The 121182-nt window shown below is 43.3% G+C and overlaps 1 protein-coding gene across 4 annotated transcripts; it reads left to right on the top strand.

The window, feature by feature from the left end:
• Window positions 1-23803: 23803 nt before the first annotated feature.
• On the top strand, window positions 23804-68647 carry MFSD1 (major facilitator superfamily domain containing 1). Of its 4 annotated transcripts, none has more exons than XM_077929832.1 (17): window positions 23804-23992; window positions 26173-26225; window positions 26726-26838; window positions 28392-28434; window positions 28707-28774; window positions 29043-29151; window positions 29890-29992; window positions 31731-31829; window positions 32564-32675; window positions 35094-35150; window positions 35809-35965; window positions 36980-37077; window positions 38092-38204; window positions 40084-40131; window positions 43072-43132; window positions 47270-47381; window positions 68367-68647. In XM_077929832.1, exons 1-17 carry the CDS (start codon window positions 23833-23835, stop codon window positions 68418-68420), a joined length of 1560 nt encoding a protein of 519 aa, XP_077785958.1. In that variant the 5' UTR covers window positions 23804-23832; the 3' UTR covers window positions 68421-68647. The 4 variants fall into 4 exon arrangements, with proteins under 4 accessions (XP_077785958.1, XP_028587243.2, XP_028587245.2 ...); XM_028731410.2 differs by lacking the exon at window positions 68367-68647 and adding an exon at window positions 67559-67654; XM_028731412.2 differs by lacking the exon at window positions 68367-68647 and adding an exon at window positions 48273-50314.
• Window positions 68648-121182: the final 52535 nt, after the last annotated feature.

Raw genomic sequence — 121182 nt, 5'->3', positions numbered from 1 at the left:
CAGCTCCTCTCCCTCCCTCCCTGCCGGCCAGGGAGGAGGGAGGCTCCAACTGTGTTGCTTGGCTGTGTTGCTCACCCAATAAGAAGTCTAAGAACGACTGGGGGGTGGAGCTTGCATGTCTTGTGTGTGGCTAGTTAATGCAAGCTGAGGGGTTTTTTGAATGCTGGACGCCATTTTGTTGCACGTGCTGCTGCAAACTTTGCAGTGCAAAGCCAGGCCGTGGAGCCATTTTAAGTTGAGGCTGCATAGGCCTTGTGGTGCATGTGATTCAGATTATATTCAGTTGAACCTCTGGTTACAAAGTTGGTTGGACAGTGTTCTCGAAGCTACCAGCATGAGTTTGACCAGACTGCAGGAGGACAGGAAGACTGGAGTGCCTGGAACAGGTGAGGCTGCAGGTCCCTTATTTTGGCTGCTGGTCCCTTATTTTCAAGGCTGCTGGTCCCTTATTTTCAAATCTGTAAGTTGACAGCTATGGTCTGAATAACACTCATCTTATGAGTTAAATGCCTAAAACTAGCACCAAAATTTTGGCATGAAGGATTCAGATTTATGTCTTCTTGCTGGTCCCTCAGATTGTTTGAACCAACTAGGGTGTGCTCTTAGATCTCAGGTTTGGAAACACATGCACTGTGCACTCTAAACCAGGACACCCTGAAGATGTTGTAGATGGCAACTCCCATCATCCCTGACCATTGGGCATGCTGGCTGGAGTCTTAAACACCCGGAGGGCACCATGTTGACTACTGCTGTTCTAATCAGTCCTTGTAGCATTAGGGTAAAAAGAGGGGGGAAAGATCCCCCTGTAATATATTATTTTATGCACCCCTCCAACATTTCTCTGATGAAAATAGGGATGTCCCATTCCATAATGATAACTTTTCTATTTATACTCCACACATCTTACTGGGTTGCCCCAGCCACTCTGGGCAGCTTCCAACATATATTAAAACATAATAAAACATTAAAACAAAAACAAAAACCCTTCCCTATACAGGATTGCCTTCAGACAGCTCAGGGGCTGGATAACTCCATACCCTCCAACATTTCTCCAGTAAAAATAGGGACATTCTAAGGAAAAGTGGGAAACTGGGATGGCTTCCCTAAATCAGGGGCATCCCTGGAAAATAGGGCACTTTGAGAGTCTACCACTTTTCCGGACAAGGTTGCTTGTTTAGTGAAAATGTCTTTTGTTTCTGAAATGGGGCATCCCACCCTCTGCCAAGGTGGCTGACAATCGGATAATAAAACAAACATGAAAATAATAAACTTCAATGAAACAAACAATAGAATATAGCAGCAAGAGACAGCAAAGAACCTTGAGATAAAATCAAACAGTGCACTAAACAAACAGTGGACGTAACAAGGCGGATGACCATGGAAGGAAAGGAGGCAGGGAGTTTCAGAGAGCCCTGTTGCCACAATGAAGGAGGCAACCTTCTAAGGCCCCCATGCCAGAGGCAGGTGGAGCCAGAGGCGAAGGTGGGTGCAGACACCAATGAAAATGTCACCATTGTGCGTAGGCTAGCCTGGCTAGCTTCTACACACACTTGCACACTTCTCTAGCCAAATTAGCAAGAGGCACTGCCAGAGTTCAAGGACATTTCCAGCCGGGCAAAAAAATCAAGGGTGGGTGGGTGTGCAAAGCAGGGCCAGTTAGGGGTGGGGCCTGGGGAGAATTCCCAAACTTGGGTCCCCATCTGTTTTTGGACTACAGTCCCCATCATCCCTGACCGCTGGTCCTGCCAGCTAGGGATGATGGGAATTGTAGTCCAAAAACAGCTGGAGACCCAAGTTTGGGAAACCCTGGGCCAGACAGACAGGCCTGCAAGGCCATGTTTTGGCCCTTCAAGCCTGAATTTTCCCATCCCTGCTTGAAAATAGTGGGATAACACAGCTGCCTTTTCATTGCAAGAAACTTACTTCATTTCTAAAGAATTATAGAATTGCCAGAGTCATGTAGAAACTAGGCTCCATCCCAGAACCTCTTTGAATTTTGGAACGCTGATTTTTATCTATTTGCTCTTCTTGCTTTGCTTTCCTGAATGAATGTTTCCGAAAAGCAATGACTAGTCATGGTCAAAGAACTTGTGCAATAATTCTACTCATTGCAGTTTTGTTCTTGGAGGAACTTGGCTTCTGTATCTGACCACACTTATTGGGAAATCCAGAAGACTTATTGGGTAATAGAGAGGATGTTTTGCTAAAGAACAACTTGAGATGGCTACTGGTTTTCCAGAACTTTTATAGCCATGCGGTGCTGCTTTTGAATGCGCAGTGCAGTTCGGCCCTGTAATTTTCCTGTGCATTGGTGAATGTGGACCGCAGTCTTAAAACATTTTCATTCTGAATCAAGGACGCTTCAGACAAGATGATCACCCTATATGGATTACATTGTGTTAGTGCAAGTGAGAAGTCCCGTGATGTATGGCAGATGTGCATACTAGACATGAGGCGCATAACCTTTGCCAGGATTCATTGCCGTTTCTGCTGCTTATTTTCTTCTGAGGCACAGCTCATATTCAGTGCTTAAATTCCCCAAATGACAGGCACCACCTGGAAGCTCTCTGCTCCTAATCTCAAGGATTTGGAAGGGGGCTGGTTGCAGCTCTTTAGAAGTAATGAATGTATGTTGGAATCAACTTGATCCACTTCCCCCCTTTCCTTTTTCCTTTCTCCTTCTGTGATGGAACTCCTATTTGGGGACTTCCCTGGCTTTTTTCTGGCCCGTGAAGGACCAGTCTGGATAGTTGGCCTTGGTGAAGATTTGACGTTTTCATACCCAAAAAGTTTTTGATTTGAGTTTCTACTGAAATGAGGCTGCATTTTAATGTTGTATTTTAATATTGTTTTTAAGTTGTATTTTAATCAATTGTTTTTATACCTGGTGTTAACCGCCCTGAGCCCAGTCTTCGCTGGGGAGGGAGGGGTATAAATAAAATTTATTATTATTTATTATTATTATTCTGTTCCACTTCACAGACTGCATGCCTCAGACCCTCCAAGTGGCCCTCTTTTTAAGGCATGGTCCTGGATTTACAGATCCTGGAATGTCCCACTTTTAAAAAAAGGTAAAGGTAAAGGACCCCTGACAGTTAAGTCCAGTCGCAAATGACTCTGGCGTCGCGGCGCTCATCTCGCTTTACAGGCCGAGGGAGCCAGCGTTTGTTCGCAGACAGCTTCCGGGTCATATGGCCAGCATGACTAAGCCACTTCTGGCGAAACCAGAGCAGCGCACAGAAATGCCGTTTACCTTCCCGCCGGAGTGGTACCTATTTATCTACTTGCACTTTGACATGCTTTCGAACTGCTAGGTGGGCAAGAGCTGGGACTGAGCAACGGGAGTTCATCCTGTTGCGGGGATTCGAACCACCAACCTTCCGATCAGCAACCCCAAGAGGCTCAGTGGTTTAGACCACAGCGCCACCCCTATTTTCATTGGTGAAATATTGGAGGGTATGGTAGGACGTACCTATTTTCAACAGAAAATCATTGGAGGGTGTGCTTCTTGCAGGTATCTGGTTGGTCACCATGAGAACAGGGTGCCAGATGAGTTGGGCCTGATCCAGCAGAGCTCTTCTGGTGTTATTAAATAAACACAGGATATTTGGGATGGAGGACTGGTTTTGTCCTCACTGCAACAAGTCTTTTTCAGCAGATAAGTGGAAGGCAGCTATCCCTTTCCATGCCAGGAACACAATTATACTGAACTGCACTGTAATGCGCTGAAGTGCAGCAGCTCCTAGCCCTGAGATACAATGGGTGGAATTGGTGGTCATTTCCAGACAAAGGAAGTGCTCCACCACCAATAAAACAAAGGGCTGCAGCCAAGGCAGGATGGGCTGCAGGCTTGGCTTAATATCCTCTGATGGGTCTCCTCTTATGACATTTGGCTACCCTGATGGGCTTACCCAGTGGCAGCAGTGGTCCTTCAATTACCACGACACACTCACAATTTTAATTTCCCACTTTGTCCCCAGTGTAGCATGGGGAAACAAAAAGTTTCCAAGGCATCCATATCAGATATCAGTGGTGGACCATTCTGGAGCAGTGCCCCCTCCCGCCAGCTGCTTGAGGAGGTTTTGTTGTAACACCAGGTCTGTTTCAGGAACAGCCTGTGGGTGAGAGATAAAGCAGCTTACCTATCCCTGTGTTCTTGACAAAGGTCTACAGGGAGGACCAGGAAGGTGAAGGAAGAGTTCAGGTAAGGAAGTCAGACCATGGATAGCTCTGAGTAGACAGGCAAGCAGAATGCAGAGCAGGAGGTTCGTATGTTGCTCCAGCAAAAACGCCACCACTGAAAAGGCCCTGTCTTCAAACATCACTCACTGCACCTCTGAAGACAGTGGTGTCCTGGAAGGACCTCTGGTTTCATATGCATATAGTCAAAATCTTGCAGAGCTGTATTCTTACTATGAAGCAAAAGCTCCAACTCCTCACTCTTCCTGGCCCTGGTACTCAGAAGATCATTCGCCCCCTGACCAACCTCTTTCTCTCTTGTAGCTCCCTTTGACCTTGGATTACCCAATTAAATGTGTAAATTTAATGGCTAAAGCAAGTGGAACAGCTGTTGCTCTATAGACACCTCTGTAGCTCAGTCCTGTAAATCTCTTTTAGCAAACTGTCCTTGCTTCTGCTGCCACAGCTGAAGCAACATTCCCAGCTGGCAAGAGAGCAGAATTGTCTAGCTTTGCCCCTTGCCAGGGAAACTCCCACCTTTCGCCTTCGATTCAGACAAAGGCATGTGCAGCCGGGGTTTTGTCTGGTTTCCTAAGTTCCTTAGCAGCCTTTTGGCAACGGCAAAACCATCCATCGCAGCACCATCTTCCTAGCCCTGCCAGTAAACTTAGGGAGGTTAAAATATTTGCTTACAAAAAGAGATGGCTAGGAAGGATCCCCCCCCCCATTTTGTTAAAAGAAGAAGAAAAAACACCAACACACCAACACACCCGTGTTATTAAACCTTTAATGAATTTGGCTGATTTGAAATAAGCAGGGAAAGCAGAATAAAAAGGGGGAGGTGTTTGTGAACCCCCAGTGAAATCTATACTTGGTATTTCTCAGGTGCCAAGAGGTTTGGGATGCCAATGTTTTAGAGAAGGGGCCCAGTTAGAGTGAGAGGGACAGAGTGCATGCTTTGCATTCAGATGGGGCCACAAAGCGTATCCATAGATCTTAAAGTCAGGAAAGTGTGCAGAAAAAGCTCTTGAGATTTTCAGACAACAGGGTTCAGCTGTACCGTTAGGCAGAGTAGAGTGAAGACTCCTCAAACCATATGGCTCACCAATCTTCCTCTGAGCCATCCTTGAGTGATTTTGCATGGCTCTTGGAGAATGGAGAGAGCAGTTTCCCCCTCACAGAGCTGCCATTTCCAGCACTCTTAACATATTGCAGCTCCCAGGATTCTTAGGGGCAAATCATGTGCTTTAAGTGTGTGTTGAACACACTTTAAATGTGTGGTGTGAATCTGTCCACAATAGCCAAAGATGACTGGCTACATGGGTGCCATGTTCATTACCTGACCCCCTAAATTTGCTGGGATTGTGGACTGTATAAACCCTTTTTGAATGAAAAATAAATGGCTGTGAAGCAGCAGCTGGTGAAAGGGGAAGGAATGGCTGAGAAAAGGCCCCTCCTTCCTGCCCCAATGCAAGAGGGCTATGTTACCACCTTTTGCAGTACGTGTGTCTAAAATGACCTATCTGTACCACTGTGGACTGCTCCACCCCCTCAAATCTCAACCTCCGTATCAAAACTGGAACCTTGTAAAAAGTTCTGTTATGAAACTTCAACACAGCATGAATTCTGAACTCGTTGTGGGCAGAACAATAAAAACCATATGTTCCTTTCAGGAAATGATGTGTTTCCCCACCTCTGCCACTTTTGAGAAAGCAGAAACGAGAGTTCAGCTCATTTATTTAAATTCCTTCTAGCATAAGACTTGATGCTTTCTATAGGTTACGTCTGGATCCAGGGGGTGGGGGGTGGGTGGGCGCGACAGAACCAGATATGGATGCACATTCTTTACCTCCTTGCATTATTGCCCAAACCAAACAAAGCCTCAGGAAGGTATTTTTTGCCCACAAATGGAAATGGGAATTTGCCAGCACAGGACAAGGGCCTTTCCTGCACCATTGGGCTGTGATCACCACAATTCTGAATTCCTAATGACATCAGCTGCTGATTTCTGTTAATGTCAGCACTTGGGTCCTGCACACTGGCTTCCCACTGGGAGAAGCAGATGCTGAACTACATGAACTACATGGGCCATTGGCCTGAGTCAGCAGGCCCTTCCTACAGTCTTATGCTTCTTTGTTCTCTTCCGTGGACAGTGGAAACGGTCAACTCTATAGAGTGCTTCCGAATTTCTGACCACCTAGACTTGCTTCTGCTGTTCTGACTTTGAAAACCAGCCCAAATAAACCCAACGAGCCTTAGTTGAGTGTCTGGTGCTAGGGGTGGGGCTTAAGGACCCAGAGGCTGCAACACAGGCTTTGTTTTGCCAGGGCGGGCTCTTCCACATATGGAAACCTGCATATTAGGAAGTCTGAAGACTTCACACAGACTCCTGATTCCAACATCACCGCACAAGTGATGCCAGAGGTCCTAGACTCAGAGGGATTCCTGATTCATCTCCATAGCTGCCTCGCCTACAGTATCAGGGGGTCAAAGTACCTTCCAGCCTCAGGAAATGTTGGTGTCAGAATCTTCAAGTAGCCCCCCATTGATGGAGTGTGTGCACTCCTGGGAAGCAGAGAACCTTGAATTCTGGGCAAACCGGTTGCAACTGGCCTGTGGCTGGGTGACCAGCATACATAAGCTCCCAGTTGAACTGTTATGTACTGAGTTGAATAGGATCCAAATGCAGTAGTCTGATTGGTCCTAGAACAATGCAGCAGCATGATTGGTCCGCAGGAGCCACCCAATCCAGCTCCAGGTGGAAGTGAATCCGCAACCTGATTGGCCTACAGGAGAATCCAGGAATTAGCCAATCACGTGGGGCCCATTGAGTAAATAATGTATATAAAGCAGATATTTTGGGGGAACTTTCATACCTCACTACTATGAGCTGAATAAAGAGCATGAAATCCACACTCGACTCCGAGTATATTTCATGAACACTGTTCCCTGCTGGACCAGCCCAGATTATTGACTGGCTGACCCCTGAATTCAAACTAAGACTTCGCTTTGGGGTTGTTGCCTGCCCTCTGCTGTGCTTGGCCTTGGTTTTACTTCACAACCATGCTATCGGGCCCTGATGTCTTGCTGTCCTATGCCTCTGTAGTTTAGCCAGCCCCCTCTCCTAGCTTCCCCCTTGCCTCTGGGACCAAGCCAGGAGGAGAACATGACACTTGGGAGGGCTGAACAGTGGCGTAGCGTGGGGGGTGCAGGGGGGCCCGGCTGCACCGGGCGCAACATCTGGGGGTTAGGGTTAGGGGGCACAAATCCATGGGTAAGGGGGCGCAAATCCACGGGTTAGGGGGCGCAAATTACTTGCCTTGCCCCAGGTGCTGACAACCCACGCTACGCCACTGGGCCTGAAAATGACTCAGCTCCAAGAGTCACAATTTCTTTGGAAATTGCTAAATTGTTGCCCCAGCGATTTCCTTGCGGGTGGGTATTCCTCAGCCCCAGCACAGATGTTGCCTGTGGCAGTATAATGATTCACCCTCCCTCTAGAATTTGCTAATCTAGAGGCTCTAAGTGGCAGAGGTTTTCTATTTTCTTCACTCCCCCCACATTCCTATCTTGTTTTTGTAAACTCCTCTCCTGTCATCTTCTTCTTCCTTTCACTTAATTTGCACCTTCCCCCCCTTCCGCCAAACTACCAGTTTCTTTCAACTCTCCTCCCTGTTCCTTTTATATCCACTTCATCCTGAGGTTCCCTCTGTTATCTCCTTCCCTTTTAAGGTACCATACATGGTTCTCCCCCTACTCAATTAATCACCACAAGAACTCCATGGGGTAGGTTAGTCTGAGAGAGGAAGGTGAGCTTCCTGGCCAAGTGGGAATTTGAACCCTGGACTCACAAGTCCTAGTCCAACACTCTAACCACTGCACCACACTGGCTCTCAAACAAGTTTTCATGTCCTTTAGAATTCTCATTCTGCCCTTGCAAATGCTCTGAGGACATTAACACAAATAAATCTGCAATACAGAAATCAAATCAAAATGAATGTCCAAATTTAAAATCTAGCAGCTAGCACTGAAATAAGAGCTAAGCTCAAATGTCCTCAAGCCCAGCAATCAAAAACACTTAAGCCGCTAAGTGGTGGAAGAAACAGATATGCTTTGCACTGTTTCCAAAAGGCTAATAAAGATGAGCCTTTGCAAACTTCCCCAGGCTAGACATTCCAAAGTCTTGAGGCAGTCATAGGAAAGGCCAAAGCCTGCCCTGCTTATGAGCTTATTTCTCGCAGTGATGGGATTTTCAACAGAGCCTTTCCTTTGGGTGGGGAGAAGTTCATCTGGGAAAGATTTCCCAGAGGCAGAAGAGGGCTACTGGAGATCTGTTCATCCTTCCCACCCTATCTACTGACTTTAGGGAAAGGGGAACTTGTGGATCACTCCAACTTCCATGAGCTCTGGACAGCATGGGCAATGGTGAGCGATGATGGGAGTTGCATTCTATGGAGGGCCACAGGTTCCCCAATGCCTTCTTTAGTCTATCTACAGGATGCATAACTCTGGCTGCCTTTTTGGTTCTGCTGGAGTATAACCAAGGTAACATATGAAATCCACGTTGAACACTTCAGATGCTACAGAGGCACAGAAGTTATACAGGCAGGCACTGCTATTCAGAATGGGATCAGGGTGGTGCTTTGTAGTGAGTGATGCCAGATGTGCTAAGATCCCATGAAGATCAAAAAATGAGAGGGAGAAAAGTAGCTCATATATACTATCCCAGACTCCTGAATTCCCTGAAAAATGAAACAAATGGCATTGCCCTCCAAAATCCAGGTCCTTCAAGCATCCCTATTTTCTAGGGACAGTCCCGGATTTACAGAAGCTGTCCTGGTTTCTGTTTGATCCTGGAATGTCCCGCTTTCCCTTAGGTAAAGGTAAAGGGACCCCTGACCGTTAGGTCCAGTCGTGGACAACTCTGGGGTTGCAGTGCTCATCTCACTTTACAGCTTCCAGGTCATGTGGCCAGCATGACTAAGCCGCCTCTGGTGAACCAGAGCAGCACACGGAAACACTGTTTACCTTCCTGCCGGAGCAGTACCTATTTATCTACTTGAACTTTGACGTGCTTTCAAACTGCTAGGTTGGCAGGAGCTGGGACCGAGCAATGAGAGCTCACCCTGTCACGGGGATTCGAACCGCCAACCTTCTTATTGGCAAGCCCTAGGCTCAGTGGTTTAGATCACAGGGATGCCCCTATTTTCATTGGAGAAATCCTGGAGTGTATGGAGTTATGTGACCTCTGAGCCAAGGAGATAAGTAACTCTACAACCTTTAGAAGACATCTGAAGGCAGCCCTGTATAGCAAAGTTATTTTTATTATGTTTTATTATGGTTTTATATATGTTGGAAGGTGGCCAGAGTGGCTGGGGCAACCTAGTCAGAAATGTTGGGGGGCATGAAAATCCCAGGTGAATGTATCAACATGATACATAAATTCTGAACTCTCTTAAAGCTGTATCAGCATAGGAAGAAAACTAGAAACTCCTGCCCCAATAAAAATGGATTATTATTTATACTGGCCCAGGGAAATCCAGGTTCTGCCCCCTTGATGGCAGGTAGAACCCCAACACTTGCATTAAATGGGTTTATTTAATTTGCTGCAATCAGTTTCCCATTGGTATCTGTTTTCTCTCATCAATGAGCAGGCCAGGCAAAATTCGTTTGCCCCCACTGATGAGTGGGCTGGACCAAAGCCTAATGAGAGCCACACTGCATAACAGGACAACACAGGGCACCATAGCAAAGAGCTGTAGTAACTACCTACTGCTGCTTCCATGCCCTGTGCTTGAAACCTGAAACTGGCTGGATAATCTGGTACAGAGCTTCTACGCAATGAACCAAGGTGTGGATTTGCACCCGCCTGACTCCCCATCAAATGTAGGAGTTTACATGGTTAAGGACATGTTCACTGGGATGTGAACAAACACTGGGATTGGGACGCCCCCTACATTAATGGAGAGACAGGCCTTTGAAAATCTACATTTTGTTCCAGTGTGAACAAGTCCACAATTGGATCCCTGCCTTTACCTGCTCTCTTACATACTTCCATTGGTTCTGCACACCTTGCTAAGGTATAGTCAGGTGCTCCTTAATGCAATGTCCATCAGGAAAAAGTATTCATTTCCAAAGACTGTGATGGTCCAAGATGGTGGCGTTTGAGAAATGTGGAAGACCTTCATCGTCCTTGTAGCTGTGCAACCCCCCCCCCTTTTTTTTAGGATCAGGCTATGATTCAGTTTGAGTTTTCCAGAAAAAGAAGCAAAACCTACTGCCACTTTTGTAATAATGGTCTATATGGAGATACAATGAGAAATATTTTTAGAGCAACGTGACCTTCCAGTTTCGTGTAACTTGCCTTCCATGAGTTAATATAACTCCATGCTTATTTATTTATTTTTTAAAAGAGCAGTTTGCTTATTAATTTGTTTGGCCTGCTTTAATTCACTTTATTCATTGTCCTTTACTATAAAAAAGCTGGGCCATATATACACATTTCTCCTAATGTAATGACTCATATTTATGAAGTTATTTGGAGCTTCTAAACCGCGGGTGATGAACTCGGAGATATAAAAATTGCAAAGCAATGCAATCTCTACGGAATGAAAATTTTAAATCAGCTGCCGAGCTAGATGCCCTTAAGGGAAATAAAATATTCTGTGATTTTTTTGTTGCTGTGTTAGCATATTTTTCATTTTCGGCCTCTGCAGGAAATAAATATGCTGCTCTATAACACAGCAAAGGAAGCACTTGGTTTGTGGATTGGTTGAGAATTATATGCCACGAGTCCCTGCTGCTTTTTATGATTGCTCAATCAAAGTATCGTCGCTTGCTTAACTTTATTAAGTAATTTGTTCTGCCAGCTTTTTTTTTTATCCCTCCTTTGTAACAACTGTTGGTTTTCATTGCATTGGGTAGCTGCTTGCAAGATCACCTTATGCCATATCAAATGCCACTCAAATACTTTGATCTCAGGAACTGGTGCTGTTACGGCTGCCACATAATGCTCGTTCTGCACCTGTAAGAAATTGATATTTTAGTGTGGCAGCAATTACATTTCAAAACTCCTACTGACACCAGGCAAGCGCCTTCACTGTACTCTTTTTGGCACCTGCTAAATCCATTTCTGTTTAGGCAAGCCTGCCCCGACCTGTGGAATGTTGACATGTGTGTTAATCTGGTCTTTTCTTCTTGCTGATTTTAGTTTTTAAAAAATGTTTTAAGTGCTTGTTTTTAACATTTTACTGAAAATGTCATTGCTTTTATTCTTTTCAAACACCACCTTGAAGCTTTCATACAATGAAGCAGTATATAAATGTTGTGAAATAAAAATAAATATGCAAGTAAAATACTCGTCTCTTCTTTCCCCAATGTGTAGCAATTTTAAGCATTTAACTTCCCTGAGATGCAGATTAACAAATTCACATTATTGACTGACTGACTGATTGATCAGTCTTGGGGCTTATAAACATCCTATGCAATTTTAAATTGTGGTTTTGGGGGGGGGCGTTATCGGGTTATTGTTGTTGTTTTTATTTTGATTATATATTTTGTGGCTTATGCACGTGATGTCATTTTGCTCATCTGCGCATGTGCGAGCGGCGAAACCTGGAAGTAACCTGTGTGAGAGCCAGTGTGGTGTAGTGGTTAAGAGCGGTAGTCTCATAATCTGGGGAACCGGGTTCGCGTCTCCGCTCCTCCACCTGCAGCTGCTGGGTGACCTTGGGCCAGTCACACTTCTTTGAAGTCTCTCAGCCCCACTCACCTCACAGAGTGTTTGTTGTGGGGGAGGAAGGGAAAGGAGAATGTTAGCCGCTTTGAGACTCCTGAAGGGGAGTGAAAGGCGGGATATCAAATCCAAACTCTTCTTCTTCTGTTACTTCCGGGTTGTCGTGGGACGCAACCTGTAAACGCTCAACCTGAAGCGAAAGTAACATGAGGTATGACTGTATGTTGGAAGCTGCCCAGAGTGGCTGGGGCAACCCAGTAGGATGTGTGGGGTATAAACAGTAAACGTATCGTTATGGAATGGGACGTCCCTATTTCCATCGGAGAAATGTTAGAGGGTATGGAGCTGGGAGAGTCTGGGGCACACAGAAGTCCAGAATCAGAGGCAGAAGGTGAAGTAGGCAAGTGGGGTGCGGGAGGCCAGGAGGAAGAGGTGAGTCAGGGTGGTGAAGAGTCACAGGTGTCTCCCCCTTCCCCACTTGGCTCTCAGAACCAGAAGAGGCGTGAAGTGGGCAGAGAAGTTGGCTGCCTGCAGGAGCAGTCTCTGATTGCTTGAGAAAAGCCCTGGTGATGAGGTGGGGACTTTCGATCTCTGCAACTCATTTTCATGGACAAAAACCACCAGGAATGAGCTGCTCTGCTCATTAGGCTTGACATCCAACCATAAGAGTTAACTCCATTTTTGAACAACAGTGATTCTAATACAGTCCAGACTTCACATAAAAACCAGGAAATGATTTACAGAAAAGGGCTTAGAGAGGTGCCGGAACTGAGTTCCAGAGAGTTCCGACTGAAAAAAGCCCTGTGTATAAAGATGTGTGGCATATCATCAATTGGAAGGTACACACAGTTCCTTTTATGCATTTTTCATGAAGGAAAAAAAAAGGTTTTTATTGGATTAGAAGGGGCGTCAGTCAGCTGCTTTCATTTTGGCTGAAGCCCAACATAAGCAAAACAATAGAAGTGGCAGGAAGGGTGTGAATTTCCTGCATTTCTGTAGACTCATAAGGTTTGTCTTCTGCACAAGGCAGCATCTCTGAAACGGATTTTGACCTAACCTCATTTAACCAATGAGGCCCTGCGGAAGTTTGTATTTGTGCATTTCAAATGGCATCACTTTGAAGAGAGACAAATGTTCCTATCTAATAGCAACAGGGTCAGAAACAAGTAGATTTGGAAAACCATTAGGTTTTGGCCATGCTGGTTACATTGTGTTATGTTAGCTGACCTGTTCTGTTTCTGTGGCCTCCTTTTATTTTCCCTGCAACCTTTATATATCTCAACTGGCACAAAATGCTGTTGTGTACCAGACAAGCTTGTTTTCCATATGGTTTGTGCAGTCGTGCTGCATATATCTGTGCAGATGGACCAGAGAGGTGGTGTTTCTTACATATCTATCCATTAAAAAGTTAAATAATATGTAAGGTAAAGGTAAAAGGACCCCTGACCATTAGGTCCAGTCGTGGCCGACTCTGGGGTTGCAGTGCTCATCTCACTTTATTGGCTGAGGGAGCCGGTGTACAGCTTCCAGGTCATGTGGCCAGCATGACTAAGCTGCTTCTGGCGAACCAGAGCAGCACACGCAAATGCTGTTTACCTTCCCGCCGGAGTGGTACCTATTTATCTACTTGAACTTTGACGTGCTTTCGAACTGCTAGGTTGGCAGGAGCAGGGACCGGGCAATGGGAGCTCACCCCGTTGCAGGGATTCGAACCGCCGACCTCCTGATAGGCAAGTCCTAGGCTCTGTGGTTTAACCCACAGCGCCACCCGCATCCCTAAAATAATATGTAAGAAGGTGTCTAATAGCTAGGACAGTATCTTTTATTGGCCTAACTCAGGATGGTCCAAGGTGTGACAAAAGGGCTGCATGTGACTCTCAAGGGTTTTTTTGGTGGACTTTGGTAATATTTGATAGCACCCAAGCTCTCATGGTGCCTTCCCAAAGTTGGATAAGCGAGGTGCTGGGTTTTGGGAAGGAGAAGTGAGGGATCTGACAGGATCCTAGAGTGCACCCTCCCCCTTCCCAAAGCCTAGTTCGTGCTTTCCCTCAGTGATCCTTACAACAATCTTGGATAGCTTATTTGATCATTTTTTTACTTGAAAGTTGTTCATGGATAAGTTGTACAGTTGTTGTTATTTAGTCATTTAGTCGTGTCCGACTCTTCGTGACCCCATGGACCAGAGCACGCCAGGCACTTCTGTCTTCCACTGCCTCCCGCAGTTTGGTCAAACTCATGCTGGTAGTTTCGAGAACACTGTCCAACCATCTCATCCTCTGTCGTCCTCTTCTCCTTGTGCCCTCCATCTTTCCCAACATCAGGGTCTTTTCCAGGGAGTCTTTTCTTCTCATGAGGTGGCCAAAATATTGGAGTCTCAGCTTCAGGATCTGTCCTTCCAGTGAGCACTCAGGGCTGATTTCCTTAAGAATTGTACAGTATAAAGTTGTACAGTATAACTATGTAAAAAAAAAAAAAAAAAAAAAAAGTGTCACAAGAACATCATTGACACCATCTCTGTATGTAACTGCTCTGTACTTACTCTTGCTTACACTAAAAAAAAGTATGAAAACCAAAAGCCACAACAGCAACCTTGGATAGCAAGATATGACTGCTACCCTCAGAATTTCTGCTGGGAAGCTGAGGATGAAAAAACGCCAGCTGGCCTAAGGACTCTTTGGCTGAAATGCTAGGTCTCTTATTAGGAAGCTGAGCACAGTGGGACTAAGGTTTGTTTACATCCCTCCTTTCTCTAAGTCCGGCGCTCGAGGCAGCTTACACAGATAAAACAGAACAAGCTGAAAGACAATAATTAAGTTGTAATTAAGCACTAATACAATTAAAATAGTATTAAAAATCCATTAAACACAGATAATAATAATAAAAAAAAACATCACAGCACCAGCCCTTTCCTCAAAAGCAGCCAGTTCCCTGTTGGAAGGCCTGTTGGAATAGAAAGGTCTTCACCTTTTGGCGAAAAGACAACAAGGAGGGAGCCAGTCTAACCTCTCTAGGGAGGGAGTTACAAATTATGGGAGCAACCACTAAGAAGGCCTGAGAATATGTTCAGGATTGTGCTGTTAAAATGCAAGCCCATGCAAGTTTATTTAGGAGTAAGTTCAATTGAGTTTGATGGGCCTTATGCCCTAATGTGCTGGATTGCAGCCTTAGTGAGACTGGACATTGTCAGTCTCCTCTGAACAATGAGTGGGCAGTTTTGACATATGGGGTTTTCTTAGGTAGGTCAATAAATCCTGATTAATATGAGATTTAAAGTGGCTCCTGGCCATGGCAGACTTGGAACGAGAGTCTAAAACCTTAATTGGACAGAGCGCTTATTTGCTTTCCTCTTGACAACAGCTGCTTCCCAAAGACCAATGTAATGAAAATGCCCCCTCATGATTCAGGTGGGATATGAAGGCATTCTCACAACTCACCCTCTCATCTGTGATCAAGCAAAAACTGGAATAAAAAGAACAATGGAAGATGTTATGTGCCCGAGCTGGGCTATGTGTTGATGCAACAGTTGTGTGTTCAGGACAATAAAGCTGAAAGGCTCAGAAAGGGACTGTGTTGTCTGCATTACAAACTGGATCCTCCTGAAGGGATCAGATTATAGTTCCTATAGGTCAACTACACATTACACTTCTAAGCCTGACAAAGGGGAGAAAGGACAGGAGAAAGGAAATGTGTTCCCCATCAGTCACTTTTTGCCAGAAATTTATGCTGCAGATGATTTTACCTGTATTGGGTTTCAGACTTGTGTTTGCCATGTTATGTTAGGCCTGGAGGAAGACAGCTTGGGGAAAAAGATAGAGGAACATAGGATTTCAGGGTACTGGAAGGGTTAGTGTTAAGCACTGTCTGTCTTTCTCCCGTGCAAGTTTTCTTCACTACTTTGCACGGGGAGAAGGTGTACTTGGACTTTGCGTATGTAGCTGCAGTGTAATGTTTAGTTAGTTTGGTGACAGAAAGACCCATGTGGCAAGGAAGAAAAAGTTGATGAGTGCAGTTGGACTTGGTGTCATGTAAATGTGCATAGCTGTGCGCCTTTGGGCCGCACCCTCCTATGTGCTATTTCCTAGGTCCACTGAATGCAGTGAAACTTACAAATAAAAATGCATAGGTTTTCGCTGCAAAATTGTATTGGCTACCCTCAAAAAAGCACTACTTCTTTATTGCCGTTTTGTTAAATTTTGCAACATATTTGCTCGAGACCATAATAATTTTTTAAAAAGAGTAACTCTGAAAGCTAATAGTTGTTTCAACTGAGTATTTATTATCCGGAATGCCGAGAAAACTCTGATTGATTAGGGGTGATGCAAAAATGTGAGACTGCAGGCCCACGAATTTTATAGCTCCTATAAAGTGCTGTATACAGCTTTTGCTCAATTTTATGCTGTTAAACCAAACATTTGGTATCATATGGCACTTTGAGTGCTTTGATTTATGTAAAGACAGCAATTGCTTCAGTAATAAACATTCTAAAGTGTGGGCTTAAGAGGAGTCTACTGTATTTATTTGTGACATAAACACTTACCTGCAATGCATTTGAGAATCATCTTAGATTTAACTCATACCGTATATTAAAGACATTAAGCTTCAGACACAACAAGGTCATCTCCAAGGTAAAGGCTGCCGTGATGGAAAATCAGGCAAGGATAAAGTGGTAACTATTTTGAATTTAAACTGATGGGGGAGAGCATACTATTTCTCCTGAGAGATGTTCTTTATTGAACTGAATTGAAAAGCTATAGTGCAAGCTATTATACTTGATTTAGTATTTAACCTAAGGATATAATAGTGCATTTCCAGAGCAAATTAACTGTATCTGAAAACTGACTTTAATTATCTGAAAAGAAAAACACAAGTGACTTTGAAGTGGGCATAGTTACAGGAGATGTTTTTTCGTGTTGCTCAATGTTGAGGAAAACTCCTGCTTTTATTAAGGGCCATTAAATAGTCATTTCCTTATTTTTGGGAAACCCTGGAGTAGTTTGGGGTGTGTGAAGCATAGCTGTCAACATTTTCCTTTTTTTAAGGGAAATTCCCTTATTCCGAATAGGATTCCTCACAAGCAAAGGGAAAAGTTGACAGCTATGGTGTGAAGTGCCCTTGTGAAACTGCAATATCCCAACATTCTTTGAGGGAAAACCATGACAGTTAGTGGAGTTTAAGTTTGTAGTGTAAAAAGGTAAAGGGACCCCTGACCATTAGGTCCAGTCGTGGCTGACTCTGTGGTTGTGGCGCTCATCTCGCTTTATTGGCCGAAGGAGCCGGCATGCAGCTTCCGGATCATGTGGCCAGCATGACTAAGCCGCTCCTGGCGAACCAGAGCAGCACATGGAAACGCCGTTTACCTTCCCGCCAGAGCGGCACCTATTTATCTACTTGCACTTTGACGTGCTTTCAAACTGCTAGGTTGGCAGGAGCAGGGACGGAGCTCACCCCGTCGCGGGGATTCGAACTGCCGACCTTCTGATCGGCAAGCCCTAGACTCTGTGGTTTAACCCACAGCGCCACCCGCATCCCTAAGTTTGTAGTGTAGGTAGAGTCTATTTGTGGACTCTCCTTCACTGGAAGTTTTTAAGGAGAGGTTGGCTCCCCGTCTGTCATGGATGCTTTAGTTGAGATTCCTGAATTGCAAGGGTGTTGGGCTACGTGACCCTCGGGATCTCTTCCAACTCTATGATTCTGTGATAGGATATTAGGAACGTGGGCCCTGGAACTGCTCGTTAAAATAGAATCCCATAACCGTAAGACTTTAGGCCAGGGATAGGGGACTTGTGGCCATCCAGAGTTTTGGGACTCACTCTCATCAGACCCACCGCTGAATATCTACACATTGCATCATGAGTGGAGAGAATTAGGTCCCAGAATGTAAAGGAATTGGGGAAACGATCAAGTGGCCTCACCCTTCCTGTAGTATGGTGAGTGCAAGAGTTGTGACACCAAACACGTGAATAAAATGTCTACATTAATCTAGTGGTGTTCATTGCTTTTCTCAATCCGTAGGCTGTATTGGCAGGATAGCTGCCAAAAATGGAACCTAACAAATGTCTAACAGATGTTTAACAAATGTAAGGAACCATTGAAGTTGACCTTAGGAGTCTCTGTAGGGCAGGTCTTTCTGTAAGGAAGGAGATAAGTCTATCTTTATTTAGTCCTATACCATTCAGTCAAAACTTTAAACTGGGTTTGGTAGCCTGTAGACAGCCAGTGCAGCTCCTGAAGGAATGTGTTATATGTCTCCATATTTACTTCCAGTACAGTGGTACCTCAGGTTACATACGCTTCAGGTTACAGACTCCGCTAACCCAGAAATAGTGCAGGTTAAGAACTTTGCTTCAGGATGAGAACAGAAATCGTGCTCTGGCGGTGCGGCGGCAGCAGGAAGCCCCATTAGCTAAAGTGGTGCTTCAGGTTAAGAACAGTTTCAGGTTAAGTACGGACCTCCGGAACGAATTAAGTACTTAACCTGAGGTACCACTGTAGTACCTTAGAGACCAACTAAGTTTGTTATTGGTAGGAGCTTTTGTGTGCATGCACACTTCTTCGGCAGACCAACACGGCTGTTGTAACTAGACCAGTAACTAGAACTATCTATATTTACTCTCACCCATAAAAAGTGTCAGGGATATTTTGGTTTTTCTAGTATTTTCTATGTAGATTTTATATCACATTTGGCAAAGATTGATACTTTCAAGTACGGGTGAAGAACAGTTTCAGAGTCTTAGGAAGAATCTACTTCTTCCCTCTTCCTTGTTTTCTTCTTTTATTAATCACCTTAATATGGGCCATAAAAAAGCAAGAAACAGTTAAAAACACAACCCCCCCCAGCAGATATATTTTTAAATGATGCAAAGTGAAATTATTTATTTATATGTTTGCTTATTTGTTTGATTTATATAGTTATCATAAGATCTCAGGGCTGTTCACAGAATAAAATCAATACAAAATCAATACAGGATTGAGACCCTTTCACCCAGCAGGAAAAACCTCTCAGAACAAAAACAGAATGTGCATGCCAAGATCCATTAATATAATAATAACAATAATTTATTATTTATACCCTGCCCATCTGACTGGGTTTCCCCAGCCACTCTGGACAGCTCCCAACAGAGTATTAAAAACACGATAAAACACCATACATTAAAAACCCTAAACAGGGTTGCCTTACATGCCTTAATATGTATCTGAGGGTAAGTGGCCAAGGTGAGAATGTAATTTTTAAATGTTAGCAACAATTGGAGTTGACCTTTAAACATTTCCCCTCCCCCCAAGGACTGAGACAGCACCCAGATTCTAGAACAGGGATGAGGAACCTGCAGCCCTCCAGATGATGGAATTGAACTTCAGCTAACATGGCCAATTGACAATGAGATGGTGGGAACAACATCTGGAGCACGACTCGGCTCCCTGTCCCTGAATATATACAGTCCTCCTACCCAAATTACAAACATGAGGGTGCATGATGTTAAAATCCACCAGGGGCTGGCTGGTATGTGCCTGGATAGAAAAATGATTAAGCCATCGAAAGCAGAGTGGGATAAAAGCACAATAGAATAAACAAGCAAAACAATGTCCACAGCTGCTGTAGCAGGGGCTGTAATTTCCAATGCAGTACAGTAACAGAACCCTATTTATTCAGTAAGGTTTTGCTAGCAGAGAGCTTTGATTATGAGGCTACCAGCTTTAGTTCTCAGAATATAGATTTCACACTTGTAATAATATAAAAAGTTTTACTCGTGTTAATCATGCAAAGGAAATACGGAACACTTTGCCTGGGTTTTTCTTCAGCAAGCCCAAAGGTATACAGCTCTAGAGTGACACCATCTGTTAAAAGACCAGTATCAGCGTCTCAAAAATAAAAGATATACAGTGCTCAAGCCAGGCCTATGCAGTACCGATTTCCTCTTTTCCAGTGGCATATGATCTTATGCCTCTGGCATAAAAGTTACACCGAAAAAAACTGAATTTGCATTCTAGAAAATATGTTGGGGAGAAGGCACCGAAGATGCTGCAATTACAGTAATCCTTCCATCTCCCGAGCACACAAAACTGACCTCCTAGTAGTGCTTCCACTTACTTAGGAGCGAGTCCCAATGAATTCAGTGGAAATGACTATCAGGTAAAAATATCCATAGGACTGGGCTCCACAACTCTGATTTATTAACTTTAGTTACAATTCCATCGACACATACTAGGCATGGTAATCATGGGTTGAGTGTCACTCCACTTTCCTCTCCTGCAGTTCCAGTAGCTGGTATTCAGAAGCATGCTGCCTCCAACAGTTTTGGGCGATTAATTTTTTGGTATTAATTTGTTGCTAAATTAGATGTGTTTCCATAAAAAAACATAGCAGCAAGGGCAGGGCTGTCTTAAGCATATGCAGAGCTGGGGTGCAAAGATCCGCCCGGCGCCCCCTCCAGGTTGTCCAGTCCCAGGTGCGCAGGAGGGCGGACCAGCCGGTCACCTCAGCATCTTGCTGGCTCGGTCGCCCCTGAACTCGTGGCGCAGAGCCGCCCATAGCAGAAGAGCCCGCAATGGCGCTCCGACCGACAGGCTGGCTCTTTCCCGGACTCAACTCTCGGGCCCCGGATTCTCAGCCTGGCACCCCTGAGAGCCCGGCACGCGGGTGCCCAGCACCCCTAGCACTTATGGGTAAGATGGCCCTGAGCAAGGGCAGGAATTCCTACCTTTTCTGACACAGGTCTTATTTTGTGTGATGTTCATTATAACAATACTAGCAATACAAAAACAAAAAACAACCAAACAGAAATTATGAACATAAATAAGGCAGGAAGAGAATAGAAATTGCTTTTAAACCTTGCCTTTACTTTTCAGGTATGTTTTTTCCCCCTATTTGAATAAACTAAAAACAAGTGTTTCTGGGTCATGGTGTAACATGCAGGGTTCTGGTGATGTTTTTTGATGGTTCTAGGCTCTGTTCCAAAGCAATGTTGAGACCGGTGGAATTTTCTGAGCTTATTTAACACCTGCTGAGAAACAATGCCACACATAGAAGTGCAGGTCTCCGGTGAGACCCTTTGTATGTTTCAGTTGATATGTCAGTTTCTGTGCCATTGCAATATTCCATGTCCTGGAATGCCATCTGTACAAGATTAAATGTTCAACATTGTTCCAGTGCCAGGTGAGTTTCATGTGGCCACTAATTAGTTACTTAAATGCCAAAGTATTGTTATCTCCTTCCCAGATGTTAAAGAAAAGTCGGTGTGAAAATAGCTGCATGCTTTGTTTGGTTATTTACTTATCCAATCAAATAGTGTGCTAGGCAGTTCCAGAAGATATGTGCCTCTCTGTGAACATCCTATCCAACAGAAGGTGTTGGCAGTTTTTGAGATTTGTGTCACCTTCAGTGGGGAGAGGTACCATATTTTTATCAGTTTTAAGGAATTCTCCCTGACAGACTCAGAGCAAATTAAGGGAGCACAAGACTTCTGAATGCGATTTACCCTTAATTTTGGCTGGAAGTGGATGGGGAGAGGGGTTTAAATGGGGTGTCCTTTGCTCCAGTGGTGGATCTGAAATAGCAGATTTTATTCAGACCAGCTTTGGCCCTATTTCTAATCTGAAAAGGCCTACGAAGAACATGCAACAGCCAGAATCTCAAGGTGGTTTTAATTTTCCAGATACAGTGGTTGTTGTTGTTGTTTAGTCGTTTAGTCGTGTCCCACTCTTCGTGACCCCATGGACCAGAGCATGCCAGGCACTCCTGTCTTCCACTGCTTCCCGCACTAGGTTAAGAACTTAATTCGTTCTGGAGGTCCGTTCTTAACCTGAAACTGTTCTTAACCTGAGGTACCACTTTAGCAAATGGGGCCTCCTGCTGCCGCCGCACGATTTCTGTTCACATCCCGATGCAAAGTTCTTAACCCGAGGTACTATTTCTGGGTTAGCGGAGTCTGTAACCTGAAGCGTCTGTAACCCGAGGTACCACTGTAGTAGCCTATATCATAAGGCATATTTGTTAAAAATGATTGACAGTTTTCTCCTTCTATACTCTAGCTTGGGTAACTCCAGAGATGGTTTATTTAACCGCTCTCTTTGGCTAGATAGTGTTGGGGTCTAAATATAATAAAACAAAGTTTTAGCAACAACACAGGGTGTATGTTGGCTTGTCAGTTTTCATCCATATACTTGTGCTAAATATATAATATGTGGTAATGCAGGTACATTCTTTCACCTTTGGTGGACGTGCCCAAGGATTAAGGCTTTCTGGGAGATGATATATAATGAAATGAAAAAGGTATTTAAATATACCTTTCTGAAGAAACCAGAGGCCTTTCTCCTGGGTATGGTCGGCCAATTGGTGTCAAAGAAGGATAGAACATTTTTCATGTATGCTACAACAGCAGCAAGAATACTTATCGCAAAGTATTGGAAGACAGAAGAACTACCCACCGTGGAAGAATGGCAGATGAAAGTTATAGACTATATGGGACTGGCAGAAATGACCGGCAGAATCCGAGACCAGGGGAAAGAGACAGCGGAAGAAGATTGGAAGAAATGTAAAGACTATCGTAAGAAATATTGTAAAATTGCTGAATGTTAAGACGATGTTGATTCTGAAATTAAGTGGTTGTTAGCTGTAACCATTATGTAAAGATGAAAAGAAAGCTCAAAAAGTTAATAGAAATTAAGGGAAGGATTTGTTGAAGAGAATTAATTAGAGATTGGAATGCAGTAAGGAGAGGTATGAGGAGGTCGGGAAAGTAAGTTTCATGAACATAAGGGAATGAAGTTATACATGTGGTTTTTTGCTTTTTTGTATGTATTTTTGTCTTTTTTCTGTGTGTTTTTTGTGATTTTTATGTTTTATAAATTTGTGAAAATGCCAATAAATATCTTTTAAAAAAAATATAATATGTGGTAATGCAGATTTGAAGATTGTGAGGAAGTCTTTTGTGGAAGAAATAGGTGGAACTGATAATGTTCAGATGGATTTTTTTTTTTTTAAAAAACACCATTTCCTGTTTTACAGCTTACGTACAAATAACCCATGAGTGTAGAATGGCAGTATCTTCAATTACAACATATGTTGGTGTCCATTCATGGGCCATCTACCGCCACTGTCGGATCCTTACAGAAAACTAAAACCTAAAACTGCTGTTTATAAATTCTTGATGGATTTCGGTAAGGTAAAAAAGTTTAGGTATGTAGAGAAGCGTGGGGGGAGGCAAGTAGAAGGCACGCTATCTAGTGTCCAAGACGCCACACGATGAGACTCGTTTGCATTTGTGCTTTTATTTTGCATTTACCTGCTGTGAACCGCCCAGAGACCTCCGAAGGACGGGAAAACAAATTTAATAAATACTAAATCATAATATAATAATTGACATTGTGTGGCTACCCTTCCACCCCCTGTGCACCTGCTCCCAATTTATTTTTTCCTGGGTGGGGTACTACAAGGGCCAAATTTAGGTTCGATGAGGCCCTCAGCTACTGAAGGTAATGAGGTCCTTTATATGTCCAGCTGTCCTTTGTCAACAACAAATTGTTGCTGTATTTTGGGTTGAATATATGCTATACGGTAATTTATGGACCTAATAGGTATCTAAAGCTATTTGCACATAACAAATAGGAGCCTACACAACACAAAACGCTGTTGCTGTATGTAGGTTTTATTTCATTTATTATTATTTTTATCTTATATTTTGGAAATGTACATCCAGTCCCCCCCCCTTTCAATCTTTCTGCCCCCCCCCCCAAGAGAGTGGGCCCCTAAGCTACAGCTTGTTTAGCTTATACGTGAGGGAAATCCGAAACCTCCCCCTCCCTTGCCAGTTTTGCACTGCCAGTTGTCCTGCGCTGGCGAAGCTTTCCCACCAAGCTCTCCCCGGGCGCGTGTCACGTGACCCGCGCCCTCACGTGACCGCCTCGCTCCTCGCCCCGTCGAGATGGCGGCGCCTGTGGAAGAGGAGCAAGCGCTGCTGGACGGGGACTCGTCGCCGGAGCACGATGGCTGCCCTGCGAGGAAGCCGATGTCGGCCCTGTGCGACCCGCAGCGGCTGGCTCATCGGATGCTGGTCCTGGCGCTCATGTGCTTTCTGGGCTTCGGTGAGCGTAAAGCGAGGCTGGCGCTGCAGCTGCTGCACCCTTTCTCGCCCGGGACTGGTCTGCAGTTAAGGGGGCTCTCGGGGAGGACGGTGGGAAAACCTGCCTTGGGGGGAAAACCAAACCAAACCCCGACAGCTGCTTGATCGTGGGGCCGGCAGGGCGGCGCGAAGCATATCTTTTTCAGGAACCATTGACCTTTGGGGAGTGATCTTGGGAACGTGCCAGGAAATGCTAATTTTTTTTACGGTGTGTTTCAGGGTGAAGCTAGACCCTGCTCTGAGAACTGGGGTTGGTGGCGTGCATTTTAGATTGCAAAAAGAAAAAAAAACAAAACTTGCATTCCCGGTGTTCTTTGCTGATTGCTGTGCAAGCACCAGAATGGGGAAGCATCTATATGCCATGGGGAGGAAAAACCTTAAGCAAACAGGGAAGTCAAGCTCCCTGTGGTTGATGACTCGCTGAAGTGGAGTTTCGCTTTTTAAATTCTCCTCCCTACGGAAGGATTTGTAGGAGGCGTGGAAGCTTTTAAGCACGTCGAGAGGATATAGAAAACTGCTTTGTGCTGAGGCAGGCATTTGATTGGTCTCATTCAGTACTGGTTATGCCAGCCTTCCCCCAACCTGGCATTCAGATGTTTAGGATTACAACTCTTATCAGTGCCAAACAGCCTGGTCCATGTCTGAATGAGGCTAATGTGAATTATAGTTCAGAAGGTCTGGAAGCTGCTAGGCTGGGGAAACCTGCCTACCCTTCTGACCAACTTCCCTTCAGGGTTTCAAACAGGGATTCCCCCTCGCCCTGCCTAGAAATTTCAGGGATTGAATCTGTGCCCTTACACATACCCTTCCCATCAGAAACATTACCTGTTGCTGTAAGGCTGCTGTATCTTGAGAAGGGAAGGGGAAGGTGGAGGTGTAGCTGCTCCTTCTGTTGCTTCTCAGTGGACAGAAAATGGAGGGCATTTTTTCTCCTGCCTCTTCCCATTGTGGTGGTTTGGTATGATCCAAAATGTTTACCATTATTGCTATTAATACAGCTTTTCCACGTTGTAGTAAAGGCGCCCCTCGCCCACGCTACCCTTCCATCACCCGACTCTGCTCTCCGGCCAGTCCAGGTTTCTTGAGTAGGTTTGCGAGGGGTTTTACTTTTTTCAAACACAGGCCGAAATCACACCGGTAGGGCTGCCACCACTCCCTTTTGTTCAGGGGAACCCAAGGACACCACCCAGGGAGAAGAGTGCGTCCAATTAACCTGGCAATCCCCCCTTCCTTACAAGCTGCATCCACAGGCTTGCAGGCAGAAATTCACTTGGTAGAGCGTAACTAAGCGGAAGGCTTGGATTTAGCTATTCCCTCGGAAAAGGCACAAATACCAACAGGTTCTAACATAAAAGTTTATTTTAAAAGAATAACTGAAAACATGTGGGAAAACCACAGGCACATCTTAAATGTCTTACAAACATGAAAATAATAACGATGTACATTATAACTAACTGTTACATACCTACAAAGGAACACAGATAAGATAGTAAAAGTCCTTTCAAGCTGTTGCGTAATGGAGCTGTTTGAGGATTTCCATTTCAAAAGGACGTAACGACGGCTATCGATGAAAGTTACAGCCGGGCATCTTTGCAAGTTGCAACGCAATGGCAGAGAGCAAAGGCAAGGAGCCTTGGCAAAGAGCAAAGAGTCAGCAATTCCCTTGATCTTTTATCTACAATTCTGACTCTGCGTCGTAACTTTTGGCCAATCAAAGCCTTAATTGGATTAGCCCACTCTTTGGCAGCTGGGTCAGTTTTAGGTTTGAACCCTTAATCAAAGAATCTTCCTCCCACCTGTGGAAATTAACCAGATCCCCAATTCTCAGCAATTTGAAAACAAACAACCTCCGGGAAGGAGGAAGAGATTCACACCACCAGCCCAGGTGCGAAACCCTCCATTAATCAAGGACCCCTTTCCTCCCATAAACCTCTCATGGCAAGGAGCCAAAAAGTCTGGGGTTAAAGATACACAGCTCCCTTTCCCAGGGTCCTTGTAGCTGGCAAAGTACCCACAAGGCCACATTCTTTTACTTGACCAAGGAATGATTTTTCTGAACATGTCTACGTTACTACACACGTTACTTAAAAAAAGGGGGGCGGAGTTCATGTTTAATTTTGTTGTCTTAATTTTCCTGTATAGGCAGCTATTTTTGCTATGACAACCCCGCAGCGTTGCAAACTCAGGTCCAAAAGGTGAGTGATGTACAGAATATCTGCAATATGGTGGATTTTCCCCTTTTCCCTCCAGAGAGGTTACCTTTTTAGTCACACGTTAGATGACTAGGAGTACCTGAGAGGAAAAAAATTGTGCTGATCTTGCTTAAAAAAAAAAAAGGACCTATAATTAAACTGATTGCTGTTTCACTCTCTGGTAACAAGAAACATCATGGCTAAATATGATGTGATTTATGTGTTAGGTTTGCTTTTGTTTGGCCATGAGTGCTAGAGGTTGATGTTCCCCACATTGCACCTCCCACCAGCCCTGATGGGTCTTTCCTGAAGAGTGACCCAGGAGCTCTGCTCATCTTTTTAGAGGGACGTGGTATAGTACCGGCAACCAGCCCCCAATGTAGACTTGCATGGTGCTGTAATGAAAAAGTATTTCCCTGGATAGATGTTTCTGTATGAATGTGTCATAACACAAAGTGGTGTCAAAAGATTACGGTAATTCTTCTGTGTTCTCTTCCTTTTAGGATATGAAGGTGAACACAGCTGAATTCATGGCACTGTATGCCTGGTATTCTTGGCCCAATGTGGTTCTCTGTTTCTTTGGAGGCTTTCTGATAGACAGAGTCTTTGGAATAAGGTAACTGTATAACCCAGGGATCAGCAACCTTTTTCAGCCGTGGCCTGGTCCACCATCCCTTAGACTAGCGGTTCTCAGCCTGTGGGTCCCCAGATGTTGTTGGACTACAACTCCCATCATCTCTGAGCTCTGGCCTTGCTAGCTAGGGGTGATGGGAGTTGTAGTTCAACAACATCTGGGGACCCACAGATTGAGAAAGGCTGCCTTAGACCATGTGGTGGGCCAGACTATATTTTTTGGGGGGGAAATGAATGATTTCCTATGCCTCACAAATAACCCAGAGATGCATTTTAAATAAAACGACACATTCTACTCATGTAAAAACACCCTGAGAAGGCAATTGGGCCGGATCCAGCCCCCGGGCCTTAGGTTGCCTACCCCTGGTATAACCCATCCATAACAACTTGATCCACGTTTCGCTTATGCCCAAATAATGTGATGTTTTGCTAATACTTGTTTAATTTTTCAAAACACAAGTGAGGAGAGTGCTGTTGCGCTTGGCTCCTCCCTTCAGGCTTCCACATGGCGTCTAGTTGGCCCTTGTGAAAACAGGATGCTGGACTGTGTGGGCTGCTGGCCTGATCCAGCAGGCTCTTCTTGCATTGGAGTTTTGCAGGCTTGTCTCCAGAGATGCAGGAGAGTTTTACAGTGGTACCTCGGGTTACAGACGCTTCAGGTTACAGACTCCGCTAACCCAGAAATAGTACCTTGGGTTAGGAACTTTGCTTCAGGATGAGAATAGAAATCGTGTGGCGGCGGCAGCGGGAGGCCCCATTAGCTAAAGTGGTACCTCAGGTTAAGAACAGTTTCAGATTAAGAACAGACCTCCGGAACGAATTAAGTTCTTAACCCGAGGTACCACTGTATTTCAGTCCTAGTCGACATTAACTTACAACATTGGTCAACCATGGGGTTTTGTATAGGGACAGTTCTGTGTAATAAGTTAACCATGTGAAACTCTTTGCCAGCAGAAGTTCAGGAGTCATCTCTGCTTTCAGGTGTCTTTTAGAAACTGTTGATCAGACAGCCCTTTAGAACATTTTTTTTTTTACCAATCAGTTTTCCTTGATGTGCTATTGATATTTTTACCTGAAGGAGCGTCTCCACCTCCATCGTTCTGCCCAGACACTGAGGTCCAGCGCCGAGGGCCTTCTGCCGGTTCCCTCACTGCGAGAATCCAAGTTACAGGGAACCAGGCAGAAGGCCTTCTCGGTAGTGGCGCCCGCCCTGTGGAACGCCCTCCCACCAGATTTCAAAGAGAACAACAACTACCAGGCTTTTAGAAGACATCTGAAGGCAGCCATTTTTAGGGAAGCTTTTAACATTTAATAGACTATTGCATTTTAATATTGTGTTGGAAGCCGCCCAGAGTGGCTGGGGGAACCCAGCCAGATGGGCGGGGTATAAATAATAAATTATTATTATTATTATTATTATTATTATTATTATTTACTATAACCATTGCAGTATTGCATTTTTTACCCTAACCCTTGTTATATTTTCTAGTTGCAAATATTAACATAGGTATTTTTAAAGTCTTCATTTTCTTGCAGGTGGGGCACAATAATATTCAGCACCTTTGTCTGTATTGGACAGGTGAGTGAAACAGATAATATCCATGTACTTTTCAATGGCTAAATACAGAAAAATTAATGCTTATGTCCCAAATACGGAAAAATAAATGCTTACTATTTAACCTGCTTTTTCAGTGTAAGATTCCCTAACGTTGCAATCGTATACATGTCTACCTAACCGAGTTCACTGGGGCTTACTCCTAGGAAAGTGTGTAGGATTGCAGTCTGAAATATACGCATATGGCATGGCTCTAACACTTATTTGAAATGTGACATGCATTCCTTTTTTTACAGGTGATTTTTGCTGTGGGAGCAATATGTAACGCTTTTTGGCTGATGGAAGCCGGCAGATTTGTATTTGGGTGAGTTCACACCTCAGCTGTGTCTCAACATTTGCTATATCCCCTGTCTCCCTCTTAAAAAGCAGGCAGCCCATACGGAACTATATGTTGAAAAATACCCTGCACTCTTGCATCTGAACAGCTGGATTATTTGCCTTTTGGTTTTCTAGTTCTTGTGTTAAGGTAAAACTTATATATCAGCATGGATACATTACTGTCATTAGAAGGCTGGAGTTTCACCCACGTTGCTTCAAATATCTGTATTCATGAACTTTCTTGCTTCATTTAGGATTGGTGGAGAGTCCTTAGCTGTGGCGCAAAATACCTATGCTGTCAGTTGGTTTAAAGGAAAAGAATTAAACCTTGTGTTTGGACTGCAACTCAGCATGGCTAGAATTGTAAGTCTTAAAAAAAAATAATTCTAATTTTAATCATTACTATCCCAACATTTGTCATCCATCAGTGTCAGCTGGAGTGTAGAACAACCTTTGCTTGTAAAGTGGAACTTGCCCATCCCCTCTCTGTGTCTGACACTCCCCCCCAAAAAAATATGCCCAAAAATGTTGGGAGACCCTTTAGAACAGGTGGGTGGGTTTCATTGCAGGAGAAGGGGAAGCCACTTGCATAACATTGACTGTCACCCATGGTGATGGATTTTCCTGTTTATTTCTCTCTATGCACATTAGAGTGGGGAGAACTGTTCTTAACTAGGCACATAGGGATTGTTCTGCTTGGAGAACATCCATTGAGATTAATGGGCACGGCTAACTTAGATATTTAAATTAATTTCTATAAATCAGATACAGTGGTACCTTGGTTTAAGAAGAGCTTAGTTTGTGAACAACTTGGATTAAGAACGCTACAAACCCAGAAGTAGGTGTTTTGGTTTGTGAACTTTACCTTGGAATCACATGTTCCGCTTCCTGTTGAGTGTAAATTGAGTCCCCCGCTGCTATGGGAAAGCATGTCTTGGTTTAAGAACGCTTTGGTTTAAGAACGGACTTTTGGAGTGGATTGAATTCGTAAACCAAGGTACCACTGTATTCAAATATAAATTTTATTTTAAGGTTTTTTTTGGCCTATTTGTAAAATTGGTTGGAAGTATATGTTACAGTTGCAGATCATCTCTCTTCCAGGGGAGCACTGTCAATATGAACATTATGGGATGGGTGTACTCCAAAGCTCAAGATCTGATCGGTTCTACGGGTCACACCACTCTTGGTATAGCTCTCTTGATAGGTTAGTAAATGCTTTCAATATTAACTTTGTACGAACACTTTGGTTTCCTCTTCGATGAATTGGAAGATTGTGGGTTGTTAGACTCAGATTAGACCCATTAAAATTAGTGGACCTTCGTTAGTAATCACTAACTTAATGTCCCATGATTTCAGAAGGCCTTCTCTGTGTATGGCTTAATTGGATAAAACACTAAGGCTTGAAATTCAGTTCCAACTCTGACAAACTCTGTAAACCCATTTTTGTATTGTAAACTACAAAGTTAAAGGCTTCAGTTTGAGGCTAGATGATGAGAGCAATGGAGGACTTTCTGATCTTGACATTAGAAAGGTTGCTACCATGGAATCATTTTAACTCTAGATCTGAGAGAGAGAGAGAGAGAGAGAGAGACGTAGAGAGAGAATCACTTATTTGCATATTGCATATCTGCTGCTGTCTGGCACCATATACCAGGGGAGTGGGTGTCACTGTGGTCTAAACCATTGAGCCTCTTGGGCTTCCTGATCAGAAGGTTGGCAGTTCAAATCCCTGCGACAGGGTGAGCTTCCGTTGCTCTGTCCCAGCTTCTGCCAACCTAGCAGTTCAAAAGCACACCAGTGCAAGTAGATAAATAGGTACCACTGCATCGGGAAGGTAAACAGCGTTTCCATGCGCTCTGGTTTCCATCACTGTGTTATGTTGCACCTGAAGCGGTTTAGTCATGCTGGCCACATGACCCAGAAAGCTGTCTGTGGGCAAACGCCGGCTCCCTCGGCCTGAAAGCGAGATGAGCACCACAACCACATAGTCGCCTTTGACTGAACTTAACCGTCCAGGCATCCTTTACCTCCCCCCCCCTTTTTTTTACCTTTTCTACAAACTGACACAATGAAAGCAAGGCTGCATTAGAGCTGCAGCATATACATAGCCTTTGGTGAACTTTTTCAGGGCAGTAAAGACAGAACGAGTCAGTAGTTTACACATGACCTGCAGCGCAAGTGGTGATGCAGCTGTTTCAATGGTTGAATAACGAGTAGAGCATCTTTACCAAACACTGAATTATTCGTGCTTAATGTACTGATCTGTGGTTTGCTCAGCACTGAACTGCACAAACATTTTAGTAAAATCTGGAACTTTTAATTTGGCAGAAGACTTGCTTTTATTCATTTATATGTGTTTACAGGATATTCATAAATATAATACTTAGTAAACTTTTGTAAATATTTGTATTTATTAGTATTTAACCATCTGACACCTTAGATTAAAATATTAAGCTGTTTTATGGCAATTAAAATAGAAATTAATTAGAAACACACTGGATAATTGGGAAGACAGCGTTATGAATAGCATTGTGTGATGACATAACTCAGATTCTCGGACTAGAATGGTTCTGTGTTAACTGTCTTTGTGCTTCGTTGTACGTGCCATGCCATGCCAAGTTACAATGATGAAGCTCATGTTCTCTAGCTCTGCTAATGAAGGCACTGAGTCAGGCATGTATGAATATCACTCAAATGATGTCACAGCTAAATTTGTGAACTGTCTATATTTCTCAAAAGTACCTTGAAATCTTTCTTGGATGAACGGCAGTATACCAATGTAGCAGTTAGTGATAAAAGTAGTGGTATTTAACACTGGCTGCTTCACCCATGTAAGTCATTGCTTAATTATACAGTCACTGGGTAATAACATGAATGGATTTTGCAGTTCCGTAAATGGCAACTAGCTTCTGCTGGTAACACTGAATTTCTCTGCATTGCAGGTGGTGTGTCATGTATCTTTTCACTACTCTGTGCTCTCATTCTTGGTTATCTGGATAAAAGAGCAGAGAAAATTCTTTGCAAAGAGCAGGGAAAAACTGGTAAGTGGGTGTCAGGCTTCAATAATGGAACCTTAGGCTGCAGTCCATAGTTTTTGAAAATGTATGTATGTACTGGAGGAAGCAAGGGGACGCGGGTGGCGCTGTGGGTTAAACCACAGAGCCTAGGACTTGCCGATCAGAAGGTCAGGTGGTTCGAATCCCCGTGACAGGGTGAACTCTCGTTGCTCAGTCCCTGCTCCTGCCAACCTAGCAGTTCGAAAGCACGTCAAAGTGCAAGTAGATAAATAGGTACCACTCAGGCGGGAAGGTAAACGCGTTTCCGTGTGCTGCTCTGGTTCGCCAGAAGCGGCTTAGTCATGCTGGCCACATGACCTGGAAGCTGTACGCCGGCTCCCTCGGCCAGTAAAGTGAGATGAGTGCCGCAACCCCAGAGTCGGCCACGACTGGACCTAATGGTCAGGGGTCCCTTTACCTTTACTGGAGGAAGCAGAGACAATCTTTTTGAACATGTTTTCCCCACTTGCCAGAATGCATGTGTAGGTTTCCCATAATGTGGTAGGAAAACTCAAAACTCATTTTGAAGTGACCTAACTTCACTTTTCTCACGATTCTAGAGCTTTTTGCTGTTGAGAAACTGCAGCTTCTCCTTCCCACCAGTAAAATAACAGCTAGAATTAGTCAATGACGGGAAATGGGGTTTGCTGATTTTAGTTGGCCTTAATATAGAAATGATTGAGTTAAAATAGCGGAACCGATGTTTCTCTTTTCTCAAGGTGAAGTGATAAAATTAACCGATGTGAAAGACTTCTCGCTGTCCTTGTGGCTCATATTTATTATCTGCGTTTGCTACTATGTGGCCGTCTTCCCTTTCATTGGACTTGGAAAGTAAGTGCATGCTTTGACAAAGACTTGCCACTGTGTAACTTGTTGCAAGTGTTTGATATACCTGATTATTATTATTTTTTATAAAAACTGTTTATGTTTTCTATTGTTTTGATTTAGAACGTCCCCTAAAATGTGTTGCTGTTTTGGTGTTGTAGGCTGCTTTGGGCACCTCTGTGTAGAAGAAGTAGTAATTCCACTAGCAACACGCAGAGGCCCAAAGAGCTATATAAGGCAGGAAGCCAAATAAGGCACTCCAGCCTCTTGAAAATCTTTCTCAGCACCTTTTCATCCACCCCACTTTTTTTTCTGGCTCTGACATGGCACCAAAATGTGCAAGCACATGCATTGTAAGTGTGCGCTTTGTTTTTATGGCCTAGAAATTCGCCTAACATAAATGAATGCTGCCGTTACGTTTCCGAGTTCCAAATTTTGTGTCTGTAGAGTGTTGACTACTGAGTTGGAACATGCAAGAAGATCTGGGCGTGTGCCATTTCCACGGCATATTCCATTTCCAAATCTTCTGAGGCAAGGCTTGAGGAAGAGTCAGTGTGTCAGTTTGCAAAGTCTTGCTTAGGGGGTATATTTTCTTCAACTATGGAATCTGGTTCTGCTTTGACATTAACTTTCAGTTCTGCACTTAAAACTCGGATATTCTTCAGAATATAATAATAATAATAATAATAATAATAATAATAATAATAATAATAATAATAATTATTTATACCCCGCCCATCTGGTTGGGCTTCCCCAGCCGCTCTGGGCGGCTTCCAACAAATTATTAAAATAGAGTAATGCATCAGACATTAAAAGCTTCCCTAAAAAGGGCTGCCTTCAGGTGTCTTCTAAAAGTCTGGTAGTTGTTCTCTTTCACATCTGGTGGGAGGGCGTTCCACAGGGCGGGCGCCACTACCGAGAAGGCCCTTTGCCTGGTTCCCTGTAACTTGGCTTCTCGCAGTGAGGGAACCGCCAGAAGGCCCTCGGCGCTGGACCTCAGTGTATCCTATTTGATACTCTTAGATTAATCTTTTAGGGAGCAATCCTAGGTACAAGGAACACTGGCATATAAAGTTACCGGAGATCCAAACTCTGATCATTGCACCCAGAATGTCTCACCTTTTTTGTATTTACAGTGGCCTTAGTTTGGCCAGCTTTAGCTCAGGCGCCTGACCTCTGGCTGAACCAAGACGAGCAAGTTATACCAGCATGTCTTCAGCGGAGCCAGGTTTGAGGACTTAATGCCAGCTGAGCCAGAAACCAGCCAGTAGAGCTGGAGATCCTCTGCATCCTAAGCTTCTCATGCCAACACACCTTGACATAGGATTGCCCCCTAAATGTCTAATGTGGTGCATGTTCTAGCTATCTCCCAGTTGGACTACTGCAATGCGCTCTACATGGGGCTACCTTTGAAGGTGACCCAGAAACTACAACTAATCCAGAATGTGGCAGCCAGACTGGTGACTGGGAGTGTCTGCCGAGACCATATAACACCAGTTCTGAAAGAACTACATTTGGCTCCCAGTACATTTCCGAGCACAATTCAAAGTGTTGGTGCTGAACTTTAAAGCCCTAAGTGGCCTCAGCCCAGTATACCTGAAGGAGCGTCTCCACCCCCATCATTCAGCCTGGACACTGAGGTCTAGCTCTGAGGGCCTTCTGGCGGTTCCCTCACTGCGAGAAGTGAGGTTACAGGGAACCAGGCAGAGGGCCTTCTCGGTGGTGGTGCCCACCCTGTGGAACGGCCTCCCAGCATCAGATGTCAAGGAAATAAGCAACTATCCTACTTTTAAAAGACATCTGAAGGCAGCCATGTTTAGGGAAGTTTTAAATGTGGCACCTGCCCTGTGGAATGCCCTCCCATCAGATATCAAAGAGAAAAACAACTATCTGACTTTTAGAAGACATTTAGAAGGCAGCCCTGTTTAGGGAAGTTTTTAATGTTTAATAGACTATTGTATTTTAATACTTTGTTTGAAGCCGCCCAGAGTGGCTGGGGAAACCCAGCCAGATGGACTGGGTATAAATAATAATAAATTATTTTTATTTTTATTTTGCTCCGTCTTGCTATAATTTTCACCCCCCTCCACCCACTTTTCATTTCCATTAAAAGCCAAGAGCCACAACCAGGGCTTATTTTGGGTCAGAGTATTTTCTCCTAGCATCAGTCTCTGAGTAACGTTATGTCCAGTCTACTTCATGCTGCTCTCACAGCTTCCTTTTCTGGGGAGTGTTAGCAGATATTTATTGTATACAATTTCCTATTCCTCATTACTTAATAATCAGTAGTCCTCTTTCAACAGAGCTTTTCTTATTGTGGCCTAGTTACAAATCAGCACTATTAGAATTGCAGGCTGTCCCCCCCCCCCATAGTTACTGTAAGCAGGTGTAAGATTGTAAAACTTTTTATATGGATTTTTACAGGGTTTTCTTCATTGAGAAATTCAAGTTTTCTCCTCAAGAAGCAAGTGCAATCAACAGGTAAGTGTTGTCCATTTAAGTAAAAAAACCCCAAATAATTGCATTGCGTGCATTTTTTCAGCTCAAGAACCTCGACTTTGAGCAGCGCACCTAAAGCACACACACTTGGTAGGGTAAAAGATCAATAAAAGAAACTGAATATTTGCTCTGAAGCATATGTATGCAGTATGCAGTTGCATTCCTTCCCCTTGAATCTTCAGATTTCTTACTTAAAAAGGTAAATCTCTAGCTGTTGCGATTACAGAAAAGTGTGCCGAAATCAATACAGTCCTTTCATGTAGATCACTTCCTTAACCACCTGAAAATGGCATGATCTTCTAAGATAATATATACTATAACAAAAATGAATAGAAAAGATACAATTTAAAATGTATTTTCTTTGTGAATTGTAATTCCACCTCACCTTGACTGCTAGTGTAGCTTTTCAGTGATAATTCGATTTTTTTATAAGAGTTGACCAATCCAGTGAAATCACCATGAATTTATCGATGGGCATGACTGCATATCACAATATATCAGGTCTAAAAAATAATTCAGGAACTGAATTTTTGCGGGTGGGGGAAAGAGGAAAGTCGCATCACACTGGAAAACCTAGAGTGGTTGTAGCGTTTTGTATCGTGATTGCCTTCCTCTTCTGAAATAACCTTCCTTTGTACAGCATTGTCTATATCATCTCGGCACCCATGTCTCCTGTCTTCGGATTCCTGGTAGACAAAGTTGGAAGGAATGTCACCTGGGTTATGTGTGCTGTAGTGATTACTCTGGCTTCTCATATAATGCTGGCCTTTACCTTCTGGAACCCCTGGATTGCCATGGTAGGCATTTTCCCCAACTTTATTTTATCTAATGCAGTAAGGCGCATTTATAATCATCTCCCACAATAAACCGCATTTTGTGCATTATATGGGATGTAAAATAATGGATACTTGTGTGTAACCCTGATTCTTTCCTCCCAAGGATGATGATGATAATAATAATAATAATAATAATAATAATAATAATAATAATAATAATAATTTATTATTCATACCCCGCCCATCTAGCTGGGCCTCCCCAGCCACTCTGGGCGGCTTCCATAAAAACCACAAATACAGTAAAATATCACACGTTAAAAACTTCCCTGAACAGGGCTGCCTTAAGATGTCTTCTGAATGTCAGGTAGATGCAACATATATGCCAGAAACTATTTTTTTATGGCAGTCCAGGCCGCTTTAGGACATTAGTGTACTCTGTATGAATTTTGGTACTCATCAACTCGGCAGCTGTGCTAGATGCCATTTGTTGGACGTTGCACCTCTCATACACTGTGTTATCTCTGTCGAGGAGCTTTAAATATGCACACGCTGTTTCAACTTCAGAGCAAGCTAGTATAAACATCCCCTTAAAGGGTAAAGGGACCCCTGACCATTAGGTCCAGTTGCGGAAGACTCTGGGGTTGCGGCGCTCATCTCGCTTTATTGGCTGAGGGAGCCGGCATACAGCTTCCGGGTCATGTGGCCAGCATGACTAAGCCGCTTCTGGCGAACCAGAGCAGCGCACGGAAACGCCGTTTACCTTCCCACTGGAGCGGTACCTATTTATCTACTTGCGCTTTGACGTGCTTTCGAACTGCTAGGTTGGCAGGAGCAAGGACAGAGCAACGGGAGCTCACCCTGTCGCAGGGATTCAAACCGCCGACCTTCTGATTGGCCCCCTTACAACTGGGCAAACTGGATAGAAATGAGACACCTAGTTTGTGAAGCCCATATAATTTGTCCCCTCTGGAGCTGTTGGTAGATCACATTTAATGTTTGTGTGTGTGTGTGTGTTTTTAATGCTGTTTTCTGCAGTGTTTCCTGGGAGTGGCTTATTCCCTGCTGGCCTGTGCCTTGTGGCCTATGGTAGCTTTCGTTGTCCCTGAACACCAGCTCGGAACTGCTTATGGCTTGTGAGTAATAGATTTTTGAGTCTCTATGCTTTGGAGTAAGGATTTGTCTTTTAAACTTTGGGATTACATAGCACGATACCGACTTGTTCTCATAAAGCACACCCTTTCACTGCAGTTCATTCAGGAATTTCCATTAAGACAGTGGTTCTCAAAGGATGTGGCAGGAGAGAACGGCAAGTGTGGCAGGAAGATCCAAGGGCAATCCGTATTATATTATGGGAATAATTCATGTTCTTATGTAGCTGGGGTGTTTTATACTTTATAATATGTCCCATGACCATATTGGAAAGTGGTTGTGTTCTATGTTATGAATCAAGCACTGCCAGGAGTTGTTTGCCAATGTATTTTTTTATCATTTAAAAAATTGGTGTGGCGCGAGCAAGTTTTTGTACTGAAAATGTGGCCCAGAGAAACCACTGCTTTAAGATGTCTTTCGCTCCACCTGGTTCACCTGTTCAAAAACATCGAAACTTATTGTCTTGGATTCAGCCTTGGGAACGGAAGACTTGATTTTTGAAACTGGGGCTGCTCAATGGGTTTTCTCAGCCTGATGCAAAATCAGTGTCCAGGGCCTTGCCCTGTTTTACAGGCCTGGCTCCAGGTATATCACTTTCAGCTTGGAAGAATGGAAACCTTGCCGTCTGAGATAGCATGTGTGTGTACCAGATAGCAGGTGTCCATGTATGTCAGATCTTGAACACGTTTTAAACCTTCCTCTCATGTGGGCCAACTTGAGGGTATATTCCTGCCAGCCTGTCTAGGTAAGGTTGTGGGGCTGTTATGAGTGTTTCTGCCTGAAAATGGTGTTGCTTTGGAAGGAAAATTAACCCTCCACTTTTTATTTTATTTTACCAGCTATATCTCATTGTTTAATAGATGCATATGGCTTTTTATTTGCTCATCTGTCAGCTCGTTTGGATTTTATGAGCAAGTGGGGGCAATATCTTTCAATTGGTTTCTTTTTATTAGTTGAAAAACTGAGCTTTGTAAGCTAATCGTCTTAATGCTTTTCAGCATGCAGTCGATTCAGAACTTGGGCCTGGCCATCATTGCCATCGCAGCTGGCATGATCCTGGATTCCCGGGGCTACCTCTTCCTAGAAATCTTCTTCAGTGCTTGTTTGTGCTGTAAGTACAGTCATACCTCGGGTTACAGACGCTTCAGGTTGCGTTTTTTCGGGTTGTGGGCTGCCGAAACCCAGTAGTACTGGAACGGGTTACTTCCGGGTTTCGGCGGTCACACATGCGCAGAAGCGCTAAATCGTGCTTTGCGCATGCGCAGAAGTGCCGAATCGCAACCCGTGCGGGCGCAGACGTGGGTTGCGAATGCTGCGGGTTGTGAATGTGCATCCCGCATGGATCTCGTTCGCAACCGGAGTGTCTACTGTCTGATGACATCTTATTGGAGTAGCTAACAATTTGCATGAAGCTATTGCTCAAAAAGAAGGATGCAGAACCACGTGGTGGGTTCTGTGCTAGGCCCACAATGTTCCTCTCTCTTCCTAGACATGCATAAAGGCCAATGTACCCTAGTTCACAGGGATTCTTGAACTTGAGTGATTTCACGTAGTGATTCAACCCATGTGCGTGTCATGCCTTGGCTGGACTTGAGAGGGGTGGTGGGACAATGATGAGTGGTCAGAGGGAGAAGAGGGAGCAGGTGTCGGAAGCTGAAGAGCTAACAGGGTTAATGAGCAGGAAGAGCCTGTGGCAGAGCGAAGTCCAGAAGCAAGAGAGGATGGAGGCCAAGAGGCAGAGATCAGGCAGCCTACTGAAGAATCCAGGGAGTCTCTCCCTCCTGCTGTGATTAGCTCCCCTTCGCCCTGTTTTCCCAGAACCTGCAGAGGTATGAAGAGGGCAGAGCAAAGACAGACAAGGCGAAGAAGTCTCGGGTTGCTTGGAAAGGATGTTGGGGAGGAGGGGACTTAGGCAGCAGGGACCTTCAGTCCTCGCAGCTTCCTCTTTGGGGCAAGGCCTACTGGGAATAGTTGCTGGGCTCGCTAGGTCTGAGCTGTTTTGTGTCTTTGACTAGACACTGACACTTTGTGAGTTATTCCTGACCCGCTCCTGACTCCCACTTTAACAGTGCAGGCTTAACTGGGGAGCTGCTGTAGGTAAAAGGGAAATGCCTAGCTTTGTGAGTGAAAACCCTGTCTTTGGAGTTGTTACTTATTAGTGACTGGAACCAGTGTAAATGCATAAGCGTCTAGTTGGGCTGGCATCCTGATCTGAGCCACAAGGGGGTGCTACTGCTCCTCTGGGCTTTGCCGCAGACCTGTTTTGTATTCAATTGCCTTGTTTGCATTTAAATATTTGTATACTGCCCAGACACTGCTTCCGACCATAGTATTCTGGCTATGTCGGGGAAATTCCAGATGTATGGCAATCCTACTGTATAGGCAGTTCTCATCAAATTCAAAAGGAGGAAACACAAGTCAACATTACAGTATCAAACAATTTAATTTTAAAATAAAGGCAGCAATAAGAAGATAAAATAGAGCAACATTGCAGGTTTAAAAGCTTGAGCCAACCTCAAATTAATCAAGAGCTGATGTAAGCAGATAGGTCTTTAGAAATAACTAATTAGGGAGCTATACACACTTCCCACATAATGTTACTTTTTTATTTATTTATGTCCTACCGTTCCTCTCGAAAGAGCCCAGGGCAGCGGACACAGCAGTGTTAAAACATGAAAAAACAACTAAAAAGAATACAAAAACTATTCTGAAAAGCAGTTAAAAACATTTTCAACCAGTGATCTTGGGCTTGTCAGGAGTCTCTAAGCCATCAAATGCCCGAGTAAACAGGAATGTGTTTAAATTTCTCCTTAAATTCAATAATGAGGGTGACAGATGCTCCTCACCCAGGTGGGAGTTCCACAAACAGATTTGTGGAACAATCTCAAATTTGTACGCTCTTCATTTTAATTTTTTTACATCCTTTGCATAAGATTGTCCCGCCTGGTTTGTATACTTGAGTTTTATTTAACTTTGTTTTTGCTTTTTAGTGGGCCTCATTGCTGTTGTCATGCTGTACTTTGTGAATCTCCTCAGAGGTAAGCCTCTTCATTATATTAGTCTTGTGACCTGTATGTTTCTTTTTTTTTTTGGAAATATATATATATTTTTACCAATACAAAGTTGCAATCAAATAATAATAATAATAATAATAATAATAATAATAATAATAATAATAATAATAATAATAATTTATTATTTATACCCCGCCACTCTGGGGGGCTTCCAACAAAATATTAAAATACAATAATCTATTAACATTAAAAACTTCCCTAAACAGGGCTGCCTTCAGATGTTTTCTAAAAGTCTGGTAGTTGTTTTTCTCTTTGACATCTGGTGGGAGGGCGTTCCACAGGTCGGGTGCCACTACAGAGAAGGCCCTCTGCCTGGTTCCCTGTAACTTGGCTTCTTGCAGTGAGGGAATTGCCAGAAGGCCCTCGGCACTGGACCTCAGTGTCCAGGCAGAATGATGGGGGTGGAGACGCTCCTTCAGGTAGACTGGACCGAGGCTCTTTAGGGCTTTAAAGGTCAGCACCAACACTTTGAATTGTGCTTGGAAATGTACTGGGAGCCAATGTAGGTCTTTCAAGACTGGTGTAATGTGGTCTTGGCGGCCGCTCGCAGTCACCAGTCTAGCTGCCGCATTCTGGATTAGTTGTAGTTTCTGGGTCACTTTCAAAGGTGTGCCCCACATAGAGCGCATTGCAGTAGTCCAAGTGAGAGATAACTAGAGCGTGTACCACTCTGGCGAGACAGTCTGCGGGCAGGTAGGGTCTCAGCCTGCAAACCAGATGGAGCTGATAAACAGCTGCCCTGGATACAGAATTGACCGCCTCCATTGACAGCCGTGAGTCCAAAATGACTCCCAGGCTGCGCGCCTGGTCCTTCAGGGGCACAGTTACCCCTTTCAGGACTAGGGAGTCCTCCACACCTGCCCGCCTCCTGTCCCCCCAAAACAGTACTTCTGTCTTGTCAGGATTTAACCTCAATCTGTTAGCCGCCATCCATCCTCCAACCGCCTCCAGACACTTACACAGGACCTTCACCGCCTTCCCTGGTTCTGATTTAAAAGAGAGGTAGAGCTGGGTATCATCCGCATACTGATGAACACCCAGCCCAAACCTCCTGATGATCTCTCCCAGCGGCTGCATGTAAATGTTGAAAAGCATGGGGGAGAGGACAGAACCCTGAGGCACCCCACAAGTGAGAGCCCAGGGGTCTGAAAACTCATCCCCCACCACCACTTTCTGAACACAGCCCAGGAGGAAGGAGCGGAACCACTGTATGACAGTGCCCCCAGCTCCCAGCCCCTCAAGACGGTCCAGAAGGATGTTATGGTCGATGGTGTCAAAAGCCACTGAGAGATCCAGCAGAACTAAGAAACAGCTCTCACCTCTGTCCCTAGCCCGCCGGAGATCATCAACCAGTGTGACCAAGGCAGTCTCAGTCCCATCATGAGGCCTGAATCCCAGCTGGAAGGGATCCAAATGGTCCGCTTCTTCCAGGCGTGCCTGGAGTTGTTTGGCAACCGCTCGCTCAATCACCTTGCCCAAGAATGGAAGATTTGAGACTGGGCGATAGTTGGCCATCGTGGCCGCATCTAAAGATGGTTTTTTAAGAAGCGGTTTAATAACCGTCTCTTTTAGCGGGTCTGGGAAGGCTCCCTCACAAAGAGAAGCAGAGCCACAGAGCCCATTGCCCAGCCCTTCCCGGCTAGCTTTTATAAGCCAGAATGGGCAAGAATCAAGGAGACAGGTGGTTGGTTTCACTTGTCCAAGCAGCCTGTCCACATCCTTGGAGGTAACAGATTGGAATTGATCCCAATCTAGACAGGACTCTAGCACTCTCCTGCCCCGGCCCTGCTCCCACGGTGGAGTCTACCTCTTCCCAAATCTGAGCAACACTATCTGCAAAAAACTTTGCAAAATCATTGCAGGAGATCATGTGGCCCGTACTGGGCCCCGATGGAGCAGGTGGTTCCGCTAAATTGCGAACCACCTGAAAGAGTCTCCTGCTGCTGTTTTCTGCAGATGCAATAGAGGCGGTGAAGAAAGTCCTCTTCGCCATCGCAACCGCCACCTGGTAGGCTCAGCATTGAGCTCTAACCCGTGTCTGGTCAGCTTCAGAATGAGTTATCCGTCACCGGCACTCTAGTCCAGCTAAAGTTTTAATTTGCTTACAATGGTCTCCTAAGTAAATTATAAATTTTCCCATTCTTTTTCAAAATTCTTGTCTTTTTGACTCCTGAGTCTCCAAGTTAGTTTTGCCATGTCCGCATAGTCCAGCAGCTTGGCTTGTCATTCTTCCCTAGACGGGATTATTTCTTCCTTCCATCTTTGGGCTAATAGCATCCGTGCAGCTGTTGTCACATAGCAACTCTGTCAGAACCAGCAGAGGTATGAACAGGGTGGAGCAGAGATGGACAAGATGTCAAAAGTCTCCAATTTCTTGGGAAAACCTTGAAGAGGAGGGAACTGTAGGAAGGCAGGGACCTTCAGCCCTCACAACTGTCTCATTGGGGCAAGGTCTACTGGTAACTGTTGCTGGGCTCTCTGGGCCTGATCTGTTTTATTTCTTTGACTAATGAGTTAATTCTCTGACAAGAATTATCTGTGAATTCTTGCTGACCTGCTCCTAACTCCCACCCTGACGTGGGGCGGGCCAAAATCCTGCCTTTTATTCTTCATTTCTGAAGAGAAGGTAGAGGAATGTTATTTCCTGAACTTGGCGCTGAACCTCACAGCGCTTGGTATGGAAGCACTTCAGGGGAGAGTTCCTTCTGTCTAGAGCTGCTTCTGTCTTCTTACTTCCTATAACCTTCTAGATTTTTCATGTAGCACACAATACTTACACCAAGTGAACTGTGGTAAATACTTTAACGGCCCGCATGGCGTTGTACCCACAATATGCATGGATTGTGACTCTTTGTAAAAACATCCATGCACTCTGTTAAAAGACATATATCTTTTCTGTCGTAGGAGGTGACCTTAACTGGTCTGCAAAGAAAAGGGAAAAACTACAGAAACTAGCTGTGGCTGAGTAAGTATGTCGCTGTGTTTCTAGCCTAGAGTATGCGTTGATGTATTACAAAACAATCAAGACTACAGGTGCAGATTGGTTTGGAAACACAAAACAGTGTAGCGCCAAAGATCCAGGAACGGATATGGTAAACTTGAGTGAATGAGTTGGAAGTATTCTTCAGCAGTGGGGCGACTCTCATTCATGTCTTGTTGGAGATAGCTTAAAGCAGGCCATTAAAAAATCAGTGTTGTGGTTCACTTTTATATGGCGCAAATTTAACTTCTGTGTTTGAAAGGCGCATAGGGTAAAATAGTAATTGTTGCAACGTGTTAAAAGTTGCCTGGTGTGTGGTATTTATATATAGTCTCGAAGGAAGCAGTTTATGTGGCTTAAAAATGAGATTTTTAAAAAAAGCACTTGTTTAGCATTTTCACGGTGCTGCGGAAAAAAAGACATATTTGTCTCTTGAAACGTTAGCAAGTGCTCACTGGGCTTTGGGAAGGTGAAGGAGGGCTCTGGGATAAGCAGCCCTCCACCTTGCCTGGGGGCTGGTTCCGGGGGCCCCTCCTGGCTTTACACATTTTTGCGTATATGCCTAGACCCCCGGAACACAACCCGAGTTACCTGTATGTTGCTGTGATCAGACTGCTACTTGCTACAGAGCAAAATTCCCATTGCTTTGTATGTAAGATGTAAGCTGGAAACTCTCTCAAATGACAAATGCAGCAAGGGCCCTTCCTTCCTGGCTAGAAAAACTGAGCTTTCATTAACCAAATTTAGCCAAATTAGTTTCAGAAAATATTTCCATTACTTACGTTAACAAAAGTTTTTCAGTATTTTGATATCTATTCATAGTATATGTAGTCAAGTTGATATTGTTCTAAATAATAAATTACAAAGGAAGCATCTGTAAACCAACCATTAATAAATCATTTATTACTGAATCAAGTAAAAAGCAAATAATTTTAAATGAAATTGAACAAGGGATATGGTTGAGTGTTACCTTAACTTGGCAGGGATTGGCCACCAATCCTGTAGGCTTTGGTTCTCTTTTCAGTCACTTGATGGTTGGTTCCCTTGTCAGTACACAATTAGGAATACACCTTAAGGTTCCGGACTGTTCACCGACGTTATTACTTGCCCTTCACATGACATCACAGGTAGTGGGTATGTTTGAGGAGAAACTGGAACCCAAATTTTGAACCCTTGGAGGTTGGATGTTCCCCACCTCTGTTCTAGATGAGAAGTTCATTTGGGATGCTACATTCTTGGGCCTCACTGCCATTCCAACTAAACTGTGCCAACAATACGTAAAAGATTTGACACTCTGTAAGAGAAGACCTGTGAATGCTAAGCTCTTGGGGAAGTGTGTTGGTAACTGAATGACAGCTGGGAATTTCTGAGGAAGCCCAGGGTTCCTCAGAACAGAGTTTGAAATTAAAAGTAATTAAACTCTACATAGAGGTCACTCTAGATGTGCCAGAATTGCCATATGAAAATCATTTCCATGTAGGAAAATAGCCTGGTGATAACCTTGAGAAGAAAGCAGATGATGCCGAAATGCCGTGACACACATGGTTATAATTCTCTGTGTTTATCCTCCCATTAATAGCTATAGGTGAGATGTGTAGGAGCACCTAATTGGGATAACTTAACTTCGCATAAAGAAGGAGGAGTCCTCCGTTTCTTCAAATCTGGAAGCACCCCTGGAAGGTGCTTTGCGAAGCAAAGATGCTGATGAAATCAGCAGGTCATTGCAAATATATCCTTTGAGGGGAAGCCAGTTTGCTTTCGTGAAACTATCTAGAAGCAAGTCTTGCAACATGAAGGGACCAGTGTGATTATACTGGCAGAGTGTTGGGCTGTGGAAAACCAGGGTTTAAATTGTTAGTCAGCCACAGACCTCACAGGGTAACGTTGGGCTTTCCTCTCAGCCTATCATATTTCACAAGGTGGTTGTGAACTTAAAAATAGGGGGAAGAGGGAAGGAGCAATTTATATGCCTCTGTGAACTTCCTGGGTGAAAGTTGGGATATAACATAGTACAGTCATACCTTGTGTTGCGTTCCGCTCTTGTTACTTGTAAGACTTTCAGCTTACGAACGCGGCAAACCCGGAAGTGTTTGCACCACCTGCGCATGGGCAGAAGCGCTCATTTGTGCCGCACACATGCACAGAAGAGGCGCTCTAGTTGCGGACTTTTTGGGGTGCGAACGGCACCCCGAAACGAATTAAGTCCGCAACTAGAGGTACCACTGTAAATAAAACATTTGCCATATACAAGAGCTGCTCCCGGTGTCCTCAGAATCTCAAAAATACTTGCCATTTGTCTGCTGGACAAGATTTGAAATGTGTGGGGAAGACACTCTTACACTTGGCACTTTCAAATGACGGGAACCTCGTCTTTTATTTTTGTACAAGTCTATTCAACAATGCAAGCAGAACCTCAAAATTCATGCCGACCATTTCCTCAGCTGTTGAATCGAAAGCTAGCTTTTCTTAAATGTTTCCCTATTGAGGACTGTGCCTTTTTGTTTTCATATTTCTTGTGGATATTTTGAAACTGGTTAGGGGTGCTAAAAATGTGTTCTGTATATTTCCAGCCACAGCCAGCCTAATGAGTTAGCCACAGCAGAGGTTCTGCAGAGAGAAGCTGCAGCCTCATTTAGCACTTTCTAAGGAGTAATAGCTAAATGCAAAAAAGTACTAAAGTCTGTAATAATGTGTCACCCCACCACCACTTTCTGTACTGCTATATCTTTACTGTTTTACATGCTTTTTTAACTATATGATTTAATTGCCACCTTCCATGGGAGCTTACGGCGAAGGGCAGGCAATAAATTGTATGTATAAAGTTAAATGCACCAACTGCACCTCTTGCACCAACTCCCATTGAAATGAATGGTTGGTGTATGAGAGCACACAGTTCTCCCTTCATGCTTCCCATTCATTTAAATGAAACATGTACAGGAATGTTTCCAAGTGCATCGTTCCCCTAAGCCAGAGTGGACATCTCAACATGAAAACAGTTGCTTACTTGTATCTGAAGCTTTGTCTGGGAAGAACCAGCTCCTTTGTGATGGATTCTTAGCCCATTCTCAGTTGATATCTAAAAGCTCAGTATAGCGCCGTGACACTTCTGACAAGCGACGAAGAGCCTGTAAGCAAACTGTTACAATAACCTTTTGCTACACTATTTCTTGCAGAAAAGAAATCTGAATAGGAAATACCTACCAGAAGTGGGGAGCGCTTGATCAGCGGCTTGGCCAGTCGAAGAGTGTTTTATTGTATGTGTGTGGCGAAACTTTGATGCCTAGCGCTTGGACAAAGTAGTTGGAAAACTTAACTAACATGCATAGAACTTTTTCGAGACCTGGACTTGTGTGAATTGTCAAACTTGCTTCTTTGTCAAAGCACTTTGACCGCAGCTGGAGCAAAAACTCGTGTATTTGGTGTATCCGCACATCGCTGAAGAGACGGTTGCTGTTGAACTGAAGTCGTCTTCCAACTTGTTGGAGCAGATCTTTTGGTTTATGGGCTGTACTTTTTAATCTTTCTATTGTGGAACGACGATGGTTTGCCTACTACTAATGGCACCTTGTTACTCCATTACTGTAACTTGTGCTCTGAAGGGGTGATTGCCTTACTAAATGTGGTATTAATCTTCAGTTTCTTATTTGAAATTCTGGTTTCATAATAAAAAAACAACATGGTAATGACTTGCAAGGATCATGAAATCTTGGTGTGGTGGTAGACTGATTTGGATAAGTTCTGCAAAAGCCAATACAATGTTATTTGAGAGAAACAAATCTTGATGGATTTTCTATCAGGCTGCTAGGCAGGCTGTCTTGGTTAGGGGCATTTGTCTCTGCTTTTGTACTGGAATTGTATTTGTTTTAAAGCATTTTTGTTGTTAAAGGCAAAGCTTAAAACTTGACCGACTGTGTCAAAACTTGCACTTTGCACTCAATTTTTCGACCTTTATAAATAAATAAATGAAGATAGTGTCTGTCTTTACTGCCTGTCAAATTTGTATGACTTACTCTGCCTCCATTTATCTGGCAGCTGCACTTAACTGTAACCCTGATCTAGGTGTAACGTGCAACGAAACTTCTGGGCACATTTGTGTTAATAGCAGTTCCCTTTTTTTTACAGAGCAAAAAGACGGGAAAAAATCAGACGTCAGAATGAAGATGACTTAGCCAAATTGCAACCAAAGAATGACTTTAGTTTGAGGAATAGGTATCTCTCCAGATTAGGTGCTCAGGTACTGATAACCAAAATATTTCTTTTTAAAAGATTGCAATATGTATTGCTCTAGATAAGGATATCTTACCAAACCACCTTTTGCACTAAATACTAGCCCAATAGAGCAAGTCAACAAAATGTATAGTTGGTGGCAAAGCATATTATTTGCATTCAGAAAATCTCAGGTAAATGGACTTCTGGTAGCTAGGGCCATGTAAAAACTTTTGGTGACACATTGGATTTGGCTTGTCAAAGTAGACTATACAGATCAACTTTGTACGCTCAGCATAATGAAGTACAGTCGTACCTCAGCTCTCGAATGCCTTGGGAATCGAACGTTTCGGCTCCTGAGCAATCGAAAACTAGAAGTGAGTGTTCCGGTTTTCGAATGTTCTTTTGGATGCTGAATGCCTGACGGGGCTTCTGATTGGCTGCATCCACACTTTGGAAATTGAACATTTCAGAAATCGAACGGACTTCCGGAACCAATTCTGTTCGACTTCTGAGGTACAGCTGTATGAGCACCCATCCAAAGTAAAAGAATTATCTCAGGTTTAATGAGAAATGGCCACGAACCGTGACAGTGTCACATGTAGCTGATGGGCTCTTTATAGGACAGAGACAAGGTGTGCTTGATCCTCTTCACTGTAGTAGCAAAGGACAAAACCAAACGTGAGAGAAGTAAAGAGCTGTGAATAGACTCCACTGAAAAGCGTCAGCTTTGAAGGGGTTTGAAAGATGCAGCTGTGGGGAATATGCCTTCCCATTGTACATGCCCATCGTGGGTTTGCGCTGCACTTGCCAGGGGGTGAATATGCATGTGTGAACCTGCCCTTCCTTGCTTAAAAAATAGCCGATAAGCTGGATAATACTTGCTGATGAGATGCCTTACTCTTTCTTGCTTTTGCAGCTGCCAGACACCTATGTTTGCCACTTAGCTGCACTGGCACACAGAAGTGTGTTGAAGTAGCAGAATTGTGCTCAAGATGTGGAAATGGCAGTGTGAAATTTTGTGCAACGCAGGACCCCCCCCCCACTCTTCTGTGGAAGAGAGCGGCAATATACAGAATGGAAAGCGGTCAATATTAGATCTTGTGCCAACAAGCATTTAGCTGACCTCTTGGAAGATTTTTAAGATGCTACATTGAATTCTATGCCAAAGTGGGTGGGATGGAACTATTTTATTTTTTAAAAAGTTTCCATGGATTTACAGCTGTTTGCAGTCACCTGCTTTACTTAGAACTCATATCCGCTTACTGTTTTCCTGCACTTCGAATAGAATTTCATAATCAATATGAATTTGGGGCAAAAAACAAAACAAAATACCTGTTCAGTATAACCACACTCTGAACTCTCATATCTTTTATTTACATTCTAGGTTTCTTTTGCTCTTAAGAAGGAAGCAGTGGAGCTTTAATTCACTAGACTATTTATTTCTGTGAAATTTTTAGCTTTTTATCAGAAACCTTTTAAACACACTACTACCTTAAAAGTGACTTCTTGAAAATGTAGGAATTTTCATATTTTGTGTTGATGAAAAGCAGAAGCATGACATTTCCTATGGAAATAGCTTAAAATGTATTTCTTCTTCTTTATTAAGGTAATGGTAGCAATAAAATGGTAAAACTTGCTGTTGCAGTTTGCTGCAATAAGAAAAGCCATTTCTTGTGGCTATAAATGAAATGGGTTAAAATTCCAGGAGGAGACGGGCCTCAGGGTCATCGTCAGGCTTCTATCGCTGCAGAAATGTTTTAATATGAAGCTGTTAATAGTTAAATATTGCATTACTAGCAATGCAGTCATCAGTTGGTTAACACTGGATGTTACCGGCGGTTATATAAGCTGGTGCACCTTTCAACTTGAATGTTGATCCCAAGATAGTACAGTGGTATCTTGGTACTCAAACGGCTTAGCTCCGAACGAATCACCTCCCGAACGCCGAAAACCTGGAAGTGAGCGTTCCAGTTTGCAAATGTTTTTCAGAAACTGAATGTTCAACACGGCTTCCGCAGCTTCCAGTTGAGTGCAGGAAGCTCCTGCAGCCAATCGGAAGCTGCGTCTTGGTTTTCAAATGGTTTCAGGAGTCAGACTCCTGGAACGAACTAAGTTCAAGAACCAAGGTACCACTGTACACAAATGTATTGTGTGGAATCTTTTAGGCTACAATCCTTTACATACTTAACTGGGATCATATCCCATTGAATCTGGTAGAAATTCCTTTAGGTTGGCATGCATACAATTGTACTGCTCATTTTCCATTATCCGAGTAGTTTAATGTTGCCTAAGCTATAACAAAGGGGCTGGCAGGTGGCGCTGTGCTAAACCACTGAGCCTAGGGCTTGCTGATCAGAAGGTTGGCAGTTTGAATCCCCGCGAGGGGTGAGCTCCTGTTGCTCGGTCCCAGCTCCTGCCAACCTAGCAGTTCGAAAGCACATCAAAGTGCAAGTAGATAAATAGGTACCGCTCCGGCGGGAAGGTAAATGGCCTTTCCATGCGCTGCTCTGGTTTCATCAGAAGTGGCTTAGTCATGCTGGCCACATGACCCAGAAAAACTGTCTGCTACAAACGTCAGCTCCCTCAGCCAGTAAAGCGAGATGAGCACAGCAACCCCAGAGTCGTTCGCGACTGGACTTAACTGTCAGAGGTCCTTTACCTTTAAGCTATAACACGCAGTATCTACACAGTCTTGGAAACTCTGCTGAAGGCTCTGGAACACAGTTCTCTTTACTCAAGCACAAGACTTGTTTTTAGAACACACCATACCTGAACATTGATGACCTAAAAAAAAGTCATATACTCCCAAGTCAATTGGATGCATTTCTTTTACTACTTATTTCATGAGAAATAATAATAATAAAATATTTTAGAGGAAAATGTAAATTCTAAATGGATGGCTTATTTGTAATTGTAATTACTCCCCCTTCTTGCTAATAAAGCCAAATAAGCACACTAGTATGCCGCCTTTTAATATTTGTTTTCACTTATTTTATAGCAAACATACTCAGGTGGATGGAAAGATAAGTGTTGCAAGCCAGCTTATTATGTTGAGCTCTTTATGTATTATTTGAAGTATTAACAAGTTAGGGCTACTTTTATATCTGGAGAAACACTGCTGGTGGGAAATAATATGATAAAGCTATTCTTTTATGCAGATAGAGATTTTAATTCTGCCTTTTGCCCAGATATATTAATACTCTTAGCTGTGCACTGCAACTTCCCTTCTTTCCTCTTCCCATGCCCCCACCCCGCCCATCAAGAGGGGATTCCCACCATTTTCTGAAGCAGATTTAGGGGTTGTTCTGGGAAAAAATGTCATTCTAGTGGCACAACTTCTTCATTGGATACTGTCCTCATGAAGTTTCTCTGGTGTAAATACCTACTTCCACTGGCTAAAGAGCCAGTGTGGTGTAGTGGTTAAGAGCGGTAGTCTCGTAATCTGGTGAACTGGGTTTGCGTCCCCGCTCCTCCACATGCAGCTGCTGGGTGACCTTGGGCTAGTCACACTTCTCTGCAGTCTCTCAGCCCCACTCACCTCACAGAGTGTTTGTTGTGGGGGAGGAAGGGAAAGGAGAATGTTAGCCGCTTTGAGACTCCTTAGTGTAGTGATAAAGCGGGATATCAAATCCAAACTCTCTTCTTCTTCTTCTTCTTCTTCTTCTTCTTCTTCTTCTTCTTCTTCTTCTTCTTCTTCTTCTGATTAAGCTTGATGCTATGTAAAATGACCTGGTTTTCATGAATTTGCATGTAAGCAAATGGGCCAAATGCCATCCTTTACAACCTCCCTACTTGTTGATTTTCAGTTTCAAACCTTCCATTAGGTTTTGAGTTCAGAATTACTTTTTGAAGCAGGGGTGGCCAATGTTTTCGGGGCCAAGGGCCTGATCCATGCTCAACTCTCTGGGGGTAAAATGGTTCTGTCCAATACCTTTTCTTCCAGGTCAAATTTTGGTGTTATTGGCCACAACGTTCAGAGAACTACTGCCAGTATCGTGAATAGCTGTCCTCAATGGTAGCCAGCGACAGCCTCATCCTCCAGAAATTTATGCAATCCCCTTTTAAAGCTACCCAGTTTGGTGGCAGCCACTACAGAGAATTGGTTGCTTGTTATGACAACACAGCCAGGCTGTTAAAAATGCAGTGTGCAATGTTTTAAAGAAAAAGCCCATCAAAGCATAATATGTCCATAGTTTTATGCTGCGTGAGGCAGATTCCTTTTGCCCATTCAACTTTTCTGGATGTCCTTAGGTTCTAGAACTTGGCTTCATGAAAATATGTGGGTCGTTGGTCCCTTTATGAATGCAGGCTCACTTACGGTATATTATTCTGGAGGAGATGGCTACAGGGGAGGTGTGCGTTTCTCTGTGTGTGTGTGTGTGTTCTGGCTTGATGGCTTTTGGTTTTGGGACAACAGTCACCCAGCTCCTCCAAGTGCCGATAAATTTTCTGCTGTTTAGAAACTTGCGCCATTGTGAAGCTGGTTATTAAGGCTTTTTCTACTGAGTGCTGCCAGAAGCAAATGGGGAAACATTATACTCAAAACAAATTACTCTGTATGAATTTTATGGTTCCATTATGTCTCAATGAACAAGTTATGTTTGATGGCTGGCTTGAATTGAAAGGTAATTATCTGAAATGGCTGTTCCGTTGAACTATGGTGCTCTTTGTTTCCCCAGAAAAGCAGCTTTGCAGTCTAGGGCAGGGGCAGGGAGGGAGCCCTGTTGGATTGGACCCAAAGATCCGTCCAGCATTGACTTCCAAAACTAGATGCTTCTGGAAAGCTAACAAACAGGGTGGGATGGCAGTAGCCCACTGCTTTTTTGTCTTCTAGCACCTGTATTCAGAAGTACTTATTTGTGGTTGATGAGTTTTTTATTGCTTACCTGATAGCATATGGGCCTTCCAGCTGGGGAATTTTGAGCTTCTGACCACAGAGTCAGGTATTGTCACAGCCTCCTGAGCTTAGGCAGAATTTGCTGAGACTCTTAGTGGAGGAGGTTTTTTCTTCATAATTTATCTTTTTACCCCCATATTCCTCTCAAAAGTATTTTCACCCATTTCCTGTAACTTCTCTGATTCTTTCACACGCAACTTGTACCTTATCCCTCCACCCAAAATGCCATTTTCTTTAACCCTTCCACATTCACTTCTTCTAAGAGCTTTCCTCTCATATCTACTTCCTTGCTATTGTTAGATTAATAGTATTAAACCTTTTGTCTTACTTTCGGATTCCCTTCAACACCTCCAAGTTTTTCTTCCCCGAGACCTTCCTCCCTATCTCCTGGCTGCCTTAGCTCAACATGCAAGGAGTTTGGTGTCTGCATTGGTTCAGCTGAAAGTCTGTGGTGGGGTTGGGCCAGGCAAATGATAAGGCACTGGGTAGACTGCAGCACTGAGACCCAGCTGTAAGTTCACCCTGGTTTGTACACTTTGACCTCTTCTGAAGGCCAGCTTCCATATCACTCTGTGAAAGAGGACATCCATCCTCTTGGCATTCCAAACACAAGGATGTTCTGACCTTCCCCAAGACTTATATCTTCCCATTGCCAGAAATGATAGTGCTGGAGTGGGTGGGTTCTGTTTTCTAGGTGTGTGTGTGTCTGTGTGTGCTTTAAGGCAGTTGGTTCAAAACTCAACTTGGTTAAAAACTTGAGAACATTCTGGTTGGGGGAATGTATATATCAGAGGCAGAGGGGCAGACTTCGGGTTCGTGCAATCTACTTTGTTTCTTGATACAGTGGTACCTTGGGTTACAGATGCTTCAGGTTACAGACTCCACTCACCCAGAAACAGTATCTCCGGTTGAGAACTTTACCTCAGGATGAGAACAGAAATCGCGCAGTGGCGGCAGCAGGAGGCCCCATTAGCTAAAGTGGTACCTCAGGTTAAGAACAGTTTCAGGTTAAGAACGGACCTCCAGAACGAATGATGTTCTTAACCCGAGGTACCACTGTAGAATCCCAAGGTCCATCAACCAGAGCCAAGTACAAAATAGTGGCTTAGTATACTTATGCTAAAAAACTATTAAGACAGTGTCTTTGAGGAGGTAGTTGGCCAAGAAATTTGTGCTAAAACCAAGCTCCCTTAAAACAAACACCAACTCTTGGTCTCTCCCCGCCCCCAACTCTCTGTGCATTTTCAGCAACCAAATTTGGGTTGGGGGAAGCTTCTGTAGATGATTTTTACTTATTTAAAGGTAAAGGTACCCCTGCCCGTACGGGCCAGTCTTGCCAGACTCTAGGGTTGTGTGCTCATCTCACTCTATAGGCCGGGAGCCAGTGCTGTCCGGAGACACTTCCGGGTCACGTGGCCAGCGTGACAAGCTGCATCTGGCGAGCCAGCGCAGCACACAGAATGCCATTTAACTTCCTGCTAGTAAGCGGTCCCTATTTATCTACTTGCACCCGGGGGTGCTTTCGAACTGCTAGGTTGGCAGGCGCTGGGACCGAACAACAGGAGCGCACCCCGCCGCGGGGATTCGAACCTCTGACCTTCTGATCGGCAAGTCCTAGGCTCTGTGGTTTAACCCACAGCGCCACCCGCGTCCCTTTTACTTATTTACATCTATCTTATTGTGGAACCTGCAACCCTCCACATGCAGCTGAAATCCAGACATTTTATGTTAGCCCCAACTGGCTTGGCTGGTAGTCAAGATGATGAGAATTGTCACCCAGCACCTAGAGGATTACCACGGTCCCCAGTCCTGCCTTAAAGGCCCCTCAATACAAAAGAAGCATTTTTTCCTCGGCCAGCAAATGTTCCAAGAAAAAAAGTTTTTTAAAAAATGGATTTATTTTAACAACTGTTACACAATAAAGGAGAAAATTGGGGTGGGGTGGGGGAGAATGACCATTACAATCTGAACAATACAGAAAAAAGTAGCTATGGATAAGAGTAATGGCAAGGAGAAACATAACATTTAGAGTACAGTGGTACCTCAGGTTACATATGCTTCAGGTTACAGACGCTTCAGGTTACAGACTCCGCTAACCCAGAAATAGTACCTCGGGTTAAGAACTTTGCTTCAGGATGAGAACAAAAATCGTGCTCCGGCGGCATGGCAGCAGCAGGAGGCCCCATTAGCTAAAGTGGTGCTTCAGGTTAAGAACAGTTTCAAGTTAAGAACGGACCTCCAGAATGAAGTAAGTACTTAACCCGAGGTACCACTGTAGACTGTAGCTGATTATGCTGATTAATAAAAAGTGAGTAGGTAATCAGTAAAAAAACAACAGCACCATTTTTAATCCTTGGACCTGTAGGAACAAAGAAGGTGACTCGTACTGAATCAAACAGTTGGCCCATTTTGCTCAGGATGGTTTATGCTGATTGACAAGAGTGCACCATACACTCTGAAGAAGAAGCAGCCAGCTGCACTCACTTCAGCTTTTGGGAAGGCCTGATCGCATGAAGGAGCTGCGTAAGTACAGCTATTTTCCATTCAGAGCTTTGCTGAATGCAGAGGTGTGGAACCAGCCAGTGAAGAGCTAGGAGGACGCCTCTTTTTCTGTATGGGACAAAAGTTAATATATTTTTGTGAGAGAATATCCTGTATCCTTTATTTATTTATTTATTTATTTTAAAAAAGGTTTATCCATGTGAACCAGGAAGCTACTTCTCCAGACAACGGAATTACTCTTCTTTTCTTATCTCTGCAACTGCAATCTCTTGGGTGTCGTGGACACCGTTGGGCTGTTGAATACACATGTGTATTCTCCTCTATTTCCCACCCACCCACTCACCACCAATGCATGGCCTTGGGCACTGGCAACCCACGATATGTTGTTTGTTGTTGTTTAGTCGTTTAGTTGTGTCCGACTCTTCGTGACCCCATGGACCAGAGCACGCCAGGCACCTCTGTCCTCCACTACCTCCCGCAGTTTGGTCAATCTCATGCTGGTAACCTCGAAAACACTATCCAACCATCTCGTCCTCTGTCGCCCCCTTCTCCTTGTGCCCTCCATCTTTCCCAACATCAGTGTCTTCTCCAGGGAGTCTTCTCTTCTTATGAGGTGGCCAAAGTCCTGGAGCCTCAGCTTCAGGATCTGTCCTTCCAGTGAGCACTCAGGGCTGATTTCCTTAAGAATGGATGCGTTTGATCTTCTTGCAGTCCATGGGACTCTCAAGAGTCGTTCGTATGGGAGGCCAGGATAATGATCACTATTTGCACAAAGCCTTTCTTGATAATCAAGATGGGCTTTTTTTTTTTGCTTATTTTGAAGCAGGAGGGTGAATATGTAGTGTAACTCAAGCTGCTGCTTGGGTTGTAAAGAACAAAGAGTTGATTTGATAACCCCAGGTGGAGGTGCTTCTTGGTCTATAAATAGGTTTACATAGTGGTGCTGCATTGGGAAGGACTTTCTTGTGGCGCAGAGGTAGGTGCTTCTTGCAGCCTAAGGAGACTTGAGATATTTATCAGGCTTCATGTACAACCTGGGGAACGCTTTGCATATTTTTGCTTTCCAGCTTCCTTTCCACAACTCATCTTTGCAGTATTCACATCTAATTAGGGAAGTTCATGAAACAAGTTTTTGATATTTAACCAGCAGGTCCCTTGTGTGAGACTGCAGGGAGTAAGATTTCTATTCATCCAGGAAAGAAAAGATGTTAAATCTGCATCCCACTTCAAATAAGTTTTTAAAATCTCTCTCCCCCACCCTGGAAATACTTCAACTCATAGCATGGAACGAATTGTGGAGGAAATCAATTAAGCCATCGTAGGCTGGAGCTGGAATATTAACTATAACACCAATATTTAACCAGGATTCATTCTTTTCTCTTCTTCTTCCTAGTAGGTTACTATACAGTGGTACCTCGGGTTAAGTACTTAATTCGTTCTGGAGGTCTGTTCTTAACCTGAATCTATTCTTAACCTGAAGCACCACTTTAGCTAATGGGGCCTCCTGCTGCCGCCACGCCGCCGGAGCACGATTTCTGTTCTCATCCTGAAGCAAAGTTCTTAACCCGAGGTACTATTTCTGGGTTGGTGGAGTCTGTAACCTGAAGAGTATGTAACCTGAAGCGTATGTAACCCGAGGTACCACTGTACCTTTAACAAGTGCATGGCAGGAGCAAAATCCGCAGGTGAAGCATTTTCCATCATCACAACTGCCAAGTCTTTCCTCTTCTGGGTTTTTGCCGATTGCAGTTAAAAATAAAGAGTCCACCATCCAGCGAAATTGTTGGGGAGCCCTATAAATAATATGGTACCTGAATACCAGATGTAGGACCATAAAGAATGCTTTAGCACTTGCTTTTCAGAAAACACCAGTGTTGTTATCTGCTGTTTAATACCCTACTTACCAAATAGATGGTTGCACAATAAAGACTATAATGGAAATCGATACTGCATACTCCGCTTCCGACACCCTCATGAGAGTCCCCTCAAAGTTGTTTCAATAATCCCAGAGATTGAAAGCGAGTGCACTGCCTCATCTGTCAACCTGTGGATCAATGTTTTCCAGTGGCCACATCTGAGAGTCTGAATCATCATGAAATACTTTCTGGATTCCCTTGCCAGCATTTTTGTCAACAAAACCAAATTGGTTGTTAGAGCCTGCATAGTGTTTTCCTCTCCTTTCCTTTCCCTTTTAATTTGTATACCGTCTTTCTATTTTACAATTCCCAAGGCGGTTTACAAGCTGAAGAAACAAAGAATACAGTGGTGCCTCGCAAGACGAAATCAATCCGTTCCGCGAGTCTCTTCGTCTTGCGGTTTTTTCATCTTGCGAAGCACGGCTATTAGCGGCTTAGCGGCTATTAATGGCTTAGCAGATTTAAGAAAAAGGAAACAAACTCGCAAGAACTCGCAAGACGTTTCGTCTTGCAAAGCAAGCCCATAGGGAAATTCATCTTGCGGAACGACTCAAAAAACGGAAAACCCTTTCGTCTAGTGAGTTTTTCGTCTTGCGAGGCATTCGTCTTGCGGGGCACCACTGTATACACCTTGTAACAATCTAATCCAATAAAAAGATGTGATAATAAGACATAACTTTAAAACAAGCAACTTATATCAAATAAAGTAATATTCAACAATCCATTAGAATAATTAGAATAATATTAAATACCAGCATATAAAAATTAAACAGAAATCCACTCTTAACAATTACAATAAATAATTTCTAAACTATAATCAATAAAACAATGGTGGGTCACAGTGCATAAAATAATACAATACTGTACAAACTGAAAAGCAGAGACTGGGGGGTGGGGCAAGGCAGATGGAAGAAGGCCTTGCCTGATGAAGTCTCTCCCCTCACAGTTCTTCCTCCAGGCACAGCTCCCTTATGAGGACTCCCAGGGCTGGGGAGTGTATAACGGGGAGGGAGCATGCTGTACTTATTTGCAGATTAAAGATTCTATACACTAGCAGTTTTAGCAAGTCTTCAAGTAACATCTGGTTTATTTTTACCGCAACCCAAACCCCTTGTTCATAACCCACAGCTGCGAGAACCGCATTCCCACATGGTGTTATTGCTTGAGGCTGCAGTGCGTATGAGTAGCACAACTGTTTGAACGTGGCTGACTGCATGGGTCTTTCTCATGGGCTCATCCTGCTGGTTTAGCACTGAAATGCTTGCATGCCTCCAGAATAATGAAGTTCTACTTGACTGGAGGGCTTCTTAGAGCATAGCTTAGCCACTGATCCCCATTACCGATTTTCCATTTCAGTGTATTTTGGAGTATAGCCTAGAGACTCAGTTCTGGTGGAAACATTTGTGGATGTGCACTTGGTCCCATGGCTTGTCCTAAGAGTGTTGCTAGATCAGAACCGTTAACAAGCCTGTGGAGAACTGCGATGTTATTTTACATTTCAGAAGTGAAATCCCAGAGTTACTCACACTGGATATATGTTATTAAGCCAGCCGCTAGATGTCACCAGTATCCTATTAATACAAATCAATGAAGCCCCCCCCCCCCCGCTTTTTCATACAGAAAAGTGACAGTCTATATAAATAATGACAACTCCTGTAGATGTAATCACTGAAGTAGAGCACATCTCTTGGACTCACTTCACAGTATCACTTAATTTCCACATTATCAAGAGTTAGCTCAAGCCAAATTTGGCAACATCTTTTCCCCTCAGAGAGTACGACCAGTTTTTAAAAAGTCAACGTGTGGGAGCCTTTTATTCAGTAAAGCAAAACCTGCCTATGAATAAGTCCCCTTCATTGAATGACACTACTACTTAAATCTTGTCACTAAGCATGGGATAAATTGCCATAGGAGTAAAGTCTCCAGTTGGCCCAGCCATTTCTGATCAACCCAAATCCTTCTAATTTTAAGTTCTGACTCAGTTCGCCCATTGTTTTTGTGTAGGCAGTCAAAGAGTGGCAACAGCTTTGGACAAGACAGAGGTAGCAGCATACTTGGGGAAATCTGAAGAAATACAAAAGTTTGGGGGTTATAATAACAATAATTTTATTCAAAACAAAAAAAATTCCTTCCAGTAGCAACTTAAAGATCAACTAAGTTAGTTCTTAGTTGGTCTTTAAGGTGCTACTGGAAGGAATTCTTTTTGTTTTGACTATGGCAGACCAACACGGCTACCTATCAATAATTTTATTGTTTGTAGGTTTCCCCAGCCATTCTGGGTGGCTTCCAGCAGAATATAAAAACATAATAAAACGTCAAACATTGATAGCCAATGCCGCAAAAGGACTTCCCTTTACCTTCCCTGTGTTCCCCACATCTACTCCTGAGGGTGCTTCTATTAGCAGAGCCAGAGAGAACAGCCCTGTCAACACTTTACTGAGCAAATGGAAGAAAAACCAGTGTGCAGTTTGAGGACAAAGGAACGGAGAGCTTTTGCATTTCCTGCTTCAGACCTTGTTCGTTCAGCCAATCATATGGAGGGAAAGACTCCCGCAGAGCTACCTCAATGAAGACCATACTTGGTCTCTGCTTGGTCACTAGCTTCACCTCCACCCAACACCCCTTGGCTGGCTGACAAATAACAGAATTGGCCCTTAAGTCACAAATAGAATGATTTCTGCTCTTGCCTTTCCAATACCTGCAGCCCCGTGCAGCAGATTTTGAGGGGGTTCTAGGGCTAGAGAATGGGGGAATCCACTGCACAAGTAGAAGCTTGTTGCTGGAGTTAAATGGTAGTGTTGGATGCAGCCATTTGAAAAAGGAAAAGCTAATGAAGGACCCTGCCCAATACCCCAGCAAGGAGTGTGCCTGCTCAGTGCCTACAGATGCTGACCGATGATGTAAAGGGGACAACCCTGAAAGCTGGATGGGATGGCTGGAAAAGGTGGATGTAGGAGAGAAATAAAACTAGTGACTGACAGAGTGGACGTGAAGGGTAGGAGCACACCATATATTTTAAGCACATCCAGTGTTCATGTAAAGCACATGACTTCCCCTAAAGAGTCCTGGAAACTCATTTGCCTCCTCACAGATCTACAATTCCCAACAATCATAGCATACTATGAACTTCAGTTGTGTGTTGGATATTCTTTAAATGTAAGATTAAAATACAACATTAAAATGCAGCCTCATTTCAGTAGAAACTCAAATCAAAAACTTTTTAGGGGATGTAAACGGCAAATCTTCACCAAGGCCAACTTATCCAGACTGGTCCTACGTGGGCCAGAAAAAAGCCAGGGAAGTCCCCAAATAGGAGTTCCACCACAGAAGGAGAAAGGAAAAAGAAAAGAAAAGGGGAAGGGGGTGGGGATCAAGTTGATTCCAAGCCAAAGGCCAGGCGGAACAACTCTGTCTTACAGGCCCTACGGAAACAAATCAGATCCTGCAGGGCCCTGGTCTCATGAGACAGAGCGTTCCACCAGGCCGGAGCCAGTGTTGAAAAGGCCCTGGCTCTGGTTGAGGCTAATCTGACTTCCTTAGGGCCCAGGATCTCTAGGGTGTTGCTATTAAAGGACCTTAAGGTCCTCTGTGGGGCATACCATGGATGACGGATTTCCATAAGAGTTGTGTGTGCTCCTTAAGATGTATTGTTGATCCAGCATTTAGAAATAATTACTGCAATTGAAATAAAAATGGAATATATATATATATTGATGGGTAAGACTGTGGCCAGGCAACCAGTGTGCCTGCTCAGTCTGCTGTCCAGCAGCTGGCTGCCCCTGTGATCTCCCTTATTGTGCTTGTTTATCTTTAAACAAGAGTTGGACTGGACAACCTTCCAATGGAGAACACACCTCTGTGAAGCAAGACACAGAGCCACTCTCATTGCTCATCCAGCATATGATATCCCACTGGGATACAAATTGTGACACTGGGACTGATCACAGTCACTGCATGTAAAGAAACCACGGTCCTCTTCGAGGGGTTGAGGCTTAAAACATCTTCCCCCTTCGGGAAGATTACATGCATGCAGTCCTGGCCACAGTTTGACTTGCCAGATTATGGAATTGACTGTGTGTGCAAGATTTTGTTGCCTTACGTTTTCTTGAAGAGGAGACAATTGAAGCCTAAATTAAATATATTTAATTTTCCGATGTGCCTGGAGTTCTGTAAACACGAAGCTATAATGTGCTCCAAATTACCGAAATGCTCTATTTTTCTAAGAGCATAATCACTGCAATTAATTGTGCTGTTTACATGTTTACAAAGCTTGCTCATGGAGCTATTATGCAGCTGTTAATGTCAGCAACGGGGAAGGCAGTTAGCTACTACTTTGCATTTGCCCTGCCTGGGCAATTCAAACTGAAGCCTTCCTGACAAGCAAGGGACCCTTACTATATTGACCCAATTCTGCAAAGGTATTCTGGGCATGTAATGTTACCGGCATGAGTAATGCCAGTGAAATCAATGAGGCTGCTGATTGACTCATTATTGTCAGATTGTCCCAGAGCTGCAGTCAATTAGATCAGGATTTAATTGTCTTAGGTACTGATACTGCCCAGACATGTGACTCGATGATGTTCCATTCCTCAAAGGCCTTACTGATTGCCCAAATAATACAGCTGATGGATGCAACCAATAAACAAGTGGATTGGATGTAATATCATGAGATAAGACTGTATTATGGGAAAGGCCTCGGTAATGACAGTTTAGCTGGGACAGAGTTTGTATAGTCTGTTGTAGGAAAACCAACTCAAAACTTAACAAATTTATTATGGCCAAAATTTATGAAGACCAAAGTCCACTTTAACAGAAGTAGGAAGTGGTCTCCTAAGTAGACAGTAGCAGTTGTGTGGCTTGCAGAAGTGGTGGTTATGACCCATTTCCTAGATACGTTTTCATGGCTACTACTTTTGAGACATCACCTTGTTGACAAAGGTCCGTATAGTTAAAGCTATGGTTTTCCCAGTAGTGATGTATGGAAATGAGAGCTGGACCATAAAGAAGGCTGATCGCCGAAGAATTGATGCTTTTGAATTATGGTGCTGGAGGAGACTCTTGGGAGTCCCATGGACTGCAAGAAGATCAAACCTATCCATTCTGAAGGAAATCAGCCCTGAGTGCTCACTGGAAGGACAGATCGTGAAGCTGAGGCTCCAATACTTTGGCCACCTCATGAGAAGACTCCCTGGAAAAGACCCTGATGTTGGGAACGATGGAGTTTGTTGAAAAGAGTAAGTACAATGCTAGGAATTATTAGGAGGGGAGTTAAAAATAAAACAACAATTACTGTCTCAATAAAGTCACAATAAACCATGGTTTATGAGCCTGAGGACAAACAATGCACTCAGGGGCCTTTCTTGCTCATGTGCTCAGCTCCCTGTGCCATTTTAACTGAGAAACTAGCTGTCACAGTCCGGTTCACGGGCGATTGAAGTCCCTGCAGGGGACGTCAGGATCGGGGGCAAGATGGCGGGGTGGGAACAGGAATGGGGGTCCAGAAGCCAGGAAGCCAAGAGTCCGAGGGTCAGAAAGCAAGGAATCACAAAGGCAAGGGTCCGAGGGTCAAGAAGCAAGGAGTCAGGAAGTCAGGGATCTGAGGATCAAGAAGCAGGGAGTCAAGAAGTTGAGGTTCAGGGATCAGGAAGCAAGAAGCCCAAGGCAGGAAGCGTGTTGCTTTTGCAAAGAGCCGAAGGGAAATGCTGACCTTATATCCCTTCCCTTCTCTTGCCACCAGGTGCTGTGAGTTACCAATCGGCCTCACCTGTGAGGATGCGCCTTGCCTCTTCAGAACAAACTTAGGAAGGCCCCAGTCCTGCAAAGTCCTATTGTTCACTGTTCACAGGGCCTGGCTCCTGCACGCACACCTGACACTAGCTTAATCACTGCTTACAAGCTGGAATATGATCGATCCAATGAGGAATGAGGAAACTGCAATTTCCTCATTCCGACGTTAAAGGAAACAAGCGGGGACAGAAGAACCAAAGGGCACAGGATGGCAGCAGGGAGCATGTGGGCCTGTGGCTTGTTATCGGGTTGATGAGCCATTGGCTCGTTGTCTGCTATGTCTGAACCAAACTATTATTGAATAAGTTGAGCTATCACATCTCTGCAGCCATGTTTGGATTGCTTTCTAGAGGAGATAAACAGTTCAGACAAGGTTCCAAATTACAGATGGATAAGGTTTATAAAACACTTTAAAAACAGCTGATAAAACCTTTCTTGGAGGAACAATGCAGAGCCCCTTTATGCAACTCCCTGCCAAGCGGCCATCTTCTGAGTCTTTTCATTATTTGTTACTTTGTCACCACAATCCAGCAGTTTTTTCCATAGAGCTAAACTGTGTCTGGACATATGGCAACCATACAGTTTTCATATTGGGCAAAAAACCTCAACAACTTTTGTGCCTGGATTCTCACCTTTTGAAATATGACATACCTTACCTATGAGAAGTAACAAAACAAGCTGAAGCTTTTAGCTTAGAGAAAAGTTGACTAAGGTCAAGGAGTATGTGACAGAAGATTATGCAATTACAAATGGAGTAGATAAGAGATCCCCCCCTCCCATTCTCATACTTTGGGTTGCCCAGTGCAATTGATTGGAAGTAGTTAAGGGCAGACAAAGGAAATGATTTTTGCACAATGCATGAATAACTTAGAATTTACTATCACAAGAGACAACATGGCTATCATTTTATAGCCTGTGTAGACATTGCTATCACTGGATAATCCATGGCTGCTCATGCATGTGGTCAGAGTAAAGTAGAAAGATGAAACTCTCAAAAGATCATTAGTTCCAAGTTGTGATTTTCCTATTTGCAGAAGAGAAGCTATACTGCTACATATATTTATTAACCTAAGATGTTTAGTTGACATAAGTAGGCCATTCATGTGAGTAGGTAGTTACAGGGATTAGCCTGCTGGACTGATGACCTAAAGGGATGAGAGGGCTTTATGAAGGTTGAATCTATCAACATGCCTGGTAATTCAGATGCACTAGTGTTGCATTAAGATCCTTGGGACCAACTAGGAATGATCTGCTTAATGCCATTCTAATTTGTGCCTAATGGAACTTTGTTTTGATTCTGAAGGGTACCGTATTTTTTCGTTTATAAGATGCCTCCATGTATAAGACGCCCCCTACTTTTGGGGACCCCAAATTTAGAAAATGGGCATATGCACTATCCGTGCATAAGATGCCCCAGATTTTTAACCTTATTCTCAAGTAAAAAAAGTACGGTATTGACATTCTTGCTTGTCTAATGCAGAGAACCAGTAACACACTCTCTCTCTCTCTCTCTCTCTCTCTCTCTCTCTCTCTCTCTCTCTCTCCCTGTGTGTGTGTGTACCATTGAATACAATTCTTTAGCTGCAAATTCAGGTGCAAATATAGGCATTTATTATAGATGTATAGAATCAGCTAGCCAAGATCTGACTTCCAGTTTTCCTCTGCAGAGACTTATTTAAAAATAGTAGTTTTAGTTGCTGACAAAAAAGAGAAAGATGTTAAAATCATTACCTGCGGAACCTGTCATTTAAGATCAGCAGAGCGAAAAAGATGAAGAAAGGACGTGGAAGCGTATGGTTTAATTTAAACTTAAGACTTATCCTTAAATATTTTATATTATTGATGTATTCTTGTGCCAATACGTTCTGACATAAATATGGCAATCCATAACGTATTGACTGCAATGTCAACATTATTTTAAAGCTGACTCAAGAAGAATACCTCATTGTTGCTGCTGATATATACATGCTAAGTTTTATGAGAGGAGCAAATGTTTTTAAAACCACTGAAAATACAGCCTGGATTTAACCTTTTTCTTTCTGTTCACTGTGAAAATCTTTCTGAAGGTTTGTATAGAGATACTACTACATAACCCCTGGCCTCAATGTCTCTTGGTTGTATGTGGAATATCTTTTACATTCAATAAGGAATCTAGGGGAGCTTATCAGATCCAAGCAAAGCACAGATGCACGTACTCTCTCACTTTGTTGAAAATAGTGTATCACAATAATTTACAGGTGCAAAACTTCCTTTGAATTCTATAGCTAGCAAAAATTTGAATGTCAGGCCATATTTCAAATGTGGTAAAATGGTGATATGCAGGCCTTGTTACCTCAATTCTGTGCCATCAAAAATGCCAGCATCTCTGCTTTGGTGTTTTATATATATATCTTTTCTAAGGTCTTTATGGATTTCTTCCCCATAAGTACAAATCAGTGCCTTTAGCTCCAGACCCTTTATTTGCCCATTATGAAGACCTGGGGGGTGTTTCTTCCATCTGTGAAGTTCCAAAGTCTTTTTATTCTGTGCTCAGCTCAAGCTGATATGGAAATTCTAGCTTGTTCAAAGAGGGATATTGCCTGAAGAGACTATCATGCAGTCATTGTCTTCAGACAACCTCGTTCAATGTTCCTGCAGATTCTCAGAGCTGATGTACACTACATTGGCACCCCCCCCCCCGAATTAAAATTGTAAGCATACCACATTTACAGCTCAAGTGCATAAATGTAAATATGATCTGCTTTCTGAGAAACCCTATTTGTATTTTGGCATGATTCAGAATTTGGGAGGAGGTAAGCCCAGAACACTGGGAATGACTTAATTTTTAAAAAAATATATAGTAGACTTCTATCCTGGCAGGTGGCTTCAAAGAGCCCTCGAGGTGCCTTGCAAAATATCGAAAGAGTACAAAGATAACCTGAGAACATGAGAGCCCTGTTGGATCAGACCAAACTTCGATCAATCTTATACTTTCCCCACAGTGGTCGTCTTGTTGCCTCTGCAGAACCCAGAAGCAGAGTCTCTAAAAGTGCTTTCAAGAAAGACTTGGGCTGCCTTGGTTTTGCAAGCTGCACTGCTTTCCATTTGAACTGTTAGCTGGGGGAGAATCGGGTGGAATTTGTTCTCGAATGTCCTTTGTGCTGTTGAAAACAAGGTTGGTCGATGAATAAAATTCTGTATGGAGAGAAAAGTAAGTCTTGGGCTTATGAAAGGACCCTTCATATGATAACTTGAAAGAGGGAAGTGGGTTAATGGTGTAAGTAATCAATCAAACTTGCAAGGAGAAAACTGTCTGAGGGTACTATATTCACTTGGGGAATTACTTAGTACAAAGAATGTAGAAAGGGTTCGGTGTGTCTTAAATAATGAATCCCAAGTAACTCCAAACTAGCCAATTGTTTACAGTGCCATTTTTTATATGTGGATATCTTGTTATTTCTAATTTGCTCTCCATTACCTTCCCCCCACCTTTTCCATTATATTGATATTTTAAGATATTATTTTAAGGGTCATCTCTAGCTAAGTTGCCCTGACAGTAGGTCCATTGAAACTGATGGATCCATGTTAGCCACATCTGTTAATTTCAGTGGGTCTGCTCTAAATAGAACTAACATGATAACTTACCCAAAATTAGGGTTGCCATATTTCGAAATGTAAAATTCTTGACACCCACAAAGTGTGCAGGAAGTAGGGAGACCCCAAAATTGTTGAGCATTTTTTGGGAAACAAAACCCAAAAATAGTGATTTTAAGCTTTTTGAGCGGTTTCTGCTGCTTTTCCCACCATGTTGCCATACATCCAGGTTTTCCCAGAAATTTTACTGATTCGGCAAAATTCCCCCCGACGCCAATTTTACACCCGAAAACCAGAACATGTCAGGAATTTTCCTGACGTATGGCAAACCTACCATAAACCTTTCAACCAATTTGTGCACTGGTATTGCTGCTGAAAGTAAGATTGAGGGCACAAGGAGAAGGGGACGAAGCTACCAGCATGAGTTTGACCAAACTACGGGAGGCAGTGGAAGACAGGAGTGCCTGGCGTGCTCTGGTCCATGGGGTCACGAAGAGTCGGACACAACTAAACGACTAAACAACAAATAAAAGCGCACATGAAGCTGCCCGATACCATTGGCTAAACAACAACAACAATTCTGGCACAGCACCTGTAAAGAGCTTCATTCTTACAACCGCTTGAACAGATATGCACAGGACATGAATACGCATATGTATGATTTAATATCACAGGTCAAGTGACAGGTCCATAACTAAGTAAGGATTTGAACATGAGTCTCCTTGGGCTAAGTCCAACACACTTATCTCTAAAGCAGCCTCTCAGCGTTTATATAAAGCTCCACTACTGTGGGAAAGATTGAATATGTGTGTGAGTGACTTCCTGTGAACAGAAAGTTGATTTGTCTGGAGGAAAAAAAACCCCAATCAGCCTGCATGATCAACAGTTAATGGATATCTTTATTAATCCAGCTAAATTTGCTGACTCTTGTATAATGCATACGTGAAGCTGCACTTATATAGCCCTCATGTCAATAAAACATTGTAAATGTTGCATTACTCTGAACCGAAACAGTGGCACTCTTGGGACTTGAGATTCAAATTAGCTGATCATTAAAGGAATGAATGGAGGATCTAAAACCAATCTCCTCTTGGATAGAAAGCACGTTTGTTACGGAGCTAGGAAAAGTAATTTTTGCTCATTTGGAAGCCATTTACAAACTTTATTAGGCAATACTCAGGTGATGGATTTCAAGAGATATACCTTGTACAAGCAGCTATGGCTTGGAACGCCACAATTAGGTTAAAAGAATGAATGCACTTTCCCCCATTAATTGCATGCAAAAGGCAAAAGGAAAACACTGGGGACAAATTCATACGTTGGTCCATTACATATATAGATGCTTTATGATGTGGGCATCTGGTGGGTTGCTGTGAAAACAGGAAGCTGGAATAGATGGTCCAGCAAGACTCTTCTGATATTCATATCTTCAGAGAAACTCCCAGCAATCTGGGGAACACATGATCAGAGTATTGACCAGTGCTTTTAGGGAAAAGGGCTTAATTTTTTATTTTTATTTTTGTAAAGGGAGATGTGACAGCGCTTGCCAATGGACTGAATATGCGGAACAAAGGCGAGAGAAGAGTATGGCAATGTGTGGCTTCTTGAAAGTGAGGCTTCAGTAGCTCAGATATTTCTGCAGGACATGCAATTTCAGCAAAAGGAAGAGAAGGAACAAAAAGCATTGTGTATGACTGAATTGTGCTTTTGAATATATGCAGAGCACTCTTCTTATACCAGAGGCACTGGTGTGAACTAGAAATGAAGATTCCTAAACAGTGTTAGATGGGGGGCAGGGCGGGCAGGAAGGGGAAGTAGAATGATTTTATTTGGGAGAGGAAAAAGATGTTGGATGGTTTCATTTCAAATTAGGCCAGGCTCCATTTTGCCCATTCAAAAGAAGTGGGATGGTTAGGCTCTCCCAACCCACTTTGAGCACTGGTTGCTAAACATAAGCAGTTGCCTTATATTGCATCCAGATACCCGTTTTATTTTTATGTTTAAAACTATTCATCCAAGGGGACTTAACTCTGAATTAGACCTCAATTGTCTTATTTGATTATCTGTATCTTTGCTGTTACTTTGTACTGTGTCTTTAAACTCGGTCTCCTTGTTATTAGTATCGCCTGGGGTTGGCTATATATATTTTTCAAAAAATGATGTTAGTAACAGTGACAACATGATAGCATGAGCACTGTTCCAGAGTATTTTTCATTATATCTGTTCAAAAAAAGATTGGGTATGTAACTTTTTTATGTTACAGTTTATAATTTCTACGCTATTTGAAGTTGTTGTTATGAATGTGTAGGTCATTGTTTGAATATTTTATTTTCAGTTAATGAAGAAATTACATATCTTTCTACTTACAAGTGTTGAACTAATTGGCTGATGAAGAATTCAACGAAACAGTAGTTGTTATCCAGAAACACTGTTCAGCAGAGTTCAGAGTTGGACATCAGAATTCGACATTTGCTGATTATACAAAGCTTCACAGCTTGCTCTCCGCCGGTAAAGTCTGGCACCGTGATTCATTTAAGGACTTTCAGAGACTTTCAGAGACTTCAGTTTGTTAGTTTTGATGTTTTGAATTATTCCATAAAGTTGATCACATTGTTATTGTTTCTGGCCATCGTGTTGCTTTTGATATTGCTGACTCATATTTTGCAGCACAGGGGTTGGTTTGTTTACTACTTATATTGCATCTAGCCTAGGAGTGGGGAAACTCTGCCCCTCCAGATGTTGCAGAACTTCAAATCCTATCAGGCCTAGCTAGCTAGGAATTATGGGAGTTGTAGTTCAGCAACATCTGGAGGGCCAAATATTACCCACACCTGGTCCAGCCCTCCAAATGCCAACTGATAACTTCTCTTCAATGTCACATAGAAGTTTTCCCAGCCTCCTACTACCAGAGATACTAACTTCAGGGGCGGCCCTACTATTAGGCAGAGTGAGGTGGCTGCCTCAGGTGACTGATGCTGGGTAGGAAGGTTGTGGCAGTTAAATGTGCCATGCAGCCTGCCTTGTTGTTGTTGTTTAGTCGTTTAGTTGTGTCCGACTCTTCGTGACCCCATGGACCAGAGCACGCCAGGCACTCCTGTCTTCCACTGCCTCCCGCAGTTTGGTCAAACTCATGCTGGTAGCTTTGAGAACACTGTCCAACCATCTCGTCCCCTGTCGTCCCCTTCTCCTTGTGCTCTCAATCTTTCCCAACATCCAGGGAGTCTTTTCTTCTCATGAGGTGGCCAAAGTATTGGAGCTTCAGCTTCAGGATCTGTCCTTCCAGTGAGCACTCAGGGCTGATTTCCTTAAGAATGGATAGGTTTGATCTTCTTGCAGTCCATGGGACTCTCAAGAGTCTCCTCCAGCACCATAATTCAAAAGCATCATAAAGCAGCCTTCTTTATGGTCCAGCTCTTGCTTCCATACATCACTACTGGGGAAACCATAGCTTTAACTATACGAACCTTTGTCGGCAAGGTGATGTCTCTGCTTTTTAAGATGCTGTCTAGGTTTGTCATCGCTTTTCTCCCAAGAAGAAGGCGTCTTTTAATTTCGTGACTGCTGTCACCATCTGCAGTGATCATGGAGCCCAAGAAAGTAAAGTCTCTCACTGCCTCCATTTCTTCCCCTTCTATTTGCCAGGAGGTGATGGGACCAGTGACCATGATCTTAGTTTTTGTGATGTTGAGCTTCAGACCATATTTTGCGCTCTCCTTTTTCACCCTCATTAAAAGGTTATTTAATTCCTCCTCACTTTCTGCCATCAAGGTTGTGTCATCTGCATATCTGAGGTTGTTGATATTTCTTCCGGCAATCTTAATTCTGGCTAGGGATTCATCCAGCCCAGCCTTTCGCATGATGAATTCTGCATATAAGTTAAATAAGCAGGGAGACAATATACCGCCTTTCCCAATTTGTAAGGCCTGCCTTACAAGCCCTAAACTAGCCTGTTGCTCTCAGGTACAATGGAGGATGCTGTCCTGACACAAGGAATGAAGAAAGGAAAATTTGCAGTTAGGGTGGCTACTTTACTTACCCCTCACCAAAAAAGAGGGCACAGATTTGCATAAAAATTGCATATGCTAATTGACGTGTATAGGTGCAAATTTAGAAACAATTCCTGTAATTTAAATAAAAAATATGATATACCTCACCATAGTGGGGAAGATTAATAATACAGGCTCACATGCATTAATTCTACATACAAGATTGGATTAGTTAGCTAATTTTTCAGTCCATGAAGGCACAAGTAATTTCTTGAATAAAGGAAAGGAAAAACTGTGTTTCAGCAGCTCTACAATGTTGCTTTTTTGTGCCCTGTAGAGAGACCTTTTTAAGGCTTAACGGGATCCTTGACTTGTGAATGGGAAAATGGTTACTTTAGTTACTTTCCAGTAGTTGCCTGGGTTTAGAAAGAGCTTCTAAATTAACAGAAAATTGGACATCATTGCATATTACCTTAGTCCGCCTGATGTATTGGTTTTGTTTTCAGCAATAAGTAGCTTGTCACAATGTGTTATGACACATAATGAGGCTCTCCCCACCTCAAATAAGCTGTAGTCCTTTGAGCCAATGAAAGGGTCTGCATGCCAGCGTAATAAGGATCGTGCATCAGTGGTGAGTTATGGACAATCATGAAGCATATTTGGGCACAATAACTTTCAACTGGCAAGTGAAGAAGCATAAACAAAAGTGTGTGTTGCTGTTAAGCTGCTGAGAAAGCTGGCCTGCTAGTCTACCAAAATGCCACCGCGCCACGTGTCTTTTTTGTGTCTTTCACCCCCATGTAGTTACACACTTCTTTCTTGCTTCAAAAGCATTTCTATAGTGAATCGATCCAACTGAATCATAGCACCGAATGTTATGGCGAACAATATTTATTTGCAAGTGTCACACTGGGGTGCCTAATTTGTCCCCAAGAGAGAGGTTTTCTGCTCAGACTGCAAAACACGGCTATAAAATTCCTTGATTGATGCTGATTATCAGATTAAATGGCTTAGCTCTGGGGACAAAAGTTATAAATTACAGCCACCCAGAAGTTGTGATTGGCGACTGGAGATCTTTCCAAGTGCCAGCGGTTTTTTTTTAATGAGATCATCTATTTTCAAGTCTCTATGATGCGTCAACTTTTTGAAGCTTATCGAAACAGTGTTTTAAAATAACACTGCGTCAGCTTTTAGAAAATTCAGATACATTCTTGATTTACTTGGCCAAAGATTCAAAGACTAAACAAAACACACCAACTTTCTGTGTAATGCAGTACTTAACAGCTGAAAACTCAAAGCGGGGGTTCCATACAGGGATGTTAATTTAAGGGCAGATCCATTCAAAACACGTTCAATGTACATTGGCTTCCTCCAAAGTTTCCATGGAACTGTAGTTTGTCAAGGGTGCTGCGAATTGTAACTCTGTGTGAGTGATAAGTACAGCTCCCAGAATTCTTTATGGGAAGCCATGTGTGGATCTGCCCTAAAGGTGTATCCTGGCAACATTTCCATCAATTGAAGAAAGTGGTGTAAATATCTTTTAGTGAGGTGTTTCCCCTTCGTAACTTTATCTCCATAATTTACAACTTTCCTTCATAATTTCATTTTCAGGTACACAAATAAGGCATTTCTGTTCCTGACAGCAACATCCCCTTCAAATATACCCTAAGCGGTTTCTAGAATGTTCTGGAAGCTATGTCTAAACCTCTATGAATCTGACAAAGCTGGTAAAGGGTCATATGCTCAGTAAACACTACTTTTCCATATCTAGCTTTGCGATCAATATTTGATTATATATAGACACCGTGCTGATCTAGTTTGCAATTCCTTGGTTTCTCTCTCAGCAGGCTTTGCTGGTCCTTGAGCAATGTACAGCCAGCAACTGCTGATTTACACAGTTTCTGTATTGTTACACGCCACTTCCAAAGGCAGATGCGAATTGGACGAGATGACTCAAAGTTTTCAGCTTTCATAAATTATGACGAGTTGTAGTTACAACTGCGTGTGTGCTGCTTAGGTAGAGGCTGGGCATAGTTTGGATAGTGGTTGCGTGGTATGTAGCATGAAACTGGGAAATAGAGAGTTTTGAATTTGGAGATACTTGTTGCATGTCAAGGCCCCAAGACCTCGCCCATTTCTTGAAGAAGACGAAGAAGAAGAAGAAGAGTTTGGACTTGATATCCTGCCTTTCACTCCCCTTAAGGAGTCTCAAAGCGGCTAACATTCTCCTTTCCCTTCCTCCCCACAACAAACACTCTGTGAGGTGAGTGGAGCTGAGAGACTTCAGAGAAGTGTGACTAGCCCAAGGTCACTCAGCAGCTGCATGTGGAGGAGCGGAACAGGAACCCGGTTCACCAGATTATGAGTCCACCGCTCTTAACCACTACACACACTGGCACCAATATTTTGAGTTAATAGGATAATTAAGGCCACAACTTTATTGGTTACAGATGTGAGTGGTATTGGCTTAGGCATTGGAACTGAACCAACTATATCTGACTCCTGCCTGCCATGCAGGTAGTCTCACAAGGGTCAACCACCAGTAGGGGAGCCCTGTTGATGTACATCTACTGCGAGCTCCCCCAGGGTCCTCGATGGGGTCATGGCATGGCCTAGCCCTTACCCGGGCTTTGGGCAGGATCCATACCCCCTGATCCCTTAATGGAATATCCTTAATGAGGAGGGGCAGGTGAAGGCCACAACCTCCCCTCCATAAACCAGGTTTCACCAATGCCTAACTGCCAAACCGCACAAAGTTGTGACGATTGCTACGAGGCAGGCGAAAACCACATGGCTGGAAGGTGGAAGCAAGGAGAAGGAGCCCACAACCATGTGGTGGTTTAAATAGGGCAAGCCATGCCCCCGGTTGACTGGAGTGGTCAGCCAGGGGGCGTGACACGGTTGGGACTCCCAGTGACACAGGAGGCTTCACCATGCCCCCCCACTGTACACGGGGAGTACATGTGGCCTGCCTGCAACCCCGCCCCCCTGGGAGGGGGAGCGGCCTTCCCACCCCCCCTGCTGTTGCTAGACCAAGCTGACATAGGAAACACTCTTTCTGCGGATTTTCAGGCAAGATAGAGTGTATGTGCCCTTTCCATTTCTCTGCAGTGGGGATAGGAAGTTTTGCGACATTAGCATGGGCGTTTCATTAAAAAGGCAGGGCAGGCTTTATAATTCTACCCCATACCTCCAACATCTTGAGTCTGAAAACCAGGATGTGAGTCTTCCTGCTTGTGTTCCCATGTGAGTCATGTGACTTGTGCAAGATCAGGAAGCCCCAGTGATGCATTTTTTTCAGGGGCTGTGCTCTAAAATGAGCTTTTTTGGGTGCCGCCTAAGATTGTGGCCCCCCCCAAAGTTCTTTTTCTGGATGAGATCTTGGTGACAAAATGGGATGTCCCTTTGCGTGGCGAGTTCCCGTCTCCCCCCCCCCCCAGTGGAAATAATGACACATGACACAATCATTCAGGTTTATGGGCCAAAAATTGGCCACAACTTTATTGGTTACAGGTGATGAGCGGTATTGGCTTAGGCATTTGTCCTAACTGACTATCTGGCTTCAGCCTGTTTGCTTGAAGCCTGGGAAGGGTTAACCACCAGTAGGGGGAGTCCTGCACATCAACTAGGAACTCCCCCAGGGCACATCAACTAGGAACTCCCCCAGGGCACATCAACTAGGAACTCCCCCAGGATCACCGCTCAGGGGCGTGCCTTAGGCCCTCACCTCCATAGGTTTCAGACAGGGCCACACCCCCTGGAATCCTTTACCGGACTACCCTTCGAAATGCGGGGGAGGTGATGGCGCTTCCTCCCCCCCTTCATCTACATAACAATACCCATACCAATGCCTAACCGCCAACGCCAAGGAAGTTGTGACGATTTGCTATGAGGCAGGCGGAAAACCAAGTGGCTGGTGCCAATTTGCCAAGTGGAAAAATTCCTACCAGGCCCCTTAACGGCGACCAACCGAGGTCCATAGTAAGGTCAAAAGAAACCTAAAGAGCGGGAGGGTGGGGAACCAGATGAGCTGCGGCGGCAAAGAGGGAGATCCCCGGCTGCACCAATGTTAAATAGCGCAAGCCATGCCTCCCCTAGGCCAGCCGATTGGCCAGGGGATGACGCAGCCGGGGATCCCCTCAATCGCGCAGAGGCTGAGAGACAGCCCCCGCACACGTGGAGAGGGCGTGAAGCCCGCAACTCCACCTTCTCTCGAACTCGGAGATGGCTTTTTCCTGGGATATTTGCAGGGTATACTACCCATCTCTTACCCATACAGAGAAAGCACAGATGAATGGTGCTTAAACAACCAACTGCAGCCTCTAGGCAGCAATTCAGATGATTTTGAGAAAACTACAGAGGTGTCCATGCCAAGGGACACCTCAACCCCTTCATCTGTCCTAATGTCCACAATTCTAAATTCCCATTTCCCCCTTGCTTAGGGTCTTTTTCCATGGTAAGAACTGGGATGGGGACAGGGGATATTTCAGTTTTGTCTCTACTCGGCTTATACTCTTTTTTCCTGTTCCTTATGCACTATCATAAACTAATTGCAAATCCTTTTAGTTGCTAAGATGTAAAAAGGAAAATGTACTTTGTAGAAGATTACATCAGACGGAAACAAACAGCCGCAATTATTATAATGAATTATAATAATTGTGCCTGGCAACATGCAGCAACCTAAAAGAAATTAATTTAGCATCCTTTAAATATGAATAAGTAATAAACACTGTCATGCACTGGGACTCTTATTTGTTTAAATTTTGCACATATATTAACAGCTTTTTGCAAATTTACAGGAAAGCCCCCCTCCAAACCATATACAAAGGAGAATATAAAAAGAAGCAAGCTAGTTCAAGTGCGAAGCGTCACATATTAGTAAAGGCTGTTCCTTGTTCTTACTTAGAACATAAGTTCCATGGAAAGATACCATTCAATGTTTTCCAGAAGGCTACCTCTAAGCTCCCTGCAACCAAGGCAACATAGAGTAAAAATTAAAACAGTACTAGCAGTGAGACAATAACAATACAGTGGTGCCCCGCAAGACGAATGCCTCACAAGACGGAAAACCCGCTAGACGAAAGGGTTTTCCGTTTGCGATGCGCTTCGCAAGACGAATTTCCCTATGGGCTTGCTTCGCAAGACGAAAATGTCTTGCGAGTCTCGCCATTTCCCCCCCGCTCCCCCCCCTTTTCTAAGCTGCTAAGCCGTTAATAGCCTTTTAGCAGCTCTGCCGCTAATCCTTTAATAGCCGCTAAGCCGCTAAACCGCTAATAGCGCTAATCCGCTTAGCCACTAATGGGGTTGCTTCGCAAGACGAAAAAATCGCTAGACGAAGAGAATCGCGGAACGGATTCTTTTCGTCTTGCGAGGTACCACTGTAAAGCTACTAGGATATGGCATTACGTAAGTTTGGTAAAGATAAAAATAAATCAGGAGTATAAAAGGTTTGAAGGCTACCAGCACTTGGGGAAAAAAACCCAACCATTCTCCCCCTCTGGATTAGGGCCTCGTTGCTGCTTTTAATTTTGGGGAGGGTTCGTACAAGAAAAAGAGCTCCCTTCACATACTCTTTGTTTTAAGCAACATTTCAAAATAGGCTTTCTGCGGTGGGTTGAAAAGAAACCCTTCAAATAACGGTTGCTGAAGGCCTTTGGCTTCTTTTTAAAATTTGGTTGATCTTTTAACCTAGAAGCAATTTTGTGTGGTTGAGATTTGCTGATACTGTAGTTAGGGGAGTTTCTGTAACCCGAGAGAGATTTCTTCAAGATCTCTTAAGAGCAGAAATGTCTCATTGTTCTGTGCTATATATGGAAAAGGAGGAGAAGAAGAAAAGCCCTTTTCTCAGGTTGAATGCCAGCGCACACATTTTACCTCAGAAAATGGAATGACACTGGCAAAAGGCATTTGTCTAAGAACCAGAAAAAATGAGTCGGGCAGAGTAGGAAGAATTGAAATGAAGGGCAGAGGAGACTTGAAGGGAAGTAATTCCTCATCTTATTGAGGCCGGCCTGCTTGCAGACTTGTGGAATTATATTTATATTGATTTGGTGAAGATGTCAGAAATAACAAATAAACTGCTTCGGCACAGTAAGTAAAGCATCTGATTATTGTGTGAAAGATATTTTGGCGCCCAGCAGGTTGGTTTGTCAGCAGACGATCTGCAATTCTGTCTGTGCTTCCAGGGGGAAATTCGGAGTGTGGATAACTGCAAACTTCAGTGTTGTCATTTTGGCTTCCATTTTGGGGATCAATTTAAAGCCCACTGTAATTAACTAGAAAGGACAACATCGGGGCCTGCTGCTGTCAGACTGTTGACTCCAAATCACAGGGCCAGCGGACGCCATCTGCCCTGTGGGAAGGAAGAAGAGAGGGAGAGATACAGGCAAACAGAACATCAGGGCCGGCTGCAGATGGACTGCCCTCCCCCCTTGCCCCTGGGGCCAATTTTACATTTTATATCATTTATTTGGTTTAATGTTTGAAAAATTATAAACTGCCTTGGTGTCCTGGCAGAAATGCAGCAGAAAAAATACAAGTCATTTACTTATCGAGTGATCCTACCTGATTATTCCATACCTATCAACCCTTCTCAATGTGATATGAAGCTACATGTGACCTGCAGTTGCATCCTTTCTCTCATTTTTTAAAAAAACCAAAACCATCTCAAAGAGCAGTTATAATCTTGAGCAAAGGACTGCTAGGAGCTGCATAGTTGGTCAGCTAATTAACTCCCCTCCCCCTCAGGTCATCCCCCCCCCCCAGTGGAAAACGTATGGGCGCCATCCAGTCCCTCAGCCTATCTCCGCCTCCTTAAATGTTTGAAAATTCAAAACAAGTTAATCCCTACTGCAGATCCCCCACCATAAGGAGGGCATCTTGCTGGTATGAGGAGAAATTGCGTGAGGGCAAACTACATGCCCAGAATTCTTTCAGGAGAAAAATGTGCTTCAGATATGTTTTAAATGAGTTGGGTGCACACCCTCTATGCCATGATGTTCACATGTCATACTGAACACAGGTACAAGCTGTTTCCAGTGGCGGAGGAACCATCTCTGGCACCCGGGGCAGGACACCAAGGGGCGAGGCGAACCACCCGGCAGCACACATGCGACGTCCATACGGACTGCGCACGCACAGCATCCCATACAGATTGTGCACACGTGGCAGTCCGTATGGATGGTGCGCGAGAATGGCAGCCTGGACAGACGGCACATGAGCGGCACCCATACTAACTGTGTGCTTGCCCTCGGCCGCTCTACAGCTGGGTGGAGGCAGTGGGCCATCTTGCCACCCCCCCGAGTGGTACCCGGGGTGGACCGCCCCCCCCCCGCATGCCACTGGCTGTTTCTATGCACGTACAAGTGTTTGTGTGAAAGAGTGTACCCTGGTTGATTTGTGCAGCTCAGTTAATGGGTACGCAGGTACACAGAGTGTACATTTGTGGAATGATATGGGAACACCCCATACAGTGGTACCTCAGGTTAAGAACTTAATTCGTTCTGGAGGTCTGTTCTTAAACTGAAACTGTTCTTAACCTGAAGCACCACTTTAGATAATGGGGCCTCCTGCTGCCGCCGCACAGCCAAAGCACGATTTCTGTTCTCATCCTGAGGTAAAGTTCTTAACCCAAGGTACTATTTCTGGGTTAGCGGAGTCTGTAACCTGAAGTGTCTGTAACCTGAAGCGTCTGTAACCTGAGGTACCACTGTAGTCTCATTTCAAGTGTCTTGGGGTGGCGGTGGAGAAGAGGAGGCCACCAGTGGATGAGGGGTTAAAGCAGGCATCCTCAGATTCAGCCCTCCAGATGTTTTGGGACTACAACTCCCATCATCCCTAGCTAACAGGACCAGTGGTTAGGGATGATAGGAGTTGTAGTCCCAAAACATCTGGTGGGCTGAGTTTGGGGATGCCTGGGTTAAAGGAAGGAAGGAAAAGCAAATGAAGAAGCTGCCCTGCTCCTTGCCCATCAAAGTACCAGAATATTGGCAACCCAAGGCAAGAATAGCAGGAAAGAGGGAAAGTACACAACAAGCTGAAGCAGTCTTCTTCCTAGGGACAATCTAGAGGGAAAACAACATCTAGATAATCTCACAATTTCAAGGTAATCCTGGAGAACATCTGGTGAGAATTGGGGATTTTGCAAGTGCAAAGATGCACAGCTTTGAAAACTAGGTATTAAATAACGATCCTTAAATAAAAACCACGGGGGGGGGGGGGAGAGAATGCACCTGAGGACATAGTTTGAAAGTCATGCATTGGCAATATCTGACAGTTTAAAACTGTTCATGGAGGGAGTTTATGAATAGCTTTTTTAAAAAACAAAAAAACCACACACATTTGCTTGTATAGTTTATCTTTTGAAGTATCGATGCATCTGTTCATTGGCTATCAGAGTACACCTGAAGCAACTGAAACATACCTTAGATGATTTTGGATGCTTTGCTTTCTGCTTCAACTGCACAAGGGAAGCAAACGGCCAGATGGATTACTGCGCTTTAAGCCTTCTGTCCGCAGACTTCCATGGTTTCATGGCCATGTAAGCAAATGATTCACTCTAAATTGAATTCTTACCGACCATAAAAATCACCTTGCAGGTTGAATTTTAATGAGCTAGAAAAACATTAACAAATATGACCTATTGCTGTGGTGCGGCATTTGTGGTAAGGCCAGTATTTCTTTATGGGCTGTGGGAGGTGCAGAAAATAGCAATTCATGTTTTGGGGGGAAGTGAGGGAGTTTATTCTTGGTTAGCTGTTGCTTACCTTTTTTTCAAAATTAGCTTTTAAGAATTTATATTTTAATTAAAGATTAACGCTGTTTAATTATGCTATTACTTATTTATTTATATCGTATTAATTATTTGGTTGGAAGCCACTTTGAGGAACTTTTGTAATGGTTATGGAAATTTGAAAAACGCATTTGTTTTCCCTAGCTTTTAATTGAAAGTGGGTTGTTGTTTTTTAAATGTATATGCTGCTGCTGGAGTTTCTATGCCATTTTGAAATGTATTATTTATTCCTGAATTGCAGGGAATTGAGCTAGATGATGCTTGGGGGGTCCCGTCTAAGTCTACAATTTTATGATTCTGTGATTTATTTCATTTCATTACTGCGTTTATATCCCAGCTTTCCTCCAAGGAGCTCAAGTTGGCCTGCATGGCTCCCTCTCCCTCCATTTTATTCTCACAACAAGCCTGTGGGGCAGGTTAGCCCAAGAGATTGTTAATGGCCCACGGTCATCCAGCAAGCTTCGTGGCTGAGTGGGGTTTTGAACCCTGGTCCCTCTGGCCCAATAATAATAATAATAATAATAATAATAATAATAATAATAATAATAATAATAATTTATACCCCACCCATCTGGCTGGGTTTCCCCAGCCACTCTGGGCGGCTTCCAACAAAATATTAAAATACAGTGGTCTGTTAAACATTAAAAGCTTCCCTAAACAGGGCTGCCTTCAGATGTCTTCTAAAAGTCTGGTAGTTCTTGTTCTCTTTGACATCTGGTGGGAGGGCGTTCCACAGGGCAGGCGCCACTACCGAGAAGGCCCTCTGCCTGGTTCCCTGTAACTTGGCTTCTCGCAGTGAGGGAACCGCCAGAAGGCCCTCGGTGCTGGACCTCAGGTAGAATGATGGGGGTGGAGACGCTCCTTCAGATATACTGTTAACCCAGTACCCATCTTCCGTGGGGGGTGTCTGTCACAGCTTCCTTTCTGGAGGGTGGACATTAATAACGATGTGTGTCTGCCTGATACAATAGGAAATCAATAAAAGCCAGCTCTCTGTTGCTGCCTAGTGCGATCCTAGGTATTGAAATAATGCAATGCAGTGGCCTTAACCCTGGGTTAAGGCTAGAAACCTCAGCTTTCCCCACACCGCATATCGGGAGTCTTACCACTTTCTCTGGCACAGAAGGATCTGAAGATTTACTGCCTGTGAAACTGCCGTGTGAGTACTTGAATCAAACGGCTGTGATTGAGTTGTTCTCAGTGGGATTCAGTATGCTGAATCACTGAGTTATCTCTCAGGGAAGAAGCGATGAAATACAGTCGTACAGTTTGAACCAAACATCTACAAGAGGCCATCCAAATTCCAGAACAGGAATATATATATGAGAGAGAGAGAGAGAGAGAGTATATTATGAATAATAATTTTAGCAGTTGCAATTGATTCTGCCTAGAGTGTTTCAAAAAAGCACTGGGACTGTCTTATCCCACCCATTTCCCTCCTTTTGTGGCTGCATTAAGCCAGAGGAACTGCTAGTGTACATCCCTCCCCAACAAGTTCAGAAAGGGAAAATTTGGCAGGTGTGAACTAAAGCAATTTTCTCCCTAATTCTGAATTGAGGGCACTTTTCAGGAATTGCGAGAGTTAAAAAGTGAGTAGAGGCTATTCCCATCGTTCCCCAGGTGTGCTGGCTCCTCTCAGATTTGTGCATGAAGGTTCGAAGAGGGCATTCATCCCTGTGCACACTTGTAACCTTTTGTGGTTCAAGGAAACAGCTGAAGAGGGTTTATGGCAGATGTGCAGGTGATATTCAGCAAACAAGCAAATGTAGAATGGGCTCCAAGGTGGAAAGTTTGAAAACTATTGATTTAATCAACTGCTTTGTCAAAAATACTATACTATATACTTTGGGACTATTATGGCCATAGTAAGATATGTGTACACTTCCTTCTCTAGTCTGGTTGTGCTCCTGCCCACCCTACTAAATTAGCAACTGTAAATCCATAGTCATTTGCAGCAATCCTAGACTGCCAAGCTGCACAAGGACTGTAAATCTTGCTTGGCTATTTATCTGTCTGTCTTGATATATCAGAGAAGGCTTCCACTTTTCCTACTTACTTGAACTTTCAGAGCTTGTCCTTGAAATGAATAACGTTCAGTTCACAGCTGTAAAAATAAAATCTCATTCCAGAACCGTAGAAGAGAAATTTGTTGTGCTCCTTGTTAGACCTACTGTGTGTAAACTGTATGCACTGTGACACCAGCATTCCCCTTTAGCTGCATTTTTTTAAATAAAAAAAATGACAAGACTCCCATTGAAAATGACTGCTTTTGTGTTGTATTATTTTGTTTCAAAGGCTCTAGAAGGCTTAGCTTTCTTGTGCTATGTGCATGAATTTGCCGTTTAAATATCGGTGTTTATGGTGGCCTTGCATCCTAATTTACAGAGGACAGTACAGTGGTACCTTGGGTTAAGTACTTAATTCGTTCCTGAGGTCTGTACTTAACCTGAAACTGTTCTTAACCTGAAGCACCACTTTAGCTAATGGGGTCTCTTGCTGCTGCTGCACCGCCGGAGCACAATTTCTGTTCTCATCCTGAAGCAAAGTTCTTAACCTGAAGCACTATTTCTGGGTTAGCGGAGTCTGTAACCTGAAGCGTATGTAACCTGAAGCGTATGTAACCCGAGGTACCACTGTACTCTGTTTGAAGGGCTGTCAAAGGACAGTTTTCTGTTTCTGAAAAGCTGCCCAGTCCAAGGGCTATCAAACAGTGGTAACTGGTGTCCACTAGGACTCATAGAATGGAAAGCAGGGAAGCCAATGTTAGGTGGAGCTAACTACCATACTTCTAGTTTTGTCTCCATCCTCCTCCCTGTTGTGTTCTGCAAGTGCAAAACAGAGGCAAGGGAGGAGGTACAGTAGCTGACAGCCAGGGCTGGCTGGGGATAGACTGGCACTGGTGAGGCAGTGCTCCATTTGCCCAAATAGACCACCCCCAGTGCTACCTAAGGACAGTCCTCTAAAGAGAGAGAACCATCAGAAGTGAGATCAGGGGCATTAAAGTTGCCCATCAACAGCCTCTGGGCAGCAGATACACAGGTCGGTACACAGGTCACCTGATCAGTCTTCCCTACTATGGTGAGATGTATTATAATTCTATTTAAATTATAGTAATTAATTCTAAATTTGCATCTAAATTTACAGTGGTACCTCAGGTTACCTACGCTTCAGGTTACATACGCTTCAGGTTACAGACTCCACTAACCCAGAAATATTACCTCAGGTTAAGTACTTTGCTTCAGGATGAGAGCAGAAATCGTGCAGCAGCAGCAGGAGGCCCCATTAGCTAAAGTGGTGCTTCAGGTTAAGAACAGTTTCAGGTTAAGTACGGACCTCCGGAACAAATTAAGTACTTAACCTGAGGTACCACTGTATACATATAAATTGGGACATGGAATTTTAATGGAAAGATCTGTGTCCGCTTTCCTTGCAATGTATTCCTTGGCCATCTTACAAGTGGTGGCTCATGTCGATATGGAGACAGCTTATATTAAGGGAAATGCAACTGAAGTTCACTTCCTTGAGGGTGATCCTCATGGATTATATTTCATGCTATCAGTACTTCAAGCATAGTTTGCAAGTGCTGTAACCTGCTATGTCTTAGTGCATCATGTTTGCTCTGTTTCTGAATTGTACAGGAGACTGGACTGAGACTTGACCATCCCCAGCTCCCCCTGCTCAGTTATTTTGTGGTCACCGAATGATGGAATCCAGCAGAGCAGGATCTCTGTTGAGGTCCTTTCTTTATCCAGTGGGTCAGATCAAAAAGGGACTATCTCTCTATGGGTCATTTTGACATGTGGGTGAGTCCACAACTTCTCAATCATCTGATATAATGAAGTCAAGTGGACTGGAACCTACTTGATAGCACATTCTTAAGTTGTCACCTGCTGACTGATCCTTGGCGGTGCTTGAATTCAGTGCCAAATGCAAGCCCCACTGCTTTCAACAGAGATCAGTTCCACTTGGGACATGCAATCCTGAGCTCCCAAGTGGGACTAATTCCATTCAGAACTGAATGTGCATCTCCAACAGGTGTGTTGGTGACCAGAAGGCAGGGCAGGCCTGCAAATGCGTGAGAGCCCCTTCATGCATTCATACTGAATTCCACAACATGTTTCCTGCCACAAGTTGCACTTACAGAAGCGTATGTCATCCGAAACCCATGACAATCCAATTGCTCTGTATTCTTCTCTGAAAAATAGTCATCAGCTAGTGGTGAAATAAATGGCTGTTTTCTCAGAACCATGTGAAATAGTGGTCATTGTGTTCATTTTCTCATTAACTGCTTTAAGGTGTGAACTGATGTCTTTTGGTGCTTTGAGCAATTGAGGTCAAGTAGACACAGCAGCTGCTGCTTTGCCAGACACCTTCTTTTATCTAGCTTAAAATTGTTTCCAGTACAGTGCATTCTGGGCTGCATTCCAGGTGGTAAAATTGCAAATATCTCAAATGTAGTCAGTGCATAGTCTATATATTTAGGTACCCTAGTTAGTTAGGACCCCCCTCTCTCTGTCTGCCTGTCCATGTTTTCCAGTCTATACGGCCTTTGGGTGAATAAGAGGAAAGAGACCAACCAACATATTCTGTTCATCAGTGTACAGCTAATGGACAAGTTCACATGCTACTTCTACTAAACAGTCTAGACTGCAAGCATGCCACAAGCTCAAAGGAAGAACTACAAGTGCACGCAAGCCGGTTAATTCAAGCAGTGTGGAGCCCAGTTGCAACGGCGTTTCAAGCAGTCACACATATAACATGCAGGCTCACTTCTTAGCCCTCCATACATGAATGGAGGAATGAAGAGGGAATGTGGCTCCACCCAAAATGCATGTGCGTCCCCTGCTTCCGACATCAACATGTTCAGTGGAACATAAGAAAGGAGATGAGAGTGCAGGGTTCTTGATCCTTGGAGATCCTACATCCATACAACTGTACGTTTCTCAGTTCTCCCCTCCCACTGAAATATACTCGGAGCCCTGTACTGATCTCATGCTCTTTATTGCAGCTTGTAAAACAGTGATTTAATTGCCTCCCCAAACCTCAGGCTTTTATATACATTATTTACACAATGAGTCCCGTCTGATTGGCTGATTCTGCTTCCCTCCTGGAGCCTGATTGGTCTTTTCCTGCAGGCCAATCAGTTGTTGCATTCTACAATCCTCCCAGCCTAATAAGCTGATTAACTTCCTCCTGGAACCTGATTGGTCTTCTCCTGCAAGCCAATCTGTTGTTGCATTCTAGGATCCTACTTGCCTATTGTTCCAGGATCCAAGCTTAGTACATAACACCCACATTCTGCTAATTCATGGAAATCTCAGAAGGGCGTAGGGGTGTAGTCGACTTCCCTCGTGCATATGGCATATACACAAAGGCCAAGCCCTGTAGACACTCTTCTTTTTAGGTGGGGCATTTTTGAGGGGCAGCACATACAGTGGTGCCCCGCAAGACGAATGCCTCGCAAGACGGAAAACCCGCTAGATGAAAGGGTTTTCTGTTTTGGAGGTGCTTCTCAAAACGTATTTCCTATGGGCTTGCTTCGCAAGATGAAAATGTCTTGCGAGTTCCTGCAGGTTTTTTTTCCCTCCCCTCCCCTTTTTCCCAAGCCGCCAAGCCGCTTATCAGCTGATCCGCTAAGCCGCTAAGCCGCTTAACAGCTGATCGCTAAGCCGCTTATCAGCTGATCCGCTAAGCCGCTAAGCCGCTTAACAGCTGATCTGCTAAGCCGCTTAACAGCTGATCCGCTAAGCCGCTAAGCCACTTAACAGCTGATCGCTAAGCCGCTTATCAGCTGATCCGCTAAGCCGCTTAACAGCTGATCCGCTAAGCCCGCTAAGCCGCTAATAGCGCTAATCCGCTAAGCCGCTAATGGGCTTGCTTCGCAAGACGAAAAAAACGCAAGACGAAGAGACTCGCGGAACGGATTCTTTTCGTCTTGCGAGGCACCACTGTCCTACCAGCCAACCCTCCCCCAACACACTGGTGAAGAGGACGCAAGGGCCAGGCAGTGACCTTCCTCCTCACTGCTCTTCCATGCAGAGAGTATGCTAACGTTATATAACAGGCCTGCCATGGTCAGAAAATTGAGTATGAGCACCGTAAGCAACAGGCATATTTTTGTTTCATAAGAGGATGATAAGGAATACCAGTGGATCTCAGACAGAAGAAGGTGGTTGCTCCTTAGAGCAGATATTTGCAGATGCCTTTGGAAAGTCATACTGCACTCTGCTCTTTATGCTTCTACTATCCTAAACTTGTCCACAGCTGCAAATGAGGCTTTGCTTCCCTTTATAACCAAGAAGCAGAACCATTTTCAGAGCTGTGGTGGAAATCAGAAGTGCCCTTTGGCAGAAGAAAGATAGCTGTGCTCTTTGTGTCGGGGGAACTCTCAACTGCATATCTGTGTAACTGCCTGAGCTGTAGCTTCTCCGTAGCTTACTTAGCACAGCAATTAATCCATTCCTGATCATTCCCTGCCCTGCTGCCTGCCTCTCTCCCCACTGCTGGCTGCAAGCCCAAGACACGAGACGAATGCTTCATGCTTCCCGTGGACTGAGACTGGTCTTGAACTTAAAACTGGGGACCCTAACAAGAGATAGCGATTGAAGTTCTGACCGTAACAAATGAGTTCTGCTCAGGGAGATGATATACTATAAAGTGTGAAGTGGTGAAATGTTTATATTCATACATTACATTTTTAAAAACAAATATTATTCTCCAGAGCTGAATCCATCACATCTCAAATAAAAAAGGGCGAAAGCTTAAATTTAAAGTGTTGAGCATTGCTTTACAGCTTCCTGGGCTCCGTGGATTTGAGACATGCAGCATGCGGACAATTTGCATATGATTAAACGTGGTATTTATGATACATTTTTTATGTTGGTATAAGTAAATGGAGTGGCACTGACATTCATTTTAGCTGTAACCAGAGGCAATGAAGACTTTGTATAACAGGCTAGTGACTTTTCAAGAAGCAAACACATAGTTATTGCAAGAATTCTAGTTTTTTAACTTCAGTTATGTGAATTCTGATAACCTGGGTTTAAGATAAAAATGCTTTAAATTCTTATTTGCAAAACCTGCTGTTTGATTATTTAATTCTGTTATTGCAGATTTAGAGCTGCTGCAGTGTAGCGGTTAAGAGACTGAGCTATGAATTGGGACATTTTGTTTCTGGACAGACAGGCTGAATTAATATGCAATAAATAGATAAATTCCATTTCCTTGCACTTCTTTTCCTCTGCATATATAAGTCCCCCTGGTTTAAGACACGGGTTCCCCTGGTTTAACTTCACATCCAGGTCAGCTGGGGCAATTGCAAGAGACAGACTGATTGATCTTTTGCTGCCCTGAAAATCTGACTGAAGGACGAGGTATGAATCCCTACAACAAAACAAACACAAGACACAGAATTGAATGCTAATGGACCACAATTGCCAAACTTTGTTCCATATTAATTCTAAAAAGCACCTACTAATTCCTCTCCCTAAAGTAGTTTCTTGAGTTTTCATTCAGTACAACAAAGCTTTGGATAGACTAGCCTGCAATTGTCTCCATTCTCCAGACATTCTTGAATACTTGCTATCAGATCTTTTTGGACATATTTATTCTGGTGCCTCAACTCTACTTTCTAATTGAGACCACTTAACAAGCACCATGTTAATTCCAGTTAGGCTCACACCAGTTGTCTAAACTGCTTGAGATGTGAGGGCAATTGGTTATACCCTCTTTGGGCTCTCTACCCCTTCTTCTGACCTTCCTCTCTGCAGGATCTGATTCCTTGTCTACCTGCTTTTCCTGAAGAGCTGTACTTTGCCCAACAGACTTGTTTGCTTAGGATAATTCTGCAAAGTCTGTCAGATAAGCTGATAATAGATTTACTTTAGGCTCTGCTCTAGCTGTGAGCAAGAGTCCAGACAGCAGGTTATTGGCATCTACTAAGATGATGGAACAGACCTTCATAAAGGTGATAGTATTGTTTGAACATTGTGCTGAAATGCCTCCATGCGTCTAGGGATGTTGGCGAATTCTGATGAAAACAGAAACGAGAGTGGAAATTGCTGATCCTTGCTTATAGTACATCCCATGTCTGGAATGGAAATCAATTCAGCTAATACGATTGGTATTCACTGTTATTGTTGCTTTCAGCCCACAAACGATACACAATTGATTACTTCCCTCCCTCATTTGTACTGTGTTTCCTTTGCATTGAAATGAATGGTATAATGTAATGGCAAAATAATAAACATAATTAATTACATAAGTTGCAAAACTTCACCATAGCAGACAGAGAAATGAATAATGTGGTTCTTGGCAGAAGGTGGAATGAGGTGGAATGTAAACAGCGCTGCATGCAATGAGTACAGGGCAAAATGGAAAATGATTCCTTCTTACATCCCTGTTCACACACGCACAAATACCGGCAAGGTTTTCTATTAGAGGTTGGGACCAGGTAGCTTAAGTAAACCATGTGAAAGCAGTCAAAGCATGCCTTTTAAAGGTTCTTTTTCTTTTAAAAATAAAAATAAAATAAAATAAAAAGGAGAGTAAAAATGTAGTATGCATTCAGACCAAGTAACTTCTGCAAACTTCTGTTGTTTCAGTCTGATGTGTGAAGATTATGTCATTTGGAGCAAGTTACATGAGTGGCTTTTTGCTAGGTTGAAATACATATTTAATTTTTATTTACCTACCACCTAATTGACAAAAACCTCTAAGTGGTTTACATAAAAACATATAAAATATTCAAAATACAATACCAATAAAACCCAATGTTAAAAACAAGAAGACATAAAATTTATCAAAATATGGATAAAATCAGTAATTTTTAAAATATTACATGTTTTCTAGACTTGCCTAACAAAAGAGTCTTTAGTGGGTAATACAGTGAAAGACACCTGCCTAATATTAATTATGAACAAGTAAAAGAATGTATGGGACGCGGGCGGCGCTGTGGGTTAAACCACAGAGCCTAGGACTTGCTGATCAGAAGGTCGGCGGTTCGAATCCCCATGACGGTGTGAACTCCCGTTGCTCAGACCCTGCTCCTGCCAACCTAGCAGATCAAAAGCACGTCAAAGTGCAAGTAGTTAAATAGGTACCACTTCAGCGGGAAGGTAAACGGCGTTTCCGTGCGCTGCTCTGGTTTGCCATAAGCGGCTTAGTCATGCTGGTCACATGACCAGCTGTACGCCGGCTCCCTCGGCCAATAAAGCGAGATGAGCACCGCAACCCCAGAGTCGGCCACGACTGGACCTAATGGTCAGGGGTCCCTTTACCTTTACCTTAAAGGAATGTATGAGGGCAGATGAACCTCATCTTGGAAAGGAATTCCGAACTGTGGGGTTAAATTGTGTGATTGCCAGGTGGGACAACTTTCATATGGGTTTTCCCTATAGAAGAAATAAAAGATATGTGTGCATTACAACAGCTCAGATGAAGGGGTATGTGTGAATCTTGCCTTTTCACTGTGACAGTGGTCGGTGATAGATTTAGAAACTGAATGTAGATCACTTTAAGAATGAGGCTATTCTCCTATCCATTTTTGAGCACTCTTCACACGATTGATGAGACTGCGTAAATAGCAGTGAAAAGTTCACTTTCCTCTTTTGCCACATGTCACGTAAGACATCAGCTAAGCAGTAAAACACACACTTGAGAGAACAATGAATCTAGTTTTCTCCATAATGGCTTGAAAGAATACACAGTGTAGTTATTTACATCCCCATAAATTTGCAAAATTCACTGAACAGATGGTGGATGAAAAATAAAGCTTTCCTCTAACTCTTCTATAAACTATCTCAGATGGAAAGGTTTAGGGGTTCTGCAAATAGTATAGCATTTGCTGTTTCCTGGAGATAGCAATAGCAAACGAACAGTGTAATCCTTCCTATGTTTCCTGGTTGGAAGTAAGTCCCATTCTGTCCAAAGGGGCTTAGCTCCAAGACAATGTGCACAGGACCACAACCAAAGGCAGAAGAGCTTACACAAGAAGGAGAAGTTAACAAATGAGAAAGAGAAAGTTGAATTGTTCAACTGGGGATGTTGGAGAGTTTTGACAAAAACATGAGGGAGAAATGGAAGGAGGGCACAATATCAAGAAAGGAATGGCAAATGAAATTGACAGAATATATAGAAATGGCCAATTTGATGAGTTGACTAAGAGATCAGGATGAAAATATATATAAGGAAGACTGAAAAAAATATGTAGAATATCTGATGAATCATTGTAAACAGTGGTGAAGCTTCATGCTCTGGCACCGGGGGGCAGAGAGCAGGCAGGGAGAGGGGCTGGCGCACACCCCGGGGGTGGGGCGCACTGCCCGCAGGGGCATGGTGCCCAGCACGCGCGGGTGGCTGGCAGCTGCAATAGCACCCTCCTGGGATTGCGCTGCCAGGGATGGTGCGCTCCCCCCGCACTCCTCTTCCTCTACAAGTGATTGTAAACACATCAAAACGTCAACAGCATTAGAATAAATTCAGCAGTAAGAAATATTTTGATATAAAATTGGGAAAATGAGAATGGGGGAGGGAATAGAATATGTAGCAGAAAAGAGTTGATAAAATGAAGCATGGACGGGATGGGGAGGGAAGTCGATGATCAATGTATGTTTTGCATTTGGAATTAAAGTTGTCTGTTTAAATTTGTAAAATAAATAAATAAAGGCAAAATCATGAGGGCAGAAATTGCCGATGCTCGCTTATCCACCCCGTGTCTGTAATGGAAATAATTGCAGTGAACACTGCTGTTGTTTTCATCCCACAAACGATATTTAATGACCAGCAATTGATTATGATATCCTCCCCCATTAAAATGGTGTGGAGCAACATAATAACAATGTCATTCATCACATAATTAATTATGTAAAATTCCACCGTAGCGGATAGTGAGTCAACTAACTGCAGTGGAATGGAAACAGCACCGCATGCGATGAATATGGGAAGAAACAGAGACCGGTGCCTTGCTACATCTCTTTGCTCAACTCCTATTTTGCCCCCAACTTCTCCCAAAAGGGCAACTGTTTGCAGGTAAGTAGTATGACTGGCGAGGGTACAAGACTGCAATTCAAGATTGATCAGACATTGATCCTGATGGACTACGGAATGCTGCGGGGGACTTTCCAGTGGATAGCTCAAGTGACCCTGCTGAGGCTGCCATCTCACGGTGGAATGGTGAGGGGCAAAGGGCTAGTCACATGCTCACTTCTGAGCACCCTCTCTCTGGTGCTATGGAGCCCTCAGTACCCCATGGTATTCTAGGGAGCGGCATGTGATGAAACTGGCATAGAATTCACCCTGAGGCTGACCAAGTTAGAGTGCATAATTGCACCTCCCATGTGGCAATAAGGGCAGTCTTACTGCATGGCATCTATTGCATTCTGCAGCAATCCTCCAGCAGAGGTTTTCTGAGTCGTCCTATTTGCTGGGGATGCTCCAGTTATATGCTCTCACTCTCGATTCCTTGCATCAAACATGGGGTTGGACTCAGTAACCTACTAGGCCCTGCCCAACACCATTATAGTGGTATCTCGGGTTACAGACACTTCAGGTTACAGACGTTTCAGGTTAGACCCCGCTAACCCAGAAATGGTACCTCAGGTTAAGAACTTTGCTTCAGGATGAGAACAGAAATTGCACGATGGTGGCACGGCGGCAGTGGGAGGCCCCATTAGCTTCAGGTTAAGAACAGTTTCAGGTTAAGAACAGACCTCCGGAACGAATTAAGTTCTTAACCCGAGGTACCACTGTATTCTGATACTGATAATATGAAGTTTTTGCTCTGTAATCATAATACACATTTAGGGGGTTCAATTAAAAACATAAGATCATATGCCCATCTAAACCAGCTTTCTGTTCTCACAGAGGCCGACCAGATGCCTATGGGAACCCTGCAAGCAGAAAGTGAGTGCAACAGAATTCTGCCCATTTGTGATTCCCAGAAATTATCGTTCAGAGACATACTGTTTTGGACAATTGGAGGAATAACATGCCCATTGTGGCTAGTAGGCACTGATGACCTTATCCTACATGAAATTTAATGTTTAGGCCTGGGAATTTAGGAAGGAAGCTACAGAGGTTGATTAATTGCAGATTATCAATTTGATTACCTGTATTAGATATTATGTTCATATCATATTGCCATGTTGTCCTTCTGGCTTTTTCTTGTTAAAACCTTTGAGCTGAACTGAACTGAACATGGAATTGAAATGACGAAACTTCAATGAGTGAATAAGATAATTAGTCATCATGAATCTTTCACCATTCTTCTGTGTATCTGGCTGATAAGGTAGAAGTTCCCAAGTTCAGACTTCAAAGCCATGTTCATTTATCCAAAGTAAACGCAAGCTTTCATTCCGTAATGTATATATATATATATAGGAAGTTGAAACTTCATGATCCTGCAAATAGGCAACAGCACAGAAGAGCCCTCTGCTTAAGCAGGGAATAATTTATATGTTATTTTGGCATGTAATTTCACCCCTGCTGATCTGGAAACTCATTACAAGGTAGCAGGGATTGCTAATCAAGATTTCTGGGTCCCATTCTCTTTCTGATAAACCTGCACACCATTATATCATAATCTTCAGCTGATATCAGCATGTCTCATATCTTGCCATAAGTGATAAAATGTAACACAGTGTTCTATGGTCCTGTTAAGTATAGATGAATAACGGTAAATCATCTGGAACAAATTAACTTGTTTGGGGGTTCTCCAGTTTATAGGGTACATTCTTTACAGCCCAGAATCTTCCTGAACATGGATCAGTTTTGAAGACTAAACAGAAGAGCTAACAATAAATAAACCTATCCACCACACAGAAATATTAAAATCGGTCCTGTTTTTGGTATTTATTTCAGCTTCTAAGGTTCGTTGTCATTCGTTTGTATGAATTATAGGTGAAATTGGTAAGTAAAATATGAGTTAAACACCTGTCTCTGGCTTTTTATAAGGGATCAGGTCTTTGTCTAAGTGAACATGTAACCGCCAAGTCTTCATGAAAGGTCGATTATATCAAAAGCAGAATAGGGAAACCCTCCCCCATGCCCCACAAATGGCAGATATTGGACCAGACTCTCACTAAATCAAGCAGTTAAGTAATTGTTTACAACATTGTTTTACAAAACATTTTGTAAATTCCCGAAAGCTGTTGCTTTGTCCTGGATATTAGGCAAGTCAATCGAAAAATCGTGGCAACAACTTTTGGGTTTTCCTATATAAAAAGCTCAGAAATTTTGGGGTCTTCCTAAAAAAACACACAACTCCTCAACAACTTTTGGGGTGTCCTGATTTTTACTTACTGAAATATGGCAACCTAATTACACTGGTCAGGATCCTGGGAGAGACTGTGTGCCAAGAAGAAGAAGAAGAAGGGGAGGAGGAGGAGGAGTTTGGACTTGATATCCCACCTTTCACTCCCCTTAAGGAATCTCAAAGCGGCTAGCAATCTCCTTCCCCTTCCTTCCCCACAACAAACACTATGTGAGGTGAGTGAGGCTGAGGCACCTGCTGCCTCAACAAACTGAACGAGGAGGAAGTAGCACTCAGTTGGACCTGCTCCCTGGAAGAGCCTGCTCCTTAGCCTGCCTGCAATTGGCCAGCGAGGCAGACCATTTGGCTTCACTGCTTTCTGGATATGTCCTCAAACAGGCGTTCATTGTTGGATCATGTCAAGCAAGGTGGCACTGGCCTGCAGTGCTGCCAAACCAATAAGTGGTAAGCGGACTTGTCTCATAAGACTAGAGCCTAGTGTCACCCATTGAAGCTGAATTGGTGGGAAATTCAAGACAGACGAAAGGAAGCACCCCCCCCAAACCACATTGTGAGGAGACCTCTATTTTCATCACCAAGCTACAGTTCCCAGAGTCCCTTGAGAAGAGGGATTGATTGTTTAAGCCACTCTGAGAAGCGGAACACTGGACTCAGTGGACCTTTGGTCCGATCCAGCAGGGCTGTTATGATGTTATTAACTGAACTCAGGCCCCATGCTGCCATTCTTTATAGTCAGCAAGAGAGTAACCCCCCTGGAAAATATGACTAACCATGTTTACCACCTGAATACTGATGCTGCTAAGTTCAAGGTCAGCCGGCCGTGCTGCTGCTTTTAATTTGGTATTGACCCACCATTGTCTCCTTGAGTTCAATTTTAAGGAAAACCATCAATTAGAATAATCCAAGAGGCATCATTATAAATTGATTTTCAAATTTAAATGTCAGTGCCTTCGCGTATCACATCTAAAATGAAATGGATTTTTGTTTACTGCAGCACACGTTTAGGCTCTGTATTATTTGCCAAGAGAAACTATTGTATTTATCTGCTTTGGTTTGGTGCTCAGAAATTGCATCTCCCCCCCCCCCACAACATACCCTTGCTCCTTTAAAAAAGGAATTTGTTTGGGAGAGGTTTATCTATTCATCATTCATAATGGTAATTTCTTCCTAGGCGCCCTTTCCCTCCTCCCCTCAAGATTGCCTGAACAACTGAACATTAACGCCATCTGACTAGGTAATATTGTTGAAACAGACTGATACAACTTAGTGGCAAAATAGAGCTTAAATATCAAGCCATAAGGGGAAATGTGTGCAGTGTAGTTGCACTTAGGCTGACCTGGCCTGAAATTCCATTTCTGCTCAGCTATGAACCTCCTTCTATAAATGTCTAGGCGATATATAGTAAGATGTTTTAACTTCCTAATGAAACAGTTCATGCACTATAAATATTATGAGTCCATCCAACATAGCTAAACATGAACGACATTTTAAATACAGTTTCCATTGCTGAGCACCCCTGCTGGAAAGTTCACATTAAGCCTAGGGACGTATCCCTATCATTAGACAAAGAATGTCTGGAATTTTAGTTATTATGGTCCTGAAAGTCTCCATTCAAAGTGACAGTCTAATAGACTGCTAGGCCCTTGTTCAAACACAACAGCCTGAGGTCCACACACAATGTGTGTGCATCATTTTGTGTGTGTGTTGTAGCTTGGCATGGCAATGGCCTGTTGACTAACCAGGGCTCTGGCATGGAGCATGTGAAAAAAATGAACATCTTAGTGTCAGCAGTGGTCCATTCTCTTCTTTTAACAGAACTCTGTTGGCTGAAGCCTTTTTGGATAAGCTTATGCATTCCCTGCAGGAGATCCAAGCAACATTCTTGTGTTTAGCATGCCCGCCGTGATGGAGAGTTTCCTTCTCAGGTAGTATATTGATTGCAGAGAAATTGCATATCCTCTGTTCTCAAAACACAGAATGGAGTTACTGAGTCATGGGATTAGTCCCACCAACAAACGCTTCCTTTACTTCCAATAGCTGCAGGTATTCTGGTTTTGAGAGCATCATGGGCACCTATCATTTAGTGCCCATGACATCTCTAGTCACCAATGGCACAGCCATAGACCTCTCCCATCATGCTGGTAGCACTGTAGATCCTTTAAAAACTTTGGAGAGGGGAGTTAATCCCCCCCTTCTAATGAGCTCTTTGTCCTTTAAACACACACACACAAACAAAACTGATAGACATCTGTACGCTCCTCCCCTTCTGCACAGACAAGTGATGGGTTGTTGCTTTTTACAGTATGAGATGGAGGAATGGGAGCCAAGTGTGCAGCAAGACTGTTCACACCAACACCCAGTTTAGAGCTCATACCATGTAAATATGGCTTTAGTGCCAGCAGATTTTTGTCTCCTTTTTTGTCTTTCGGAAACATTCTCAATTCAGCCCTTGTATGCATAAAAATCACTCAGCTCATATGATTATTATTTTTTATCTATAAAAAAATGAATTTCAACAAGACATCACAGCAATAACATTTTAACGAGACTCTCAACTTCACCCTTCCCCACCCGTTATCATCCCCCACCCCCATTCAATAAACTTTCAATTGAACTGTCGATCAATATGCAAAACATGAAAAAGGAAATAAAGGGGAGGCGAAGGAAAGCGAGGCAAATACACATGGATGCAACAACTTAGATTTCAAATAGTTCCTGGAATCCTGCCCAAACCTTGTCAGTATACTTTAATCAATAGGTATGTTTCCCTTGTCGGAGATGTTTCTTCTGGGGAAAAAAACAGCAGAGTTATATGGGTATGTTTTATTAAAAAGAAGAGACATACTGCCCATAGATATTTTTTTTAATGCATCTCCAAATGGTATTCATTATCAAGTACCTCCAAAGAGACAGGGGAGATGATAAAGCTATCTATCAGGAAGGTGTTACAATATTCTTCTTCTGTGCCACCCCATCCTCCTTCGTTTGTTTTGCCTCCCTTGCGGCTCTTCCTTTTCAGTCCTAATAAATTCAATCCCAAGCCCTGAAAGAGGCAGCTGCAGCTGGCGGTGTGCAGTTGGTTCAGTGGCCTGGCAAGAGTGACAAGAATCATGTCAGCGCCATGTTGAAATCCACGCCAGGCTGATTACCTGGCAAGATGCTTCCTGGTCACGATTGTCCTGAAGCACATGCCAACGCATATCATTTTTGTTTGGAACGCATGTCTCTCCTAACAGACTGGTTGGCAATCCTCTTTATTACTCATTAATAAGCTCCTGAAGAGGATGTTGCTCTCTTTCTCTCTCTCTTCTGTGTTTTAAGTCAAGGACAAGTGAAATGTTCAATATGAATGGGCACTTTGGAAATGTGTCACAAGCCTGGGGATTGGACCCGCTTTGCATATCTGATTGCAGATAATTAACATAATTTGCATGAGCAAGTTGAATGTCAGGGCACTGTTGGCAGAAATGCCCTGTTTCACCAAGATGAATCTTGTCACCATCTGGAGTGACAAAGGACCCTATTACTTGCTCCCAGCAGATTTGCTCAAGGCAGCAACATGAGAGCCAATCAACTGCTTACCTCACGTGCCAGCGGTGCTAGACTTCTGAGGGTCCTAAAGATCAAAAACAGGTCAAGTCTTCAAGGGAATACTTTAGAAATGGGAAACCATGCCAGATATCGTTGGATTTCAATTCCTATCAGTCGCAGCCTGTTCATCAACAGAAATTGTGGTAGTTGCATTTCAGCAACATCTGGAGGGCCACCGTTTCTCCATCCCTGGTCTAAGATAAAATTCTTTGTATGTTAGGAGATAAATTTTTTTAGATACTCTGACTTTGCAACAATCATTCAGGCCATGAGATTATAACAGTCTGGTCATATTTAAAAATGCTTTAATTGCATGCATATGTTAGGGCACAATCCTAATATTTAATTTTTAAAAAAAGAAATAGTAAAAATAAAATGCACACTGTAGTTCCCTTACTTAATGTTAGAATCATAGCATCATAGAGTTGGAAGGGGCAGTGAGGCTCATCTGGTCCAACCCCCTGCAGTGCAGGTATCTCAATTAAAGAATCCATAACAGATGGCCATCCAACCTCTGCTTAAAAACCTCCAAAGAGGGAGAGTCCATAACCTCCCGAGGGAGACCGTGCCACTGTTGAACAGCTCCCAAGGATCAAGAGCTAAAGAACCACTCTTTGGGTCCTCAGACCAAAAGAAGGCAAAATTTCACAGTGGCAGACCTGACCTAAGTGGTCCAAAACCCAGACTTAAACCAAATAAGACTTAAACCAAAATGAAGAGGGAGAAGTTTTAGTAATTTAAAAATACCAGGCTAGAATGAAACCCGTTTACCAAATAGGGAAAATAGGAAAGGAAAATACTATTAGGAAGATGGGAAATCAGAAAACAAGACAACAACAATTAAGCTAAGCTAAGCTAGCCTAATACAGTGGTACCTCGGGTTACAAACGCTTTGGGTTACAAACGCTTCAGGTTACAGACCCCACTAACACGGAAGTAGTACCTCGGGTTAAGAACTTTACCTCAGGATGAGAACAGAAATCGTGCGGCGGCGGCGGGGGGAGGCCCCATTAGCTAAAGTGGTACCTCAGGTTAAGAACAGTTTCAGGTTAAGAATTAAGTTCTTAACCGGAGGTACCACTGTATATTGTCATTTAATCCATGACCTAATGTGGAGGGAACACAGGTGCCAGTCAGGGAGGTAAAGACTTTCACTCCGTAACTAGCCTGACTCTTCCCAGCCCATCAGAAGATGCCTAGGTTATAACTTTCCAAAGCTGACTCCAGGATCCACATGTGATTTCACAGCTGTGGAATTTTCCCCAATTAGCAAACTGGCCATCTTTAGCCTTGAAGCTCTGGTACAGACTAGGTAGCACAGGTGTAATTAATGAGAGTGCTAGCAACTTGCTGAGAGAAAAAACTGCTTTCTCATGAGCTCGCCTCTTTACTCAGAAGTCTACACTCTTGACGGAACCAGCATTTGTGAACAAGGCCTAATACAAGGCCCCTCGATAGCTTGACAACTTCCTCCTTCCTGAGGTAAGCCCAACTTTGAGCTGAATTTAGTGTGAGGGAGATAGGTTTACATGTCACTCTTTCAAGAGTAGATTTGGCCTACAGGTTTCTTCTCTCCTCATGGTTCATCCTACTGGTTTGGAAGTGCTGCTTTCAGTTAAACATACCTCTGCCCCCCTCTCCCTTTAAAAAGCAGAATCAGCCACAAATGCTTGAGGGAAGAATAGTTGAATCAAGTTCAGTTTAGTTTAGTTTAAGTCTTCGTGATGGTCATATCAGGTCATATCAGGTGTACAAAATGTAGTGGTAACAACCTAAAAACAACTCTCAAAGAGGACTTTCATAGGATTCTGAGATATGGTGCCTTCCATGTTTTTAAATTGCGCATTCATGATGATTCATGCTCATGATGGTACCTTGGCAGTTCTATGTGATTCTGTTTTCAATGCTGTATGTAAAGATTTTGGGGCAGTTTCTAATTGGTACATGGCGTTGCCATAATGTGAACAATGGGTTAAATGACACGGTGCTTGGTTTCATGTCTTAAGGAGCACATCCCTTCCCTCCAGATGTTCTGAGATAAAGGTGCCAGGTACACTAGGTTCCCATAGCAACACCAAGAAGGTGGACTGTATGACTTGCTGAGCCATGGATCCTCTCATTGCTTTAGGAATGTGTTGTTGTTTAGTCGTTTAGTCGTGTCCGACTCTTCGTGACCCCATGGACCAGAGCACGCCAGGCACCTCTGTCCTCCACTACTTCCCGCAGTTTGGTCAGACTCATGCTGGTAACCTCGAAAACACTATCCAACCATCTCGTCCTCTGTCGCCCCCTTCTCCTTGTGCCCTCCATCTTTCCCAGCATCAGTGTCTTCTCCAGGGAGTCTTCTCTTCTCATGAGGTGGCCAAAGTACTGGAGCCTCAACTTCATGATCTGTCCTTCCAGTGAGCACTCAGGGCTGATTTCCTTCAGAATGGATGCGTTTGATCTTCTTGCAGTCCATGGGACTCTCAAGAGTCTTCTCCAGCACCATAATTCAAAAGCATCAATTCTTCAGCGATCAGCCTTCTTTATGGTCCAGCTCTCACTTTAGGAATGTAGACAAGTATAATAGTTTCTAGGGCATTGGTTTCATTATGTCCTGTTGCATATCTGTGTCCTGATGCTGAACTGTTGTTCCCCAGTAACCAGTATTCAGCATATATAATCATCATTACTAGTAACCAGCGACCAACTTGTCCTCCATGAATCTGTCTAACTCTCCTTTTTAAGCAGGCATGGGGGACCTGTGCTTCTCCAGATATTGCTGAATTATAACTCCCATCAGTCCCAGTCAGCTTGACCAATGATCAGGGATGGTGGAAGTTGTAGTTCAGGAACATCTGGAGGGCCAGAAGTTCTTCACATCTGAAGCCCGTGTCTGTCACCATATTTTTGTGGTAGCCAGTTCTAATGGTTAACTGTGCACAGTGTGCCCTCCTATTGTCCTTCTGAATCTCCTGCCAATCAGCGCCATTCATTTCCATTTTTATGTGCATTTACTAGCCTAAACTAAGAAGCCACAAACATTGCAACCTTTCCTCATAGGAAAATCAAACGTAGGATCTACTGCCCAATATAGCAACGACAGATGAACGCTAGGAAAGTTCAATTTGGTGTGGTGCTGTGACAGCACACATAACTTTCTTAATTACTTGCACTGACAACAAACACTGTTTATCAGGCTTGAGATAAAGTGGTTTTAAAGTTAGAAATTTACTAGATCTATGTGCTAGTCAGATGGTTGTAATTTTTAGGGCATTGGTTTAAAGGGACATAAAGTAAGAGATGGAAAAAAAGGGAAGCAAGCAACTTTTAAATTAAAGGAGGTGACATGCATTTTAATTTTGCGGGTTACTTTGCCTTGTAATGTATCTAAAATAAACAGCTTCTTTCCATTTTCCCTTCTGAACCAGAGAACAGAGGTTGTTCCCTAACTGTGCCCCATTCAGTTTATTGCAAAGCCAAGGAGATGCTGAGATGGAATTGTCACATAGAGAAACAAGTTGCTGGCAGCTACCATCCTTCATGGCAAGGAGAAGCATGTAATACATTTCCTTCAGGGAGATAAACGCATCACTGCTCTAGAGATGTAGCAGGTAGAAAGGGCAGGGCGCTACCCTGTAAAAAACTGTACTTTTGCTCATTTAGGGAGGCAGTAAGAGAACAGAAGATCTTAAACTGATGGGTCCTTTTTGCATGTCTAGGGCTGTCAGGCTATATCTTTACACCACGGTGTATCGTATTGCAACCTTAAGTATTAAAAAAAGCTGCATGACAGCTGCAGTTGTGTGCCTCAAAATATCAGCTTCTGGTGCCACACAAACAAGCAGGAGAGGCCTATTGCAAAGGTGAAGTTGACACAAATTCCTGCATTCACACATAAAATCTACTAAATGTTCTGTCAAAATTCAGAGCAGAGGTATTTTTCCTAGAAGTATTCAGATTCTGATTGACTCTCTCTTGAGTCACAAGAGAAGTCTTTGTACAGTGGTACCTCAGGTTACATACGCTTCAGGATACAGACTCCGCTAACCCAGAAATAGTGCTTCAGGTTAAGAACTTTGCTTCAGGATGAGAACAGAAATCGTGCTCCGGCGGAGCGGCGGCAGCAGGAGGCCTCATTAGCTAAAGTGGTGCTTCAGGTTAAGAACAGTTTCAGGTTAAGTACAGACCTCCGTAACGAATTAAGTACTTAACCTGAGGTACCACTGTATAGTTGAAGAGCTTCAAATGGGGTTACTCCCTTTATCAGTCAATGTTCCTTCACCCCCACAATTTCTGAAAAATACATGATACAATTTTTCTGAGCTTCGGGGATGGGGGCAGTGCGCAGAACCAATTGCACTTTCTTTTTTCTTTTTGGATTGAACAAAGATTACAAGTTTTTAAGAGGCTTGAAAAAATATTGGGTTAGTAGATATGGGAGGTTTTTTTTTTAGTGATTATGTAGGTGGCAGCATGGAAGGCTAAGTTCCAGGCAACACCATTGTGGACTTTGAAAAACAGTCTGATTCATCATGAATGAGTCTTCCTCGCTGATGCTTTTTCGAACTGCAGAACAAAGGAGCAATCTAACACTTACATGCTCCCCTGATAAATTAAACACAAATTGGCTCCATTGGGGGCAATATCCCACCACGCTTCAACATACTTGGCAATCTTTAGCATCCATCTGACACAGCAGTCATTCAATTATGCTTTCTTTCTTTCTTTCTTACTGGGGGTGGGGAAACCCATGAAAGCCTCTAGTTTGTTTACCTGGAGCTGTATCCTTGATGCCAAATGGAATGCTAGTGCAATCGGCTGGTTGGCTTCTTGATTGTATGTATGGCTGCATAGCAAAAATCAGGTTAACGGGGTTGCAAACTGATTTCCCCCCCTGCAAGCATTTGACATGGAAATTAACGCCAGATTTCCACGAAATCCTCCTAATTTTCCAGAGGTGGCTTTTTATGTCACATAAAATGCAAAAATAATCACATAAGGAAATGCCAGGAAAATGGAATAAAGTGTTGTCTGAATGGAGCCACTCTTTTACACCCTCAGATTACTTCACTCACCAGAAAACCCTGTTTAAATGGCTCACCCTTTCTGCTTTGTACTTCCAGCTCCCAGAAATCTATGATTCCTTCCTTTTTAGCACTATGCAGGGTCAAGGAGTCTAAAGGGGCTATTTAAATACATCTTTACATCTCCCCCCCCCCCCCACATGTGCCCTGGACTCAACATAAATTGGACTATTCTCATCTTAACAGGAACCACTCAGAGGCTAATTCCCATTTCCTGTGCTGGGTATGTTTTATTAGTGGAAGGGCTCTGACTTCAGGTGAGGTTCAATCACATACTGGCAAATTCAGGTTGTGCAGTTATAGTTGACTGGAAAGTCTTGTGCAACAAACCCGTATCTCCAACAGATTGGACTTTTTGCAATAAGGAAAGCAATGGGGAAATGCACTCAAAAGTGTGGGATAAAACTTCTTTCGATGAAACATCATTTAACCTGCAAACGAATAAGAATGAATGGGCATTAAATAGCCAACACTGTCTAATCTCTATGCAAACAGATCAGGATGAATGCTCAACAAATACCGGTAGGTTGCCTTGGAGTACCTGAAGCTTCTGATCTTGCTCATTAGTGCCTGAGGCCCAAATAATGGGTGATGAAAGGATTTTGGAAAAGCAGTTCGTTCATCAAAACTATTTTTTATCTATAAACCTCTGGGGCTTGAGGATTTGATCAAGCCCAGAGTGCCTTTGACTAGAGCAAGGATGGAAAATCTGTGGCCTTGCAGATATTGGTGAACTACAACTCCCATCATCCCGTATGATTGACCATGCTGTCTGGGGCTGATGGAAGTTGGAGTCCAATGACATCTGTCAGCCACAGATTCCCCAGCCCTGCTCAGTACCACCCAAAATATCAGTAGGGTGTGGCCAAATGAGATGCAGAAAGAGTAACATGTTGCTATTGTAGAATTAGATTCGAAATATTACCTGGGTTTAGGATGATTGCCTTGCAAATTGCTTTACAATATTCTCCATACTTTTACACATTGGGATTGTAAAGACACAAATTTAGCACTTCACTGACTTCACCGCCCCCTTGAATAACAACCTTGTTTTTCCTTGTCTGTGCAAATATCCTCCGAAAACCCTTCTGGGAGAGTGATATATGCATTATCCATTAACAAGCGTATTCAAGAGGGGCAGATTATTGATTCTAGTATAGCCACCCCTGCAAATTTTGTAAACAACTTAATTTTATGTTTGTTCCCAGGACACACAAGAAGTTGTTTCAACTTATTTTTCATCACACACTTATTTCCTCTATCACTGCTAGATTTTCATTATCAGTATTAAAAAAGTTTTTCTTTTCTTCCTTTCTCTCTCGAACTGACTGATTTACATTTGACTCTGGAGTTCCTTTGCAACTCCTTGGCTAATTAGGAGTTGAAAAATCAAAGAAACAACTTTCAACCAATCCTGATTCTTGCCTCTTCGAGGTATGTTGCAAACTCTGGCAGATGCATTCCTTGGAGGACTGTCAACCAGTGAGGGAATCATCTGGTTTTAATTGGACAATTGATGCAATTTATACATGTTGTTGCATATCAAACAAACCATATTATGAGGGTCTTTTTGTGATATTAAAGAGAGTTCAAACTCTAATAATAAAAATCCCAGTTCTCTGTAGAGATACCTATGCTTAAGCTCATTGAAATAAATGGACACAACTTGTCTAATTCTGCATAGAATCTGTCTGCAAACCTATCATTTATACTTGAATATTTTCTTTTGCATTCATTTTCATTCATTCTTTCAAGACATATTTTGTCTAATTATTTGCATTATTAAGTACATAAAAGCAAATCACAGAAAATGGGACAATAAAACAATAAAAAGTTATAAAACCGAACACTTCCTTAAAATGCCTGCTGGAATGTGAAATTCTTTTTTTAAATAAATTCTTTTTATTGATTTTCTTTTCTCATAACAATTATTCAATATAATCATTTAATATCCATTTTCTAATTTCCCCCCTCCCTGTTGACTTCCCCCAACTTCCATTTCTGGTTTGTTACACCACATGTAATATTCTGCTGTTTATTCATAATGTTCTGTTACCACTAATTGTATTTCTTGTTCTCTGTAAATAAAGTTGTAAATGTTTATTTAAATCCTGCCAACGAGCCTATGTTTTTTGTTTGTTTCTGCAAGTATGTTGTAAAGGGTTCCCATTTCCCCCCCAAAGTCACTACAGTGGTACCTCGCAAGACGAATGCCTCGCAAGACGAAAAACTCGCAAGACGAAAGGGTTTTTGTTTTTTTGAGTTGCTTCGCAAGACGAATTTCCCTATGGGCTTGCTTCGCAAGACGAAAACGTCTTGCAAGTTTGTTTCCTTTTTCTTAAAATCGTTAATACCCAGGGTGCATTGCTTGAAGAGGTGCAGTTGCGACTTGACTTCGAGGAGCAACACATAGCACGCGGTGTGGTAGCCTTTTTTGAGGTTTTTGAAGACTTTGGTGATTTTTGAAGCTTTTCCAAATCTTCTTTTGCAGCCATTTGGTAAGTTAAACTTTTAAAACTTTTTTGGGGGGGTTTGGATTTTGGGTTGGGGTGTTTGGAAAAATGTTTTCCCCCTGCATTTTTATGATTTTTTGTGACCATTGGGGCACTCTGCTGTTGTTAAAAAAAAAAAGATTTCTGGGTTTGGATTTATGTGTGGTGGGTGGCTGGGGGGGTCAGGGAATTGTTGAGAAGGGGTTTGCAAGAATCTGGAAGCTTGTGTGTTTTCTGGGAGGTTTGGTGCTTTTGAATTTTTTGGATGTGAAGCACTGATTTTTTTTGGGGGGGGGGGTTTGCGAAGGTAGGAGCTGTGCTGCCATGGGGCCCAAGAAGACTGCTGCTGCAGAGGCCGGCGAGAGGAAGAAGGAGAAGGTTACGCTGGAAATGAAGAAGGAGATCATCCGGAAGCACGATGGTGGAATGCATGTGACAGACCTCGCCAGGGAGTACGGGAGGAATCCATCGACCATCGGGACCATCCTGAAGATGAGGGAGAAGATCATGGGTCTGGAGGTCACAGAGGAGGACGTCAGTGAGCTAGTGGAGGAGCATGACCACGAGCTGACCACCCAGGAGCTGGTCGAACTGCAGGCAGAGGCTGCGCAGGAGCAGGCCTCGCTGGAAGAGGAGGAAGCAACTGAGGAACGGCTGTCCTCCAAAGAACTGAGGGACATTTGCCAGAAGTGGAAAGATGTGCAGGCTTTTGCACAGTGGCACCACCCTGACAAGGACCTGACACGTGACCTTGTGAACACTTTTGATACGAGGGTCATGCCGTCTTTCAGGGAGGTGCTGAAAAGGCGGATGAAGCAGCAGACCATGGACAGGTTCTTCAGCAAGAAGCAAAGAGTGGAAGAGGAACCTTCTTCCAGTTGTCCCCCAGAGTCTTAGAAAATGTATGTACAGTACACTTTGGTGATTTTTAAATGCTTTTCTGTCATGCTTAGAAACTTAAATTATTGTTCCTTCAATTTTTGAAATGCTCTTTACAGTATGTGTGACTTTAAAGAGCACTTAATAAACTCTTTTTGTACCAAATTTGGCTTTGTTTGGACTTTTTTTGACCATAGGAGCGCATTAATTGATTTTCAATGCATTCCTATGGGAAACCGTGCTTCGCAAGACGAAAAATTCGCAAGACGAAAAAACTCGCAGAACGAATTAATTTCGTCTTGTGAGGCGCCACTGTATTGTCCTTTTCACACAGTTTGTCCGTTAACTTTGCCAGCTCTGCTTAGTTCATCAATTTTTCTTGCCATTGCTCTTTGGATGGTATTTCTCCAGTCTTCCAGTTTTGTGCTATTAGAATTCTTGCTGCCGTAGCAGTGTACATGAATAATGTTCAATTTTTCTTCAGCATTTCTTGTCCTGGAATACCTAACAAAAAGGCTTCTGGTTTTCCCACAAAGGTTATTTTAACCATTTTTTTTTTCCAATTCATTATATATCATTTCCCATTTATTTTTTTTATAATCTTACAATCCCACCACATATGATAAAATGTACCTTCCCCTTCCTTACATCTCCAACCATTCTTTTGTTCTGTTTTGTACATTTTGGCCAGTTTTAATGGTGTAATATACCACCTGTACATCCTTTTCATATAGTTCTCTTTTAACAATGTACAATCCGTAAATTTCAGGTTCACTTTCCAAAGCCTTATCCAATCCTCCAATTGTATGTTATGACCTATATCCTGTGCCCACTTAATCATTACTGCTTTAACTTCCTCATCTTTAGTTTTCTATTCCAACAGACTATTATACGCCTTCTTTAACAATTTAGAATTATCATCTATGATATCCTTTTGGAATTTGGAAACTGTGTAAGTGAATCCTCGCTTATTATCTTCCTTGAATATTTCATTTAATTGCCTATAATGCAACCAACTCTGAAAGTTTTCCTTTATCTCATCGTAATCTTTCAATTTCCGCTTTTCTTCTTGTTCTACTAATAAATCTCTATATGTTGGCCATATTCCTTTCATTGTTAACGTTTTAAGTGATAATGCTTTGATAGATGACAACCACAAGAGAGTTTTGGATTCCAGTAATCCTTTGTATTTTTCCCATACCCTTATCAGGGACTTTCTAATTATGTGATTATGGAATCCTTTGTGTACTTTTGCTTTTCCATAACACAGGTATGAGTGCCAACCGAATCTGTTGTTGTGCCCTTCTAACTCTGTTGTCTCCTCTTTTTCCAACTTAATCCAGTCCCGAATCTAAGTAAGGCATGCTGCTTCATAGTAAATTTTAAAATCTGGAAGAGAAAAGCCTCCTCTCTCTTTTAAGTCTGTAAGTATTTTGTGCTTTATTCTTGGCCTTTTCCCATTCCAGATAAATTTTGAAACATCTTGCTGCCATTTTTTGAAGCATTGTCTGAAAAAGGAACAGCATTTTTGGTAATACGGAATGTGAAATTCTTAGTCATAGAACTGAAGTTCAGCAAGGAGTGTGCATGTCTAATCTTGCGTCTAATTTTCCAGCAGAACTTAAGCAGCCTTAGAAAATGAACTGGACGCCGCCATTTTTAACTGATGCACTGAATGATAAAGTTTTCAACCCTGGCAAAATTTCAGAAAGATGGGAGTAGGCCCTAGGGTGTTAGGAAATCAATCAATCAATCAATCAATCAATCAACCAACCAACCAACCAACCAACCAACCAACCACCTCTGGCTTGTGTTCTGCTCAGTTGGTACCATAAGTCACAGAAACAAAGCTAATTTGTCAGGAGTGGATGCATAGGCATGTGGTCAAGGCTTTCTCTAAGCAAGAACCACTAGCTGAACCAACAAAGAACACAGTACAGACAGGGTTTTTTACATGATTATGTCAACAACCCTTCCTCAAAGCACTGTGATTAGATAGCCATTGTAAAAACCATTCCCTCTGATTAGAAGCTAGACCTGTCAGTCACAAAAGAGCTCTCTCCCCCTCCCTCTAGTGATTTCCTTACTTGACAAGCTTGGGGAGAAATGATTCAATTTTTGCAGATGCACATCTGCAGCATTTATTTATTTTTTTAAAATCTGATATCTCTAACAAACCTTGAGGTATTTGGAAGTCCCTGCTTCTGTTTGAGGTTCCTTGGAGAAATCACACTTTGGATTGGACAATACCCAGATTCCTCTGAAATAACCCCAATTTGGTTCTGGATTCAAGACACATCTGATTTTTTGACTCCCCCCCCCCCCACAACCCTAGGAAGTAGCTCTACCAGTTGTCTCAATTAGGATGTCTTTCCCAACCCTGCCGTGTGAGATCCTCTGATTGGAAATGTTGGGGATCGAACCTGTGACCATCTGTATAGACCATGTGTTCTGCCACTGATCTATGGCCTCTGACTCTTATTATAAAGAGGGATGGGGCATTGATGAGAATGTGAGATCCTTTCACACAATGGGAAATGTTGTTGCATTTCAGTTTTACTGAAATGTTTGGAAGAGACTCTCCTCCTGGACATGGAAGCCAAGTTATCAATAAAACATGTATAGTGATTTTTTTTTTACTACATCTCCCTCCCCCCTCAGAAGGAGGTCGCTAAAGAAGGAGCCTTGAAAATGCAAGGTTCTCCCCCCCCCTCTGCTTGTTAGCTATAAAATGCGGTGAAATGTTTCATTGCAAATTACTGCCATAGCCTAATTAGCTACGGCCTGGAAACTCGACATTCTGACACAGGAGAAAGTGAGTGTTAATTTTGCTGAAATGGAAAAAAACTACAACACCCCACCACATTTATGACTGGATATAAAAAATAGCCTTAACTGACGTTCCTCTGAGCAATTTTAAAAGAAATTCTTCATTGTTAATAATAAAAATTTCACTCACTTTGCAGAAACTATTTAACTGATCGCCTGGGTACTTTGTAGAACCTCTTTCAATATGGGGAGCCTTAGCTAATTGGGTTGCAGATTCCAGTCTCGGTAATGGAACAGATTGTTCAGAAGTAACTGGAATGTCCATGCTGGTAGAATAAACTGATGATGCTTTGGAAGAGGTTGGCCGAGTTTGGAGCTGAATTAACTTTGTCATGACCTATATGATTTTGGACAGAATTGACAGGGCCATCAAAGTGAGGGGGTAGCTTTTATTCCAACCCTCTCTTGGAAAATCTGTGACCCATAGGGATAATATTGAGGTGAGGGTTGTAGCTCAGTGGTAGAGAATCTGGTCCCAGGTTCAATCCGTTGTACAGTGGTACCTTGGGTTACATACGCTTCAGGTTACAGACTCTGCTATCCCAGAAATAGTGCTTCAGGTTAAGAACTTTGCTTCAGGATGAGAACAGAAATCGTGCTCCAGTGGCGCGGCAGCAGCAGGAGGCCCCATTAGCTAAAGTGGTGCTTCAGGTTAAGAACTGTTTCAGGTTAAGAACGGACCTCCTGAACGAATTAAGTACTTAACCCGAGGTACCACTGTATCTCCAGGTAGCGCTAGAAATGTGTGGTGCCTGAAACCCTGGAAAACCATTGCTAGGCAATATTAACAGTTGTTGTTGTTGTTGTTGTTAAGTCGTTCGGTTGTATCTGACTCTTCGTGACCCATGGACCGGAGCACGCCAGGCACTTTTGTCTTCCACTGCCTCCCGCAGTTTAGTCAAACTCATGCTGGTAGCTTCGAGCACACTGTCCAAACATCTCGTCCTCTGTTGTCCTCTTCTCCTTGCACCCTCAATCTTTCCCAACATCAGGGTCTTTTCCAGGGAATCTTCTCTTCTCATGAGGTGGCCATAATACTGACCTAGATAAACCAATGGTCTGACCAGTTATAAGGCAGCTTCCTCTGTTCGTGTATAGCTCCAGCCTTAGCTCAAAATTAGCATAATCCTCTGGAAAGGATGCTAAATGCATTGGGTTGTGTTCAGGTAACTTTTACTCAGAGTAGACCCATTGACATTAATGGCCATGATGATGTTGTTGTTTGTTGTTGTTGTTTAGTCGTTTAGTCGTGTCTGACTCTTCGTGACCCCATGGACCAGAGCACGCCAGGCACTTCTGTCTTCCACTGCCTCCTGCAGTTTGGTTAAACTCATGCTGGTAGCTTCGAGAACAGTATCCAACCATCTCGTCCTCTGTCATCCCCTTCTCCTTGTGCCCTCCATCTTTCCCAACATCAGGGTCTTTTCCAGGGAGTCTTCTCTTCTCACGAGGTGGCCAAAGTACTGGAGTCTCAGTTTCAGGATCTGTCCTTCCAGTGAGCACTCAGGGCTGATTTCCTTAAGAATGGATATATTTTGTCTTCTTGCAGTCCATGGGACTCTCAGGTGTCTCCTCCAGCACCATAATTCATGACGATGTTACGTCCTTTAATTTCAATGGGTCTACTCAGAGTAAAATTAGCTGAGGGCAACCCTATGAGTGAAATTCAATGTCATGCTAAGGTGGTAATTCCACCAGCACAAGGATTTCTGCTTGCTAGATGGAAAAATCTCTCATTTCCTCCACACTTTTGAATGTTCTGCTGACTCAGATTTGGGGAGATTTGATGTGGGGGTGAGCTGGGAAAGCAGAGTGGGGGAAAGTCCCATTGTGTTAGTGCTTCTGCTAGTGCAACAACTTAGTTGAAATCAGCCCATTGTGTGGTGTTTCAAGGGCTGATTCATTTTCCCATCCCCTAAAATAATAACAGTAAACTCTTCTTTGATCACTGAGGCTGTATTACATCATTTACATAGCAATCTTAATGGAGAGGAAGAAATCAAGGCAGAAGAGCAGTCTTTTCCTCCTTTTTTTAATTTGGCATTTTATGGTCACCCCACCCCCCACATCCACAGGAAAATGCAGTTCTCCTCCCTCAGTCCCCAACCCCCCAGTACAGTGGTACTTCAGGTTAAGTACTTAATTCGTTCTGGAGGTCCGTTCTTAACCTGAAACTGTTCTTAACCTGAGGTACCGCTTTAGCTAATGGGGCCTCCTGCTGCTGCTGCGCCGCCCCCGCCTGATTTCTGTTCTCATCCTGAAGCAAAGTTCTTAACCCGAGGTACTATTTCTGGGTTAGCGGAGTCTGTAACCTGAAGCATATGTAACCTGAAGCGTATTTAACCCGAGGTACCACTGTACTGCTCTGCTGTTTCGAATTGTTGGTACATTTTTCAAATAAACAAAACAGACACATTTGTACAGAATATATATGGATGGTTTAAAATTATCTGTTGAAATTGTTATGTCCCACCTCTTCATCCCAAAAATGGACTCCCCAAGCTCACCAAAAATCATAAAACAACTAATATTAAAGTAATATAAAAACTAATTAAACAGAAATCCCCAAATCCCAATTGAGCCAGCCACAGTCATGGCAACATCTACAAACAAAAAATACTCAGAAAAGCAGATTCCAGCTTACTGAACTGAGAATGCTTTTCACCAACTGAACTATGGATGGGTGAAATCTGCCTATTTCTGAAAAAGGCTACTTTTGTATGTTTTGGCCCATAATTCTATTCTAGTGTTACATCAACCTACGTTGTTGTTTTAAAAAAGAAAACCCTCTCAAGATGCATACTATTCTCTCTCTCTCTCTCTCTCTCTCTCTCTCTCTCTCTCTCTCTGTGTGTGTGTGTGTGTCTGTGTGTGTCTGTGGTGTACTGTAACGACACATACAACTCAAAGGCATATTTGATCACTTAAATCAGAGGTGGGGAACCTGATGCCCAGAAGTCATTCTAGGCAGGCAAAAGCACTGAAGGTGCAGCCTGGGGGTGACTGGGTGTGGCCTGAGGAGAGTCCCAAGGATCTGACAGGGGCCTGAGGTTCTTCACCAAAGCTTTAAGCACAGGTAGGCGTTGCTTTGTCCATGGAGTTTTGTTGGCAGGGATACTGGAGTGGCTTGCCGGTTTCTGCTCCAGGTGGGTCATGTTTGGTCAAAACTCTCCACTATGACCTGTCCATCTTGGGTGGCCCTGCATGGCATAGCTCATAGTTTCTCTGAGTTATTCAAGCCCCTTTGCCACGGCAAGGCAGTGATCCGTGGCCACCTCATGAGAAGAGAAAACTCCCTGGAAAAGACCCTGATGTTGGGAAAGATTGAGGACACAAGGAGAAGGGGACAACAGAGGACAAGATGGTTGGACAGTGTTCTTGAAGCTACCAGCATGAGGTTGACAAAACTGCGGGAGGCAGTGGAAGACAGGAGTGCCTGGTGTGCTCTGGTCCATGGGGTCATGAAGAGTCGGACACGACTAAACGACTAAACAACAACAGGGCATTGCTTAAGAAAAATAAAAGAAAATAAAAGATTTTCCTGGGTAACAATAGAACAGAGTCTCTGTTTTCAAGTCATAGAATCGTTCAGAGTGAGACATTACTATAATAGGTTGAGGGAAAAGAAAAGTGGGAAGAGAGAGGGGAGGAAAGAGGGAGACAGTAAAATTTCATTATTTTACACAGTATATGAGCAAAGCTTTTGTGTCAGCATCACGTAAACAGATGCGATACTTTATTTTTGCTGGTGGTGAAAGAGATGGGAGGGCCAAGGGTGTGGTTGTCTACAGGGTGTTTTGTTTTTTGTTTTGTTTTTTTTTATAAATTTTTATTGGATTTTCACATTTTATAAAGACATCACACACACAAAAAAAGACAAAGACAAAAACATGTATAATTTCAGATCCTTACTTTCTTAACCTTGTTCCCTGACTTCCCCCCACCCCCCCTTCATACATCCCAATTCCCATAATTCAGTCAGCAAGTTCTTATCTCTCCTCCTTACCATATTAATATTATTTTTTAACTTAACTCTTCTTAGTTGGCCAAATTTCCTTATCCACCTCTCTTATAACAATTAAATTCTTTCCTAAGGTCGACCCAAATTCTCTTCCACAGATTTCCCATTCTTATATTAGATATAGATCATACTACCTAAACCCAAAAGTCATAAACATTTTTAAGATTCTTTTTTCCCCCTCCCTCCCTTCCCCGGTTTCAATCCCTTCCCAAGTACATCTCCATAATAACAGTTCTTAGCCTGGATTCCTCACGTCCGAGGCTTTCAAGTCTCTTTCAGTCCCTCTCTGCCGGTTTTGTTGGTAGTCTTTTGTGTTGGTCGTCGAATCTCGAAGGAGTTCTGTCACTATCAAACCAGATTTTCTTCCCACCAGAATACTTGAAAACAGCTGCTGCAAAAGATCCACCAATCCTTCATCTTCAAAGTGGAAGCCCCAATCATATTTCTTATTTCTTTTAAGTTCCTGTATTCCAGATTCTCCAGGGGCCCCCTCCTTCATCTTTCGCGTCTTTTGCAGATTTGTAATCGATGTAATCCAAAGGTCTTCTTCCTTATAATCCACTAGTATAGGCTTCTGGTTGGTACCTTCCATCTGTGTTTTCTCCATTCCTTCCTTACTTTCCTCCAGTTCTTGAAATATCTCTTCTGATTCAGCTGCAGATTTTTCCTCAGTCAAGTCCTTAGTGCATTCAGCAGAGCTGCTTATTCCAGAGGTCAAGGTCGTAAGTTGTTTGTTCATAGCCAAACTCTGCTCTTGCAACATTCCCACGAGAAGAAACATTCTTTCTATCTCTGCCTGTAATTTTCCATCTGCAGCCATTGTAATGTCTCAGAATTCCCCCTAGAGGGATTCTGGTTACTTAGTAACTTTTTTCCAACAATCTTTTACCTCGTTGTTTATTTCTTCTTTGTTTCCAACAATTTTAGTTCAATTGTAACACCTTTAGTCCAGAGAGATATTAAAAATCAATTTTTTAGCCTTAAACTGCCCGTTTGACAGCTTTGGCAGCTGTCAAACTCTTTTTTCTCTTCAACAGACTCAGATGCAGGACGCTCCCGGGTCCGGGGGGGGGGTTTACACAAAAAACTTCTAAGATTTCACTCTCACACTCCAGCACAAAACACTTCTTTTACCAAATCATGGAAGTTAAATTCTTTTATCTCACTCCAAGAAGAGTGGTCTCTCCACCTTAGTTCTCCGGTTCTTGCTTTAGATCGTTTGTAGGAGGGGGGGTGCGGACTTCCCTTTAGCACATCCCCCGGTCGTACCGAATTCAAGGGTAAAAATTTTTAAAGTCCGAGTTCCGTTCTACTCACGGGTTGTTGCTTTTCAGGTCCGAATTTAGGGAAAAAAGTCAGCGCTCTCCAGCCATGGCTCGCGGCTTCTCTCCACTGAAGTAGCAGTCTACTCACAGCACCACGCCACTCTCCGTACCCTCTCCGAAGCCTTTAAAAAGGCTCTTCGTGGGTCGAAGGGGGCGCTTAAGCTGCCCGCCGAGTCACCAAGTCCGCAGGCTTCAGCGCCTGTGGTTTCTGAGGGTCTCCGCGTCGCCGTCGCGGCAAGACCCGTCCCCAGCAGAGCCGATTCCCTCCGGAACTCGGAGGGAATCCGCCATTAGCCGATCGTGCTAACCCGGAAGTCCAGGGTGTTTTGTTTGTGTGTGAAGGGTTGAGGTGTTGCTGGGTCAAGTTATCTCGATTTGTATGCTTTCGGGGTGTGTGCGTGGATGTAATAAAGGGGAGCCACACCAGGGTGAAGGCACCCTCCTATGTTTGTCCCCATGTTAACTTCTATTTGTTAGTTCGCTTTTCTAGTAGGGCAGTTTGGCACCAGTGGTCCATGTTCACTCCTGATAGATTGCTGGGAGGCATTGAGGAAGGTGCAGGGTGCTGCAGCCAGCCCTATGCAAGTACCCAGCTGCTGGGTAGGTGGTCAACCTGGCCACAGACATAGGCTGCTAATCTGAGCCTGGGCAGCTATCCTTTCATCCGCCACGTGCTTGCATTTGTGCTCACTACGCCGGCCTACCTCCATGTGCCTTAAAGATATGGAGAGTGGATTTCCCTCCCCATCAATCGCAACACAGCAGCTGCAGGTAGTTTCGCCTAATAAGCCACCTCACTGTGTGTGTGTGTTTTTAAATGTGGATTAAGTGCAGTCAGCTACAAGGCTTCCATTCTACCTGAAGAGCATTGCATACATATCAGATCTATATATTAAGAAATGCATTAGTCACAGTGGGTTAATTTTGTTCCAAGGTGTTTAAAGAAACTGTGATTCGTGTTTGCATCACACCCAAATTAGGCAGCATAGTACGGATGTGAGGTAGGTGTTTAGCCTCTAAAAAGGAGAAAAGCCAATTATAAATCTCAGCATTTGTCCATGAAAAGTTGGTCTCTGCACTGCAATATTTTCTGAAATTGCACAATATTAACTAGCATGTGGAAGCAATATTCTGTCCAGAGCAAAACATGGTTTTGTAGGCCTAGGATGCCATACCCGCTTCAAAAAATTCCACCAGTGACCTTTCCTAAGAAGTAATCTTGCCTTCCAAGAAGTAATCTTGCCTTCCAAGCCCTCCGTGGCCTTGTCCCTCATCATTTCTCAGTGCTCATTTCCCAACATGTCCTTTCTTGTGACCTTTGCTCATGCAGTCCTTTACCCTCAGCCAGCCAAAGGCCTCCTGCTCCCTAAAACAGCTCCCCTCATTCCCGCCTTATTGGCCCTTATGCTTGAAACCTTATAAGGGCCTTATTGGCCCTTATGCTCTTAGAAGGTCTCTATGGGACTGCACCTTCCTTTGCTCCCTTTAAGTCTCTCCTCAAATCTCAACCTGTCCAGGAAGCCTTTGAATTGTCCCCTTCTAAACCAGGAGTAGGAACCATCGGACACAGGGATCAAATGTGTCTGGGCTTATCCATCTGGCCCTCAGAACTCAACCTAGGCCACACCCTTCACGGATCCTACTTTACATCCCCAATGTTTTTTGCCTGGCTGAAATGTGTTCTTGAACTCTGACAATGCTATTTGCTTTTCTGGGCTGAGGCTTGAGAGGGTGTGCGTGTAGAAAATACCTTGAAATCTTCATTCTTTGCTCTGTATACTTTTGCTTTGGCCCTGACCACCACAAACATGTAATCTTCAGGTGGTTGTTCAGAAGGAAATACAGACCTCAGCCTGAAAAGATTCCCCATCCCTGCCTTTGTCCACACAACTATGCCAAAGTATGTAAAATTGAAACGATCACATATTTTCCCCCTGCCTACCCATGGCTCCATTTCACACCCTTCCTGGGATAGGGACCAGTTATACATGTTCTTTGTGAGGTGCCATGTCAATAAATAAGCAATAAATAATAGCATTAAGGAAATAACGTATGACCACTTTAGAGTGTTGAGGTCATATGCTGTGCATACAAGAGGAAGGAAGATATTCTGAGCCTTGTAAAGATGCAACTGAAACTCTTGGATGTGGAGACAGCTTGACAGTGAAGAAAATGGTGGCAAGAAGAGGGTTAAGCAGCCACCTCCCCTGCTGGTCTTTCACACAAAATGCCTCCTCCCCACACTGCTTTTGTTTACAAAATGGGTCCGTTTATGCTTGCATTTAATGTGTAGTTGGTTGCTTAGCTTTGGTATATTGTATACCAAATATTGTATACATTTAACTAACAGAATATTTGGGGGATATTGTAGTACAGATACTGCTGCTAATATCGAGAATCATGTTGAAATTTTCACTCTTCCAATGACATCTGCCCTGAGAGACAGTATTATCCTGTAAGGGAGAGGATGGCAAGGAAATGTGCTGTGTGCTAAGATGAAAAACAAACATTAATTTCCAGAGTGGTATTTGAACAACACAGCAGTACCAGAATGAAAAATTGCACGTTTAATCTGAATAACACTGGCTCACTGATCAAGGATCATTTGAATGGATCTGAAGGGCAAAAATATGAGCTATGCAGGTGTTGTGATTCTACACTCTGGGATGTTACAGAACGTTACAAATGGAAACTGCAAATAAATGTTGCTGTATATCCACACCCATTAATCCGAGGGCTCCTGCTTAAGGTATCAGCTAGTTCTGCAAAGGGCTCAAATAGGCCAATTCACTCTTCTCACTCTGCTTTTCTTTCAAGTCTTGCCCTATATCACACCAGAAATGTATGCAGTCACTAGTCATGGGCAGTCAGCAGATTGCTATCAGCAGCCCCAACAAAGCTGCAGTGTTAGCAGTGCAGAAAATCATCTGATGTTTCTTGTGCTTTGCGTAGTGCTCACATACACTACTTAATACATATGAATGATTGAAAACCCTCTAGGCCAGTCCTATCTGACCTATCTGTTCCAGTACTCTACTCTGATTGGCCATAATTCCCCAAGCCCAAGGCTTGAACCTGGATCCTTTTGCATGCAATGAGTGTCGACTTACATAGAGTCCCTTCAGAGAGGCCAACTACAGACAAGCAGGGTTTGGGGTTTTTTTTTGCAACAACCCCATGGCATTGGTTTATGATCTAGACCTAATACAAAATGCACAAGTTCCCTCAATGCAAACTAAACTGGTGATCTCCTAATGTATTTTATTGTTTATATCATCTGGGTGGCCTCATTCCACACATTTAAAGAAATACAGATCCTTCTTACATATGTTGCCTCTTAATGAAGTAACACACTATTAGGAGCCTCCCAAGTATCTGCAATGGCCCACTGGTCTCCAAAGCAGCTCCAGGCTGTTGTGCCTTGCGTATTCTCATAGGGAAACAATGTCTTGCTGTATTTTTGCTAGAGGAAACAAGGAATTAGAGCTGATTGTTATCATTAACTTGAATTTAAATATTCAGATTGATTATATTGTGAAAATGACGCTGTGGCAATATTTAAATACTGTGACTTTTCTTTTGAACAAAATATTGATGGAATAGTGCAAAGGAAACTGGCAGAAGCTGAATATGCAAATAGGTTTCCGGAGGAGACCTGTTGTTTGGCCCTTAGAAAATGAAACTGGCAGTGGGATTCCCCCTGTGGGGTTTCTTCACTGGTTCAGCAAATTCATCAAGATGAGTGAGGGGTGTGTCTGTCTCCAAGTGAATGGAGTCTGAAATACAAGGTTAGGACTCTTAAACGGCAGGTAAGAGCCTAGGTTCTCATCTGAACACAGTTGTACCTAAGAAAATCTGGGTATCCCATATTTATTCAAGATGAGATGTAGCACTAATTTGATTTACTAGGGTCCTTTAGCTACATAATGTTAGAGGCCAAGTTTTGCCTCTTTTGTTAAAATCTTCCTGTACTCAGAAAATGGTGGAGGTGGGCTGCTGTTGCAAACACAAAAAGAGAATTACAATTCTCTAAGTGAATAGCGTCAGCTACTCAGGGCATGGCTTCTTATGCTGCTTTCAGTCTGCTTGATAAAAAGATCAGTCAGCTCTAAAATGGGGGAAGAATCAGTGATAATCTGTCACGCCTGTGATAGAATTTAAAATGTCGTGCTGTGCTGATATAGTAGAATTTTTTATCCAACCTTTTGTTTAGCTTAACAGGACAAAAATCACACCACGAAATTACTTCTTAAGTTTGATGAAGTTCTGGCCTGCTTGTATTTGTGTGTTTGTTTCTGAAGTCTCCATCATTTACTTCCTTGTAGGATTTGAGCACTTCTTCTTCTTTGGCGATCCCTCGTAGCCGAGTAAGATTGTCTTCCATAAACACGGTTTTAACAGTGAGTCTGTAAGTGACTGTGGAGGCCAATTCTGGATCCACATGTCCTTCCACAATGGGGGCATAGGTTTCCGGGTGGGAGTTGATCATGGTGAGGGTTTGCCAAGCGTGCCTTCCTCTTAGCACATTCCCCGCTTTCGTCCTGAGTTCGGGCGTCATCAAAGCCCACGATACCTTTGGTAAAGGCTGTTCTCCAATTGGAGCACTTGCAGGCCGGTGTTTCCTAGTTGTCAGTGTTTATACTACATTTTGTTGTTGACCACCAGCATTACACTTTCTTTTTTTTAAGTTTGGAATAGAGTAGTTGCTTTGGAAGATGATAATCGGGCATCTGCACAACACAACCAGTCCAATGAAGTTGATGCTGAAGAATCATTTGAGCACATAACCACAACACAGAAACACAAGTCAGGCATGGTGGAATTTTTCTGGCATTTGATCGAGGAAAACCTACACAACTGACCCTACACAATTGGTTTTGGTACTCACCCACACCCACCCTTACTGTAATAGCATGGGATAGTGCCACAAGAATATGGTTTTGATGTAAACAAGATCAACATGCTCTTTCTTCACCCATCTCTTTCTTCACCCATAAGCAAGAAATCCTAATTACTAAAGAGAACTTTTTCAGCAACCCACGGCAACATATTCTTATCTCTCTTCTCCCTCCCCCTCCCCTCCCCCACCCATCCTCCCACTTCCTGCTTCAACTACTGTGTTCTGCTGAGGCCAAAACTTCTCAAAATTCAAACACACTGTTAATAGACTTCATCAGGTGCCTACAAGTTTCCAGGGTTTGGATGGATCATGATTTGCCCAAATGGAAATCTTGACCTTTGATGGGAGTGAGAAAGAGTATTTCCTGCCATCCACCTGTCCTGATCTGGAGTGGATTCAAATGTTTAGCACAAGGACATGATAGAGTTTCTTCATGAAGTGCCCTTTGGGCATTATATGCCTGATTGGGTCCTTAAAGCGCAGGGCAGGCTCATGTGGGTGCAGGCAGTCCTTCAGGCATGCCCTGCAAAATGTCTGAATTTGGCTTCTCAGTAGGGCACGTCTTCTAATGCTCCTATTCTTCAGTGCCAGATGTGCAAAACTCTGTATGCTCTCATGGAAGAACACTGTGAAAATGTCCATTTTACCATGAGAGCCTGTGCTGAGGAGCTAATGTGTTTTTTGGGAATGCTGCTAAGTGAAGTGTGTTCACATAGGAGGGGACCTATATCCTTCCCTCTCTGTAGAAGGTTATGGGGAGAGTCAGAATAATGTTATATGGGCCTCTTGTTCACATACGCCTTTGAATCTGGGATAGCAGCCAAAATGTTTAGTTAAGGGTAAATTTGTGCACAAATCTGTATTTTACTGCTTCTGTCGCCACCTGATTTCTCCCCCTCCCCCTTTTAAAAAATGTAATCTCCACAGTCTCTCGTTTGGCACTGCAGGGCTGACCTGTTACTGTATTTATTGTGGTAATGCATTCATAAATCGCAGAATCCGATGGGTGCACCAGGAAATGGTTCTGCTGCATTATTATAAATGTGATAATGAGAGGCTGTATATCACTGTGAAGGGCAAAATCGTCTGGAAAGATCTGTGGTCACTGGTGCTTGTTTTTGATGTTTCAAAGCCTCTTTCTACTGTTGTTGAAAGCCTGTTGTTAAGCTGGTGGAAACCTGTATAGCTTGGCTCCCTGAAATGCATGTTGTTATTAGGAAAGTAATAGTAGTAGTAGTAGTAGTAGTAGTAGTAGTAGTAGTAATACTTTTCTGTAGGGGTTTTTAGTAGAAATTTGTGAAACCTGCAAGAGGAAGTATTATTATGCAGCTGTGTTTTCCATGCTTAAGGAACAGATTTCCATGGGAAACCCATCTGCCACTTGACCATTAACTTGTGGGAGTGTGATAGATGAGTAGTCTTCAACTGGTCCAGACTTAAGACCCACTAGACCCTGGGGTGAATGTCTACATCCTATCTCCATCCTCCCTGCTTTGTGGAAAGTTGTTTGGATGTGGTGGGTTCTTAACTGTCTTAAGCACCTTTTCCTCCAGCTGAATGCACGGTGCTGCTAACCTTCCTCCTTAAATTGTTACTAATGATGGAACCTCCAAAACATTTGCACTGGCTAACCTTTTTGCATGACTAATTGGTTTGGAATATTTGCAACACCAATTTAATAATATGTGTGTGTCTGTGTACATGTGTGTGTCTGTGTGTGTGTCTGTGTATCTTAATATTTTATTGGGTAGTTGTTGATACGTCCCATCTGTAGAACTTATTTGCTGGCGCAGAAAGTTTCAGGATTGGGTCATAAATTTGAGGGCATTATTCTTAGGCTCTTGAAAGCTTTCTGAGAGGCTGTGTTATCCCTTTCTGTAATGTGGTAGATTGAAATAGTTTCAGATGTCTGTGTGGCAAGAGCTATGGGAGTTCAGAAAATTGCTGGCCAAGCTAAATGATCTTGGGATAAACATTATGGCAGCACTCCTGTTGGGTTTCTCTTAAATTCTCCTTTCCTGAGATAAGTTTGTTAATTTCAGAAACCCTCTCTCCCATCCAAACCCTATTATAAGCAGAGACTTTTTTTCAAAAAAAAACTTGTCAAGGTACAGAACCTCAGAAACAAATGGGTTTAATTTGTTTTCATACTGCTAAAGCTGTCGAAATGAAGCAAATTGGGTGGCCATGAGAAGGACCAGTCACTTTAGTGCTGTGCCAAAGCAGGGGGAGGATAAACATTGTTTATGAAGCTTTGAAAGTCCTTCTCTTAAAACATCCTTTAAATATAGGCAACTTTGGTGAGGTTAATAAAGTCCAAGATGTACAGATTGTTTTTCATCCCTGTTATGCAGAGTTCTGTATTAATCGTAAACCTTTTATGTTTTATTCTATTTAATTTATCAGTCTCCTAATAACAATAAAACTCAGCAGCAAGCACAGGGTCCAGAAGTCATGATTCCAAGGCACACGACCAAGGCAAGAGATATAGAACTAAATGGAAACAACAAAGTTGCCCCAGCAGTTGTCACACTCCTTCTGCCAAGCATTTAAAGATGAGGGCAGGGTGAGCTGATGGCTTATGAGACTGTTGCATGTGCAAATGTGTATTCTGTCTAGGCTGGTTCCCCCCGACACTGGTGGTGCCTGGTTCTTGGCAACAGTACTGTGTCCTGCCCCTCTGATCCCAGCTCCGGCACTATCTGCTCCTGCTCATCCTCTTACACTGACTGATGGAAGTCCCACCCCCTCCTCAATTAGGCTTTGTGCTCCCCAGGAGGGGCAGTAAGGAGAACAGGCAGATCTGCTTTCTCCTCTTTGATATCTAGAGTCACAATTGGAGAACCTGCACCGTCTATCTCTGGGTAACAGCCTTCAAGATTCCCCTCCCAGCATGGTGTAGTGGTTAAGAGCGGTAGACTCGTAATCTGGTGAACCGGGTTCGCTTCCCTGCTCCTCCACATGCAGCTGCTGGGTGACCTTGGGCCAGTCACACTTCTTTGAAGTCTTTCAGCCTCACTCACCTCACAGAGTGTTTGTTGTGGGGGAGGAAGGGAAAGGAGATTGTTAGCTGCTTTGAGATTCCTTAAGGGGAGTGAAAGGCGGGATATCCAGTCCAAATTCCCCCCCTCCTCCCCTCCTCCTCCTCCTCCTCCTTCTTCCCCTTCTTCTGCTTCCTCCTCCTCGTCTTCCACCTAAGACCATGCCAAACCATGCCAGATCCTGATGGAATTGAGGAGCCCATGGTGCTCCCAAGCATTCTTCTCTGTTGCCCCATAGCACCTCCCAAGCTATGCCCACCACCACACTTTGAGCTTCCACATGGACAACTGAACCCCTGAACATGCCTTCTCTGATGACTATGCACTCAGTTGCAAGCTTAGGTTTGCCTCTGTGTATTGTGTGAATGACTCCAGCGGAGGGCACAAGTAAATTTTTGGCTACAGTATAGCATAAAAAAGCTCCAGAGCACCTCTAAATTATACTGGCAGCTCTTCCATCCCCTGCAGCAACTCCACATGATGAAGGCATGAGCAATAGCCCCGTGGTGCATTGCTGCTAATAGTATTTATTACCTTATGGACTGCATTCAAAATGCCAGAAGTTTGAAAATGCTAATATATATACTTTCATGCGTTACTGCTTTGTCAGTTATTGTTCAGTTTCCACTGGGGGAAAAACATTTTTTTTTGTTGACTGTCACAAAGTTGGCTTGGGAAAAAATATCTTTTAGCCCTTCAGGGGGCTCTTTGAATGAAGACTTCACTCCTCTTTTTGTAGGGTAGGTGGTAAGACTTCTCTTTTCAACTGGTAGAAAATATAAATATAAATGTGGAGAACAAAGGCTTTTATTTTGATGATGTGGGATTTGGGAAGCCTTAAACTTTAAGGCTTAAAGGCATTAGGATAGGATCTTCATAAGATTTACCCTATGTCTAAATTTAAATTGGAGGAGTGAAAACTAGGAACCACCATGTTCTGCTGAAACTTCACTTTGC

The sequence above is a fragment of the Podarcis muralis genome, chromosome 6, assembly GCF_964188315.1.
Source record: "Podarcis muralis chromosome 6, rPodMur119.hap1.1, whole genome shotgun sequence".
In the NCBI taxonomy this organism is placed as follows: Eukaryota; Metazoa; Chordata; class Lepidosauria; order Squamata; family Lacertidae; genus Podarcis; species Podarcis muralis.
This window is presented reverse-complemented; position numbering and strand designations above follow the sequence as displayed.

Excerpts from the sequence above, each read along its gene's own strand:
- MFSD1 (XM_028731410.2), top strand. The coding sequence starts at position 23,833 with ATGGCGGCGCCTGTGGAAGAGGAGCAAGCGCTGCTGGACGGGGACTCG. Across the intron at positions 37,078-38,091 it reads CTCGGAACTGCTTATGGCTT|CATGCAGTCGATTCAGAACT; the intron begins GTGAGTAATAGA and ends AATGCTTTTCAG. Across the intron at positions 40,132-43,071 it reads CTTTGTGAATCTCCTCAGAG|GAGGTGACCTTAACTGGTCT; the intron begins GTAAGCCTCTTC and ends TTTCTGTCGTAG.